This window comes from Melospiza georgiana, chromosome 9 (assembly GCF_028018845.1).
Source record: "Melospiza georgiana isolate bMelGeo1 chromosome 9, bMelGeo1.pri, whole genome shotgun sequence".
NCBI lineage: Eukaryota > Metazoa > Chordata > Aves > Passeriformes > Passerellidae > Melospiza > Melospiza georgiana.
This window is the reverse complement of record NC_080438.1, coordinates 31782018-31926196: the sequence shown is the minus strand read 5'-3', so window position 1 is coordinate 31926196 and position 144179 is coordinate 31782018. Positions and strand designations below refer to the sequence as shown.

Below are 144179 nucleotides of genomic sequence, written 5' to 3'. Positions count from 1 at the left end.
ATCCCTTTTGTCCTCACAAGCTCCATTTTTGTTCCTGGGGACCCGGGGAGGGACTGGCAAGATGAAATTGCAAAGGGGAAGGAGAAAATTCCCCGCTCCAAACCCACACGGGCTCACCTGTTCGGCTGCTGCTCCCGGGCACAAAGATTCGTCCCTCGGCGCCTCCTTTAAGCGATGCTCCACGTACCCAAGCGCGGATCCAGGTGTCCCCCCGACCCTGTGGGAAGCTCCCGCAGTCCTTCCATGAGACAGCGCCGGGAGCGCCCCATAAACCCCTCCACTCAGCAGCTCCATGCAAAAGGGAGCTGAGGCAAAGCCTCCCCCTAAAACAGCCTCGCCCCGGCAGGAGCCGGCCCCTCATCATCCTCACACTCACACCTGGGCTGCTCCGAGCCCTCATCATCCTCACAGCTCACACCTGGTGCTGATCTGAGCCCTCATCATCCTCACACTCACACCTGGGCTGCTCCGAGCCCCCATCACCGTCACACTCACACCTGGGGTGCTCCGAGCCCCCATCATATATTTTTCATATTTATAGTCGCATGTATATTTAGAATTTATATTACTGTATAATAAAAATTATATTATATATTGCATCTCTTCATGTTACTTACATAGGTTTCTATTTCTATTCATTGTTTGGTATTATATCTTTATATCTCTATATATTTATTATATATTTCTGTATGTCGATTTACATTTCTATAGTACTTATATTATTTAAAATAAAACCTCTGCCTCTAACGAAATAAAAAGCAAAGACAACCCTTTCTTTAAAACACATTTAAAATTTTAAAAATAATTTTGTTTGTCATAATTTTATTCACATCTATATTTGTAATTTTCATTTGTTATCTTTATAGATATTATATATATTGGAGAGAATACCTTTTTATATAATAATAGATATATTCTTTTGACACAATAGATTTCTTTTACTTATATTTATATGTATTAAATATTTATTGATATTGACATATATATATGATATATTTGGATTTCTAGTTTTATATTTTTTATGAAATCTCCAGCCTATACCCCAATAAAAGCCAAACTATCCCCAATTTATTTAAACTATATTTAAACATAAATCGTGTCACAGCTGCATTGCACAGCAGTGCCCCAAGCTAATCTGACACTTGTTCATCTCCTGGACCTGAATCTGAACCCGCTCACCTTGATCGCACCTGGCAGAACCATTTTCGTACCTTTTTCTGGCATGTCTTGTTTTTGTTTTTTTTTGTCTTGAGTTTTTGTGGCCTTTATTGCCTCTCTTTCTTGCCTTGTTTTTTGGGGCTTTTACTCCCTTTTTCCTTGATTTTTTTCTGGCACTTCTTGGGGTTTTTTCTTTGTTTCTTCTTGTCCATCTTGTTGGGTTTCTTTGGTTTTTCCTTGCCCCCCTTGGGGTTTTTTTTTCAGGTGTTTTGTTTTTTTTTTTTTTTTTTTTCCTTGGATTTTCTTGGCCTTCTTTTTTTTCTTTTCTGGATTTTTTCTTCCCCATCTTGGTTTTTAGTTCTGATTTTATTTCTTGCCCATTTTGGGGTTTTTCTCTGGTCTGTTTTCAGGGATTTTTCTTGCCCATCTTGGGTACTTTTCTGTTTTGTTTTGTTTTTTTTTTTTTTTTTTTTCTCTGCCTTTCTTACGGTTTTTTCTGGTTTATTTTTTTTTCTGGGATTTTTCTCGCCCATCTTGGGGGTTTATTCTAGGCTTTTTCATGCCCATCTTGGGGTTTTCTTCTGCGTTTTTTTCTTGCCCATCTTGTTCTTGTTTTTCGTTTTTTTTTTTTTTTTTTTTTTTTTTTTTTTTTGTCTTTATTTTGTTTTATTCCTGTTTTTATTTCTGTCGTATTTCTGGGATTTTTCTTGCTCATCTTGGATTTTTCGTGGAGGGGGGTTTCTCACCCATCCCGAGGTTTTTTTTTTTTATGTGGGTTTGTTTTTTTGTTGGTGTTTTTTTTTTTTTTTTTTTGGTTGGTTTTTTTTTTTCCCGTAGGTTTCTCCTTGCCCTCCTGGTTTTTGGGTTTTTTGTCTGTCTTCCTTCCTTCCTTCCTGTCCTTCCTTCTTTCTTCCTTTCATTTCCTTTCCTTATTTTCTTTTTTTCTTTTTCTTTCTTTCTTTCCCTGCATTTCTAATCTTGGTTTTCCTTTCTAGCTTTAGAATAAAAAAGCAGCAGTAGTAACTTTCAGGCTACCTGGGAGTAAAAAAAACTCCAAAACGAAAATGATTTAAAGAAAACGATTTATTCCCTGGGAGCCTGAAATTTTCTACTGCTGCACATGACATAGAGCTTTTATTCCCTCTTATAGATAGTCGATATTTTATACTTTATACAGCGCCCCCTGCCGTCTGCACAGGCGCACTGCATGCAGAGCGCTGCGGCGTCGTTCGGTTCTGTTGAATGAAACTCGGCTGAATTGGGCTTGCTTCGGCTCTTGGTCTAAACTCGTTTCAGTTCGGCTAAACTCGGTCGTATTCGGCACGTTGTCTAAATGCGGCTCAAGTCGGCTACACTCGGCTATCGGTTCCAGTCGGCTATCATCGGCTCTTGGTGTAAACTCGGCTGTTTTCGGCCGCACTGGGCTCTTCGGTTCAAGTCGGCTGTTTTCGGCCGCAGTCGGCTCTTCGGGGAAACTCGGCTGTTCCCGGCCGCAGTCGGCTCTTCGGGGAAACTCGGCTGTTTTCGGCCACACTCGGCTCTTCGGGGAAACTCGGCTGTTTTCGCCCACACTCGGCTCTTCGGCTCTTCGGAACTATTCGGCCCGGCTCGGCTCCCTCAGGGCGGGAAAGCGGACGTGAGAGGACCCCGGCACAGCGAGGCGTTTACCCAGATGCCTGTCACAAACCCGCCGAAATACGCCCGCCCGCGGCGCCCCTGAGCCCACAGCATGTCTCGAGTACACATGAAACGCCACAGAAAAATCCGTCGGGGCCGCCATGACGTCGGTATTCCGTGCAGGCAGTCCAGTTACACCCACCCGGTCCTCCACTTCCCCGCCCTTTTCGCCGCCATGCTGAGAAGGTCAACCAAAACTCCGCGACATCGGCCACGCGCCACTCCCAAGGTGGCGGCCTCTCGGTGCAGGGCTGCAGTACCGCGCTCTGCCCACAAGGCGGCAGCACTGCCGCCCGCCCCAGCCGGGGGCGCAGCGCGCCTCGGGGCTGCGGCAGCGAAGGCGGCAAAAAAGAACAGGGGCGACCCCCGCCGAAAACTGCTCTGAAATAAATGCCCCAAAACCGGGAAGAGGGGAAAAAAACTTCTGCCTCTAGCCTAATAGGATAAAAGACAAAACAAAACAAAACAAAACACAACACAAAAAAAAAAACCAAAAAAAAACAAAGAAAAAAAAAAAAAACAACAATTTCTTTAAAAAAATATTTAAATATTTTAAAAATATTTTTTCATATTGATATTCACATTTCTATTTACAATGTATATTGATGTACACTGTCCATTTACACATTTCTTTTTATAAATACATTTCTATTCGATATTGCATATATCCCTACAACTTAAATTTATTTGTATATTTTTATAAATATTTTTACATAGTAAGTATATATTTCTGTTACGATTTTTACTTCTGTAACACTTGGATTATTTAAAATAAAACCTTTGCCTCCATCCACATTAAAGCCAAAAAGAACCACTTTCTTCAAAACTCTATTTAAATATTTTTTTAAATTCTATTTTTCAGGTTCATATTCACATTTACATTTAAAATGTATACTTATGTATACTGTTATTTGTATTCTTCATTACATCTCTTCCTATTATTTGTATTTATTTATATTTTGTGTTTATATATATATTTATATCTTGATTGTATATCTCAATATTTAGAAATATATAACAATAATATCTACATTCATATTATTTAAAATAAAAACCCTGCCTCTAACACAAGAAGAATAAAAAAAAACCCAACCCTTTGTTTTAAACAATATTTAAATAGATTTTATCCTCATGTTCAATTTTTATATTCATATTTGTATTTATAATGTATATTAATGTCTATTGCTTACTTATACATTTATCTTTACCAATGTCAAGTTATAAATAAATTTATATTCTATATTACATCCGATGCGAGTAGGTATTTATATTTTTTATTTATTTTTATTCATATTTTTTATATTGATTTAATATTTCTGCGTCAAGATTTTTACTTCTGGAACACTTATTCAAAATAAAAACCCTGCCTCTACTTAAATAAAAGCCAAAACATTCCCTTTCTCTTAAACTATATTTACATATTTTTATATTCATATTCCCATTTATAATTTATATTGCCATATAATGTTATTTATATTCTATACTACAACTCTTCATATTACTTACATATATTTATATTTAAATTTATAGTCATAGTTTAGCAATTTCTCTTTATATATTTACTATATATTTCTATCTTAAGATCCACATTTCTATATTACTTATATTATTTAAAATAAAACTCCTGCCTCTAACCAAATAAAAACCAAGGACACCCCTTTATTTGAACCAGATTTAAAATTTAGGAAGTAAATTTATTTTTCAAAATTATAATGATATTTATATGGATATTTTTATTTATTTTATTCATAGATATTATATATATTAGAGAGAATATCTTCTAATATAATCATAGATATATATTTTCCGTATTATATATATTTTTACTTCTATTTATTTAAATTAAATATGTATAGATATTTGTATTTCTATACATATTTCTATATCTGAATTTATATTTTTTTTCTATCCTTTATTTAAAATTCCCAGCCTATAACCTAAAAAAAAAACCCCAATTTACTTTAACTCTATTTAAATATTTTTATATCTACAATCTATATTTATTTATCTTTGTGTATATATATATATATAAAATAGACTATCATTTATCTATATGATAATATGTTACAATTATATACTATGTATTTTAGTTTTATGTATGTATCTGTTATCTATATTTATGTTTACCACTCTAATGTTATATTTATTTTTAAATGTATATTTATTTCTGTTTTCATCTCTATATTAAACCATGTCAGTTCATTAACCCGACACACCAGAGCCACAACAATACTGTACCTTTGTCAGCACCGGCACGCAGCACACGCCCATCCCATCGCAGCACAGCAAAACAAAACCTATTTCTATTACTAACGGAACAAACATCCCACAACGTCATTGAACCCTAATAAAAACTCAAATAAACCTAACTGTAAATAAATTTTAAATCCCACTATAAAGTGGCCCAAAACCTCCGCACATGCTCATCATAAACTTCCTCCTAAAATGATATCTCAAAAACCCCAAAAAACTCAAACACACCTTGAAAATGACACAACTGCTAATATAAAGTAACACCCAATAAAAATTAAATCAAACCAACTCACTAGACTCAAAACTGCACAACTGACCCTAAACATTACTAAAAAAAGTCCCCAAAGCTCTACCTTTATGCTAATGCACAAATAATAACCTATGATCTATCAAAGTTATTTGAAAAAATTAAAAAAAATAATTAAAACCATGAAAATAAAAAACCTAAACTATTAAAATACTAAAAAATATCACTACCTAAATTAAAAAACATATTGCCTATAAAAACCCACCATATAAATGCTCCTGTCCCAAAAAATAAAAATAAAAAAAACTATCCAACCAGAAAGAAATCAGAACTTAGGAACACCAAAACCATAATGTCCAAAAGGTCACACCACATCCCTTATCATACACCAACTACAAACAAGATAAAACAATACAATGAATTCTTAAAAACCACCTTAAAACCACTACACTGAAAAACATTTCAAAAATTAAAAACTGCATCTAACAAAAGCCATCTAATAAATTCACACCCAAAACTCCAGCAGCCCAGCTGGCCCTACCAAAGCTCTAGGTTTATACATACAGTAAACAAAACCAAAATCCCAGTAATACCCATCAGAAATCTATGAAAGAACCCTACTGAAATTAATCCTGCCTCAAATACAAACCAACCCATCCAGAAAGTCAGCTTCACTCAAAAAACAATTTACACAGAGTTAATAATACCAAGAAATAAAAAAACACACCATATACCACCAATGCATATCATAGTGAAGGAAAAAAAAAACACACTACATTTTTTCCTTTTTGTTTTTTAAACTAACTTCTTTTATTAGCTAGAACAAAAGCTTTTGCCAGGACTGTAGCAACAACAACAACTTCTTTTTCTTCTTCTCCTTCTGAAATGTCCCTTCTCACTCCCAAATTCCTTTCAACTCCTGAGTTTACATCCAAGCAAAAAGCAAAATTCGTGCACTCGTGCGTTCGCTGCTCCTGTCAGATTCTCTCTTTCCCTCCGCATCTTCTTACACTTTCAGTCCTCACGCTGTCCCGCCGTGATGAGTCTGACAGAAGAATTGGCACATGTTAACAGAGCATTTCCCTCCCTCCCTGTGCTTTCCTCAGCGCATTTCAATCCATCCCAGGCCTGCAGTGATGCACGCTCACCCCAAAGCTCACAGCAAGCATGCAGCAGCTCAGGCTCACTCGGCTCCAGGGCCCAGAGCCTGCAGGCCCTGCAGCTGCCACACGGATGGACCTGGTTCCCTCCCCGGGTGCCCAGAGGGAAACCTGAGGGCAGGCGTCCACCCCGAGGGGGCACCCGCAGCCCCGGGCAGGCATGGAGTCGCCGGCTGCTCTCTGGGGACGAGACCCTCCCTGCAGGCCACACTGCCTCGTCCTCTCCCTCCCTGGGGGACAGGCACCTCCAGGGTCTGTGACCAGCCCCCTTCCGTCAGCATCCAGGGGCTCTCTCAGAGCCAGAGGGCTCAATTCGTGGTGAGTACCGATGGCACACAAATGGCAGCCCGAGGAAATCGTGTTCTGGGCTCTAAGTGCTTGGGACAGGGTCTGATTTTTTGTTTTGTACTTGTATGATGATTAGTACAACAGGGCTCTGATGGATGACATGGCAACACAGAATTAAAAACTCCTCGACAGGATTACATCGACTTCTAGGAAAAGACAAAAGCTTAGGACCCTTCTGAAATCTACTTTTAATCCAAAGCACGGGGATTGTCAGCATGCTGCACCTTCCAGCTTTTCAAAGCAGCTTCCCTCTGAAGACCAGGAAACATTGATTTCTACAGAAACAATGGGCAACCCCCAGGCTAATCTCAGCACTACTGTTTAATAGGGGACCTGCCAGCGTGCCAGTCCAGCTTCAAGTGTGCTTTACTTCAGTCTAACATCCCCACACAATTCTTCTCACATCTTCCAACCCTGAAATCTTATTTTCCCCTAAAGCTTCTCTTCATTAGCAATTTCCAAGTAACATGGTATTTTTACAACATTCAAAAATGTCATGCTGGACTGTGCTAGAGAGTAATCTGCAAATATAAGCTTAGCAAAGTTTGAATTGACTTGTCCAGAGAAAAAACCTACAAGTGAACACCTACACCTGCCTACAAAGAGCTAACAAGCCCCTGGCAGCTGCCAGCATCAAAGCACAGCGGATGTCTCTAATACAGGGTAAGGATAACAATATCACCTTCTGTTCTCTCCAGCTTCTTTTCCCTGCAGTCATATTTTGCTTCTTATGATTTTTTTAGTCTCTGTATCTTCTTGGACAGCACCGAGCCCGACGACAAGGATACGAGAGTCTTTCCCTGCCGGACAGAGAGAACCAGGAAAACAGTTAAAATAAGAACAGGGCAGTTTGAAATTCGTACTTGCAACGAGAAGCAGCACCTAACCAACAGAACAAAAGTAAACAAAGCATGATACCTCCCTGGGGACAGAAGACTTATAAACTCTCCAGGATTCACAATTCTAGCGACCAACCCCTTCAGGACAGCAGCCAAGTGTCCCATGGGGTGGTGCTGCACCAAAGAACCATCTGAGAGGTTCCAAAGAGTGAAATGCACAATATTTTGCAAAGACAAAAAATCCTGCAAAATAACAAAAATACAATAGATGTAAACTACAGGGCAAGAGTACAAGTGTTACCTTTGGCAGCTGGAACCATCCAGGTGAGCACCTGATAACTGGATCCTCACCAGAGTTTGAACCCTTCAGGACACAGAAGGGTTTTCCCCAGAAATTTCACAGACTGAGTTTTGACAGAAGCACGCTCGCCGGATCCTCAGAAACGTCGCCCATTCTCCAGGCGTCTGGAGAGAACTGCAAATGGCTCTCACGTAGTTGGAGCTGGTTCTGTAAGGTCTCAGGGTGAATTTCACCAGATGCAACTGAATTGGGCAACTCCCAGTGAGACAGAGGGAACCCAAAGCTTGTTTTACCCAAACCTTGGGTAAGCACAGCTCCAGCAAATACTGAGGAAACAGACATAACAGGGTAAAAATAATAAAACTATTGCTTTTTCTTTAATCTTGCCTTTTTTTTTTTTATTCAGATGAGCAAAACAATGAAGGAGAAGGTGAAAAACTCACCATTACTGAACATTTCATCATCTGTAAGCTGAGCATCCTTAGCATAGAGGACTCTAGAGTTAAAATTCACTGATCCCTGGGAAATAAAACCAAATATATGACAAACAGTCAAACAGAAGGCGTAAAAATTTGTTTCCTCTACGGACTTTCAAGTACGTATCTTTGTATATATCCTACACATTACAACATACACTTTACACCATCTCCTAATATATAATAATTTACCTTTAAACTTTGATAGTATAGTGTGGAGAAATGGCTCCATGACAGAGGTCACGCAGACATTCGCTCGTTAGCCGACCAGGAGCTGGGAAAGTACCGAACACAGGTATTTTTGAGTTTTGCACCTGCAAGATAGCGTGTGCCTGGGCCTAGCTGGGTAGGATAACAAGTAGACAGAGAGACGTGGGAAATAGGGAATGTAGGCCCAAAGGAATGAGGAAGAGTTGATGGTATAGTTTAACCAATAGATCGCTTGGCTTACAGAATATTCATAAGCTTATTATGTGCTGTATAAGTGTCTGATACTCTCTGCAATAAACATAGCTTGCTGATCTCATATTGGGTGTCCGAGTCTTCCCTCACCCAAGAGTACAGCATAAAATTATTAACTAAAATTGGTGATCTATTATTATTAAGTTGTGCTTAAAGTTATTTTTGCTGTCATGTTCAAAACAATTTTTTTTTTTTTTACTGTAATGAATGAGCAATTGATCTCAAAGTCATCACAAGCCCATCAAAAAAACAAAGCTCTATTCACTGGGCAGGTCTGTGAGCTAGAGGGTAGTTAGGCTTGTACTTACCTCTTGCTCTTCATGAACCAATAAATCCTGTCAACAAAACCAGGATCTTTAGCCCACTCCTATTAAAGATTCTACAAGGATGATGGTTTGATTTGTGTTTAGAAGTTTAGATTTAAAATGGCCAGTTCAATGGATAAATAAAGACAGTTGAAGTAGTATTACTTTACTCTTATTATTATTATTATTGGTATTAGTATTATCAGCTACTGGAAGAAACAAACCAGTAGTATCTATACTTAATTACTTCTATTTCCAGAAAAAAATAAAGAAAAAGAACCAAACCAAAAAAAGTCACTTCCTACCTTTTGTATCTCAGGATGATGAATTTCTCTTGGGCACTTCTCCAATTTATCAAGACTCATAGCACTGAAAGGCAAACAAAACAGTGCTTTATAGAAGGCCAAGTGCACGTTTCAAGGCTGAACCACCAACTGATTGCAGTGACAGCAGTTACAACATGAATCAGTCCAAGGGCCTCTCTTAAATGGAATGGAATGTTTTGTGGAACTGCCATTTCTTTCCCAAAATACTAACTTCCAACACTTCCTAAACTTATTTTGCATTTTAAAAACAGAAATTAGTAAGACTCTGTGTGGACATCAGGTTTATTTCCTTCTAATGCACAGAGCTCTGTTCCATCATCCTTCACTTTGGCTCTACACAGAATCATGGTGAGCTTTTTAGGAGTGCTCAATAATCAATTCTATTTCTTTTCCTAGTTCTCTCTCTTCTTCAATAATTAAAGGCAAGTCAAATGAAAAATGACAAGTTCAGCATCAGAGTCACACTTTTCCCCTTTGTCTGCTCAAGAACAGGCTTTAAATCCACTTATTGCTGCCTTCAACGATTCAGACTTGCAAAACCATTCTTACATGTTTTACAGGTTTATCATAAAACCCACAGAACACAAGCTCTGAATTACAGGAAAAGGTACACAGGCAAATATCTAAACTGATTACTTATTTGAAAACACATACCTTAATTCAGATTTCACCCAGAATGTTTCTGTGGGACACTAAGGGAGACATATTTTGTGAGTACCCTGTAAACGAGAAAAGCTAGCATAGATTACAGGACATACCCACTTTTTCTGCATATTCAAATAGAATTATTAATAAAAACAATTAAGTTTAAAAAGAAGGAAGATAACCAAGGTAATTTTACTCAGCTATATTTACTCCCGATTTAGAGAAAAAAAAAAAGGCCCGGGTGCTGCAAAGAAAAAAAAAGTGAACCACAAACGCTTACAGTAGAATTTTAAAACAATCGCTTGGATAAAAGAATCTTATGGAACGTGAAGTAGAAAAAAAGTGAAACCACTATCAGACCTGCCTATTTTCTCACCAGTGTACAAGAAAATCCTAAAAGCAGTATGAAGTCACTGCCTAAAACCGGTCATGGGATGTAACCAAGAACAATTTAGACATTTGCTAATCTAGACAGAAACCTTTTCTGGATGCTAGTGTCAAATCACAAGTTTTGTCTCTCAGAAGCTCGACAATGCTGGAAAGCATTTTCCCCGGGGCTCGGGAGGGCAGGGGCGGAAGGGGGGGTGACTTTGCAGCTCGCACCTGTGCCATCCGAAGCATACAGCCCGGCCGCTCCCTGCGCTGGGCATTCTCCCGGCCATCTCTGGCTTTACCGCCCAGCGCCGCTCCATCCGCTGTCACGGCACAAAGAGCCACGAGCACTAACGCAGGCAGCAGCCCCGTCATGCCGGCGATACCGCAGCGCTCCCTGCTCGCAGCGCCCAACACGGGCGGAGCCGCCTCCGCCCGCAGCACCGGCAGCAGCCCGAGGGAGACGGCTGCAGCTCGGGGGCTCCTCCGGTGCCTCCGCCAGCCCGAGGGCGGCCGCCCCACCGGGACCGCGGGAGCGCCCGGCGCCGCTCGCCCGGGGCGGCTCCTGCAGCTCCCGGCCCGCGGCAGCAAAGCACCGCCTCGCCCTCCGCCATCGGCGGGCGGCAGCGCCCCCGCCCCCGGCACCGCTGAGTGCGGCCGAGGAACCGGGCGGACGCTCCTTCCGGGCTGCGCAGCTGCCCGCACACAGCCCCGCGCGGCCGCCTGGCACGCCAGCCACTCATGTGCCGCGTCGGCCGTTGCGTCACACGCCGCGCCAGCAGCAGGGCCTGCCGGGAGTTGTAGTCTCGGGCTGACAGCCACAGCTCCGTCCCCGGGGAGCCACCGGCAGCTGCAGTCCCTCCTGGGCATCAAACGGGTCCTTCGCCCCACGGCGGGGAAGCACCTGAGGCAGCACCGCTCCTCCCCAATGCCCGCTCTTTTTCCCTCCAACTCTTTTTACTTTTTTCACTCGGTTTTTTTTTTCACCACTTCCCTTCCTTCTTGCTCTCCTGCTTCCTTTCCTTTCCTTTCCTTTCCTTTCCTTTCCTTTCCTTTCCTTTCCTTTCCTTTCCTTTCCTTTCCTTTCCTTTCCTTTCCTTTCCTTTCCTTTCCTTTCCTTTCCTTTCCTTTCCTTTCCTTTCCTTTCCTTTCCTTTCCTTTCCTTTCCTTTCCTTTCCTTTCCTTTCCTTTCCTTTCCTTTCCTTTCCCCTTCCACTTCCACTTCCACTTCCACTTCCACTTCCCCTTTCTTGTATTTCTAATCTTGGTTTACCTTTCCACCTTTAGAATAAAAAAGCAGCAGTTCTGTGTCACGTACAGCAGTAGAAACTTTCAGGCTACCCGGGAGTAAAAAAAAAAACTCCAAAACGAAAATGATTTAAAGAAAACTATTTATTCCCTGGGAGCCTGAAATTTTCTACTGCTGCACGTGACACAGAGCTTTTATTCCTTCTTATAGATAGTTGATATTTTATATAAATTTATAGTTTATATTGATGCATTATATTAATAACTATATATATTATGCACCTTGTTCAAAAAATATACGGGAATTATTTTTAAAATTATTTACCATATCTACTGCTACAACTTATTTTTCCTTATATTTCTAATTTTTATATAAATCTTTAATGTGTTTATGATATATTTCTATGCTTGTATTTCTACCTTTATATTATTTGTATTTGTAATTTTTACACGAAAACCCCTGCTTTGGCAAAGAAAAAACAAAACCATCCATTATTTTAAACTACCTAAATTTTTTTTATATTTATATTTATCATAATATACAACACATGATAGATATAGATAGATAGATACATATATCACATCCATATTTATATCTATTTTATATCCATTTCCTATAATATATTTAATAAAATATATGCAGTATTACGTGTATTATATACTTTACAATTCATGTTATTTTACATTTACAATTTATTATTAATTTTTTATATATCTGCATATAGTTGCAATACATTTATATATTTGTATTTTTGTTTGGGTTGTATTTACATTTATATTCTCTATTCATATATCTATAAACATACACAATACTCTATTAAAATTAGAGTAACTTATTGTAACATATAATGACTTATGTTACATGTTAAATTTCAAAAATTGACCGAATATATAAAAATAAAATTGGCCCATTCCCATTGCTACACATCTATTTCTTTTGTTTCAATATAGTTAGAGTCATAATTGCATATTTAAAATCCAATTCCTAAATGAAATGACAGAACAAACAGCATCAAATTCCCCCCAATATCTTCCAAAAACATCAAGAGACCTCCAACAGCCAAACAAGTGTCAGCAAAAAAACAAAGAACACTCTTTTCAATAACAATTCTCATCACGACAGAAAAATGGAACCAAAATAAAAGAAAATCCTCTAGAAACACACACAGCAAATTACAAAAAGTACTAAAAAAATGTCAAACCAATCTACTAAACTCAAGCCAGTGCCACTCACCCTGAACGACGTTACTAAAAACAAACAAAAAAAAAAACCAAAATTCTACTTCTACACTAACTCAAAGAATAAACAATCCTCTGTAAAAATAACTTTAAAACCTGAACTAATTAACAAAATGGGAAAACATCTCAACCACTAAAAACTAAGAAATTACCTACCCAAATAAATAAATACCTTAAAAACCCACCATATAAATACCCATGTTCCCAAAAAAAACCCTGATAAACAATACTCAAATACATTAAAAGACAACAACAACAACAAAAAAGGAAAATAAAGAAACCAACAACAAGAATAATACCAAAAACCAGATAAATCTGCAACAAAAAAATTATTCCCCACTGAATAAACCCATAGTGCCTCAAGCTATCAAAATAAAAATACCACCTAGAAACAAACACAAAGACTAAAGACAAACGTAACCATAAACAATGTCCCCCAAATTACCCGTAACCATAAAACATACACTACAATCAAACAAACCAAACAAATAAAAGCCCTGGAAGACGATAAACACACATGCAATTATCGAGATTAAAAACCCGCTGCTATGAACGACAGGACGCTTCCCCAAGCCGCCCAAAACAAACACTACACACTCACGCTAATAAAAGCCACCGCAACAGAATTAAAATGCAAACCGCTGCTTCGCACTACGACCTGTAAAAACCATTGTGCGCCCTTCTAAACATAACACCCCGCCAAAAAAATATATATCCGACTACAAAACCCAATCCGAAACGAACCTTTATCATCCCTACCGGCACCGAGAACCGTGCCGCTCAGGAAGAACACCATACCCCTTAGCAGACAGCCGCTGCAAACCGAACCCAGCGATGCCATCAACGCCTCCAAAGCGCCTCCGAGCCACGGCACCGCCGAACGTGGAGCGGCCGAACCCCGCGCTCGCTGCCGGCCCCGGACGGAGCGCGGCTCCCGGCAGGAAAGCGGCTCCTGCGGCGGCTGCTCCGGCACGCGGGGCCGGCGCCGTCCCGGGGAGCCCCGCCCGCTGCCCCTGCCCGGCGGGGCCGGCACCGGGCCCGGGACTACCGGCGGCGCCCGAGCCCCGCGCCCGGAGCGGACGGAGCGGCCGGCACCGCCCGGGCCGGCGCAGCAGCGCCCGCGCCGCCTCTGCCGCCCTTGGCCAGCCCGGCCCGGCTCCGCTCGGCTCCGCACGGCTCGCACTGGCGCGGCTCCGCCACTGCCGCCCTCGGCCGGCCCGGCCGCGCCGAATCCCCCGTGCGCCCCGGCAGCTGCCCGGGCCGTGCCAGCAGCGCTCCTGAGCGGGAACGTTCCGGACCGGGAACGTTCCGGGCCGGGCCGCGGCCACGAGGAGCGCCCTCCAATGCAGCGGCACAGCCCCATTGCAGCCCTGCAAACGCTGCCAGAGCTGCGGCTTCCCCCTACCCAACCCCGAAACTGATGCCGCAGGCGGGGCTCACCTCACTTCAACAAGGGCAAAGAAATGCCTTCTCCCCTCCAATTTCACCCCCTAGGAGAGCAGAAAAGAAGGGGCGCTCCCCAAATGAAAGCCTTCGACTGATGGGAAAGGGCGATTTTGACCTCCATGCAAACCCTTGAAAAGGAGGGACACCAGGGCTGCCCCCTCCATTTAAACCCGAGGGTGGTGCAAATGGGGTGGCTGCCTTCAAATCAAACCCATAATACCACAAGAATACTTTTCCCATTCCCCTTAGAATAGAACGCAGGGATTCCCTGTCACCCCCGGGATACCCCTAACAGCCTGGAAAAGGCAGCTTTTCCTGCAATCAACACCCTTAAAACCACAAGTCAAGAGGGATCCCCTCAGGTCAAACGCAGACAATAAAAGAAGAGGAGCTGCTTCCTTCTCCGTAATTCCTTTTGTGCTCATCAGCTCCATTTTTGTTCCTGGGGATCCGGGGAGGGACTGGCAAGATGAAATTGGAAAGGGGAAAGGCAAAATTCCCCGCCCCAAACCCATACAGGCTCACCTGTTCGGCTGCTGCTCCTGGGCACAAAGATTCGTCCCTCGGCACCTCCTTTAAGCGATGCTCCACGTACCCAAGCACAGATCCAGGCGTTCTCCCCGACCCTGTGAGAAGCTCTCGCAGTCCTTCCATGAGACAGGGCCGGGAGCGGCCCATAAACCCCTCCACTCAGCAGCTCCATGCAAAAGGGAGCTGAGGCAAAGCCTCCCCCTAAAACAGCCTCGCCCCGGCAGGAGCCGGCCCCTCATCATCCTCACACTCACACCTGGGCTGCTCCGAGACCCCGCCATCCTCACACTCACACCTGGTGCTGCTCTGACAACCCCATCAAATGCCTTTGCCATTTTCATTCAAATTGCCAGCCCCGCGGTCCACTTCCCAGCCCCACGGAGATTTCAGCCGCACCCCAAGAGGTGCCATCACAGGCGCAGGCAATATTCTAGCATCGACGGGGTTTTCAGGCGCGAGCTTGCCGCCCCCTTTCCCCACTCCACACATCCTGTTCTGCTATTAGCGGCAATACCCAGCCCCTGCATCCATGTCACAGGCCTACAGTGACCTTGGCGCAAGAACAATACACTGCCTTTACCAGCCCTAAGGTTGCTGTCATGTGTTAAGCTGCAATCCCAGTCCCACAGTGATTAACACCAGGCCCAGTGATTTCAGCTCTTGACCCACAAGCTTTATTTTACTGCCAGCTCTCTTCTTCCAGCTCCAGCTCTGTGTTTCTCCAGCTTCAAATGGCAGCATCTGGCTCTTGGCTCCAGCTGGGCAACAATTCAGCTCTGGCAAGAGCCTCTGGAAGCCCACCCCACCATCCATATGCTAGCCCTGCAGTGATTTTAGCTCCCACCGAGCAGTCCCCAGTCACTTTGCACACCCCTGCATAAGTCGTCCTGGATGCCCACGGCCCCGTTCACAGGTCTAGTGCCTTTGCCATTTTCATTCAAATTGCCAGCCCCGCGGTCCACTTCCCAGCCCCACGGAGATTTCAGCCGCACCCCAAGAGGTGCCATCACAGGCGCAGGCAATATTCTAGCATCGACAGGGTTTTCAGGCGCGAGCTTGCCGCCCCCTTTCCCCACTCCACACATCCTGTTCTACTATTAGCGGCAATACCCAGCCCCTGCCTCCATGTCACAGGCCTACAGTGACCTCGGCGCAAGAACAATACACTGCCTTTACCAGCCCTAAGGTTGCTGTCATGTGTTAAGCTGCAATGCCAGTCCCACAGTGATTAAGACCAGGCCCAGTGATTTCAGCTCTTGACCCACAAGCTTTATTTTACTGCCAGCTCTCTTCTTCCAGCTCCAGCTCTGTGTTTCTCCAGCTTCAAATGGCAGCATCTGGCTCTTGGCTCCAGCTGGGCAACAATTCAGCTCTGGCACGAGCCTCTGGAAGCCCACCCCACCATCCATATGCTAGCCCTGCAGTGATTTTAGCTCCCACCGAGCAGTCCCCAGCCACTTTGCACACCCCTGCATAAGTCGTCCTGGATGCCCACGGCCCCGTTCACAGGTCTAGTGCCTTTGCCATTTTCATTCAAATTGCCAGCCCCGCGGTCCACTTCCCAGCCCCACGGAGATTTCAGCCGCACCCCAAGAGGTGCCATCACAGGCGCAGGCAATATTCTAGCATCGACGGGGTTTTCAGGCGCGAGCTTGCCGCCCCCTTTCCCCACTCCACACATCCTGTTCTGCTATTAGCGGCAATACCCAGCCCCTGCATCCATGTCACAGGCCTACAGTGACCTCGGCGCAAGAACAATACACTGCCTTTACCAGCCCTAAGGTTGCTGTCATGTGTTAAGCTGCAATCCCAGTCCCACAATGATTAAGACCAGGCAGAGTGATTTCAGCTCTTGACCCACAAGCTTTATTTTACTGCCAGCTCTCTTCTTCCAGCTCCAGCTCTGTGTTTCTCCAGCTTCAAATGGCAGCATCTGGCTCTTGGCTCCAGCTGGGCAACAATTCAGCTCTGGCACGAGCCTCTGGAAGCCCACCCCACCATCCATATGCTAGCCCTGCAGTGATTTTAGCTCCCACCGAGCAGTCCCCAGTCACTTTGCACACCCCTGCATAAGTTGTCCTGGATGCCCACGGCCCCGTTCACATGTCTAGCGCCTTTGCCATTTTCATTCAAATTGCCAGCCTCGCAGTCCACTTCCCAGCCCCACAGAGATTTCAGCCGCACCCCAAGAGGTGCCATCACAGGCGCAGGCAATATTCTAGCATCGACGGGGTTTTCAGGCGCAACCTTGCGGCCCCCTTTCCCCACTCCACACATCCTGTTCTACTATTAGCGGCAATACCCAGCCCCTGCATCCATGTCACAGGCCTACAGTGATCTCAGCGCAAGAACAATACACTGCCTTTACCAGCCCTAAGGTTGCTGTCATGTGTTAAGCTGCAATCCCAGTCCCACAATGATTAAGACCAGGCCCAGTGATTTCAGCTCTTGACCCACAAGCTTTATTTTACTGCCAGCTCTCTTCTTCCAGCTCCAGCTCTGTGTTTCTCCAGCTTCAAATGGCAGCATCTGGCTCTTGGCTCCAGCTGGGCAACAATTCAGCTCTGGCACGAGCCTCTGGAAGCCCACCCCACCATCCATATGCTAGCCCTGCAGTGATTTTAGCTCCCACCGAGCAGTCCCCAGCCACTTTGCACACCCCTGCATAAGTCGTCCTGGATGCCCACGGCCCCGTTCACAGGTCTAGTGCCTTTGCCATTTTCATTCAAATTGCCAGCCCCGCAGTCCACTTCCCAGCCCCACAGAGATTTCAGCCGCACCCCAAGAGGTGCCATCACAGGCGCAGGCAATATTCTAGCATCGACAGGGTTTTCAGGCGCAAGCTTGTGGCCCCATTTCCCCACTCCACACATCCTGTTCTACTATTCTAGCGGCAATACCCAGCCCCTGCATCCATGTCACAGGCCTACAGTGATCTCGGCGCAAGAACAATACACTGCCATTACCAGCCCTAAGGTTGCTGTCATGTGTTAAGCTGCAATTCCAGTCACATGATAATGAAAAGACCAGGCCCAGTGCTTTAGGCTCTTGACCCACAAGCTTTATTTGACTGTCTCTGTGCCAGCCCTATAGTTCCCGTGTTGTGTGCAGACCTGATCCCAGTCCGACAATGATAAGACCAGGCCCAGTGATTTCAGCTCTTGACCCACAAGCTTTATTTTACTGCCAGCTCTCTTCTTCCAGCTCCAGCTCTGTGTTTCTCCAGCTTCAAATGGCAGCATCTGGCTCTTGGCTCCAGCTGGGCAACAATTCAGCTCTGGCACGAGCCTCTGGAAGCCCACCCCACCATCCATATGCTAGCCCTGCAGTGATTTTAGCTCCCACCGAGCAGTCCCCAGTCACTTTGCACACCCCTGCATAAGTTGTCCTGGATGCCCACAGCCCCGTTCACAGGTCTAGTGCCTTTGCCATTTTCATTCAAATTGCCAGCCCCGCAGTCCACTTCCCAGCCCCACGGAGATTTCAGCCGCACCCCAAGAGGTGCCATCACAGGCGCAGGCAATATTCTAGCATCGACGGGGTTTTCAGGCGCGACCTTGCGGCCCCCTTTCCCCACTCCACACATCCTGTTCTACTATTAGCGGCAATACCCAGCCCCTGCATCCATGTCACAGGCCTACAGTGATCTCGGCGCAAGAACAATACACTGCCTTTACCAGCCCTAAGGTTGCTGTCATGTGTTAAGCTGCAATCCCAGTCCCCCAGTGATTAAGACCAGGCCCAGTGACTTCAGCTCTTGACCCACAAGCTTTATTTTACTGCCAGCTCTCTTCTTCCAGCTCCAGCTCTGTGTTTCTCCAGCTTCAAATGGCAGCATCTGGCTCTTGGCTCCATCTGGGCAACAATTCAGCTCTGGCACGAGCCTCTGGAAGCCCACCCTACCATCCATATGCTAGCCCTGCAGTGATTTTAGCTCCCACCGAGCAGTCCCCAGTCACTTTGCACAGCCCTGCATAAGTTGTCCTGGATGCCCACGGCCCCGTTCACATGTCTAGTGCCTTTGCCATTTTCATTCAAATTGCCAGCCCCGCAGTCCACTTCCCAGCCCCACAGAGATTTCAGCCGCACCCCAAGAGGTGCCATCGCAGGCGCAGGCAATATTCTAGCATCGACAGGGTTTTCAGGCGCAAGCTTGTGGCCCCATTTCCCCACTCCACACATCCTGTTCTACTATTCTAGCGGCAATACCCAGCCCCTGCATCCATGTCACAGGCCTACAGTGATCTCGGCGCAAGAACAATACACTGCCATTACCAGCCCTAAGGTTGCTGTCATGTGTTAAGCTGCAATTCCAGTCACATGATAATGAAAAGACCAGGCCCAGTGCTTTAGGCTCTTGACCCACAAGCTTTATTTGACTGTCTCTGTGCCAGCCCTATAGTTCCCGTGTTGTGTGCAGACCTGATCCCAGTCCGACAATGATAAGACCAGGCCCAGTGATTTCAGCTCTTGACCCACAAGCTTTATTTTACTGCCAGCTCTCTTCTTCCAGCTCCAGCTCTGTGTTTCTCCAGCTTCAAATGGCAGCATCTGGCTCTTGGCTCCAGCTGGGCAACAATTCAGCTCTGGCACGAGCCTCTGGAAGCCCACCCCACCATCCATATGCTAGCCCTGCAGTGATTTTAGCTCCCACCGAGCAGTCCCCAGTCACTTTGCACACCCCTGCATAAGTTGTCCTGGATGCCCACGGCCCCGTTCACATGTCTAGTGCCTTTGCCATTTTCATTCAAATTGCCAGCCCCGCAGTCCACTTCCCAGCCCCACAGAGATTTCAGCCGCACCCCAAGAGGTGCCATCACAGGCGCAGGCAATATTCTAGCATCGACGGGGTTTTCAGGCACGACCTTGTGGCCCCATTTCCCCACTCCACACATCCTGTTCTACTATTAGCGGCAATACCCAGCCCCTGCATCCATGTCACAGGCCTACAGTGATCTCGGCGCAAGAACAATACACTGCCTTTACCAGCCCAAAGGTTGCTGTCATGTGTTAAGCTGCAATCCCAGTCCCACAATGATTAAGACCAGGCAGAGTGATTTCAGCTCTTGACCCACAAGCTTTATTTTACTGCCAGCTCTCTTCTTCCAGCTCCAGCTCTGTGTTTCTCCAGCTTCAAATGGCAGCATCTGGCTCTTGGCTCCAGCTGGGCAACAATTCAGCTCTGGCACGAGCCTCTGGAAGCCCACCCCACCATCCATATGCTAGCCCTGCAGTGATTTTAGCTCCCACCGAGCAGTCCCCAGTCACTTTGCACACCCCTGCATAAGTTGTCCTGGATGCCCACAGCCCCGTTCACAGGTCTAGTGCCTTTGCCATTTTCATTCAAATTGCCAGCCCCGCAGTCCACTTCCCAGCCCCACAGAGATTTCAGCCGCACCCCAAGAGGTGCCATCACAGGCGCAGGCAATATTCTAGCATCGACGGGGTTTTCAGGCGCGACCTTGCGGCCCCCTTTCCCCACTCCACACATCCTGTTCTACTATTAGCGGCAATACCCAGCCACTGCATCCATGTCACAGGCCTACAGTGATCTCGGCGCAAGAACAAACACTGCCTTTACCAGCCCAAAGGTTGCTGTCATGTGTTAAGCTGCAATCCCAGTCCCACAGTGATTAAGACCAGGCCCAGTGACTTCAGCTCTTGATCCACAAGCTTTATTTTACTGCCAGCTCTCTTCTTCCAGCTCCAGCTCTGTGTTTCTCCAGCTTCAAATGGCAGCATCTGGCTCTTGGCTCCAGCTGGGCAACAATTCAGCTCTGGCACGAGCCTCTGGAAGCCCACCCCACCATCCATATGCTAGCCCTGCAGTGATTTTAGCTCCCACCGAGCAGTCCCCAGTCACTTTGCACACCCCTGCATAAGTTGTCCTGGATGCCCACGGCCCCGTTCACATGTCTAGTGCCTTTGCCATTTTCATTCAAATTGCCAGCCCCGCAGTCCACTTCCCAGCCCCACAGAGATTTCAGCCGCACCCCAAGAGGTGCCATCACAGGCGCAGGCAATATTCTAGCATCGACAGGGTTTTCAGGCGCAAGCTTGTGGCCCCATTTCCCCACTCCACACATCCTGTTCTACTATTCTAGCGGCAATACCCAGCCCCTGCATCCATGTCACAGGCCTACAGTGATCTCGGCGCAAGAACAATACACTGCCATTACCAGCCCTAAGGTTGCTGTCATGTGTTAAGCTGCAATTCCAGTCACATGATAATGAAAAGACCAGGCCCAGTGCTTTAGGCTCTTGACCCACAAGCTTTATTTGACTGTCTCTGTGCCAGCCCTATAGTTCCCGTGTTGTGTGCAGACCTGATCCCAGTCCGACAATGATAAGACCAGGCCCAGTGATTTCAGCTCTTGACCCACAAGCTTTATTTTACTGCCAGCTCTCTTCTTCCAGCTCCAGCTCTGTGTTTCTCCAGCTTCAAATGGCAGCATCTGGCTCTTGGCTCCAGCTGGGCAACAATTCAGCTCTGGCACGAGCCTCTGGAAGCCCACCCCACCATCCATATGCTAGCCCTGCAGTGATTTTAGCTCCCACCGAGCAGTCCCCAGTCACTTTGCACACCCCTGCATAAGTTGTCCTGGATGCCCACAGCCCCGTTCACAGGTCTAGTGCCTTTGCCATTTTCATTCAAATTGCCAGCCCCGCAGTCCACTTCCCAGCCCCACAGAGATTTCAGCCGCACCCCAAGAGGTGCCATCACAGGCGCAGGCAATATTCTAGCATCGACGGGGTTTTCAGGCGCGACCTTGCCGCCCCCTTTCCCCACTCCACACATCCTGTTCTACTATTAGCGGCAATACCCAGCCCCTGCATCCATGTCACAGGCCTACAGTGATCTCGGCGCAAGAACAATACACTGCCTTTACCAGCCCTAAGGTTGCTGTCATGTGTTAAGCTGCAATCCCAGTCCCACAATGATTAAGACCAGGCCCAGTGATTTCAGCTCTTGACCCACAAGCTTTATTTTACTGCCAGCTCTCTTCTTCCAGCTCCAGCTCTGTGTTTCTCCAGCTTCAAATGGCAGCATCTGGCTCTTGGCTCCAGCTGGGCAACAATTCAGCTCTGGCACGAGCCTCTGGAAGCCCACCCCACCATCCATATGCTAGCCCTGCAGTGATTTTAGCTCCCACCGAGCAGTCCCCAGTCACTTTGCACACCCCTGCATAAGTTGTCCTGGATGCCCACAGCCCCGTTCACAGGTCTAGTGCCTTTGCCATTTTCATTCAAATTGCCAGCCCCGCAGTCCACTTCCCAGCCCCACAGAGATTTCAGCCGCACCCCAAGAGGTGCCATCACAGGCGCAGGCAATATTCTAGCATCAACGGGGTTTTCAGGCGCGAGCTTGCCGCCCCCTTTCCCCACTCCACACATCCTGTTCTACTATTAGCGGCAATACCCAGCCCCTGCATCCATGTCACAGGCCTACAGTGATCTCGGCGCAAGAACAATACACTGCCTTTACCAGCCCTAAGGTTGCTGTCATGTGTTAAGCTGCAATGCCAGTCCCACAGTGATTAAGACCAGGCCCAGTGATTTCAGCTCTTGACCCACAAGCTTTATTTTACTGCCAGCTCTCTTCTTCCAGCTCCAGCTCTGTGTTTCTCCAGCTTCAAATGGCAGCATCTGGCTCTTGGCTCCAGCTGGGCAACAATTCAGCTCTGGCACGAGCCTCTGGAAGCCCACCCCACCATCCATATGCTAGCCCTGCAGTGATTTTAGCTCCCACCGAGCAGTCCCCAGTCACTTTGCACACCCCTGCATAAGTTGTCCTGGATGCCCACAGCCCCGTTCACAGGTCTAGCGCCTTTGCCATTTTCATTCAAATTGCCAGCCCCGCAGTCCACTTCCCAGCCCCACAGAGATTTCAGCCGCACCCCAAGAGGTGCCATCACAGGCGCAGGCAATATTCTAGCATCGACGGGGTTTTCAGGCGCGAGCTTGCCGCCCCCTTTCCCCACTCCACACATCCTGTTCTACTATTAGCGGCAATACCCAGCCCCTGCATCCATGTCACAGGCCTACAGTGACCTCGGCGCAAGAACAATACACTGCCTTTACCAGCCCTAAGGTTGCTGTCATGTGTTAAGCTGCAATTTACACATTAACACACAAAATACCAGTGCACAATTATGACAATAGCAGGCCCAGTGATTTAGGCTCTTTCAGCTCTTGTCCCACAAGCTTTATTTTATCGTCTCTGTGCCAGCCCTATAGTTCCCGTGTTGTGTGCAGACCCGATCCCAGTCCCACAATGATAAGACCATACCCAGTGATTCCAGCTCTTTCAGTTCTTGACCCACAAGCTTTATTTTACTGCCAGCTCTCTTCTTCCAGCTCTGTGTCCCGTTCTGCGTTTAGTCCTGAGATCCACAGTGAGTATCCCTTGTAGCAGTGACTGTTTCTGCAGCACTGCAGTCCCCACCCCGTCCCCAGTGATTTCAACTCCAGTCCCACAAGCTTTATTTAACTGCCAGCTCTTCTCTTGCACTTCCTGCTCAACATCTTCACAGTAGTGCCACACGATGCTACTTGTGCTTCTCAGGACAGGATCTTTGTTTTAGCTCTAGTTCTTGAGCTCAGATCACAGCCCTCACAGCAATTTCAATTCCAACCATGCAGTTCACCTCCCCACTCCACAATCCCTATCCCAGCCCCACAGAGGTTTTACATCAAACCCTACCATATTTCTGTCTCCTCCAGCTCTGCTGCCTCAGCTCCAGCTCCTCAGCTTCCTACTGGCTGCAGCTAAAAGCTGCTCATGCTTCTCACTGCACCTTGGGGCTGTTGATAAGGCCACAAATCAGTTACTGCCATCATTACAATTTCAGTATCTCTAGAAGCTGTCCCATCCACCCACCCAGCCCTAAGTGGCAACCCTAAGTGGCATCCCAACTCTGGGGACACTGGAAGCCTGAAGCTCAACATCCACCCTCCCCCTCACCCTGGCTCTCAGCCCAGCACCTGCACAAAGGCCCCCTCACCTCCTCTCAGGCAGCTCCGAGGGCTGGGAACAGCCACTGGACTCCTGCCCCCCCATCCCAAAAGGCACTCTTGGGCTGGTTCTTGAGCCCTAGAACCCTCTGAGCCCCCACACCCTCAGCCCCTCGTTGGTACCATAGGGCAGGGGCTGGGAACCCCCAGGCATAACCTGCAGGCCCTGTGCTGCAGCTCCATGCCTTCCTCCCATGGCATTTATCTGGCCTCAGCATTTCCACCCCTCCACATTGTTTTGGGCCTGACTCATGCCAAAATCATTATTCCACACCCTGGGGTTTCATGTCCCCACTGCTCTCACAACTGGTGTTTCAGCCCCAGTCCCACAACCCTTACCAAATTAACATGAGATATCTAGTAAAGAAAACAAATCAAACCAAAAAGATGTATTAAAACAGGCAATACTAAAATAACACAATTAAGAAAAAAAACATTACAAGTAAAAAGAAAATAAAGTAATAAAAATACAAAAAGCAAGCTTTATTCCTCGTATTCTGAACATTTCTTTAAATCCAGAAACCGCGAAGCAGCTACTTCCCAGCCCCCAGTGACAGCAGGCGGCGCCCCCCCCACCGCGCCACTCCAGGCCCCACACCAGCCGCCGGCTACCCGAGCCACGCAGGGCGCGGCAGAAAGAACTGGACACGGCCGGCCCCAGATACTGCCGCAGGCGTCGCGCCCGTGCTCACCGGCGCTCCCTGGATCAGCTGCCGCGGGGGTCCCGTCCTGGCGCAGCGCCGCTCCTCGGACCGCGCATCCGCAGCTTCCGTCTCTCCCAGCTTCACCGCCGAACTGACGCCGCTGCCGCCCCAACGCCCGCTATTTATGCCCCACGGGCGGACAGCCAGCCAATCACAACCCGAAGCAGCGCCTGCCGGCTCCACCAATCCCAGCCCGCCCATTCCCGCCGCGCTCGGATCCGCGACTCCCCGCGGTCCCCTCAAGCGCTGCTCCCGCCGCCGCCATTGCTGTGGCCGCGTCCGCCCGCTCCCCGCCGCCTGCCCGTTTCCCTGGACCAGAACCTGATCCCGACCAGGACCTGAACTGGAAGCTCCCGGCCGCCCTTCCCGTCCGCAACAGCGCCTGCCGAGGCAGCGGCAGCGGGGACGCTGCTCCGCCGGCTCCCAAAGCGGCGGTGGCGGGAGCGGCGCCTCAGACGTACGGGCGAGCGGGGCCAGTCTGAGGCGGCGAGCCGCGACTGAGCGGGCTGAGATTGGCGGGACCGCTTCGGGTTTGAAAGGGCGGCTGTGATTGGACAGGGCGGACGGAGAAAGGCGGGCCGTGATTGGACAGGGCGGACGGCGAAAGGCGGGCCGTGATTGGCAGGCTTAGGAGCCGTCAGGCTGCGGCCCGTGGGAGCGTGGGGCGGAGCTCGGGCTGCCCGAAGGGCTCGCAGGCGGCGGCGGCGGCGGCGGCGGCGGCGGCGGCGGCGGCGGCGCTCCCGCTCGCCAAACCCCCGTCCCCTTCTCCGGCCCTCTCTCGTGCCCAGGTCCCGGCGAAAGGACCTCCGCAGAGCCCCTACCGGAGCGCCCCATCGGCACTCGGGGCAGGAGGCGGAGAGGAATGTAGCCCGGGAGGGGTTCCGGGTCGTCTTTGCGACAGCAGGGCGGACTAGGGAGCGGCGGCGATTTGGTGAGGAGAGGGCTCGGGAGCGGGGAGGGCTCTGGGTGCCTCTTCTACCGCAGTGCTTCCGCTTCTGCGGGGACTTGGCCTGCCCCGACTGGCCGAGATCAGCACCCTGGCCAAATTTAAGTGCCCGCGTCCCCCTGCCCGCCCTCCGCCTGCTGCGGGCCCGCTGCTCACCCTCGTCGTCGGATGTTATAGATGATAAAACAATATTGGCTTTCACATTCATAGATTAGCTTTTTGCATTACAAGTATTTTGATATGGTAAAACTTATACTTACTTTTAACTGCTTTGTATAGTGTAATATGCCAGTTTATGTATGCACTGTATATTTCATATGAATAGTAGCCTGATAAATATATCGTAGGCTTTAGCAAAATGTTGAAATAGAAACTAAAGTACTTCTATGTAACTAACTCAGAAAATGGTGTAAAGCAATTATTCTGTTTCTTATAACTGCAGACTGCCCCTACCAAGTGATAAGATAATAGTGACACAAAAAGAGCTTAAGCATCCAGGAAGCATTTATCGACTCTTATCGGTATTATCAGGGAGTGTGAAGCAACAGGATAAAACTACAGGAAGAAATAAAATGTGTAGACCTCATTTACAGAACGTTCTGCAGACAAGTCAGAGGTTAAAACCAAACAAGAGAGTTCCTGGAACATCAAAAAGTCAAAGGAATGTTTGAATAATGTGTAAGTTAATAAATATGCCTGTAACCTCAGCAATGTAACAGCATACAGCGAACATGTTTTTAAGCTACCTCTGTGCTCTTTGGCTGTGTGCTAAAAGCATCCCCGTGCTGGATTATTTTGTCCTTTTATCCTTTAATAAACTTAAAAATTTTAAAGAATGAACTCTGTTTATCACATCAGTGAAGCTTAAGCTGATCTGCATCCAGGTGTTTTGGGACCTGCTGGGGCAGGCCATCGAGGTAAGTGTGGGGCTACTGCAGTGGAAGCCAAGTATTGCAACACAATAGCATAATCAGCAACGTTAATTAATTTTGTATTCTTCATGCAAGCCTCAGCCTAAAGAATGCTACCAGCCTCTACTAGGATTAATAATACGCATAGTAAGTGTTACTAGTATTAATATAGATAAGAATTGTTAGTGTTTACACTGGCAGTCAGTGTGTTAGCTGGTGTTTACTGTGAAGCTCTGCTCTCCCACAGTATGACAAGATCCTGAAGCTGTCCTCAGGTGCACAGTTAGGTGAGCACTGCTGTCCTTACCACGGTCCCCCAATGGAGCCACGCTCCAGAGACGGGCAGCAGTGACTCTGCAGACGCCTTCCCAAGGTGACAGAGCTCGCCCTCCTTCCCATCTGCAGTCAGGGGATGTGAAGGCAACCATTGCTGTCCTCGGCTTCATCATCTCCAGTGCAGCCAAGCACAGTATAGACAATGAGTCTCTGTCAAGTGAGCTGCAGCAGCTGGGACTGCCCAAAGGCAGGGGAAGCCCTCAGGGTGGCACCATCAGCCAGACCTGCTGGGATGTTGCTTAGTTCCCAGCCCTGCCTTCTTCACAGCCAGATGGAGGGCAGGCTGCCTGCTGTGCTGTCCTCCATCACCTCCCTTCTGTACCATCAGTCGCTGGGGGCTCCTCAGGTGCTTTGGTGAGGTTTGGCAGCTGCAGGTCTGGTGTGAGCAGAGGGATTCTTCTCTTGTCTCCCCTCATGAGCAAAGCATGCCAGCCAGCTGTGCTGTTTTACATGTCACTGACCCACAAAATTGCAGGAGACTGAGGACTCGTAACAGGTGCAGGACAGGTTCAAAAGCAACTTGGGACAAAACCTCTGTCAGTCCAAAGGGACAGCAGAGCTCACATCTGCTCACAATAATTCTCTGGGGAGTGGAGCAATGTCTGTATGGAAAGATGACTGGGGGTAAAATCAGTGGAAACCGAGTTACATTTGTATCCTAACAGGAGCTATAATGGGACAGAAATTTTAGGGTAAAATACAGGTGCTGTTCCCAGGATGGAGCTGGGTTGGCATGCTCCACGATGATTCCCCATGCAACCATAAGGACCTGCTAAGGGTGGTGGAGTGGAGTGGGGCACCACAGCCAGGCTCTGCCAAAATCTTTGCAGGGGCAGCAACTCCATGGTAATTTGAAGCTTATTAACTGCATAACAAGGGCTATTTGGCATATGTAGGAACACTTTCCAACCTAGCATCTGAAGACCAATTTAGAGGAGGCGCCTCTAAGTCAAAAGCCAGCCAGACCTTATGTTCTTAGCACCATTCATTTAGAAGAAATCCTGTGACATTTGCAAATTTAAGAGGTGACACCCCCATTCAGACCATGGCTCCTGGGTGCAAACAATAGCTCTTTTCAACAGCAAGGAAATCTGCATGCCCTAGTGTCTCAAGGTCACTTCACCTGAGAGTCCAGAGACCCAAATCCAGCCAGAGTCCTAGCTCCCAGAAAACTTCTGCTATAAGAAATCCTTCAAAGTGTGCAATTCTAGGAGTGGAAATCCTACAGGAAACACGAGGCTTCAGGCTCCAAATGGGATCTCTTTTCCACGCAATGGAAAACTCAGCAAGCCCTTCTGGCAAGACCAGTTCACAGGAGGCCCACAATTCTCAAGGGCCAGGCTTGAGAGATCCGACTCCATGGAAGCTTTAATCTGAGAAAAATCCTGTGATGTTGGTACTTTTAAAAAGCAGAATGGCACATTTAGACCCTGGCTGATGCTTTGGAGAGCAATTCCTTTACACAGTAAATAATGATTTCATTCCAATGTCTGTAGGTCACTTTGGAAACAGCCCCTGAAACCCAAGACCAAGAAGAGCCATACTTCATGGCAGCTGCCATCTGGGAGGAATCCTATGCATTTCTATGAAGACAAAGAGGATTTCACCTTTCAGAGAAGAAGTATTTTCCACAGCTAATTTTATTTCCAACTACACCAAAAATAAGTGTTGACAATTAGTGTCTTAAAAGCTACAAAATGAGGATTTCAACCCAGCAAGAGATTTAGCATTAACTCTATGTTCGATTACAAGTCACCATCCAACAGGACCTTCTCTAGAATGTTGAATGTTAGCAAGTTTCACTCTACATACTCAAGGTGTGCTGTATCTCAAGTATCAGTGGAATTTTGTCTAAGGGACTCATCAATAAATGAAAGCATTTGTATATTTAAAAGAACCATAATTATGGTATTACTGGTACCAATTACTGTGAGAAGAAGCAGCTGTTTCTCAGTATAGAAAAGCGATGGCAAATGTGAACAGGAATAATTAAATATGTAAGTGTGGTATTAAGTGCAGGCCTCAGGTAGGATTTTAGTGGTTTGTTGGTTTTTTTTTGTGTTTGTTTTGTTTTGTTTTTTTGGTGTTTTTTTTGTTTGTTTGTTTGGTTGGTTTTTTTTGTTTTTGTAAAGTGCTTTGCATGATCCACCATCAAAAGAGGCCTGTATGAAGATCAGTACTAGCATGGTTGATATTACAGGAATAGAAAAGTTAAGCATTCACACAGTCAAGCTCTGATTTGAAAATTATATAAAAAAAAAAAAAAAAGCCAAGGCCCATACATTTAGATACAGAATTGAAATGTTTCTACACATCTTAGAATACAACAAAATAACATGTTACACTCAGATTAAGAGAACCAGCCTGTTCTGAAACAATTTATAAAGTGACAAAGTCCACAGCAAAGCTATTGCTTTACTTACATAATGTAAACACATCAACACATCTGAAAGAAGAATATGCTGACAGTTTCACAGATGAGATTATAAATCAGTAAAACCAAAAAGCAATTGGTCGTACAAAGCTTTTGTCTTTTACAAAGCTTAGCTTACAAGCTCAGGCTGTACATTTATTCTTCGAAGGACGTCTTCTGGCATACAAAAGACAGGATTGACAGCCTTAATTTGTTCTTCTCCTAATAAAGATAGTCCAGCAATACCAAATAAGGTGTGAAATGGATCCACCTGGAAGAAAAATGAAAGCTTGTGTCTGTTTCCAAAAGTCAACTGTTTTTTCACTTGTATGGAATGAAATTTTCATTTGTCAGCAAGAGAACAGAAAATCTCCATGGCTTCTCTGGGGAAGACAATACAACTGAATAAATTTTCATTTGTGCTAACATGTATTAGGCAAGAAATTTCCATAACCGGCATTTACAATACTGTGATTTACTCAGGCATGCTTGTCAATTATCTGCTGCTGAGATGATTTTCACCTCTGAGTTAAAAAGCACTCACATTTATCTATTAGCATGCAATATCACAGGGTGGTAGAAGCAAAGCCAATTAACATTTTAAAAGTAAACTGGATCATCTACAGGTACCGCTTCCATAAATTGCCCATTTGTTCTTCAGAAACATCATAATGCTCTTTATAGGTCTCCAAATACAGAGCCGAGGTGTAAAACCTTGAGAGGGAAGCAGCAACCTATTTTGCTAGAAAACCTCCCAGAACTATAAATAAAAACAACCCCCTCCCAAACCTCTACTCCTAAACCACAGGACCAGCACCCCCTCTCCCCCCTACAAAACAAACAAATGAAAAAACAACCCAAACACAAAATATCCCTAAACAACAAGGTCTGTTAGGACAGAGTGTCTGCAAGAATAAAGCAAAAACCTGGGAGCCAACATTTCTACAGGAGTAGAAATTTCTACACTTCAGCAATTGAAGACAGGTAAAAATAATATTAAATGACTGTTAATGTAACATAGAAAAACTGTCTCAAATGTGCTCTCCTTAGTTATAGAGAAAAGGCTCTTCAGAGATGCTCTTCCAAGAAGATACACATATTTCATTACTCAAAGATAGAAAAGCATTTAAACTTAAAGTTCTGGAGATTTCTTCAAGAATTCTGAAAACAGAAAAGTTCTTCCTGTAAGCTCCTTAGAAATACAAAACTCTTCCTATTTTAAGAACACAAAAACCACTTTCCAAATGACAGACTGGAGTTAACAGATTTCTCCCCCAACTGGGAATAAAGTACCTGCTTGCAAAAAAAAAAAAAAAAGTTACTTTATTCTTTAATGCATTTGTGGAGAAGGGAGCAGACATGGGCATCTGCAATAAAAACCTTTCAAAAACCTTTCAGCTGCAATAAAAAGCCAATACCTTTCCAGACCATTAACAAATAAGCCAAGTGTTCAAAAGGAATGAAGTCTCACAATACTTTTTATTTTATCTGTCCAGCACTCTTGAGAGATAAAAACTTTATTTGCCATTTCACTGGGACAGTATCAGTTACTTCCACTTGAAACCAGAGAACAGACTGGCTAAATTTTAACTGCTTTCTCAACAAGCAAAAAATCCATAGCACCAGCCTCTTGACAATGTTATCACAAAAGCTTCTTCCTCTCTCAGCTAGACAAATGTCAGCTACAAGATTTATTCAGTGGCTGGGCTAGCAAAGAATGAAAGTTAGTGTATAGGGATTCTTAATAAAAACTCTTGATTTAATTAGATCACACAAAACCACCAAGAGAGCTGAAGACTATTTAACCTACACCAAACTTTAGCTTGCAGACCATTTCACAAAACAAAATAATAAACCCAAAGAACCCACACATGCACCGGAAAACCCACCATCAAACAGAGCGTTTTTACTTACATTTTCCAAATGGTCTTGTGAGAAATGGTTTGTGTTGAGTGTGTTATGGGGGACCAAACCAGATTTTGCAAGGAATGGAACTGACTTCATTGGGGGATACATGTGCGTTATAAGAATGCGCTCCCCAAGTACGCCTTCAATGGCAATTCTACACTATTCTTCCTTCAGAGGAAACTGCAGCCTCTGCAAAACCCACCTAGACCATGAGCTGAGTTACACTCAAACAAAAGTTGATATTTCCAATTGAAATTTTCATGTGTATTTTATTTAGAAAAAATATCACTTACCATATCTCCTGGTCTGTCAGCAAATCCTCCAGACTCCTCATCCTGGCACGCCAAAATAAAGCAGCGCAGTTTCTCTCTGTCAATCCACTGTATCCTACCAATCATCTTCAAAGAAGCTAGCACCCACCACGAATAACAAACATCAGGTAACTGGCAAGCAGAGAGGCAGATTAAATATTTGCCTGGGTTTTAAACATAATGTTGCAAATTTTACTGGTAATTCTGCACATTATCAGGTGTGCTATCATAATACTCTTGCAGAGACACAACACTTTAGAGTGTCTTTGGAGTAAAAGAATTTCTTGACAGAGTCTCTTTTCAGCGGACTTCTGTTTTCAGGAAAGGAAACTATCTTTTTCAAATTTCTTCAAGAAACAAGACCACAAGAATGTGATTTTTAAAGACTTCACCTTCTGTGAGAGAGGCTGAAAAACCACAGCGTTTCTTTGAAGAGGAAATACAGAGAAGTTCATATCAACTATTTGTATTTTGGGGGCAAGGGGGGGGAAGCAGGGAATCTGTTGGTTGATTATCTATTTGCCAGACATTATTCTAGGTTACACAAATCTCTAGTGTGATGTGGAACACTGTGACGCTCAGGATTTACATCCAGTAGAACAGCAATTTTTATACAAATCCTACAGAAAGATTCCCCAACTCAGAAAATATTAAAGACCCAGTTTAACAGGATAATGGTTCAAATGGCCAGCAAGATATCCTTCAACATGCGTACTTTGCTATACTGAGGACTCAAATGAAGCATAGCTAAGGACTGCATAACAGGTGTTAGTAACAAGAGAAAGAATCAGGATGAAGGCCTGACTTCTTTGAAAAGTTTACTAAATGTTTTATGGAAGTCATAACATTTTGCAGTAGTTCAGGTTCAGAAAAAGCAATCTCCATTGAGGTTTGAACAAAGAAAAGAAGCCACGAAATACCTTCTCTGGTCGTCCGTTGAGACCTCCAGAAGGTAACTGACGTTCACAAAGCCACCAACCCAGCAAGTCAACATTTACTTGATGCAACTGGTCTGTTATAGCCAGAAATCCTGTGCAACAATAGATCTAAAATTACAGACATAAATTTTTTGTGTATTTAATAACTAAATACAGTTTAGCAGACTAAATGCAGGAAGATCTCAAAGCAGCAATACAGTCATATAAACAATGCAAAATAAGCTCACACACATTTCAACTTTTAAAGACTTTTCCTTTAGAAAAATCATGTTATTGTTATAGTTCCTTTTGTAAAAAGGTACCAGTAGCACAATTTGTAATATTTCACTAATACAAGACAGTAATGCAAGGTTTGGAACGTAATCCTAGGAGATTCTGAAAGAGCCATATAATTTTATTTTAAAAACACAGACTCTCAAGCCAGAGTAGTCAAACCAACTTCTGCAGGCTGGATATGGCATTTATAAAAATTTTGCATCCAGTCTATGGTTTGTTCCTGTACCTGCCTTTTACCCTAACGCTTGCAAACAGTAAACAAAAGACCAAATGAACTCCCTAACAGAAACAGGCTAACTCAGATCATTAACTGTCTTTGCAATTACCTATGTGTACAGTCAGGCTTACTTTCAAAGTGCCATGTAATGTACCTGCATTGATTACTCCCCTTTTAATTTTATTAGTCTCCTAAATTAATTAGTTAATAGAATTAATTGATAAAATTAATTGTATTAATTTTAATTTAATCCACTTTTAATAATAAATTTAAAATTAATAGTTTTTTCCTGGGAGATACATTTACGATGCAACAGCATACTTTGGTCACATTTTATGCGGTCACTAAGAAAGCAGTGAAGCACAAAAAGCAAAGAATCATGGAATCATTAAGGCTGGAAAAGGCCTCTAAAATCATCAAGTCCAACCTTTAACTGAATACTGTGACTGTGGTCACAAGGGTTTGCAGGTGAAGAGAGAGGCAAGAATGTTGATTCTATGATCAGAAGGCTTGATTTATTATTTTATGATATATATACTACATTATAACTGTACTAAAAGGAATAAAAGGAAAAGTTCTCAGAAGGCTAGCTAAGCTAAGAATAGAGAAGAAAAGAATGATAACAAAGGAGCTCTCTCCGACTCTGTCCCAGAGAGAGCTCGGTCCTTGATTGGCCATTAATTATACACATCCAACATGGGCCAATCACAGGTGCACCTGTTGCATTCCACAGCAGCAGATAACCCTTGTTTACATTCTTTTTCTGAGGCCTCAGCATCTCAGAAGGGAAAATCTTAAAGAAAAGATTTTTATGAAAAGACGTCTGTGACAGAATACCACCAAATAACACTACACGGTATCAGGAAGCGCCACATCTACTCATTTTTTGAACACTTCCAGAGATGGACACTCCACCACTTTCCTAGGGAGTCTGCTGAAATGCTTAACCACTCCTTCAGTGAAGAAATTCTTTCTAACATGCAGCTTGAATCTCCTGCAGTGCAACTTGAGGTAATTTTCCCTTGTCCTGTAACTAAATGACTGTGAGAAGAGGCCCACCCCCCACCTTGCCACAACCTCCTTTCAGGTAGTTTCTCCTGAACCTTCTTTTCTCAGGCCTAAACACTCCAGTACCCTCAGCTGCTTCTCACAGGCCTTATGTTCCAGACCCTTCTCCAGCTCTATTACTCTTCTCTAGACATGCTCCAGCACCATAATCTCCTTTTGGAAGTGATGGGCTCAAAACTGCCTACAGGACTGAAGGCGCCCCAGCAGTGCCAGCACAAGGGACACCACCTGCCCTGGTGCAGTGACCACACTGTGGTTGGTACAGGTGCCAATGGCCTTCTTGCCCACCTGCGCACACCTGGGCTGATACACAGCTCCTGTCAGCCAGCACCCGAAGTCCTTTCCTGCTGCTCCAAACCTGGAGCATTCCACAGGGTTCTCGTGACACAGGACCTGGCACTTGGCCTTGTTGGACATCACACAGCTGGCCTTGGCCCATGGATCCAGGCTGTCCAGAGCCAGCTGCCCATGAATCGAAACTCCCACACAAACTGGTCCTTCCTGTGACTTACTGAGGATGCACTTGATTCCTTTTTCCAGACCACATGATGAGGATATCAAAAAGGACTGGCCCGAAAACTGAGCCCTGGAGAATCCCATTTGTGACCCTTCGCCAACTGGATTTAACATCACTCCCCAATACTCCCTGGGTCCGGCCATGCAGCCAAGACTGCACCCTGTCCAAGCCATGGGCTGCAGCGTCTCCAGGAGAATTCTGTGGGAAAGCATGTCAAAAGCTTTACTCGAGTCTGGGTACACATATCCACTGCCTTTCTCTCATGTACTAGGCAGGTCACCCGCTCATAAAAGGAGATCAGGTTTGGCAACATTCTCTGAAAAATACTGAACCTTCATGGAGGTGAAAGAGAGAGCTTTTTAAGGGGTATGTGAACGATAGTCCTAATCCTCACAGAAAATGCCAGCTGCAAACAGAGTGGGTTCAGCTGTGGAACTGACTTCCTCAAACACTAGAACATGGTCCAGCCATTTAGACTATATGGGCAATGCTATTGTACATTGAAACTATAAGGTATTTACATGTAACAGATTTTACTTTTTTCCCGATTTTAAACTAAGAACGGGCAGGAAACCCAACACTTATCAACAAAATGCCTTAAATATTTTCATGTGATGAGGTGAATCCTAGATATGGCATTACTCACCCTAATTATGCAAAATTAACAGGTAACTGCAACAGCATTAAAAGTTGATTTTTTTTCACATATTCAGGTTAAGTGCACTAAACTTTTCCATTAAAAAAATATAGGAAAGGTAAGTTTAAATTTAAAATTATTTCCATTATGTAAATTTCTTGTTGAAAGAAGTTACTTAGATTGTCTTCCTCGCAAGATCCCTTAATTTTTTCTAATTATACTACTGCATTTTCTTCTCAAGTACATTTTATTGAGCTATTTTCAGAATTCACTGTCACCAGTAACAGTGTGTAACACTAGTGATTCTAGCTGAGAAATATGCCCATTACTAAGTTAGGTATGTCATCTAAAACTGGCTTTCCTCAAAAAATTAAGTAATTCTTTACAGGATTCACGTCTGATTTTTATTTGGGTTCATTGGCTGATAAATCTCAAACAGACTATACAATTAATGTTTATGTCTCATTATGACTTCTGTCAGAAAAAAGTGATAAATCTTGTTCACCGTCTCCATTGATACCCATTTCAAATTCTCTAAAAATCCTCATGCTAGCAATTTCAAAATCACTATGTGAAGACTCAAATACAGTCCTAAAAGCTGTTCTATTACTGTCTTTTTTCCTACCTAAACTCTCAAGTCTCGACTCACCTTCCCAGATTAGGTTACTTATCTGTTCATTTATTTTAACTAAGACACTAGAATCAGGCATTTGGGAAACAAGAGGTACATCCATTGTCATCACGGATACATGTTGTAAAGAAACATTTATAGCCAGTATGTGATGCTTGCTAATTTAAAGTACTTCCATATAAAGAGAAACTCACCTGTCCTGCATGTGATTCGGAACCTGGTCTACAACCAAATCCTCCATCGAAGTTCATACAGGACAAAACGAATTCAACTGCTTTTCCCACATCAATAGCATCCAGCTTTCCCTGAAAGTCAGAAAATAATTAATGCACTTGATCTCCTGTCAAGCTGATTTTCTGCAGAAACTTCAGCAGTACCAAAGAGCAGTACCAATTGATTCTCTACTTATGCAAGTGATGGTTTAGGACTTACCAGAAGTGCAAGAGTGGCTGCAGCACAGAAAGAGAACCTTGTATCTATTTCTCCTATAATGTAGGGGATAAGGAATGAAATCAATTATTTTTTCAACCTACATTTAAATCACTACTGAAAGTACAGAACAAAATGCTAAAATCCTAGGTTCTACATCAAAAAACAAAAATCAGCTAAAAAAAATCCCCCCATACAATTTAATTTTCCAGCTTACCAATTATTTCCCCAGTAATTTAGAAAATATACATTACATTTAAGTGATCTGTATGTTTTACTGTGCATAAAAGTCAACTCATTTAGAGCTGGACAGCTATATATCCAAATCAATTCAGCTAGTGGTAATTTACAAACAGCTGTTTAATTTTAGAGCTTTTCTGTAGTGCTCTACAGACAGTTCCAGAGCAATGGAAATAATGCAAAAATAATCAGACAGCTCTTGCTTTGCCTTAAATCCAGCCGGAAGTGGAAGCCATTTCTTGTTTTAGGGGAAATCCAATAAATGTTACAAGGCTTCTCTTGCATATTTGTACCTGGAAGAAAAATCTAAGCTCCTACACCTGTAACAGAATGATTGCTTGTCACGTCCAATATAACTCTTTTAGCACAAACTCTAGGCAATTAATACTTGAAGTCACAATTTAAAATTTAACTGAGCTGCAAACTTTCTGTTTCTTGGTCAAACTTTTGCAAGACTTCTGTTCTTAAGAAATTCACAAGCTGAAACACAAAAACCAAATATCTGCTGCTCCATCCTACATCAGGGATCACACTCCCTCAGCTGCGCCTCTCGGAATACTTCAATAAAAAGAGTGCAGCAAACCATGAACCAATTTAGCGCACAGCATATTGTCTACCTTTACAGTAGCATACATATACTGCTAAGATCTCGGTTGCTGAATTTTACCTGAACAAGAATGATACGCAATAGATTTTCTTAAAATTTAGGTCATCCGTGGTGATAAATACCTTGAGAGTGACTAAATATTTATGCCACAGCTTAAAAATGCTGTATTTGTTCATAAAGAATTTATATGCAGAAACAAAATCAGTATTAAGGGAAGTTAATGAGTACAAACCCAGTTTTTCTCACTCGCACAAAGTGAAAAATCCTTTCATATTTGACATGGATATAAGTCATTACTAACTACCATCAAATAGCAAGTATAAAACTTTCCTTTATGAAAGAGCGTATCTAGTATTTCAAAGTACTGTTAAGTTAAAAATGCCCGAAAGTTTTCTTCATCAAAACATTTCATTTGTAATACAAGAATGGAACTGAAGTTGAGAATATTTAGAAAAGAATGAAACATAATTCTGTCCTTCACTAACTCTTCTTTTTCATGACTCAGAAAATAAAAGTGTTCCCATATAATACATATGCAAAAAAGACCATCCAAGAAAACTTTACTTTATAGACTTACACAAGTCAACCTAGACACTACATTTAGAAGATCTAAAAATTACCCCATTCATCTCCAGCAAACGATCCATCTTCTTTCTGCAAGCTCTGTATATATTCAACAATTTTATTTACATCAACTACATGGAGACTATCATATAAAATAAGAATCTGGGAGGGGAAAGAAAGGACACAGTAATAATCAAAGAGGAGCAAAAACTTTAAAAATTTATTTCTTAACAAAAAAAAAATCATGGATTTATAAAAGACATGATTTAATTAACTCTGAATACTATTTGGTAAGATTTATTAAACATTTTTCCCACTTTGGTAGTTAATCTCTGCACTGCAGATTATCTTTGTCTAAAACCTTTAGGGCATTCTCAAAGGGAGACAGAAACAATTCAAACTGAACTCTATCACGCTTTGTTACTTTACAGTGTTGAGGTCTCCTTTCAAAAGCACAACCAGGTTTATTTATTTTATGTCAGCAATATGTAGAACAGATATTTGATTATGGTCAATATTGTAATGGGACAATGACACCTAGGATGCACCAATTTGTAGTTTTGCACTGCGACTACTTGGATATGTGTATGTTAAGTTACTAACTCCACTTACAGGGCAAACTTATCAACAACAACTTGTTTCAAATTATTAGATTTTTATTTAGATTAAAATTTTAAATTTAATTAATAGAACCAAAATGCAATAATTAAAGTATGAACAATATGATTATCCACCAACTGTAGAGTGAATATATTCTGGAAGAAAAATGAAGGTTATAGTAGGGAATACAATTTTCCAAACCAATTTCCCATTTCCACCGCTGATTTAAACCAGCAAATCTGTATGACACAATATCATGTGAAAACAACAGTACTGTTCCTGAGCCCATCTGACTTTATGTTTTTACCCATACCTTGCAAATCAGTAAAGACAGTAAATAAGAATTTATTACACAGCACAAAATAGAAAAAAACCCAGCTGAAATGAAGCAATATTATAGTACCAATCTGAAAAACACTAGACACTATGACTTTAAATCTAGTTAGCTGGAATCTTTCAATTGTTAGATAAAATTGAAGTCAAATAAAATATAAGTCTTACGGAAAATTCCAAAAACAAGAACCTACAATTCCAACAGAAAATATGTAATCACAACATGCACCTTAAATGCAAACCTGAACAAATTACTATTGAGAGAGATCACAAGAACATATGATGTGACCCTTTAAACATCCTGGATATGTAGACAGCACTAAATGCTGTTTGTTCACTAAGACCATGCATACTCATTAAGATACGCTGGTTAGGTTTGCCACAAAAACTTTACATCAGCATTTGTCAACACTTTTTCAGTTTGGAGAGCTACAGCTCAATTTAGTTAACATGAAAATATCTCCTAGTAAAATCAAGTACATATTTAAGAACTAACATATCTAATAGGTAAGGTAACAACCTCAAATTGTATCCCCCTTATACTGAATTGGAATTTGTGAAAGGAGCTGGATTGGACAGTTTGGAAAAGTTCAAACATCACAGCCTGGAAAAACTTTAGTGGCCTGGTTCTCACAGTGTTATTCAGAGTAATTCTAGTGCTAAAGTGGTAATAATGATCAACCTTAGAGCATCCTGTCCTACCTAAGGGGTTCAAACCCAATATCTTAAATCCATCATAGTTTCTGCCTAGAAAAGAATGCCATTTTGGTTTTTTTTGTAATGCCATTAAAATACTTCATCCATAAGACTGAATGAGACGCACCCTGCAAGCAATCTAGCTAATTGTTCAGAAGTGTTTGAGCCTTTTCAGTACTTTTTCACAAAATTATTTGCATCAGCAGAGCAAACAAAAAAAACCAAAACAAAATAAAGGAATGAGTAATAGTGAAAAACAAGTCTTTAATGGAGATAGCTGCAGTGAAAAAATAAGATTGAGTTACTTCTTATCAGGGGGAGCATATGCACCAAATAAATTAAATGTTCAGCACACTAGTACAATTTTTAAATTACACACCCCCAAAAAACTCATATAAAAATAAAAAATTTTGCTCTTGTTTTGGTCATACTTATCTGTCACCTCAACGAACACTAAGAATAATTTATAAAATCAAAAATTATCTATAAAATGCTCCAGTAAAACCTGTAGCTAAGGAGTATTCCAAGACAACTTACTAAACTGGCAACAATGCAGTAACCATTAATTGACCGTTAAAAAATTCCCAAATATGTCAATTTTTAGAAAGTAATACATCGAAATCCTAAAGTTTTGTCCAGTAGATTCTTTTTTTATTAAGATACCGAAATAATTTTTGTCATGGGCCTCCAACAGTAACTGGTTCATAAATCTGCAATCATCAAAATCTTAATCTTTTTTGTAAAATTACCCTCCTACATTTACCTGGACAGCACTGAGGGTATACAGAAGATGAGGATCATGACCTTTGCTGGCACTTATTCCACCACACTCATGTTGACATGATTTGATGAATGAGAGAATTTCTTCCTTGTTCATTCGGTGCAGCTGCCCCATGAGATCCATTGCTGTCAGTCCCCAGTACACACCACTCATCCTCAAATACTCCGACATACAGTATTCCTAAACAGTGCATTATTTTAGTTCTTGATCAGATAAGCACACCACCAATGCAGGGTAATGAAAATACGTTAGTTAACTTTCACAAATAGCTTCTAGTTAGTCAACCATTTTCCAACCATTTATCAACTACACCTCAGCCACTCACAGATATTCTGTACATCATGCACATGCGTATATACACATACATACGGAAAAATGCACTTGTAGATACCAACACGTACTACACTCCCTCCCTCCCTCCCTGTATTTTTCTAGTTCAAACTGTCAAGCTCAATGTCAAATTAGCTACAAATAGTTGTGCACCAGTTCACTTCACATCACTTATTATCTTGACATTCAAAGAAGCCCTCAAATTGCCACCCCAACTAGTCTCAAAAAATAACAAGTCTATTTCCAAGTGCCAAAACTCTCACAATTTAAAGTCCCACTAGGGAGAGAAATTTCACATTGAATTCTCTTACACTGATTACATCACCCGCACTACATAAACTTTTTCACATGCACTACAATTGAAAGCAACAGTGCTTGGCATGCTCTTGTGAACAGTTAAGGTAACCGCAACTTTTCTTCACGTACGCAGTTATTGACAATTTGCTGGAAGTGGAATCCCATTGTTGTGGACTACATCCAACCACTTACGACTGCAAGCTGTCCCATCAAAAGAGTAACATGCAAATACAACTCTACTTGTGCATTCTAGTGAATGAAGAAGCTAGTAGCTTGTTTCTCAGGTCTCAGAGTAATTATACAGCTAAAATGATAATCTTCAAATTTATAGTCAGATAATACATGCCAAAACTCATCACAGACCTAGAGACATTAGCAAGAGCACCTTTATTTCACACTTTGGATTGCAGGGTAAAAAACAATTAGCTTTTTAACATGCATCTAACCCTTAGCTCTGAGCCAATAAATAAAGGTTATTACTGTTAACAAAACCACAGCTGTACTGTAACAAACTGATACCTACATAATCATCTTTCTTTGTTCCATATGAAGCTATATAGTCCGCATGTTTTTCTGAAAGTAATGTGCTTGGAGCATCGGGTTTTATTATAACATCCTTTTGAGGTGTCCCCTGTAAAAAGCACCAATAAGTCAATTGAAATGTCAGGTCAAACGTTTTAGCAACTTGGTATAAAACAGCCAACACCGGTGACTGCGACTCTGGGAAAAAACATCTCTCTAGCTATTTTGAGCCTAGGTCAGGTTGCGCATCTCACGCCATCACCGTTCAGCCTGGCCAAACCCTTCCCCAGGAAAGGCTACGAACCGAGCCTTGCAAGAAAGCTAGGAAATAACACCAACTCGCCAAGAGTACCCTGAAGCGCCGGACGCAGGAGCCCTTCCCCGGGCCCAGCCGTGCCGCCCCGCGCCCCCACGGTCCCGGCCCAGCCCGAGCGCTCCCGCGGCTGCTGGAAAGGCGAGCGCCACTCCCATCCCCCCGAGCGGAGCAGCGCGACTCGCGTCTCTCCAAGGCCGATGCAGCCGCGCGCCAGCAAACAAAGCGTTCCCGCAGGCGAGAGGAGCCGCAACGCCGACCCCGCTACCCACCATGGTCTCCGCACGCACAGGAAGAGGGGAAGCGGCAAAGCGGAAGGCGGCGGCCGGCGGGGCCTCGCTGTGCCCGCCCGCCGGCGGCTGCGCGGAAGCGAGCAGCGCTGCGCACCCGGGGCCGCGGGGCCGCGCTGTGCCCGCCCGGCCTCGCTCGGGCCCCGCCCGCCAGTGGCTGCGCAGAACGGAGCGGCGCTGCGCCCCCGGGGCCGCGGGGCCGCGCTGTGCCCGCCCGCCGGCGGCTGCGCAGAACGGAGCGGCGCTGCGCACCCGGGACCGCGGGGCCGCGGGGCCGCGCTGTGCCCTGAGGACGGCCCGCGGCGGCTGTGGCCTCCTGGCTTGCCGCAGGTAAAGTCTATTCCGGAACCAGTAGTTAAAACTACACTAACTCCAGCTGCGCACTTTCTTGCATCACATCAAATAAAACAGCGTTTAGAAATAACTTCGGTTTCCTTCCTCAGCTCTATGAAAAAGCAAATCCAAGAATTTAGTCGCAGGTAAAATGGGTAAAGGTAACTGTGCTTTTGCTCAAAACCGTGTTTCTTGCTTCCTAATTAAAACTGCCTTGGGTGATTCTGTTTATGATTACCAACTTTTGATTCCCCCTGAACTATACCAGGCAGAAACATCAAAGAAGTTGTAGTACGTATAATGTTGCATAGGACAGTCAAAAATAAGGTCTTACATATGTCAAATACTTACCAAAGATGTTGCATTATGACTCTTCCTGGAGGAAAGTCAGTAATTTATAGAGACTAAATGCTTTCTTTACAGAACTGATTTTCCAGCTAGCTTACTCAATAAATAAGGATTGCAGAGCTTATACCTGATGATAGTATTAGTACCATCCAGTAAATTCAGATGAGATATGAAAGATACCAGACACAGGCAAGGACATTTTGGAGTGAAATTGGAAATTACTTAATAGATTAATTGAGGTTTGAAGATTCCTCTTGAAATCATGGAGCACAACCCACCTACACCAAGTAGGCTTAGCTAGAGCAGGTTATTCGAGACCACTACCTGTTGAGTTTTGAGTGTCAAATGGAGACTCCACCACCTCTGCCAGCATATGACAGCCCTCACAGTAAAAAAATAAGTTGTGTTCCAGTGGAATGTCGTGTATTTTAATTTGTCCCTGCTGCTTCTTGTCTTGTTAATGGGTACTATGAGGCTGGCTCCCTCCTCTTCATTACATCCTATCAAGAATTAATGCACATAGATAAAATTACCCGAGCTTTCTCTTGTCCAGGCTAAAAAGTTAGCCTCTTCTCACATGACAGATGCTTCAGGTCCTTAATAGTTTTCTAGCCATGTGCTAGACTCCCTTCTTTAAGTCCCCATCTTTCTTATACAGGGGAGCCTAGAACTGGATGCAGTGTAGCCTCACGTATCCAGTAATTTGTCCAAAAACTCCAGGGAATGTCTGTTCTGCCAGCATTGCCAAGAAAGGTCTATCCAAGGTTAAAAAAATAAATCTCCAAATTCCTTCTTCTTGGCTGTTCTTGCTGCAAGCATAGTTAAGTATATGCATTGATGGAAAGGAATAATAGGTTTATATATACAAGACATGAAGCTATTAGACAGCATCCTAAGGAGGGCAGTGGAGATGGTGAGGGGCCTTGTGGGGAAGCTGTATGAGGAGCAGCAGAGGTCATTTGGTCTGTTCAACCTGAAGAAGAGTTGGAGGGGAGCCCAGTCACAGTCTACAACTTCCTTGTGAGGGGAAGAGGGACAGACACTGATCTCATCTCTCTGGTGCTCAGTAACAGAACCTGAAGGAATGGTTGGAGCTGAGTCAGGAGGTTTAGGTTTGGCATTACGGGAAGGTTTTTCCCCCAGAGAATGGTCAGGCTCACCAGGGCAGTGGTCACAGCTCCAAGGCTGTGAGAACTCAAGCAGCATTTGGACCATGCTCTTGGGCACAGAGTGGGATTTTTGTGCAGGTCCAGGAGTTGGATTTGATGGTCTTTGTGGGTCCCTCCCAACTCTGCATACTCTCTGATTTTGTGTTTAAATATACTGGATTTTAAATAAAAAACATATTGTAAGTAATTGTTAAGGGAAAGCTACACATTCTCATTTGAAGTGATTCATCCTCATTTAATATGTACATGCTTCAGAGTGTAAAGGCCAGAATCTGACTAGTATATAAATCCCCAGCACAGACACATACAGACAGTAGCAATGCAGGCTTTCCTGCTGCTCAACTGGAATGGCTGTTCAGCTGCTTGGGGCAAGAGCATAGAGAAACTGAAATACAGCTATTATTGTACTTCAGAAATAGTATTTTGGGTTAGTTGTCCAGTGAAAGTGATATGACAAGCAAAATTAATACAAAACAACCACACTTCTCTTAAAAATATTTTATTGAAATGCAGCATCGACTGTCAAAAATTACACTCTGATTATCTTATTTTATACTGAGAACAGAATCAGTGCTTAATAATGAACAGAATAAAAATATTATGAAGGAATTTTATCTCTTTTTAATTCTATTGAGAAACACACTAAAATCTTCTTCCATAAGAGCACAGAACACTACAGCAGCACCAGACACACTTTATACATTTCTTTAAGCCTTATATTTGCCAACATGTTCACGAGCTATGATCATCCTTTGAATCTGAGCAGTTCCCTCATAAATCTGAAAAGAAGAATTGCAATAATGTTAGTGGGTGATTTTTAGAAAGGTTTTAACGGGTATACATTTGTAAACCTCCATGGCACTAATCCAGTGTGGATTAGGATGTGCAGGAAGACAGAAGAAAACAGAGGAAATTCCAGTGTACCGGAGTAATCACAGTGGACTAAATTAAATGTAAATCATACAAGATACTGAGAAAGTCTTGTTCTCTCAGGTGCACCTATCTAAAGCCAGTAAGGCTCTTATGAAAATAGGTGACAACATTCCTCTTATTTAAGGAAGAAAATACATTATTGAGATTTTTCGAAGTAGGATCTGAAATCATGGGTAGAAGGGAAGAGATGATTTGTCCTTAAGTGTTTTCTTTAACTAGCCTTTCAAGGTCTGTTGTCTTTGATCTATTTATTTCTATTGCTTCTTGTCAACTAGTACTCTCTCCCACACAGTTTTGTTTGTGGTTTTCTTTATACTTGCATTTTCTTCTAGAAACAGCCTGCATCATCCCTCTCTTCTGTTTGTTTGCTGGCAGCAAAGTCAAAAATAGACAAAAAAGTAACTATAAAGTTCTAAAGCCAAAGGAGGACATATGCTCCACAGGCATACTGCAATGTAATGCAAGGACTGAGGCAGCATAGTCTAGAGATTTTAATGTTTCAGCTCCCAGTTCTGCCAAAATTTGGTTTAGCAAAATGCTGGAAATCATGCAAATTCACTTCTAGGAATAATCTTTCCAGGAAACTTAAAGAGCATTTTCAAAATAAGAATCCTATCACCTATGTTCACATTAATGTTCTGGTTCAGAACAAGCTGTTGATTCCCAGGGTGAATTCTCTGCTGCTGCTTACCCTGTGTTGATCCAGTCCACAGAGCAGACAGTGTTTTGTGAGTACTAGGCGCCTTCTAAAACCAACTGAAATAGAAGTCTGCTTTCTCTCTATACTAAACATTCAGCAATCCCTAGAAAAGCCCTAATGGTACAAGCCTACAGCTGGACCCTAACAGCTGGATGCCTATCAGGGACACACATTCCAAGGGACGAAACGGGCTTGCTATGAACCCGGCCTGCTCAAACTGCTCAGAGTGTGGCTGTCAGAGTCTCAGCAGCTGCTCCTGCAGTCTACCAAACTGCTCCTACTGCACTACATTTGCACTTGCTGATGGGAACAGCCATGGGAATCAATCAAAGATATCACAACTCACAATCTCATTAAGTAATTACAGGAAAGGTTTTGGCTTGTAAGCTGATGGAAACAGTTTCAAGACTCTCTGACAATTAAAGAAAGGAAGTTTTCCAAATTTAAGAGTTTCCAAACCTAAGAGTTTTTACCAAAGTAGCCAAGATTTCTAGCCGGACAAAACTAGGGCACAGTAAGGACATGTAAAAATGTTATCAGTAAACACAATAAAAGGATTGTGTAATACCAAAAACGATCAAACATACGAAAGACAATTTGAAAAATCAAGTTTTTCTGCATGCAATGTATGGCCAAAAGTATATACCATCTGGAATTGAGCAGTAACACAGCAAAGCACAGTGAAGTGTAAGATATAATCAAGAGACATGGACAAAATGATTGCAAGACAAAACCCCTTCCTGAATTCTTTTGGGGATGAAATGGAACTGACAAGTAATTAAAAATTTAATACTAAATCTGATTAATTAAAAAAACAAACCTACTTAGCCATGCATTTAGATCACTGTAATGAAAAAACTACGTAATAATGGAATTTTGTCAAATCAGTCTCAATCAACCCTTGCACCATCATTCTCTAAAAAAGCATGCAATTTGACAGGAAAAAAATCCCAATCACAGATTTCAATTAGTCATTCATTTCCTCACTCACAGAAGTGAAGTTAGTTATAGGGACCTTTGGATACCAACATAGCAGTTGTCTTTCCTTAAACTGAGAAAAATAAATTCTTGGCTAGTGGCAATATTAGTTTGCATTTTGAAGTCAGCTGTAAGACAAATATTAACTGCCTAGAATTTTGGACTGACAGCTGTTATAGCTAACAATCATTAGAGGTCATGGTCTATGTGCATTTCTTGAAATCATCTACTTTGCTATGTTTTATCTAGTCACAATTAGTGTCAGTGTTAGATGTCAATGAAGATTACTGGTTTTGCTGAATGAAATTAAAATATTCTTGCTGAATTAAAAACTGCAGCATAGTATATGCCAATATACTAGTTACAACATGACATGGAATAATTTCTTGACAGTAACACTGCAGTAAAAAACCTGGGTGATTACAGTGAACTATGGGCTAAATATGAGTACAAAAGGGTCTTGTTAAAAAAGTGGATAATCACTCTAGTTTGTCACACTTCTATTGATACAACACATGCAAGGTAATCATTTTACATGTCATATTTCCAGCTAGGATAGGGTTAATAGTTTTTCTAGTAGCTGGTCCAGTGCTGTGTTTTGTGAGAATAGTGTTGGTAACATGTTCATGTTTCAGTTCTTGCTCTGTAGTGCTTACTGGAAATCCAGGACTTTCAGTTTCCTGTGATCTGCCAGTGAGGAGGTGCACAAAAAGCTGGAAGAGAGCATGGCCAGGAGTGCTGACCTGGAATGGCCAAAGGGGCATTTCATGCCATAGAGAGTCACAGCCAGTACATGAACTTAGGGGGAGTTGACCAGGAGGGTGCTGATTGCCGTGGATGGACGAGGTGGGCATTGGTCACCAGGTGGTGAACAACTTTATTGTGCATCACTTGTTCTTCCTGGGTTCTATTCCTATCTGCCTCTCTCTTTTATTATTATAAGTTACTTTATTTCAATTATTAAACTTATTATTATTAAATTTATTTCAATTATTCTCAATGCATGAGATTTACTTTTTTTTTTTTCAAATTCTCTCCACCATCCCTCAGGAGCAGGGAGGAAGGAGAAGGGAGTGTGCAGCTTCCTTGTGTGGCAACTTAGTTGCCAGCTGGGTTTAAACTACACAACCATGATACCCAATACTGTTCATACATCAACCCCAGCATTCTACACAGCTTTTAATACCAAAGTTTCAAACGGAAAGTTTAATGGAAAAGTAAAACAAAAACCCTAACCAAACAAAAAACATCTCTTCCCTCATAAGTCGTTGGGGTAAGAAACTGCTTTAGTGTTCAGGCTAAGAAGACAGCTGAACTATAAAAAGACATCAGTCCAGGGTACAGACAGATGGTCAAAAGTTTTGCATCTCTAGAGATTTTCAAGAACAGTATGATATGTAAACCACTTCTACTTACAGAATCCCAGAGCAAGCACTGGTATTTTGATCAAGATTTTTTCCCTAAGAATTCAAAGACTTCAAAATTGACAATGCAAGAATTGCAATGAGTTACCACATTAGAGAGGAAAAAAACCCAAAACCCACAAAATATAATTTATTTCTCTTAAGCGGTTTCAGTTTTTATCAAGTGCAATGACTTTAGTATGAAGTAATTTCCTGATTTGAATGATTGTTTCTTTAAATGGAAGGATTACTGCTCTAATTCTCAAATGATTTTTTTTAATATGTGCACATCATGATTTGAAGTAAGTAGCCATTACTTTATTCTGTATAAAATCTATGCATTACCACTTTCTCTTTTACTTACCTGGTAGATTTTAGCATCTCTCATTAGCTTTTCTACAGGATATTCAGTATTAAATCCATTTCCTCCAAAAATCTGTACTGCATCTGCAGCTACTTGGTTTGCAATGTCACCAGCAAATGCCTTTGCAATGGAAGCATAGTAGGTATTCCTGCGACCGGCATCAACTTCCCATGCAGCTCTCTGGTAAGCCATCCTAGCGAGTTCAACTTTCATTGCCATTTCAGCAAGCAAGAAAGACACTGCTTGATGCTGTGATGAAATAAACTAGGTTAATATTGCCTGCTTAAAATTCTATGACATGAAGGAAAGATAAAATCTTCTTAATGCAGTGATCTTTTTGAAAAAACTCAGTAAGTTGTACAAGAGAAGTTATACAGAACATGCATCACGCTCTCGTCATAGGGATTAAATACTGATGAAACAATAGTTGAAGTTGTTCTTTCCTATTTGTCGGTATTTCTCTTGTTGTTTATTCATATTTTTTCAGATCTGGTAAGCAGCATGATGGGCAATGTATTCTATTGGTATTCTAATGTACTCTGATACAATATATCTTGTTCCACACACCTCAGATGTTTTCTTCTTTCCTGAAGATCCCTCTTTATTAGTGCTGAAGAACTTAAGTATGCCCAGTTGGTATGTAAGTTCTGAGCTTTGGGGCAGAGTTTTCTTTCTGCTTTTCCTATCATTGATAAATTACCAAAAACACTTGAAGTTACCACATAGCTAAGTTTACTTATAGTGCAACCTATATACTTGGAAACCACAAAATGGCTGAGGTATAATATAAAAACGAAGGAATTATAAATATATAAATATATAAATATTAAGGAATAACCTTGAAAAATCAGTAGTAGTACATCTAGTGTGAAAACATAAGCTTTTATGCATTGTCTGCCCCCACACTTACTTCAACAATTGGTTTCCCAAAGGTTTTTCTCTCCAAAGCGTATCTAGTAGCTTCATCAAGGGCTCTTTTTGCCAATCCAACAGCACCAGCTGCTACCTAAATTTAATACAGGCCAGAATAAAAAATCAGAAATTCCTGCTATATTTTATAACCTATTTTTTTCCTGATACTTACGGGTGGTCTGGTCTTATCAAAAGCTCCCATTGCGATTTTAAAGCCAGCTCCTTCAGCTATCAATACATTTTCTTTTGGGACTCTCACATCTTCAAAGACAATGCCTCTTGTATCTGAGCAGCGTTGACCCATATTCATTTCCTGAAGTGGGAAATTTACAGATGTGCTACTAATTTGGATTATTCAAAGGTACATTATGTTTTCATTTTTTTGTTCACTCAAAGCATAGTTTTTCTTCCCCAAAACACCCAATCTAAAAATTACCACGTGCCAGACACATACTAGTTTTGTATTTGCAGACCAGCATGCCCTTAACTTGTCTAAGTTGGGCAGCTTACTTTCTCCTTAATATGAAATTAGTTCTGTCACTGTAAGCAGTGTTCTTGTGTTCTTCTAGTTCAACTATCTTTTAGATGCAAGTGGAAAAAGGAAAGAATCTAATATGCAGGAAGTACAGGTATACTACAAGTGAATAAATAAATGGGTTTTTCAAGTTTTCAGATTTCTTGACTAATGTTCCACATTCAGTTTTACCTACTATTAAAAATAGTAATTTTTGTAAAGAGAGAAGTAGCATCAGTATCTCTAAGGTGTCTTCTTTGACCAGTACTAGCTAAAATTAAAACTCACTAGATATGTATTTGCGGTCAAAATTGTCCAGCTTGCTTCTTAGTTTTTCAAGGCATACTACTTCTCATTTATTGGCACCTGCCAATATAGTCGTTTTCAAAGACTCTTTGCAGACGTCCAAAGTAGTCATCTTACTTTAGACCATTCTGAATAATTCCTTTTTTGAATTAATCGCTTTAAAATTATGTTTCATGCATAGTTCCTCTATGTTTTGAAAATTAAAAGATAAGCATATATAAGCACACATAAGCACATAAGCATATGAGACTGTTCAGTTGTGTAACAGTATCTTTTCTTTAGTGGTACATTTGTTTTATTGTTGGTTTAGAACTGAACAACAGTTCCTGACTTGTCAAACAAGAAATACAGTCTTCACCTTTCTTCCAATTTGTATCCCTGGGCTATCTGCTTCCACAATGAATCCAGTAAAGGCTTTGCTTGCAGGAGTTTTTGGATCTGGATTTGTACGTGCTAGCAAAAAATACCTAGTGTAAAACAAAGTAGATGGATGCAGTTTATCTTCACAATTAACAAGATATATTTATCTAGCACTTTAAACATCTTTATGTGCATTTCTACCATATAATAAATTTTGTCTGTGAGTTAACAGCCTTTCTTTCTTGCCCATCCTGAAAATAAAATAAGAGGGAGCAAGAGAGTAGAAGTTTTAAAGATTCAATATTTCATAAAGTTGCTCAGATCAACATGCAAATATTCCCTACCTTTTCCATGTATCGTAAGTCTTTATGATATTAACAGCTTCCCATATAGTACAAAAGAAACCTATTCATTGCATGTAGATAAAAATTAATGCTTAGAACATAATTTCTTGGATGTAAAAGTTATAATCTGAGTTCAAAGATCTTGATTTTATTTTTCTAAGTATAAGTTGTAGATAAGTATCTCTCTTAAAAATTAAACAGCTGTAAATCACTTCTGTGGTATTTAGTAAGGTCAAAAGAAATCGGACAGATTGTCTTTGGTGGGTGGTCTGCCTGCAACAAGAAAATAACAAGAAAATTCAATTTCTGGGAAAATGTATAAAGTTTCTTCCACTTGAATTCAGGGAAATTTCTGTGTTGTGAATCAACATGATGTAAGACATGATATAAGAGGTTTACATTGTAAAAGCACACTCCAGACAACACAAGACATATCTGCAATCTTTGACAGATGGAAAATGTTTTCTTTTCAGAAAATAAAAAGTAACACTACAATATAACAGCATTTCTAGCTTCACTAGGAGTCAGAGGTGTTTCTAGTAGAATCACATTTAATTTTGATAGCCGAAAGGTTCAAGAGGCTATTATTGAGTGTGGAGTCATAGTGTCATCACTCATTTTTCTTTTTAGGCTTTGCATAGCACTTAAGACTGCATTTTATATGCTATCCTGATAGCGATCCTCATAAACTGGGCAGAGATTAAAATGTAGTCTTCTGAAACACAGAGAACATTCAGATTTGTGTCTGAAAGACAGGTTTTTAAAGGATTGGTCTTTAAAGAATTTAACTGAGGTTGGAAGGGTGGGGTAAAGACACAGCATAGAACTATGACACCAGTTAACATACCAGTTTGCTTTCCCCCCATTTGTGATCCACATCTTCTGACCGTTAATAACATATTCATCTCCTTTCTTCTCAGCCTTTGTTTTTATACCAGCCACATCAGAGCCTGCTCCAGGCTCTGTTACACAGTAAGCCTAAAAGAAATTAAGATGCAAATTCTTGTGGAATAAAAGTTCTATCTTTAGTCAGCTACAAATTCACACAGATTATGTGCATCAAACTAACTGCTGAAGGTTTAAGTGAACTGCATGGTAATATCCAAACACCAAATAAACAAAACTCCCCAATAAAACCCCAAAACAACCCTACACTTGGCCCCCTCCCCCCTTCCAACAGCTGGCCAAGTAAAGGTTAATTTTCTTTATAAATCCATAATAATACATAAAATTGGCTTTTAAACAAACAGAAACATTCTGTAATCCTTAAGTTACTACTTCCAGGATTCAAAAATTCTGATGTGAAAGCTGAGGATCTTTAAAGTCTGAAAATAGGAGCACTGAGTCGTTCAGTTTAGGAGGCTTAGTTGTAAATTGATATACATTGCAGACAAATCTTTACTTCTTTCTACGTAACAAGTACTATTTATGTAATATTTGAGATCACAAATCGAGTGTCATTCCCATCCAAGTTGAGGGTCTCCTTACATAAATCCTGTATTTTTCTTAAACATCTACAACTCTTCTTGAAAGGGAAAAAAAAACCTATTATTTTTGGTAAGTGACTTAGGATGAGGATAATTTAATATCTTCTGTTTACTTACTGGATGTATCTCATTAGGTATTCGCTACCTTTCAGTAAATGTCACTGTTTACATATAAATCAAACAGGGCTAAGTTGTGAGTACATATAAGTGTTCAGGGAAAAAAAAATCACAAAAAAAGGAATTAAAAAAAAAGGAGTAATACAATTAAAGTGGTTTAGAAACATTCTGCAGTATAGCAGTTATACTTACACACATCATTGGTTCTTCTGTCATTCTTCCTAAGTATTTTTTCTGCTGATGCTCATTTCCTGCAATGATAACTGGCATTTGCTGAAAAAAAAAATATTTAGACTGTTAATCTGGCTCTTTCAAGGGTAGAGATTATAGTTTAAGAGATGTAAGAAAAGACAGAACTTACCCCTAGGGAATTTGCTTCGATGGCGGTTTGAACCCCTGTACATCCGTAAGCTAACTCTTCTGTAATAAGGCACGCTTCAAAACTGCCAAGGCCAAGGCCACCTATGGTTGAAGTATTTAAGTTACTCAAGGAGATTTAAATTATAATGTATTCATATTAATGATTTACACAACGTACTTATGGGAGTGTACTATTCCATATACGTTTGATTGTGTACTGGGTTTGGTTAGGCATTCTCACACAAGCTTTTTAAATAAATCTTCATCAGAAGAGTAACAGGCTATTTGAAAATTATGTGTCATGTGTCCAGAGTTATTGTTTGATTAACGTGGGACAACTTGCACAAAATGGCAAGAATGTACCACTCACATTTTTTTACTACTGTACATTCAAGAATTAAGAGTTCCTAGGAAGCAGAGAAAGGGCCCCTGAGCCAAAAGCATTTGGGAACAAAAAAGTGTCCATATTAGTAGACAGCCAATGCAGTAATCTGTTTCTGACAGAAGCCAACACTACAGGAAACTGGCCAACACTACATACAAGTACAATAACAACTACCTCAAAAATATTTTCCTGAACTTTCAGGTGACTTCCTTGGTCAAAGAAATAATTCTCTTTGGTATCTTTCTTATGCCAACCCCTGACAGACATCTGTTATATGCATTTAACCAGTGTCTTTTTGAATCTATGTCAAATTTTAGCACCTATATCCTACAGGGGCAATAAGTTGCAAATTAACTCCACACTGCATGCAGAACCATCTCCTTTTACTTGTTTTGAATCTAGCATCTGCTGACATAATTTGATGCCTTCTAGTTATATTGAAAGGGACAGTGAACCACCAATCCCTTTTCACATTCTCCCATGACACTAACATTTTAGTAACAGAAGATAAAACTTCTATATTCATTGTCATCCTTTTAGGAACCTTCTCCATTTCCCTAATACTCTCTCGAGAAGGAAGGATCTGACTATATAATGAGTTAAAGAAGCAAGTGCAATTTGCATTCAGGAGGCAGCATAATTATGCCTTCTTCTTTTTAATTCATTCCCTTAAGAGTCCCTCTTGACCTTAGATTTTACAGTTTTGACCACTTCTGAGCATTATGCTCATGTTCACAGGATCCAAAGATGTCTTTTCTGAGAGGCAGTATCTAATGCACAGCATACCTTTCCTCTGTGAAGTTCAGATTGATTCTTTCCCTTCACATGTGCATCACTTTTTCTTTTTGGAATCACATTGCCATTTTAACTCTCATTCTCTTCTGTGACCTTTTCTGTCTTTCAGCTGTCTGAACCAGATCATCTTTTCTGTGCCGAATAACTAAGTATTATCAGCAAACTCTATCACCTTTGCATTTATGGCATTTATGCCCTTCTCCGTTTATTTATAGACATCCCAAATAGCACAAGACCTAGCAAGGCTGTGCTGCTAATTTTGCCAGTATGAAACCTGATGATCTTTAAAACTTATTTTGGAAGTTCAGGCATTCTCTATCACCTGCTCACACATTTATTAGCTACTTCAGAGAACTTCAATGATTTTATGAGGCATGAGTTCCTTTCACTAAAACCCTTCTCTAGCATATCATGTTTGTCTGTATCACTCATACAGCTTATGAGTCAGGACTCTGCTGTACTGCACTTAATCTAAACTAAAAAACTGTCCTTCTGGAATAAACTTTTAAATTGCTCCAGCCTGTGTCAGAGACTAGAACAAAATGTGACCTTCTAATTTCTCTGCCTAATCAGCTGACACTGCACCAGGGGAACACTAAGCAGCTGTAATCACGGTAGAAAAATCTGGTCATAAATTACTAAACCATAATCTGCCTAATTTGTCTCCTGATTACACCCATACCTAGTACCACACTTGTATGTGTCAACTTGCCTACTGATTAAATTTAGATTATTCAAGTATGCAACTATTAATGCGACAGTACAGAATCCATAATTACACATAGGAATCTCATCTAATGTCTTTTCATTGTTTCATTTTACAGATTAAAAAGAATGTTTACTTACCACAGCTTTCTGGTATGTGTGAATTCATAAGACCAAGCTCCCAAGCTCGCTTTATAAGTGGAACAGGATACTGAAACAGACATGGTAAAATCATCTTCTGATTCATAACAACCAAAACTTTAAATTTTATGCAGGTTAAGATAAAAGTCTGTTTTTCCCCAAATTTTCCCTTACACTATGGTAGAATTTACCTCTCCAGTTTTGTCATATTGTGCGGCAACAGGAATAATTTCCTCCACAGCAAATTTACGAGCAGTAGCTTGAAACTCTTTCTGTTCATCGGTAAGTTCTATTTTAAAAAAGAGAAAAAGATCATAAATCCTCTGCTGTCTTTTATTTTGCCAATTGTCAAGACTATGATAAAAAAGAAAACAAGAGCATCCTTCCAGGATAACCCAAGCCACCACTATTTGGGGCTCTCCAGGAAGCAAAAATGTTCAGATTCCTTCTCCTCCTGGGAGAAAACTTCTGTTGTTCTCTGATCAACCCCTACACACACTTACTTGTCTGATGAAATTATCCACAAAATACTGAAAACGAAGCAGAGATGACTGTGTAACATAAAATGTATTACCAAAAGAAATAAGAAGAATGCTGTGCTAATTAAAAGCATAAAAATACAGAGGTTGCCCAAAGATCCTGACTCAATTTCAAACATCTAGCTCTGATCCCCTAAATTTGCTTGCATATATATGTTATATATAATATGCCAAGATGAATTTCTTTTTTTGCATTTCTTGATAAACAAGTTCAACTATGACTACATTTAGGTAGTGTAACATTGAAAAGAGCAATATGAGGTAAGTATTCAAAGCTAAAACACTCAGGCAATAAAAAAAACTTATCATAGACATGAGTTAAAAAAAGAAGAAAACCTTAAGAACACTACAAACATATCTGCCTTGCCTCAGTTAAGAATAAAGTTACTTTGCTTTTCAAACTATTTTTTTACTAGAAATATATTTAGAACAAAGACCTTCACCTTAAAATCACGGTGAACTACAATACAGTATATGATTTCTTTTTAACTCTGCAATTTGCCCGTTATTGTTACATTTCTTTCAAAAACGGTACTACTTACCAAAGCTAAAGCCAGCTCCAGGTTTGCCTACATGTAAGTTTTGAGCAGGTTTACTAGAATAGGACCTCCATCCATGCCCTGTGATGGTTTGAAGCATTTGCTAGAGAGGAAAAAAACATGAGGTGTAAGATCTTTACAGCTCAAGCCTCCTAAACCTACTAACCTATCTGCAGCCCAACTTTAGATTCCCTCTCTAGAAACTGTGTCACATCAAGTAAAATACAATTACTACTGTGATAAAACAATTACTGGCTACATTGTGTTTTCCTCCTGTGGCAAGCAGCACTTACATGAACTGACACCTCTACCAAGAATGTCAGGCTTTAACGGGACGAAGGATGAGTGAACTACTGCATGCACTTTTAAGTATTGTGCAATTGAGTATTTAAAAATTATTAAGTATAATTAAAATCTATGTTCACAGAGGCACAACAATATATATTTCTTTCATTTATACACACACTCATCAAACTTCATTTTCTGGCCCTCTAGTGAATATCCTATTACTCAATGCTTACCTACATTCAGATTTGGCAAGATTTTAAAAACAACCTACCTATTAGCCAATATATCAGAATATTTTGATAATATCCTACACTAATCTCTGCTTTCTTTTAATAAGCTGCTGCCACTGACACTTGGTGATTATTATTGTCCTCCAACATGAGAGACGGCTATCTGAAGTTTATTTTTTCTCCTAATACTTACCATAAATTAATTCTTTTTCATTGTAAATACTTTCTCTGCTTTTTCAAGTTTAGAGCCCCAAATATTGTGGCTACATTTTCATAATGTCTTAATACTGTGCAAAAACATGTCTGAATTTAAGAGGATGGTTTACTCTCTTCAAGAGCTATGAATCTCTGAAATGTTTGAAAATTAGTGAAAAATATGAAATTGGATAATTTTTAGGAGGGCCCAAATCAATATTGCAAAACCAAATTTGCCTGAACACTAAGGAAAGGCTTCTTCTTGATTTTCTTATGTGAAAATGTAGACTTTTTTTTTTTTTTTAATTGTGATCAGAGCAGTCACTTACTTCCTAGCATAAAAAAAAAATATTGATAGTAATGCAAAAAAATCACAGAAATTTTACTGGGAACTGTAGAAGACAAGGACATTGCAGAAAGTTACACAGCTGGGGAGGCAACAAGTACTTTCAAAAAAGTTATAGTAGATAAACTGTGCTCTTAATAATAATGCTATATAATAGATGGTTATAACACAGCTCAAGAAGCATGATGAATACTGCCAATAATAGGTATCAACACAGTGAAAAAAGTATTTCCAGAGGATACTGGAAACATCTATAAAGTTCAAAGGTGAAGAAATGCAGAAGGAACACTTCCAGGCAGGGAAGAGGGAGAGGCTATGACATATTTGCATACTGTGCTGGTACTGTCAATTTCTTAATAATTCAGGATTGCATTTTGCTGTAGGTAATATATTATTAATTTCAAGTTTTTAGAAACAATAGACATTGCAAAAGAGTATCTTGCTAAGTTTTCTGTTACTGCTACCTCTCATATTAAAAGCCAAAACAATACCACAAAAATCTAGATAGACCTTGATTCTTCAGAATTATTTATGCCTTATTTTATCTGGAAAAAAGACAAGATGAGGTTGAAAAAAAGCCAGATGATTGAAATTTTTTTCTTTTCTTTTTTTAAGGAGCAGCTCTTGATAGACTAATGCATAGCTTTGCCACCAAAAGGTTTTGTTTAAACTTGGAAAAGTGGATTCAAACTAATGCTGAAAGTGATACCCTATATGAAAGAAGCTGTAAAATTTAAACCAGTGAAATTATGTCTATTGCAATACAGTATGCAAGATAACACTTAAGATTACTCTGGAAAAACTCAACAATACCCCCACCAAGAAATATGGACAGATGGGACTCATACCTGGAAGCTGCATGACTGATGAGATGACAGAGGATGAGGGTTTGCTACATGTAAAAATTTGGATCTGTCTGCTTGTCAACTTTCTCACTGCTTAACTCTGAGGAACAGTTGGATTCAGTGACAAACTACTGCTAGTGATGTTCAGATACAACTCCTACTGCATTTCCTTGCACTACTGTATAAATTCTGTCGCAATTACAAATGCAATCATCAGTGTAGCAAGACTAACACTGGAAGAGTTAGTCTAGAGTGCTACCAGGAAAAGGGTACGACAAAGCTACTCACAAAAGTGATGCAATCTCTTTATTACCAAAAGAGCTATAGAACCTGTTTGAAAAGATGCACGTCACAGAAAACAGTGGGACAACTATAAGCTAAGGGTCGCTAACCTTGATTCTGCCTCATGTATCTCAGGGCAAAAAGGAAAAGAATTATCAAGAGTTTGTTGCGGGGGTAACATGTCAGGAGGCTGAACTTGAAATAGTAATTTCCTCCCTATGGGCTTCCTTTGCCTAAAGCATTATTTTGAGCCACAATATACCAACTTCAGATGGAGACTTCTTCCCTCACTCTCACAGCAACACTCAGGACCAGCAGCCAAGCTGCATCAATTTAGGGCAAACCAACACTGCTACTAGGAGGCTGTGAAGGGCCTTTCAAGTAATTCAGACTCATGAATGCCTCTGAAAATGGGGAATCTAGAAAAAGGCATGTGCAATGCTAAATGAATTCTGAATGGTTTTAATTTTCTAGTTTGAAGCTGTGAGGTTATTGGTGGTTCAATACAGTAGAAAGTTTGTACTTTAGAAAACCAACTATTATATTTCACACATATTTTTTAGAAATAACATACGTAGTACAGCTACGTACGCTAAAGGAAATGCACTGGATAAAATACCCTGAACTCTAATCCCGGTGTTTTGAAGCCGTCTCCACCGTTAAATGGAGAGGTGCCAGACACACTTGGCACGACGCGGCCTTTGCCCCATGAGGATCCCCAGGGCTGTGCAGTATCGCCAGTGAAGAACATCAAATGGCAATACCCATTCGAACCGTGAGGATTACGGCCGTAAACTCGGGTAATACTGCGAGGCAGGAAAAGCAGCACAGCGGGTGGATTCCAGCCCCGCCAGCTCGCCCCGCCAGCTCTCCCCACCGGGGCAGCCCCTACGGCCGCAGCCGTCCGGACAGTCACGGCGGGCGGAACGCAGGCTGGCCCTGCCTCTTCCGCCCTTCGCCCTCTGCGATCCCGCCGCCCTTCCCCGCCGCCCGGGCTCCCCTGGCCGCTAGCACCGGCAGCGCCGCGGTCCGTCCCGTCCCGTGCCTCTCCCTGGGTCTTGTGTCCCCCGAGCGTTCACCCGCCCTGGCCGCTCACCCGCGTCGCCCTCAGCGCAGCCATCTCGGCGGGAGAGCCCGGCAGCCGCAGCAGCTCCGGCGGGGCGGTGCTCGGGGGCCGGGGCGGTGCCACGCGGGCCCGCCCGTTGGGCCGAGGCAGCCCTAGGCTCCACCGCCCCCCCTCGCCTTGCTCGGCTCCTGCGAGGAGAGCCTCCGGCGAGTTCCTATTGCTGCTCTCGCTCGTGGGAGGAGCGCCGTGCCCCGCGACCGGCCCGCCCCGGCCCGCCGGCCCGAACGCGGGCCGTGTCCGTGCCCCGGCTTGTGCTGCTTCGCCGCCTGTTTGCTGGGTGTCCTAGGCTGGTTCCAGTCACCTGCATCATTCACCTGTTAGCAGAAAAGCCCGTGTAAACATTTTACTGTAATTTGTGCTTCAGGGAATCATAAACTCATGTTTCGGAAGTGTGCCAGGAACTGGAGAGTGACTGGGCCTGGCGCACGGGAGTTTTAAGTATCGTCTGTATTGATAGTTACCTAAAATGTGCTTCTAACTGCTCTTTATTCCAGTTGTATTTTAAAGGAAAAGCAATGCTTTTGGAAATTATCTGTGGCGAATAAAATATATGCTCTTGAATAGTACTGTTTCACAGCAGTGTTGTTTAGGGGTTTATTAAAACAAGTATACCAAGAAAAATGGCAGCCATTGATTTCTCTGTGAATTCCTTATTTGGTGTGAAATTTCAACAAAATTAACAAAATAAATATTTTTCTGGAAGCTAGATTTTTAATAACATTTTATTTTGCATAATAATACAAAATAGTATGCAACAAATATTTTTGTGTCATTATTGCCTTTTTATATTTGGCTCTTAGTTGCTTGTTTTGTTTCTGACAGTTGGCAGTATTGATTTTGTGGTTAATACAAAAAGAAACAGTTTGATAGAAAACTAGCCTTTTAAAAGTTATTTACAGACATATTTATCAGTTGTCTGAAAAGAGATGATTGTAATGTTTTATAGACTTCATACTGTTGTGATTTCAGGTGATTACCTAAGGAAGGCAAGTGGACAGCTTTGATTCAGTGTATAGGCTGCTGCTTTTTCACTCTAAATCAGGAGATTTTTTTTCCCCTGTACTTTCAGGGCAATAGAGTAAAAGACATAAGCATAGCTTAAAACTGTGTTGTTTAAGTATTTTTGAAGATTCTGTATGTTCCTGTTTCAAGTACACCATACCTTTGGAATGTAAAGCTGCAGTGGGGCTTTAAAATACCAGCACTCAAAGTCGCATTTTTGTGTTCCATTTTATGTAGGGTTCCACAGATCATGGTTCTGAATATAGTGAGGGAATTTCATTACTGAGCAGTCCATTTTCCACCTATATATTATTTAACTATTTGTGTAGTTTGTGTGTACACAATATCTTTGTATTCTTTGGTTTATTTCTCATCGCAACACCGTGTTGTGATCGTATATAAGGAAATATGCTAATATCATTTGAAAGCTTTAAACTTTTAATTTTTGATTTCTGGCATGGATTATACTGTGCATATTCTAAGATGGCACACATCAAAATCTAAAGATGGGTTCAGAGTATGTATAAAAAGCTGATGTTGTATGTAATGCATCCTGTCATATGTAACAAGCAACTTCACCTGACTGATCATGATTAAACATCTGTAAGAATGCTATATAATAAACATAGTTGCTAGCTGCAGGAAGTGCTTCAAATCCTACAGTGATCAGAAATGAAACATTATTTCTAGATGCTTTTGAGATTTAGAGATTTTTGAGATGCTTTAGGATCCATACCCCTTAAGTAGTGAGTAAGGTCTTTTTTGAGGTGGAGAGACAGCTTTGAATGGGGTTGAGGACATCCCTAAAGCAGGGAGATTGAATACATCAGTACACTGAGGGAATGTTGACGTCAGGAAGTAATGCAAAACACAGCTATTTGGTTTATGCAGTGAAATGTTTTATTCAAGACCTCAAGAACATTTTGGAGTGTTTTTAATTCCAGCTTGACTGAGTGTTCCCTAGTAAGGGGTTGGAACATTTTGGGTGCACTCCTAGACCATGTGTTTGAGTAAATTTCTTCCAAAAATCAGTCCATGTGCTTTGAGATCTCTCTGTGAATCAAGTTAGACACCGTAAGTAGGGACAATTTGGAAACTTCATTCAAAACTACACTCCTCACCTAATCTGAACCGCTCATGTAGACAGAGACTGAGAAGGTTGTTGTCTGAAACTGTCAAATTGAAGAAATTGAGTCAGGAATACACAATAACATTTGATGTTGTCCTGGTTTGCCTTACGCTAGAAGCATCTTTGCATGTGAAATTTGCTACTTGCTTCTGAAGACAGATGTCTGTACTTCCTGGAAGCAAGCTTCTGTAGTAAAAAGCTGCTAACCATCTGTGATCTCCTGCAGGGTTGTAGATGTTAAAGAAAAGAAATTGTTCCACAAAAAGGAAGGAAAGAGTGCATAGAGCCAACACAAAGGTATTCCAGGACATTTCCACTAAACGATAAGGTTAAGGTTCTAAAATCAGCTGCTCAGTATGCAGCTTTCACTGATAAAGCTATACCTTTGCTTACCTTCCTTCTCTCCTTCAAATTGGTTTTTTTTTGCTACCTCTCTTCACATCTCCTTGGGTAAACAAATGAGAATTCTTTTGGCAATATGTTGTCAACATAGTTTTCCCAAGGCCAATCTGGAGGAGAAAATTCAAAACCCAGATGGTCCATTTCTGCTAAGTACTTGGGATTAGAGGGGTATGAAGGATGGCAAGGTTTTTGTCAAAGCCTGAACTAGTAGAACTTTGAGGTTCAACTTATTTACATAAGGAGTGCGAATAGATAAAAATTTCCACAAGGTGTAGTTAGATTTTTTTGCTTGTCTCTCTGAAGCAGGAAATACAGCATCTGCCTTTCATTTTTCAAACGCTTAATACTGTGTCGTATTTCTTAATTAATATTCCTCTGATAACTTTTACTGCAGTAAGAATTATATACTGCCCAGTATGTTTCTCTATTAACCTAGAATACTCTCTTATATATTAACCAGCAGAATGCATGATGCTTATTGCTGAAATGCATAATTTAGCATTTCAGTAAGTAAATGTAAACACAGCATTTACAGTAAGCACAGTAATATTATTACACTACAAACTACTGCTCATTGTCATGGTTTAGGAATGGTGTTCCCCAATATATTGCTGATGCTGAGAGTCTTCAAACTATGCTTGCTCCTTCCTTCTTCCCCTCCTCCTGTGGCAGGCTGAAGAGAAGAATATAGCATCTGTTTCTTGGAAGGGTATTCAGGGCAATAAATCCAATGACAAAACATGGGGGGAGACACATTCTTAAAGGAGCAAACTAAATGGATTATGTGCACAAGATTTGACACTGCTTATTCATAATCTGAGTTTGTGCAGTTAATAACCTGTTAATAACCTGATCTCTGAATTCCATTTCTGCAAATTACATATTTTTCCATGCTCCTCCACTAAACATATAAAAGTATAAATTGTATCATGTAATATTAGATATAGGGTTGCTTTGTAATGTTGTAGTTTAGGAATGGTACTCCCTGATTTAGAGCTCCCTCTGTGACTCTTCAAATCACTCTCACTCCCCCTATGGCAGGCTGGAGAGCAGAACTGGAGACACATATGGTCATGAGTTACGACCAATTTACTGGAAATAGCAATGGGATAAGAAAAATACCAGTAACTGTAACAATAATAATAAAAGTATGCAAAAGAGACAGAGTGATTCATATGCAAAATGCTCATTAATCCTAACTACTACAACCAGAAGCAGCCCCTTCCTCCCGCCCCAACAATGGTGAAGTGGCAAAGAATAACCTCTGGGTCCTGGCCATGTGCCTCCTGGCCACTGCAAAAATTAACCTGGTCCTGGCCAGAACCAGGATGCTGATCCCTTAAAGTTAGCAACTGTATTCTAGGCTGAAGTGTTATTTTTTATTAATTAGCAATTATTACTAATTAGTAATAATTAAATGTTAGTAATTACTAATTACTAATTTTAGGTGTGTTACTGGTTTGGAGGTTTTTAAATCGTTAACAACCAACAGGATTTTACCATTTGTTAATGAACTTTTGTTTTAGAAATGAAAAGCAAATGAAATTTTTTGCAGTGATTTATATATTAAGAGTTACTGAAGTTACTACACAAAACAAACGTAAAATTTTGTGTGTAGGTTCTGAATTCATGATCTTTAAAGTAGAATAATTTTTGATGTAGTGCAATGCAACAAGCATGGCAACTTCTTCATAGTTATGACCTGTTTTGCTTTTCTTTGATCCCTGATACAATAGTAACTTAAAACATCTTAAATCAAACATTTTTTTTTCTAAATTTCTGTTGCAAGCTCTTGTGATTTTTTTAGTTTGTCATGAGTTGTCTTGGGATTTAGTTGAGGAGCTCAGGGTGGGTGGTTAGGGTTTTTTTCCTAGAGTTTTCATGGTTTTTAAAACAATAAATTTATTGGGGAAAAATAAAAAAAAATGGAAAGCATCTCTGTGGAAAACTCTGAATGATCTAAAATCAAGACAATGTAATACTTGAATTGAAATATTTTGAGGTATATTTTAGATTGTTTAATTTCTGGGTATCACAAACAGTACTTAATGTCAAATTTTCAATCTCATTTAATCACAAAGTCATAGCAGCTCTAAGTCTTGAAAGTTTTTTATTTAACTACTATTCGTAAACACACCAAATATTTTTCCTTAATGTCATCAAACCACACTGGGTTACACTTATGTGACTATCAAACATGAACCATAAGGAAAGAGAAGGGACAGATGTACAGAGCTTGAGAAAAATTAAAAAACAATCTGTGGCATCCTGTAATAATTTTGCTCTCTATTGACTTTCCGAAGAAAAAGAAAGTCAGTAGAAACCTGAGAAGATAATTTTTGAACCATGCCTTAATGTAAAAATCACCTGTCCTAATTTTTTTTTAAAGTACGGTGAGACTTTTTCAGGACTAGCTGTGTTAAGAAACAAGTGCTTAGTTAGACAAGCACGGCTTTTCCTTGCATGAAATATGAAAACAAGTTGATCATTAAGAAAGAGAGGTAGGCCTGGCCATATGTAAAGGAAGTAACTAGGAGATTTTTGCACCAAACATGCTGTAGCTGGCACTTTAGTAGCCTAAAAATCTTTAAGATACATTGTTTGGTACATTTCTCCTTGTAGAATCATATATTAGTAAAAGTCCAGTTGTAGTGAACATACCTCTCGCAAATGAATTTAACACTTGCTTGTAGGTTAGACCCCAGAACAGTGAAGTTACAACTCTGCCAGCCCAAGCTGACTAAAAGTGAGGTACCACATAAGCACCACCGTGACACTATGGTAGGTGGGATTTTAATAAAGATTTATATTGTAAAACTCCATTTGTGGCTCTGCAAGACTATACCAATGCTATTATTTAATACTATACAAGAACCAAACCATGTGTGTTGATACAGTGTTGACACTAATTTTATAGTAAGACACGTATACTTATTTTTAGTAAGTGCAGCAAATGACAAAACACTAAGCAAAATATGCCTTAAATCACAAGAGTTCAGTTTCTATAACAGCTGACAGAATTTACTCCTGCATAATAAAGACAATTCAATAATGATGATAGCTGTTGCTTGTTGTTGAATTGTATAAGGTAGAATTTAGAAACACTAGCTGAGGTATAGCCCTATTGAGGCACGTGCAGTGCAAAACGAAAGAAGGGGAGACATCTTGGGTTAGAGATTCTGGAAGAAGAATGCTGGGATTGAGAATACGAGCACAAGAAGGTGGCAATTGAGATTTTCATCTGACCTTCATGTGACAAACAATGAGGCTCTTTACAACATGAATAGCTGAAGCTCATTTTTCCATGGAAGTAACAAGACTTGTACTAGGTCAGACCAAAGATCCATTTGACATAGTCTCCAGTTTATGGTAGTGCAACAAAGAATGGTCAGGAAATGGTTCCAGGTCATTTACCAATAACGTAGTGATTTTATAAAATTTTTTTTCTAAATTTTTTCTGCCCTCCAAAATTTTTTCAATTTATAAGTTTCCTGAGCTGGAGGTGATGCCTTTTTGTTTAATAATGCTTCATAAATGTCTCTTCCATTAACTTGACTGGTTGCTTTTTGAATGTGTTGGGAACCACAGCTTAGTTTCTGCAGTATGAAGAACCACTCCAGGTTGCTTCTTTTTAATCGAACATCTGATAATTTCCTTTGTAGTCCCTACTAGTTGAATTCAGACAGGCACATTGAAACATAACATCTTTGAGGCAATCATCCTCTTTGGGTCTAAGATTTGATTAAAAAGAAGTGTTTATATCCAAATAGCAATTTCTTTTCCAAGCTGAATAATCATCTTTGAGTACTTCCTGCAATGTCTTAGCTTTGTGTCAAAGAATCAGAATCATAAAGTCGCCCATGTTCTTGCAAAAAGATAAGAGTATAACTTCATGGTCTTTTTGTGTGATTTTCTGTTACCCTTTTTTAAAATTCCTCTGAACACCAAAGTGAAAATTTTCATGTATTATCTATGATAACAGGATGCGGGATATAATGGTCAACTCAAAGCTCATCTTTGTATGTACTTATTTCTCTTCACGCCTTTTCCATGCCATTTTACATTTTATTTGCCCTGAGCTTCTCTGAAATTCTTTCAGCCCCATAACTATTGGCATCAAATTTTCCTTCTTCAGTATTCCTCTCCTTTTTAAAATCTTTGATGAGTATCTGGAACAAGAGTCCCAACATACAAGCCTTTGAGAATCTATGGGTTACCCCACCAATTAAAAAAACATTTTCATAAGGTTATGTGGAAGGAAAATGTGTGCTTCTTTAAGGATATCTGGTCATGAACCTTTTCAGTGCAGAAATGGAGGAAGCCATAAATAAGAACATGAAAGACCTGACTGACAAATGATAAGGGAGTCAGGGATGACACACAAATCAGTCGTACTAACTGATGAGGAATGTTTATTTCAGTACGATTATCTGATCAAAGGTCTTGTCAAATGAGATAACAAGAAAAGGTGGAAAGCCATAAACAAAATGTGGAGACACACACTTGACAGTCAAAGACAACAGTGATAAAGACAAGGAACAAACTGTCTCTCAATAAACTGCAGACAAACTGGGACTTTGCACCTGATAAGATGCAAATGTGAGGGTCCATAATGTGGAAATGGATCTGTGGAGCTATTGAAACTAATGAAGGAATGTGCAGGGGAACTGCATCTGGAGGAACAGAGGAGAAAATAAAGAATGGACCATTAAATAGACCAGTCAATGTTAAAAAGGGCAGTAGGTACACTTGTCTGACTGAGCCCAATCTCACTCTCCCATGTGTATGTGTGTTGTAAGGATAAAGGGTCCTCTATGAGTGGATTTGGTACCAAGGTTACATTTGGGAATGTAAAGTGCCCACTGGTGCTGCTGGTGTTGTGGAGGTCTCGTTATCTGCTGCTGGAGTGGTTGGAGGTGTTAGCTGCCAGCTGCTGAGGTGGGCACAGTGAGTGCGTGTCCTGAAATTCTCCTGCTGGGAGGGGCTGCTGTGGGTGAGGTGAGTGACGGGTTCAGCACCAGTAGCTGGAGCGTGACCACATGTCACACCTTGCGTGTGTGGTGCTGGATTATCTTCTCCATAGTGGGTGTGCATTTCTCATTTCCTGGCAAACTCCAAGCTGGACTTGCCAATGAGTAGGAGACATCAGGCCGTCAGACAGGCAGGGATCCATTCTGCCATCCATGGCAACCTGTGAGCGTGGAGTTCCTGTGGGATCTGTGAGTGCAATATGTTTGCAGCAAGCATCGAGCTGAACCAGCCTGGAAATAGGCTCTCCTGAGGCAGGTAAGGAGGCGGGGATCTGGCCAGGAGTAGTGGGTGAATGTGCTTGGGCACCCAGGGAGTCTTGTGCGTGCCTGCACTAGTGACCTTTTGTCTCTGCCAGCCCAGGAGGAGGAGAGGACGTGTCTGCCGTGCTCTGTGCTGGAGCTGAGGGTGAGTGCTGCGTGTAGGTGCTGCTGAAGACTGTGCACCACGAGCAGGAAGGCAGCAGCAGCCACGTCACTGCCTGGCAGGGACCCTGCATCCCCAGCACCGGCGTGGCCTCCAACGGCAGGGCAGGACAGGAAGGGTCCTGGTGCTGCAAGAAATGATAGGCCATTCTAACACCCTTTAACAATTTTCAGCCATAAAATAACTTTTCTCTCTATGGTAGATTATTTTATTTAAAACTTTTTTCATGAGGAGCCTTGTGGAATGTTTTCAGAAATCCAAATAACTTGAAAATCAGCTGTATGCCCTCATTTTCATGTTTTCTGGCTCCTTGGGAAGTCTTCAGTAGTTCTCTGAGCCTTGACTTCTCTTTACAAAAATTATACTTTTCCAATATATCACAGAAATCTTTCTGCATTATTGTAGTTTTCATTATTTGCAACATTCAGAGGCATGGTCAGCAGTTTTATGGATTTTTATTGGAAGTATTTTCAAAAAATTGTGAAAATGCTTATCATCTTCAAGTCTATATGTGCATAGAAGACTTAAGGAAAATATCCTATTAACTCTACATATTCTTTTCCTCCTCTTGGCCTTTAGACAAAATATTCTTTTTGGCATCCTTTTTTGCAATTAATAGTCAAATTCTTTTTTGGCCTGCCTTACTGTTCTTTCACACTTAACATGCCAAATTTAGTGATCCTTTATGATTTACTCACTTGATCACAATTGTTCCCTATTTTGGTAGGTTAAAGGAGTATGGGTATATTGTGACAGCTACTGCCCTTTTTATTCTATCTAGTCCTGGTGATTTCCTTCTGCCATATCTCAGGCCCTTCAGAGATACATGAATATACAAAGATGATCTGCTGTGTCTCAAAGTGGTCTCCTTACATAGCCTTCTATCTATCTGAATAGCTGTCTTGTAGTTTTTAGCGCTATTCTAACATTTTGAATGCTTTTTAGCAAGTTTTTTATTTTAGTGTATTTTTTAGTAGTTCCTTGGTTCTGGTGGTCAGAACCAAGTAAAAATTTACTTCTCCTGGAGGATATAAATACTATATTATATAAACTGTATAGTATAGACACAATATAGATATTGTATAAGCTCTGTATTATATATATATATATATATATATATATATATATATATATATAATATGTGATACTTATGTATCATAGATATTTATTTGTAGAACAGGCTATACTACCTGTATTACCTATGTTTGTTTTTGTTGTGATTCCAATATTCATTCTTGAAGGTAGGCTGTTGTTGTGGTTTGACACTGGCCCGATGCCACGCACCCATGAGGCCATGCCAAACAATACAGCTATGTACTATATATCGATACATTCCCCTGCACAAGGGGTAAAAGCTTCCTCAAGCATGCCACTAAAGCTCTGACGATCAAATCTGGTCATGCCCTGCTACCTTTAGGTTGCCATGCCTTATCAGAATGAGCCAGAAGACATTAATACACTTCCTTCCTTCTTACAAAGCTGTCCTATGCCGCATTTCTCATGTTCGACTCAGTCTTTGACACAATAAGATCTTTTTGCTGCAGGTGAGATTGTCAGAATTGTTTTCCTAGTCAACATCACTGAGATTAAATAAGAATTTCTTCTTAGCAAAGTGCATCAACCCTTTTCCACATCAGGTATTTACTTGAGATCCATTTCCTGGAACACAAACAGGCATCTTGGGTAGCTAGGCTAGGTAAGTGGCCTAGTGGTTAGGGAGACAGGTTAAGAAGGAGCTCTCAATAAATTTGTAGACTATGAGCAGTGCACAGAATCATAAACCTCTGCCCAAATTTATGATCATGAATGAAAGTCATAAACCTCTGCCCACTCTGATAAAATGGGATGAAAGGAAGGAAGCAAGTACTCATTTGAAAATATATACATAAAAGTATAAATTCTAACAATTCTATATATGGGGGGGAGGAGGAGTGATTCCCCCCAGTGTTTTCACTACTACCAGACAAAACTACATCAGACAAAACTACATATGTATTTTTAATATAATGCATATAATTCATATTGGAGTGATTGGCCTGAACTGAGAATGCTAGAAGGATAGTTAAGGTCGTAAATATGCCTGATTTAATTTTCTTGAAACTAGCCAAGGCAGCTACCTCTACAAGACCTGATGATGCACACACCTTGTATGTAAAAGGCATGTGCCCTCACTAATGCACAGATGATTGGTTTACATTTCCATACAAGCAGAGCAACAACTTCCATGATCTATGGGCATTAACTTACTCATCAATAAATGAGCCATGTGCTTTTGAGGTCTTAAGCCAATTTTAGGAAGGATATCTTTATTTGCAAGTCTTGGAAAGTAACTTTTCCTCCAAAGCTCATGTCTGAAAATACAAGTAATGGCTGATAGGTGCACTTCTGTCATTTCAAAATGTTTTGTCTTATAAAATACTCTGTTGTCTTGGACTTAGTGACAACAGATAATAACATCATGATACCTGCATATAGTGGCCTTTTGCTGTAGTGATGATTTGTGCTGTCACGACTGTAAAAGAATCTCAGCAATTGGACTAATTGCTCGTAAGTGGCCTTTGTCCCATTCAGATAAAACGCACGGAGGAGGATGGCAACTGAAGGAAAGTTTATGACCAGAATTGAGTATTTATCAGTATTGAGGGTGTTTTTTGACTGAATCATGAAAATGCTGCAACCCAGGACCAGCACACTTCCCCAGTCAGGGACAGACGGAGGGCTGCCTCCAGCCCCGGGAGCTCCTGCTGGGCAGGAGACGGCGGCCCGGCCGGCCCGGCGCTCAGCACGGGCCGCACGGACAGCTCCGCCAAGGGAGGCGCTTCTCGGCGGGGCCCGGGCGGGCGGGGAGCGGCTCCAGGGCCGGCCGGCCGCTTCTCACCAGCGGCAACAGCTCCGGCCTCTGCGCAGGGCACGGGCACAGACACCCCGCTGCGGTCAGCAGTGGCTGGCGCGGGAGGATGGAAACCGCCCTGCCAGGTACGGCTCGCTGGGTCCGGCCTCGCTCGCTCTCCTCAGATGCCGAAGTTGCCGCCGGGCCCACGCGAAGTCGGCGACCCGTCCCGGCACCCCTCGCCGGCCCTCGGCGCGGCAGCTCCGCCCGCACTCCCCCTCATCGCGACCCGGGCAGCGGCACCGCCCCCGCGGGTCGGCGCAGGCGTCGCCGCGGAGCCGGCGGGACGGGAGGGTGGGCGTGGGGTGCGGGTGGTGCTGCGGGCGGCCGCGGCTGAGCGGAGCGGGAGGCTGCCCGGCCGCCGCCGCCTCTCATGCCTTCGCGGCAACAAAGAACGCGCTGAGCGGCGGGGGAAGGCGCCGGGCCCCTGGCTGTGCCCCGGCAGTGCCGGCGTGGAGGGCATCGAGAGACGATGGCGAGGAAGGGCGAAGCCTCCGCACATCTCTACGGTGAGCGCGGGGCACGGCGGGGCGAGCGCCGGTGCTGGGGCGGGGGCGGTCGGCGCCTGTACTGTCCTCCGGCCTGTTTACAGCGTAGATCCGCCCGGCCGAACAGCGGCGGCCGGAGGGAGACGGAGTTTGTGCCCCTTGACGAATGTGGGGGCGCGGTGGCCGCAGAGTCCCCCGTGTTGGCGGTAGACCCCGGGACGGCGGAGCGCCTGGCTCGGCCTGGAGCAAAGCAGAACGATCGGTTCAGGGAAAGAGCCGGTGGGCGCAGAGATGGGGGCGGGCAGACCTGGAGCTTCCGCCGCCGCCCTCGCCGCGGGAGCAGGTGCGTTGTGGCCGCTTTGTCCGCGTTGTGGGGCAGAGAGGGGCCGGGCGGCAGGTGCGCACGCCGGGCCGGGCCGGGCCGGGCCGAGCCGACTCGAGTGTGGGATGCCTGAAGCGGGGCCGGGGGGCGCCGGAGCGGTGTGCGGGGGCGGAGCCCGCTGAGCGCTGGTACCTGTGGGCTGCCGGCGTTCGCGGGGCGTGCAGCGGGAGCTGCCCGCTGGTGCTGCCGGCCGGCACCGCGGGAAGGTCACCGGGGGCACACCTGCGTGTTTGGGCTCTGCACTAATTGCTCCTTGGAAAGCCATGTATTTGCGATGGGGGGCACGGGGTTTGCAAAGCTGCTTAGCTTGTTTGAAGGTGTTGCTGCAAAGCTGATTTCCTCTTCCAATGTGCGTGATATTTCCGTGGCAAAACAAACGTGCAGAATGAGCAAACCCCCTCAGGACTGGTCTGCTGCTCCAGGAGCCCCGAAGGCCTCCAGCAATGACCCGCATTGTGGAAAAGCATAAACGTGGCTTGGTAAAGCAGCCTTTGCCTCGGTACCATAGGCATGCTGGTTTGCACCTTGGAAAAATCTGTTTTTTAATTCACTGACATGGTGTAAACCTTGATCTGACTAAATGAAAATCCATGGCTTGCCTTCCTTTGGAAAGGGGAATAGGAAAAAAAAAGCCTTTAGGGAGGGAAGGCAAGCCGCAAAGCTAAGGTGAAATAAAAATTGGTGAGTCTGAAGTAATTTAACTTCTGAGAGAATCTTTTTCTATTCCTATGGAATTCAAATGGTTTTGCAGATTACTGCAGTGGGAGTGTAGGCCTAAGATCATAGATACTCAGCACTGATGGCAGAAAGAGTGGAAGTATTATTCTGGAAGAAGAGCGGGAACGCAGCATTCAAAAAGGGAAAAATAGCTTTTGAATAGAGTTTAATAAGTACTATGTATGCTTCCTCATTTGCTATTTGTCAGCAAGATCCCTCTAATAAAGTCATGATGAGTGATACTAAGTGTTTTACTGTCATTATATAGTAATCTTTTAAACTTCATTTTGAAAGTATGTTACATGGGTAAGAAAGGGTGAATCTTTTTATTCACCTTAAGGGAGGAAGGCAGCATTCTGAAGAATTGTAGAATTTTGTCTATTTGAGCTGTTTCATCAGTGGGTTTACTTCCTTTTAGTTCATTTACATGTATGGGTATTAATAGTGGTAATGTTTATTGTGTTAGTACATTTGCAGAAATCCTGAGCAATTACTCTGCTCTTGTGTGTTGGCAAGCAAGGTTCTTTTCCTTATTAGATTCCATAATGTTGAGGAATTATAAAACGAAAAGTGGAGCATTTTCAAATTGAGCATACGTAATATAGTTTTCTTTTTAAATTAGATTGCTGTAAAAGTTATTCTCTTGACTTTGTTGTCTTTGTCTGCAGCTAGTTATTTATTACCCTGCAGGTATATTTTTCAGAGGAATAGATGTCCTAAACTTCTTTCCTTGGAATCTTAAGGATTCCTCACAGCATTTATAAATGACAAAGGCAAATACTTCTTAAAGCTTTTTAACTTGTGTCATCAATCTGATTCTTTAGAAGAGATTAGTCAAGTGCATGGTTTAGGAATGGGTTTTTTTTGTTAAAGGAAGCAGTACTTTTCATTAATGTGACAGCAGTATTAAATGCTGTCATGTGACTGTTGAAATGAATGTTGAAATTAGTTTTTACTTCATTGTAGAATCAGTAATTGTCCCATAAACAATTTCCTGTAGCAGTGAAATGCAGTTCAGTTTTACCTTACAAATGGACACTGAAGGCCAAAGGGATGATGAAATATTAAAAAAAAACTTTTATCACTATTTTGAGAAACATTGAGAAGGCTCAATTTATTATTTCCAACTCAAATTGCTAGGGAAGTTCTGTTTCACTTGGAACAGCTTTTGAGGAACTGTGACACTACCAAGATGTCATTTTTGCCACTTGGCCTGCATTTACCATTCTTAATTTCCTCCACTTATGTATGTGTACCGCCCAGGAAGGGCATCCTCAAACTGAAGAAAATGGGCTATTTATCCACAGCAGTGTCGTACTATATGGGAGCTATTGGCTGTGGCGCTACTGCAGATAAAACTTCCCTAGCTACTGCTGGTAAATCCTTGTGCGTGTGTATGTAATTAATTTTGCCTTCTGAGGTTCAAATTTCATACCAGTGGGGTAGGTTCATATCAAAAGTGAAACTCAATTTAACACTTTATTAAATTTTAATATAGTCATAAATGTTGGAAATAGTGAAATGCAGATTCAGATGGCTTATACCTTTCTTCTCTGACATAAGTTAGGTCCACTTCATTTAGGCTTTGTTGTGCATGTTTTAGGTGGGATAAATCATCAGATCTTTGAGTAGATCTGCTAAACCTAGTTACAGAGCTTCAGCCATACCTGATTTTGCCAGCATCCTAGTTTTACATAAAATGATTCACTGTGGAATAAACTTGGGAGGCTGGGAAAAATTTTAAGTCTTTTAAACACTTTGTAATATGTTCCCTGTTGTTTTTTTACTGCAGACAGGTCTTTCTGAGTGAAAACTTTCTCTCTCAGCATGCTGCTTCATTTTTTGTCTGGTTCTGTCGTAATGTCCTCCACACCATCCTTGTCCCAAGAGTTACAGTCACTAGTTCAGTATCCATGTGAGAACCAGTAAGGAGTGATGTTCGTATTGAAACCAGTGCTATTCAGAATGTGCATCAACAAAATAAATGAGGTCAAGTGCACCCTCAGCACAGGCTGCAAATGACACCAAGGTGGGTGGTTCAGTTGATACACTAAAAGGAAGGGATGCCATTCGGGGTGGGGGCCGGGGCCATGACAAGCTGGAGGATCTGCAAGCTGCTTGAAGTCAAGCAAGGCCAAGTGCAAGGTCCTACACCTGGGTCAGGTGATCCCCATTATCAGCACAAGCTGGAGGATGAATGATTTGAGAGCAATGCTGCAGAAGAAGGACTTGGGATACTGGTGGATGAAAAATTGGCTGTGGACTGTCAATGTGCACCTGCAACCCAGAAAGCCAGTGGTGTCCTGGGCTGCATGAGAAGAAGTGGTACACCAGGTTGAGGGAGGTAATTCTGCCCCTCTGCTCCACTCTGGTGAGACCCCACCTTCAGACCCTGAAGGTACTGCATCTGTCTCCAGCATTCCCAACACAAGCAAGGCAGGGATCTTGGAGTGGGTCCATAGGAGGGCCACAAAGATGGTTAACAGGCTGGAGCACCTCTCCTAAGAGGTGAAAAAAGGAAAGGTCAAAAGAGTTGAGATTGTTCAGCTTTTTGATATGTATAATGGGGGTTTGTGAGAAAGATGGAGAAAGATTTTATTATACCTTTTTTTAACCCCTCTTTTTTTGTTTTTTTTTTTTTTCCCTTTTTGTTTCCCCCAAGATTTCTATTGACAGGACAAGGGGCAATGGTTTTTAACTGAAAGAGGATTTTGGTTGGATGTAAGGAAGAAATTTTTTATTCCAAGGGTGATTAGGTGCTGAAAAAGGTTGCCTAGAGAAGCTGTGTCTGCACCATCACTGGAAGTGTCTAAGGCCAGGTTGAAAGGGACTCTGAGTAACCTAGTCGAGTGGAAGGTGTCCATTCCCATGACAGAGGGTTGGAATGAGATGAGCTTCAAGGTCTCTTCCAACCCAAATCATTTTGTGATTCTGTGAAAATATGAAAAGTACTCCATACCAGAGATGGTTTAGTCAGTAAGTGAATAGGCAATAAAACTGGTAGGATTTAGGTAATACAATTTTTCCTCACCTAGTGGTCTAGCACTTTTTTGTATTCTTGAGCCAAATTAATTACTGCATTTTCAAGTCCAATTAAGATTCTAGAGTATCTGAAAGTATCCAGGTTTTACATTTGCTATCCTTTAGCACTTGAATGTTGCGCATCTTTTAGCTTATTGACTTAAGCTGAGCCATGCTTGGTAGTGAGGTATTGGCTCAGCCACGAGCAAGGACAATACAATCAGAACACCTATAATCAAGGAGATTAATGGAACTGTTATGCATAGTTATACTCTATTGAGTGGGTTATGTATAACAGTCACTGGACATTATCTAGAAAGAGTTTAATAAGCTAGGCTTCTTGTTGATTAATTAAACTTGGTTATATTTTTTAACAAGCAGGATTCTAATGTATAGTTGAGGGGAAATTCTCTCTACTACCATCCCAAGCCTGTATCATCCAATCTTGCATCTCTGCTTCTCAAAGTCTCTCCTGTTCTACTAGGCCTGTATTTCTCTACACTGTATCCTTATATTAGAGTCATAAATATCTTATTCTGCACAGGTTAAGTAGTTGTTACTGTTACATAATACGCAAAAATAAAATAAATTGGCCATAATCATCTGGTCAGAAGAAAAAATGCTGTTAGAGTTAAATACACAGAAATGTGGAGATGATTTAGTAAATTCGATAACTGATCTTCACTTGGATATGAGAAAATCTGTTTGTTCTGCATTCACTCCTGAAGTGTAAAGGCATGTCACATTCACAGTTGCTTAACTGTATTTATTTGAGTTTTCTGTTGCTAGTATCCGACTCAGGCAGTCAGATTTACAAAATCTGCTAATGCGATTCCTTAGCATCTGGATATTATGTCAGGGAGTCTGACATAACATTATTGTTTAATAATCTAATAAAATAATGCAGAAGCATCTAGGAATAGTGTAAATTATGTTAACTTAGGACTATTAAAGCACATAAACATAAGAGCTTTCCTGTGAGGTTAGGAACAAGGTTTTATGGAATAATACTCTGATTTGTTTAATATAGGGAAGATAAATACCCATATTTGTTAACAACCTTACTTGTTACAGTGAAAGTAAGGAAAATGTGGTGGCTGTGCACTGTACAACATATAAGTGAACCTGGATGTTTACATTTCCATATATGGAACTTGTACTGAATCATTTGGGACTTTGAAGAAGGTGTTTCAGTCAGAGGTTGAGGAAACAGTGAAGAAGTACCCAAGAAATGCTGAAAGAAGACTAACAGAAGAGCCTTTCAAAGTTCCTTTCAACTTTATTTTCTATGAACACTTACTTGGGAGGTGGTGTGATACACAGGACTCAAAGTCCATGAAGATGATGTGGGGAAGTGGTGACAAGTCAAATAGGTAACTGTGTGGGGTTTAAGAGTTAATTATAAACCTGTGTTTTATTTTTGTTAGGATGATTGTTAGTATAATTTTGGATAAAAGACTTGTGCAACTTAAACTTTATGTGAATGCTTCTGCTTTTTTTTTTCCTTTTCATATTGTCAGACTAAATTTGTTGGTACCAAGTTTTTATGGTACTGGAATTCCAGTCTCTGGAATTCACTTCTCTCCAGGTATAGATATAAATAGCTTCATACCTGCCATTCCAAATAATAGAGCTGCAATCCATATGAAGCATCAAGAGTTCTTATCACATTAATCTGCTGTGGCACTTTGCAGTATCTGGGATGCTATAAGCACCCAGAAATAAACGTAGCCAGGAGGGAATCTCTCTCTCTTGTGGGATAATCCCACAGAGTCTACTGCTGATGTAGAAATTCAGTGCTGTCCACATGCCAATACAAATTATAGGCAACTTTTCATGGGCAGAGATGGGATACATCTGACTGTTCCTTCTAACTACGGGATATTTGCATTTTTCCAGCCTCATTCCACATAAATGAAATCATCCTTTCCCTACTAGATTGTGCTGAACAAGAGAGCTGTACAAGTGACTGTACTCTTTGAAGGTACTGTGTTGTGCAGTCACTTTGAAGTCAAAGGTCTTCTGTTTTACTAAAACCTGGAATGATGCCTTTGATTGACCTCTGACATCTGCCAAGAAAAAGAAGTTTTGCCTAGAATGATCCTCTCTGTAAAGAGGACCACTTATTAAGGTTCCCAAAAGATTTTTGGTGGGTTACTTCTTCAGCAGGAAGTCCCATGCTTGTACCTCCATTAAACCAATAGATGTCTGTTAAAATAGATGATTTAGTGTGTACTTCTGATGTGGTAAGAGTGGGAACCCATTTGTACTTTAGGAGTATGTTTCACCAGAAAGAGGAGCTCTAACATGAGTGGGCTGGGATACCACATAATTTTCTCTTCTGTACAGCTGATTATATATGGAAGAAAGTGAGTATCTATTGCATGCAGATCATCTACACTTGTACAAGCTGATGTGCTTGAAATTTAGTATCTGAGTAAGTGTCCTTTATAATCAGTGTACTTTGAAATAAATGAATATGTGGAATAGTAACTCTGGTATTAATATATAAATTATTTTAGTGGCTATTACATTAAAATTAACTAGGTTTTTTCATTATTGATATTTTTTTATAAGAGTCATAACTTCCTGGATACGATCAGGTTGCTAAAAACTAGCTAAGTGTAGCAAAATACAATATTTATTTTTAGATTCCTCCCACCCCCCGGCAGAATGATAAATAATTCCTATGCTGTGTTGCTTTATTCTATCAGACAAAAGGCAATAAGCTGTATCTGTGAATGCGCCTTTTTCTTGGTTTCAGTACAATGCAATATCTGTGCTAGCATCTAAGCAACTGCTATAAACAGGGAAGTGATGTGCCCTGTGACCAATACTCTTGAACTCTAATAATATTTACCCCTATACGTAATTTAAAGGTTTGTGTAGGATTTGTGAGATAATACAGTTCTTTCACACGTATATATATGTGTGTGTGTGTACTTACGTAAATATGCATATAATAGGTACATATATATTGCTAACAGATTTATTATAACTAGGAATGCATAATTTCATTTGGAAAGCAAGTAACATAATGTTATATTATATTGTATTTGTAGTTATGCAGTTCATGCAGAGCAGATCCTTTCTGATTTATGCTGATAGGCTTTTCGCAAATGACTAAGTGTTGTGGCAAGAGCCATGGACCAACAGTCCACAAACTTGAGGTTAGGCACCATTTTGGGCTCCAGTCTGAGGGAAAAAACCATCTTGGCAGCTGTCTGGAAGCTTATTTTGGAATTGTAGAGAGGATACTAAAGAGAGCTCAGCTGCTGGGAACTTGGCTTTTTCTTCCAATCCTTTATAATGAAAGGTTTTCCTTTCAACTGGGGGAATCAAAAATCTGTAGGTAGTGAATGAGTGGTTTAGGATACTGACAAGCAGAATAGGAATAGAAATCAGTGAAAGTTTCTTAACAAAGTGAAAGTAACCCCAAATCGAGTGAATCTCTTAAGTGGAGATGGAAAACAAATTAAGAAGTGCACCAGAATTCTGAGTCAACGACAATCGATGAAGTTGTATAGTACACCTGGAAATGTGGCTCTGCAAGCAGAAAAAAATAAACACCCCCAACTGCCAAGAGCTTTTTTACAAAACTCTTCCAGGTTATGTACACTGTAACCACTGCCAGAATAAGGTAGATGAGAAATCCTAAAAATCTTGTTTATTTATGTTCTTCTCCCTCAAAAGTATAAGAAAAATATAGTAAGAAAGGATGGCATGGTAAAGGAACAGTGTGGGGAAGTGTTTCTTTTTTTCCCTGCTGAGTGACTCTTGGGGGATGTGGATGGTCAATTAATATATATTTGGTCACCTGTTTTTTGACTTGTTTTAAGCTGTTGGGTCAGTTTAGTTAGTGGGATCAGTTAAAGATAATACTGCATTCAACATGGGAATTAAAGTTTGTTAGATTTGACTAGTCCTTAGGGGCTTGTGCTAAAATGTGTCATCTCTAACCATTTTCTGTCATACTTTAAGGCAAAGTATCATAGTTTTATGTCTGTACCAAAGATTATCTTTAAAAGGCATCCTGCAGTGAATTTTAAAGTATTGAATTTGCCCTGTATTAATTTTGCCTTTAAAATAAGAAGTTGTAGTTGCGCAACCAAACTAGGGCAACTGAATGACAGTGGTCCTTAATACGGACTGTTCTGCATTTGGGAAGATTCTCTTGTTTATGGGTAACATTCTGCCTGTAGACTGCATAGTAAATGAAACTGAAAGAGGAAGTAGCTTCTGTTCTCACTGTGTGACCCCAAGAGCCTTTCTGGAGCATTTGTGGAAGGATAGGACTGTAGTCTGTATAGCTGTGCTTTTTTTGATCTTCCAAACAAGCTTGCACTGTCTTGGCCTGTCGGCTCATCCTCTCGCCCAGACCTGATGAGCACTTGCAAACTGTTGGGGTAGCTGGGCACTATCTTAAAACATGTTTTCCTGATGTTAGGGTGTCATAGACATCTTTTTGTGAAAATCCTTTCTTAGGATTTTTTCCCTTCTGAGAAGCTGAGGCCTCAGGAACAAAATGCAAACAATGGTTATCTGCTGCTGTGGAATGCAACAGGTGCATCTGGGATTGGTCTTGGGTGGATGTTTGGATTTAGTGACCACTCACAGCAGAGCTGGCTCGCTCTCTCTCTCTCTCTCTCTCTCTCTCTCTCTCTCTCTCTGTCCGAGCCACAGACCTTTGTTATTCATTCCATTCTATTCTTAGCTAGCCTTCTGAGAGGAAACCTTTTCCTTCTATTTCTTTTTAGTTAGTTATAATGTAATATATATATATAATAAAATAATAAATCAACCTTCTGAACATGGAGTCAACATTTTCATCTCTTCCCTCATCCAAGAACCCCTGTGACCACTGTCACATTAGGGCATTTTAACTTTGATATCAGTCATGCTTAGTGTAAAAAAGGAGAAAGCCATATGTGTTTGCTTTCCCTTGCTATGGTCTTGTACATGATTTCCGCTTACAGGGAAGTGGAGTAAGCTGGGATTGGTTTACTTTTCACTCATGTCCTTACCTTTTCTTTTCTTTTTCAAAGATAGATGAAAGCTATATATTTGATTAGAAGATTAAATTATGTGCTTATGTTTTTATGGGCTATGTTTATATTCGATGACAGCTACGTATTATATTGTCTTTCTCTGCTGCTTTAGCTGCACTACAGAAGCTGTGGTAAGTTATGTTGTAGTTACTCACAGCTTCCTCCTGACCATTTAACGCAATCCCTCAACCAAATGCTGCTAATGTTACTAATGTAGATGCTTCTAAATAATTGTGAGGTTGCATCCCTCCAAGGGTAAAGAAAGTTTATGCAAATTATTAGTATGGATGTCCAGTTCTTCAACTATAGCTGTTGTCATTGCAGGCATCAATTTTGACATTATCTATGCATCTGGCATCTGGAATATCTGCTTTGTGTTTCATTATTGTCTTTCTCTCTGTTCTATCAATCTGTCTTCTTGTTACAAAATGCAGTTTTAGTTTATCGCATGCTTCTTCATTGTGGTCCTCTGTTTTAGAGGAATTTTATGGTTTTCCTATTCTCACTCTATTAGTTTCAATTCTACATCAAAATAAATATGAACAAAAAGCAAGGAATCTGAAGGTTTTTTATGTTATATTTGCAGTGTATTTCACCATTGAAACTTTTTTTTAAAGGTAATTGCAGATTGCCAAAATACAATCTTATTTAGAACACAAGATTTCTCTCAGGAGGAGTTTGTACTTGACTTGCAGCTGTGAGTCCTCTGTAATGCATGACGGACCCCTGAAAGAAACCTGCCATTTTCTTTGGCAACACCTCAGTAGTGATAAACATTGATCAAGAAGTTGTTGGAGGTGATTTGTTCATTTGTTTTGCAGCTTTCATAGAACTTGGTAGAAAGTAGTTTGCAGCAGATTTTGTATACAGCTGAAAGTTGTTTGGACATCTTTACAAATCTGCCGAGTTAACGTGCTGAATCTGTAATAAAAGAAATATTCTGACCATAAGAAAATCTTCCATGGGAACTACTGAGTAAGAAGAATGTTGCCATGTACTATCACATTACAAAAGATGAGGAGATGTTTATTTAGTAAAGGAAGCCTCTTATTTGTTTGGTTTTAATGCTTGTGTGTTGCTCAAGATGGGAGACTTGCACAATGTGTGAGAAGTTGTTCATGCTTCAGGACCATTTCTCAGTAGCACTCAAAGCAATTGAAAATGTAATTGTATTGATATTGTGACAAAATGTCAGAATATCCCAGAAATTATACCTAATTAATACCTAATGCAAGCTCTGGTTGGCTTGATGTATTTATTCCTGGTGATGCACTGTGCCAAACAATTGAAACACTTCTATTCTGGGAATACCAGTAGGATGGAATGTGCGCTGTGGAATAGTTTTTTTTGTTTGAATTCTCTGGTGGGTGGGAAGTATTTGAAGAGTGGGAGGCCAATCCACTGCCATCCTTTTTTTTCTTTAAGTCTGAATGATGGCTTTTATATGCTCTGTGAAGACACATAGCTGCTTCAGTGTTCCAGCACAAGTTGCTTAACAAAGTACGGCTTAGCAGGGTAGGTATCCAAATCACAGTGAGGGAAACGGGGACTTATGTCTTGGCATAACATAATCAGGAAACACATAGTTAAAAGTGTTTTGCAAGACTATAGAGTCACTGGCAAACTTATTTAATTTTCAGATTTTTAGGACAGTAATCTGCAAGTCAAGCATTTTTTTACTTCTTTTCCTAGCCTGTGGTGAAGCAGGAAGAGAGACTGGGGATAATTATTGGTATGTCAAAAAAAGCCTGGGATTGAAAAGCATTGGCTTCAATCCTTAGAACAGAATAGCGATTTGGAACAGCCTTCTGGCATGTGAGACTCGAAAGTCAGTATTCTGTGTCCTAGTATTCCCAACTTGTCCCATTTAATATATATTAATCCTTTCAGGTTTTATAGAAGCTTTGATTAGGTTTAGTGATTGAGATCTCTCACAAAAGATACTCCAAGAAGAAAACCATATGTTAACCTTCATTTTGTCTATTAATAATAGGAAAATACATAGTTGTGTTTCAGGTAATTTTCTTTTGGTCAAGTTCCTTATTGCATTTCTTAAAACATTCAGGATATATATCTACTGTCATCTCACTCTGCATTTTACCAGTACATGCTCATTATCTTTAGGGTTCTGTCTTTGTTGTTAGCATTCAGGAATAATTTCATTAGTGTATTATCCAGAAATCAAGATAAAGTAATAACTTATTGTGACTATCCAATTCTCATTTTATCAAGTAATAACTTATTGTCACTATCAAATTCTCATTTATGCACAGTTTACTACATAGTTTACAGTTATCGTTTGACTTAAATGGATTCAATGGATGGGAGTGTACTGTTAACTAGAAAATGTTTAGGTGAATTAAAAGAAATTATTGCTGATGGTTAAGATTCAAGAAACAACTCTTTGTATGTCATAATATTAATTGTATCTTGAAAACATGCTAGAATTTGAACTTCTTTCAGTTCACACTTCTTAATTACAAAATCACTGTGCTTTACATTCAAAATTTTGATTCAGAAATTGACTTTTTGAATAGTTTATTCAATTTTGCAGCTGTCAGGATAACCAAAGTCCCATTTTAACTCAATGCTTTTAGATTGCCTACTAAATACAACTTGTGGTGGACCTGTCTTCAGTGAAGGACATATGGATAATTTGCTGCTGTTCCTGGATACCTGATCAGTCTTATAAACTCTACTGCACTTATGCTACAGATTGTTCTTCAGTTTACCCTTCTGCATCATCTTGTTCCTGTTTCCCTTGCTTACCTAGTTGTTTCCATTTCCACTTGCTTTCTATTTTCTATTTTTTTATTACTTTTTTTTTCCCCTCCAGAGGATTTTTTATTCCACTTAATCATTAATCAAGCCCTGTTAATCACAGTTTAGATGGACATCTGGTATTGTGCCTTTTAAGCTGAAGAAGAAATATTGCTATTGCTGCATTGACAGGGAAGGAAGTCTGGGATGTCAAAAACATTAGCGTTCTAAAACATTTGATCAGCCCTATTTTAATACCAACCAACCCAAAAGCCAGCACCAAACAAAAACCCCCACAATCCTGCCATCCTGGAAGTAGCACTCATAAAAAAAAGAAACACTGCTATTGCTCAGACCACATATTTTCTTAGCAATAACCTGTCTTGTTCAGGTGATTGGGAAGTCTGAATGGGCAAACATTCAGAAGAGCTCTACTGCTGTAAAAATCTCAACAGAGTGGTTCCTGTATGAGGATGTGCTGGCTAAGAGGCCAAGGAAAATCCTGGATAAGTTGGTTTTGGTTTTTTTGGTTTTGTTGTTTGGGTTTTTGTGTGATTTTTTTTTGTTTCTCTGTTTCTTTTGATTTATTTTTTCTGAGAGCTCTTTAACATAAAATTAGTACTCTGAGATTGGAGACCAAGCTTCTCCCACCAGGCAAGTGTATCTGTCAATCAGTACTGTTTTCCCCTTGGCTTACTGACAGTGATCATAACTTTTAAATACTGTCCGTGTGGTTTGCCTGTAACAGGATCCCATATATCTGCTTATTTTCATTTTTTTATTCCCCTAGTTCGGTTTATAAATCACTCTCTTCACCTTAGGCAAGACCAAACTCGGTTACTAGAGTAAAGAAAACCTTCCAGAAAATACTAAAAGGGCAGTCAAAAAACTTCTGATACTTCGGCATCAGTTTCTCTGGCATGAGGTCTGCTGCTTAAAGCATGAGAAAGTCAAAATTTCTTGCTATTTTTAATGCATATGTTTGCAGCTTTTCTTGGAATTCTGTAATAATTGCCACACAAATTTAGGTTGCTCTTTAAGAACCCCATCTGTCTAAAAAAAAAAAAAATAGAGAGAGAGAAGATACAATATAGAAGCAGTAGAGAAAGATGGAGTTTCTGAACCATTATTTCAGACCAGTTCAACTAGTTCAAGTCTCATTTGACTTACAAGAAAGACTTAACCCAGGACCTTTCCTGTGGAACCCATACAGATACCTGTCTTTAATTGAGCAAATTAAAAAAGATTTGCAAGATTTAGAATCTCAACTTTCAAATTCTTAATGCTGAATTATACACAAGAAAGGAATGTATATTGCGTATTTTTCTTCTGGTAACATGAAGTCTTTTTTTGGACATTTCCTTTTATTAATCTCTCTGTCAACACAGTTGTTTCTACAAAACATCTCTCTTTTTTCAAATTAGTTTCTAGTTACCTTATAATTTACAATATTGTTGGAATGTTGATGTCACTCTTCACAGTTATTTTCTGTGACAGGCTTCCAAACAGATTGATTCTTGGCTGGCAAAATGTTTTAGGAGACATGAAGAGCTGATTTTGTTTTAATGGGTGATGGTGCAGTGTAAATGACACAATTTCAGAGGAGACTAGACAAATGCTACTGCTCACTGAGATATTTAATTAGCGCTATGTATTCAGGTATAGAAAGTAGATTTAGTATGCACCAGTCCCTTTATTTGATTGGCCTTTATGTACCTTCTTACATGGCCTTTTGATTTTGGACCAGCTCTCCACATTAAAAATGTATAAAACATTTTTATCTCTAAGGGTGAACAGAATGGAAATGTCACTCAGGAGCAGTCTTGTTTCATAAATGGCAGCAGAATGGTAATAAAAATGTGGTTGGGAAAAGAAGGGAGAATAATTTGTGATTCAGGATGGAGAATAACTTAAGAATGTGAACTAGGAAATGAGGGTTGAAGGACATTGACAGAACAGAAGGAAACAGATTACAGGACCTGGGACCTTGGCGGTTACAGATAATGGAAATAGCACTTATGAATCCTTGAACATGTTCTACTGATTTTTTAGCCAGAAGAATTCCACGAAGATGTCCCTAGTATGAAGGGATTGCTCTCTTAGCAGAACAGTGAATGTATGTAGCCTGCTAGCTAAATATAGGTGACAAAAAGTGTTATTATTCAATAACATGTGGACACGTCACCTTGTAAAACCTTGCATTTTAGAGTCACAGTGAAAAAAATCCTTCCAATTAAAATTTAAAATCTATGTGTGTGTATGCTCACAGACTACACATGGAAATAAAAAGTAGGTAAAATAAAACTGTTGCAAAATTGTTAGTTAATAGTTTGGGGTGTTTTAGCATCTCCAGAGATCTGGAATATTTAGTGAGTGGTGATAATAAATTCACATATTTCACATTTATACATAATATAGTACAGCTATAATGTCTTCCTCCTCACTTTCTGTTTTTTTAAGAGAGGGGTGGAATAACGGAACATAGGAAAAAGTAGGGTACAAGCATGCACTGTGAAATCTTCCCTCTACACACTGAGGTTTTGCAGTACCTTTTGTTTGCATCAACCAGAGGTTCATCAGAATTAATACTATGGTGTGGTGTCTCATTGGAGAAGGCAAATTCAGACTGCAGACCATAACATTTCTGTTGATGTACAATTCCTTCAAGGTCACAAGAGATGAGATTAGGTGTCCTGTGGTAATGCCTTCTTTAGGCATTACCTACAGAGTTTAAGCACAGTATCTGAAGGTACACGTGTCCTGAGGGCATTTGCTTAGAATACCATTGGGAAAGACAGAGTAGAATTCTTCATGGCACCAAGAGCAGACTTACTAGCCACGGAAACCTTCCTGCTATAAATTCCATGTAGCAAAGCATGTTAGCAGCACCTTTATAGCTGAATGTTAAGCTTACCTGTTTTCAGTCCACGTGTTTGGTATCTGTGTACTTGCAACTGGCTTCATACATTGCACAGAAAAGTGTAAGTAACTTGGGTGTTAATGTGTACCTCTTCAAAAATTGCAGTTTTAATGGGGACATGTAACAACAACAGCAATAATAACAATGTATTAGTTGTTTATTAGTAGTATACTATTTCATGACTGTTCTTTTCAGTGGCAGATGACCCTAAGAAAAAAGCACTGTAGTTGATTCAGCAATAAAACTGTAATGCTAAAAGCTCAAATTGCAAAATTTATTTTGCCTCCAGTTCCTAGGATTTCACAGTTTTCACAGGATATTACAACCTTATCACATATATGAGCAGAAATTAATTTCCAGTTATTATTTACATGATTATTAATATTTACCAAATATAAGACATCAGTTTCTAGGAATGAGTGGGAGATTAAACCTGAGATTAACTTCTGGGCATCTGGGCCTAATATTAAGCATTTTTAGCTAAGAAAATAGTACCAGAACTTCCAGTCAGCAAGTTCTTATATAATTATGATTTTATTGCTTACTTATTCTCAAGATGTTAAGGTACATCTGCAGTCATAAAGCTGAATCTAGGACTGTAAAATGCTTGGGTTTGTAAGATTTTGTGACTTTTTGTAAGGAGATAAGACTTGTTCTACTTCTGAGACTGGGAAGGAATTTTCTGATCTTTCATCATAGTAAACCAAATTCTTATTCCTACAGCTTCCATCTTCTCATATTTTTTCACAACTCTCTTAAAAACTTTTTTGGTGTTGCTAAGATTAATACATATTCTGAGAATCTCCCCAAATCTTATTTTGCCTCCTATTTTGGTCTGGTTTTGATTTGTCTGAGATGTTTCTTCTACACATGTTCCTTGTCAGTCTGTTAAATATTCATGTGTTAAACATTCCAGCTGGAATACACCTTTCATATAATTTATGTATAACGAGTGTGTTTTATTCTGGCGCTGCTGCGAAGTCTGTAAGAATATCTCCTCTCTCTTACAAAATAGGGAGGGTCTGATTCAGCATCTATATTTAACCAAATGTCCAGTTTTTGGATCCTGAACACTTGTTAAGATGCAAGGAAGGCCCATGGCCCATTCCTGTAACGAAGCAGATACTGGGCTGGGTTATCACTGAGTACCCTTTCTTTTGAACAATAAGAAGCATTCCCAGAAGATTTTATCTTTTGTGGTCATGTCTTCATTAATTCTACATATAGCTGATACACATCTAATGATTCATATATATGGGCTTTAATCCTATAATAATTTCAGTCTAGATGTGGATTTACATCTAGGATTATACTTTTCAGTTGTTTTGTTCTAAATGGATGCACCAGCAGCAATAGAAGACAAGTTCCAAATTAGGTTTAGGTTACCCATCACAAAATGGAAAAATCTTCAAACGAGTCATAATAAACCTAGTCTTATACAATGAGCATATCATGTATTTTTCTTTTGAAATGGAGGGGGAATCTGAGCCAGTTCTGTGCTTTAGACACTAACTTGACACCTGCTTCTGCAAGAAATGGGTCGTTTCCTAGAAAGACTTTTCTCATAATGCACAGCACTTGGTATAGTAGCATTGCAAGTCAGTCTGTGTCAGGTTTAGGAGTCACTGTGTATCAGTTTTTACAGATATCCAGCTAACTTGAAATTTTCCAGACTTAGTCCTCTTACTTTCAAAATTTTTCAGTTTTCAGATCACCATTCAATTAATAATTTCGTTGTTGTAACACCTAGTAACGAAATGTATGGAGACATTGTTTTCTGCATTAGAGTGTAACAATCTCTCATTAATTGTGCCAAGAAGTTCTTTGAGAAATAAAAACCTGTAACTAATAGTGGATTATTTATTTGCTAACAGTCCTAGGAATCGAACCTGGCTCAAAGGATGCACACCAACTTAGCATACTATGTTGTTCCTTTAGAAGCCTATAGAAAACAGAAAACATCAGTAGTCACAGTCCTCTTCTTTTGTCTGAGGATACAGTAGGCTTTGTGTAAAGTCAAGCTTTTGATTTCAGAGTATTTTCTTTTATGAAGACAAAATAGAGAATACAGTAGAAGTCTGTTTTTATTAATATGTGAAAAAACTTGGAATAAAGCATTACTTCTGACCCTTTCTCAGCAACTGTATTTGCTCAAATATATTATTAAATTGAATCTGCCTGTATTATAATTTAGAGAATGTGTTCACTGTTCCAGACACAGAGCCACTGTTAACACTGCTAAGACTGCAGAGCAGTGTTAACATCCTACAGTAAGTGGCAGAAGTTTCAGAAATGAAGGCAAAATAAATGAAAATGTGCCTGCCTGTTAAAATACTGCATCTAGTTAACATAGCCTTACAAACTCTTAATTGTCACTGCATATCTAATGGTTCAGAAACAACCAGGAGCTGGTGCTTTGTTCATTATACCAGACAGTATGCGGTACAGAGACTATACAGAAAGGCAGGCATTCATAATAATAATGCATTTAATGTACAATGTTAAATAAACATAAATACTTATGAGTCACCAAATCCCCATCTGAACGGTTTTATTTCTGTATTCTAATAGCATATTGAGTACTAGTAACCATGTGCAAAAGTTGGTCATGCATTTGGGCAGTGGGTCTTTCAGTGAAACTGTGGGTGCTTGCTTCAAAGAATGCCCCTTTTAAAGGCAAAATAAGACATTTTCGAGCTTTGGAAATGCCTTGAATATCAACATGTCATATGTTAAATTGTGCAGCTTTATGTAGGGTAATTTACCAGACGCTGCTCTGCAGACATGATCTATTGGTATTCAGTAATGTTTGAGTGAAACAACCCTTCAGCTGTTGTGGAGAATATTCTTTTGAGGGAAAAAGTTTTATTAATGTTAAATATGCTTGGACTTGTGTTACATTGTTCTTTAATAAAAATCAATTAGTCACTCTCTATGTAACCATCCCGCTGCCAGATCAAGGTTTGCCTTAGGAGCTGGGCTACCAGTGCCGGGCTCGGGCTGGCCGGCAGGGCCTATTGTACGGTGCTCAGCACCGCCAGCAGGTCCGAGCGAGGCCGGGGCTGCTCCAGCCTGCGGCCGGCAGGCAGAGCTGGCGCTGGGCCGGTGCTGCGGGCAGAGCAGTCAGGCCGCGTGGGCTGAGTAGGATCGGGCGGCTCCGTGGCGTCGGGCAGGAGCGCGAAGCTGTTGGGCCGTGCATGGCGAGGGCCCGGCCGAGCTGCGGCTCGGGGATCAGGCCTGGCTGAGGCCTCCTCGCGGCGCTGCTCCGGAGCTTCTCCAGAGACGGCTGGCGGGGGACGTCCCGTGGCTGTGCTGAGCCCAGGCCTGGGGCAGAACAGAGAGCTCATGGGGCTTGGCATTAGCCCTTCTCTCACTCACATGTGCACCAAAAGGGCGTGCCTGAGGCGTAGACCTGAACTAGGGCAGAAAATGCCTTGCTCTGCTTACAGTTGTTCAATCTCTCTAAGCAAAAGAATGGTTTTATTTCAGAGATGGAATGCAAGGAGAATGGTGGTGACACCCACAGAAAATGTGTTGCAACAGCTTGTCATACAATAATGGCATCCAGGGACTTGTTAAAGAAACTGATTAAAATTTTACTAATTCTCCAAGCTATATAGGGGTATTTTCTGGGTGGTTTTCTGTCTTCTCTAGTAATCAGCCGTCTCAGTTGAGTGCAGCTCCCATGCCAGATTCTCATAGACCATAGGGCTAAGAGTTCCTGAAAGCTGTGCATTTAATAGTAGAAACAATTTTCCCAGAGAAAATTTTTGTGCTACTTTGTAAGACCATACTTCAGAAATTTGTGGCCCCCTTTCCCTCAGAATAAACGACTGTGGGAGTGGATATTTGTATATTCTATTGAAAAACAAAGGGTGAGAGGCAGCAGTTTGTCTTGAGTCAATCAGTATGTCTGGCTTACAATTTAAAAAAAAAATTGTAATTTCTTAATGTTATATTTAAAAGCAGAACTTTATGTATATACTTCTTTTACAGAATACTCTCATTTAATTTTTCTGGTTTTGAACTGGTCTAACCTACAAAGCTCTTATTCAAATGCTTCTACTTCAATAGAAGGGAAAACATAATTTGTAATGCCACTTCCATTATTCTATTTGCATCAAAAAGAAATCTTAAATTTGCAACATAAGTTTTAAATGGAAGGTTCTAAATAGGTTGTAATAGTTGATTTCTAGTAAATACTTCTTAGTATAAAAATCAATAAGTAAAAGACAATTTAAAATTATTTGGTTTTAGTTCTTAATGGAAAACTGTGACAAATCTATGAATTGTGTGCATTTTGGAGTAATTAATCGTGTAGGACCAAGAGTCTATCTTACAGAAAATGATAATAATTATCAAAGGTCAGAGTCCAGGAGATGTAAACTTTTTGTGGAATTTGAACCTTGCGCTAAAGGTTTAGTGGTATAAATTTTCTTAGTCCCAAAAATGAATTGTGAAAGGCTATTAATAGTCTGCTTTACCCTTAACATTAAGTCATAACTTGTTCTGGAGCAAAAGGTTATCTTATTTATTTTACACCTTCCATTTGATTTCGGTACCAGACTCATTTAATTTTGTAATAGTAGTGTTGGGGGGTTTGTTGTTGTTTAATGAAAAAAAAAAACAAAACCAGAAAGACAAGTTCCTCATGCTGGGAAGAGAAGAGGCAGACACTGATCTCTTCTCTCTGGTACCCAGTGACAGGACCTGAAGGAATGACTTGAAGTCATTTTGGGGGAGGTTTAGGGTGGCTATTAGGAAAAGGTTCACAGCACCAAGCCTTCAAGAAGCATTTGGACAATACTCTTGGGCACGTGATATGACTCTTGGGGATGGTGCTATGTGGAGTGTTGGACTTGATGATCCTTGAGGGTCCCTACCAACTCAATACATTACATTCTGTAATTGTGTAAACATTATGTTCAAATTCCTATGTTTACCTGCAGGAATACAGTTCCTCTTAAAAGTGGGTTTCTAAATGTAAAAGTGAATTTGCCAGTTTCTGAATGTGCTCAGAAAGCACTTCCTGCTGAAGTAGAGGTGTCATACATCCGTACTACATCAGTAACAGGATAGTGCATACCAGGCAGAGAGTCCCCGAGACATGAAGAACCATAAGAGGAAATAAAACAGAGGTAATTGTCTTTAAAATTTGGACTCCTGACAATTCATTGTCTTCAAGACACAAGCTGCATTTTTAAATGTTTAAAAAGGCTGTGCAGGAAGGAGGGGAGAGAAAGGATAGAACCTTATCTTAGCTTTCTGAAAATTTTGTCACTAATACTGACTGACAAATTTTGAAATTATGGAACAACTTGAGACATGTGATAGCTATGTTCATTTTATACTGGACATTTCACTAACATGTTGCATTAGGATTTTGATATCTAGCTTTCAAAAAAAAAGCCAACTCATTAAACAAATACAGGCAACCATTGACCATTCTTGGTTTAATATGCAGCTATTAGAAAAAGCCTTGGTATACAGAGAAAGATGCATCTTCAAAATTATGCATTGCGATCAAGGCTCTGATTACTGCAGTTTCAACGTGGCTTTTGTGAATTAGACACTAGTTTATTCATAAGGTTGTGAGCCGAACTGTTCTCATGCTTCCAAAGTAATTAATGCATTTGTACAAATTAAATAGTGGCATATAGATGGTATACACAAAGTCCAGAATAATCCAGCTCTTGTTTCCTCCACCTGGCGTTTTTATATATAAAAAAACATGTATAGTTGCACTTCTTTTCCCAGCTGCAACAGTGCTGTGTTGTGATTATAAGTGGTAGATGCTGAAGTTAACACCCTCCCTCTGAGATGATAAAAGTGCTATTTTAATGATTTATTGAAAAGGTCTTGGTACGGTATATGCATGCAGCATTTTACTGCATAAGAATAACTAGAAAAAGTTACAATGATATGTTATGGTATAAACCATTTGGGGTTAGAGACTGCTAGGAGAAAATATCATTAACTGCCATCTGTCATTCTAGATCAGCTGGAGTAAAGCAAACTAGAAACAGAAAAGTGGCATTTTCTGATCCTTGGTAGAAAGCATCTGATTATTTCAAAACACTCCTTTTTCTGGGTAAAGCATTGTCAAGGCTGTATTTTAGGTGCTGTTTTTGCTAAAGCATGAGAGTGTGTTCCAAGATTGAGCCCTTTCTAACTGGATTAATATGTCAAAGCGTGGGGAAAAGGAAATATTTAACAAAACAGTTGCATCAAACATAACTAACAGACAGAACTTGCTTTGTTCTAGAGTTCACCCAGTCTCCTGGGCCCAACCTCACTTTGAAAAAAATGTCTTGCAGGATAGTTGAGTTTGCAGAGAAATACTCTTCCCACACATCACACCATTTCAGAAGTATTTTGGTAGCTGTGTCTTTGCTTGGATATTCCATGAAACTTGTTGCTGCATTAGCCGCAGAACAAGAATAAGAAATGGAAGCTGGGGAAAGAAAGGACAGACAATTTCAGCTCCAAAGAAGAATTTGAGGGAACAGCTAATAAGCACATTGAAATGGGAACTGTAATGAAGCGCTGTGTGACCCAAACTGCTGAGCATATTTTGTTTGTTGTTCAGAGAGCTGTAAAAGTTCCACTAGCTATTGATGTTTTTGATCGCATGGTAGAATAGCAGTTCATTGATAATTTGCTTGTAATACATTAATGGTATACATTTTCAGTCCCCTTTCTGAGAGTAATTGTTTGACAACTGGTATGTTTCAATACCAGCCTAATAGCCTGTGCTGTCACTAATATTAGGAGAATGTTAAATGTGGGCCTTTGACATGAGATTATATCATGCTGGTCATGTTTTTTCTAATGTTAAGTGAACATGGACAGCATGTTAATTGTACAGTCACCTTCAGGAAAAATTATTGCACAATCTTTGGACTGATAGTCATCTGGGAGTACGACGTGTTGTCATTCACTTTGTCTTGAGGCTATGACGTCATACTTTTTCGGCTACCTGGCTAATTAGGAGACTGCAATGATAATAATTTTATTCTTAGAGTTTGAATTAGTGCTTGGTTTTTGACCCACAGTAGAAAAACGGTCAGCTTTCTCCACTGAACAATCACTGACCTCAGGATTCCTGGCCAATTCTCTTTATGTTGTGCACATGCCCTGGACTTCTTGGGAAACAAAGGAATCTGAATGATGGGTAAAACTAACTAGTTCATAGTAGTTTGGTCTGCTTGAAACCGTAAACTCTTGCCTTTCACTGTGTTGTGTTTTTACCCCCTCTTCCTTTATTCTGTCCTTTGGTAAGACTTGCAGCAATGGCACTTGGTTTGTGAGCAGTGCTGAATGCCCTCAGCTTCACTGTAAGTCAGCAACAGTCACTTTTGAAATTTGGACTGCAGGTGGAAACTGACTTGTACGTTGAGATCTCTGTCTTTGCAGCTTTGTAAAGAAAAGGACAGCTAAGTGATGAGGTGACTTGTTTATCTCATCTACCACTCCTCTCTTCACCCTTCCATTTTTTGCAAGTCATGAGTCAGTATCCGTAGCATAATGGCAGTCCAGAAACTTATACTGGCACATAAAAGATATTTCAAAGGCAGCTACCATTTAGGATGATTTATTACACAGGAGAGGAATCATAAGTGTGTTTTTCTTATAGTTGCAATTTATGTGTGCATGATGGTCTGAAGCAAAGCGATGCACAGTCCCCAGGCAGGTGCGAAGGAGAGTCTCTTAATTGCAAAAAGCAGGTCTTTTTAAGCAGTTAACCCATTATCAGTTACATAGTTTTCAAACGTAACAAACAATCCTACCGACCACTATAAACCATGATGTGAACATGTAATGGTTATATAAATTATCTACCTCCAATTCAGCTGAGTCATTTTCCCATAGTCTTTTTTTTCTTAGCCAAAGTAGCAGGCCTGAGCCATGATTTTACAAAGGTAACAAGGCCCTTATTTTATAAGGTCTTTCCTATATGCAACACATGATGTTATACCTGAATCTTTCTTTCAAAGAGGAAAAAAGCCCCAGCATGCCAGTAAACCAGGTACAAGACTTACTGAAACAGATGTTTTTGTGTTAATGTCAATCTTTTGTCTTATTAGGATGCTTCAACATGTGTATCATAGAGTAATAATGCATTATTTTACATTACTAGGATTATTAGGCTGTCTGCATAAGGAATATTCATGGGGCTTAAAATGTATCTTAAGTTTGCCTTAAAAAATCTTCTAAGTATAATTAAATTGACTACCACTAAACAGCAGTACATTTCAAATATTTATTTGGATTCTTTGCAAAATTAAGACTGTAAACTTTGAAAATTTTAGGCTTTTATATATGTTCAAGAAGTTTCTGCCTCTGAAAGGGATAGATCAGTTTTGCAGGAACTTGTGTTGGGATTTATTATCCTCCTGAGAACACATCAGAAGAATCAAAATCTTAATGTGATTTTTTTAAAGAAACATAACTGGGATGAACCTCTTTCAATCCTGCTACACCCTGTGCATTTGGTAGCAGCCTAATTTGTTATTTTGTGCGCTTGCATCTTTGAACATTCAATTAGCAGCTTGAGTATGCGGAGGCCTTACCATTGCTGAGGCCTTTTCTAGCAATATTTTGAATTACTTGAACTGACTGATGTGCTCCAGTAGAGGGGAGCAGTGCCTATGCATGCAGATCCAACGACTTGGTAATAAAAACACTATTTTCTTTAGAAGCTGTACCAATTCTAGTCACTGGCATGTGTAATTGTTGACCAAACACCAGGAAGAAACCTGAAGAAATTAATAGTTATCAAACCAGAAATAGCAGTTTATTGAAGTTGAGTAATATATTGCTGACCAGATGCAGGTTAGTTAGTGTGCATTTTTGCTTAGCACTGTCTGTTCAGTGCCTTCTGTTCCTTTACTATATTGAGATTTCGAGAAGCAGCTTTTCACAGAGGTGCAAACTTGAATGGAAGCACAGTAAAATCAGTCATTTGGCCTCATGTATTTCTTTTTTTTTTCCTATATGCCTAAGAATGACAGGAGGTCTTGGGAGGTAGTTAAGTACCAGGGTTCAGTCAACAGTTAATATTTTGCAGGAGATCAGTCTACATTTTCAATGTTTGGTTGCCTGATACTGGTTATACTAAATTTCTGATTTGGTAAACATTAGAACATTGCTGCTAAGTTCTCTAATAACAAAATGGGCTTTGACTTCATATCACAGGCATCATTGGTTAAACATCATATGAGATTATTCTTCTTTGTCATTGCGTACTATGCAGTGACAGGGCTGACTTAAAAGTGTTGTTTTTGTCGTTCCAGCTTGCAGTTCAGCCGTGTCTTGTACAGTATCACAGGAGTGCATATGCAAGCGTACACATTTTTCATTGCAAAATTCTACAATTGGTGTTTTAATCATATTCCACAGAGAATGGAAATTTCATTCTGGTCAGGATCACCACATATAGATTCTGTTCCTTTGTGGCTTCAAAGGAGAGATTGCCTCAGGCTTTCTGATTCACACACTGAGTACAATGCCTTGTACTTCGTTTCACTATTAAAACATTACAGTATCAAAGTAACAATGCTGAGACCTTCTAGCGTTACCTCTTCTGTTCTGCACTTTTGTGCTGTGCAGAAATACAAAAAGTACATACTAGTAAGAAATAATTTAGTAAATTATGACTACTTCTACAGATAGATTTCCACTTGACAAGACTGGAAATGCAGTATACAAAAGACAGTTTACATTTTAGACTTATATGACTTGAGCTTTGGAGTGCTAGTCATATGTATAGAGGAAGAAAGATGTGGCCATCTGTTGCATGTAAAGACTATTTACTGTCACAGTAGCACAGGCTACAGAAATGTAGCCAAGAGTGTTTTACCTTATTTTCAGTTAGCAAATCATCAGGATTTTTTTGGGGTTATATTCACTTCCATATGCAGGAAGGTGCAGGTGTTTCCCTTTCTGCGTGTGCAGTGTAGGTTAGTACAAGCTGATAAGAGTCATTCCTCTTTTTACTGACTGGCTTGGGTAGGTTGACAAGGCACTGAGTGATAACTCTCTATTCAGAGAAAGGCCTGCCTACTTTGTGAATTTCTGTTCTAGTTGGAGAAGTCCTTGACAATCACCTTTATTTTTAAATCTATTTAAATAGTATTTTTGTGTATCTCGGCTTGCTGGGTTAAGTGTGCTAGCTAGCAACACAGAAGTACACAGTTGGTATCTCATACAGACAGCTTCTCAACTGATCCAGGTACAGTAACATGGACAGAGATGAAGAAAACTACTATGGAAAACATGGTAATTTACTTGCTTTCTTAGAACAATTCAAAACACCTGATCTAAATCTTACATATTTCAACTGTGTAATTTCAATGGACTTAAATGGGCTTGAATGCAGATTCAAATGGTTTCCTGTAACTTCTTCAATTATTAGCAATATTGTAATTTTTTCACACATGTCATTTGCTAGTTTATTTAAATTGTACATCAAAGGTAAGTTTTACATGTGTATATTGTAGATTTTTACTTTAGGTAAGTAATTTAGAGTTGCTCTTTAAAATTATTGCAGTGATAAAGTGTAACAATTAACTTAATATGCTATTTGGAGTCAGAATTTGTAAATACCTTGTCAGTTATTTCTGGTAATGGTATTTTACTTCAACATACACAAGTTTCATATTATAAGGCAGCCTGTAAAATAGATCTGTCTCATCTGCAAAGAAAAAATATAATCCCAGTTTTTAATCTAAGCGAAAGGTGTAAGTCTCCCCTCACCACTTCTTTCTTCCTTATGCCTACCAAACTCCTAAAACTTGGAATTTGCTTTCTAAATATATTTGGGCTTTTATAGCTGGGGAGGTGGTTTGCTTTTACCAGAAGCAATGTAGATACTAGAAACATAAATAATTCCCACCTCACCCCCCCAAAACATATTCTGAATTTTTAAAGAATAGTAGTAATAAAGTAGAGAATTTGAATTAATTTAGAATTAAGCTAGAAAACTTAGATTAAACAGATGGCATTTTTCTTTTTTTTCTGTTCCATGAAACTGATCACAGTTGTGATCAGCTGTAACAAGTGTTCCAGGGATCCAGACTAATTCTGACAGTGAATTCAAGTGTATTTTGAACTTAGAATGTTGTTACTGTTTCTTACCATATTCTGTAATGAATTTATACCAAGAGCTCAGTGACAGAGGAGGTGGTTTGAGCCATGTTGCCCAACACTGTGCCACCATAAGCATAGAGACTGCTGGTGTGAGGAACAGTTCTTGGAAGGAACTTGCAGTACTGCAATAATTTTACAGCTGTTAGTGGCTGTTACTTCTATTTCTCAGCATCTGTCTTCTGGCTTGTTGGAGATGAGAGTCTCCATTTGAATTAGATCTCCCTTCCTGTAGTGCTTTGTTTTTATTCTCTTATTTATTAGATCCATTTGGTTCTCTGTGTGCTGAGATGTTACATTTTCCTGTTTTCAAGTGATATTTCTATAATCCTTTCTTAAAAACTTAGTGTGGTGAAAATTCCAGTGTGTGATTCAGTATATGATTGTGTCCTGAAAATTTTTCTAATGCCTAATCTAAACCATCCTTGCTGCAACTGAGGTTAGCTTATCTAACTGGTAGAGGAAACAGAACTACTGATCATTGTAAATTTTGCATGGTGATTGAAGACTGTTATTTTGTGCTCCTTTGCTTAATCACAGGCATTGAAGTTGCATTCATTTACTGCTTTCTGTAAACCTCCTAGTATCTTCTTTCTAATAAGTCCCACTACTCTCTCTAAAAATTTGTTTGTATCTTCTGAATATACAAGAAGATACTGTATATCTAGAATATTTCTATTCTATAGCTAGAATAGAAATGACTATTTCTAGATCAGTGCCATGATCTAGAAATAGTTACTCGTTTGAGGCCTCACATGCCCCCAAGCACAAGGAATAGTGACTTTTTCAATCATGTCCGTACATCTTGAAAGTGTGTTGCTTTTTTTGCAGACATTGCTTGACTGACTCATTCTCTCTTTGTAGTGTGCTGTAATCCTTTAGGAGTCTTCTCAACAGTGTTTTTGAAATCAGTTGTTCCTTATGGATTCCTGGATAGAGTTTGCCTTTACAACTTGTTACTTTACAAAATTCACTTTGAAGTGTTGTTTATAAAAATCCTTTTTGATAAATACCTCTGGCTCCAGAAGTATTTTAACACTTGTCACCTGCACAGTTTCAAAATGTTCATTCTACTTAATTGTTCTAATTTTTAAGGAGAACATTGAATAACTTTGGAGATTAGGCTCCTCCAGTACTGGGATTGAGCTAACTACTAAAATTCAAGAGTGAGAGCTTGGAGCCTTAATGGGTGACTCAATAAAATGTTTGCCCATAAAAGCAAGTAGACTGTTAGAATTGTTAGGACTGGACTGAAGTCAGATAGAAAGAGTCATTATGGGATTATATAAATCACATCCAATGTTCGTGGTGAATATCCTGTGCCATTCTGGCCCCTCCTTTTCTAGTGGTATGTAGTAGCACTGTAAAGGGTAAGAAAAGGAATATAAGCATGACCAAAACTATGAAATGGCTTATGTCCAAGAAACATGTGAGCAGACCAGGACATTTGAGTATAATAATTTGTAACATTTTTGTTAGCATAACATGCTGCCGTGTTACACAGTACAGTAATAAACTGATTGATTGCAAGCTTAAAACAGATAAAAGGAGGTAGTACTTCAATGTTTGATTGACTTGTAGTACTCTGTGATGTAGAGCATTGCAGATTGTTAAAGTATATGCAAGGTAAATAGAGATTCCTTGAATCTCAATTTTTCAATGAATGAAAAAGAAATTCACTCAGAGCTATTAAATGCAAAGTCAGTACTTTTAGTTAAGAAAAATGCAGGTGGAAGTCTCTGTGATATCAGTGTTGGGGAAGTACTACAGTGTTTGCCTTGGTGTTGCATTCCTCCTCAGATATGGCCCCTTATAACATTCAGGGTGTGGATTTGGTGGATTTTTTTGTGTGATCTGGTGTGGCTGTTCTTATGTGCCCAACAGATCCTGTAAGAGCAAAGAACAGAAGTTCAGCTTCAGTGTGCCTTAAAGCCAGAACCTGTCTGTGGGGTGTGATGTTACATATGGTTTTGTTCTGGTGGTGAATTATTTTGTAGTAGAAATACTTGTTTTGTAGGAATTTCTGTTCAAAATTGTTCATTCAATATACAGGTGTTTGCCCAACATTAGGTATTGTGTATGGTACTTTTGCTTTCCTGACCATGCATCACAGCATAGCTTATTCCACTCCCCAGCATTGCGGTCATACATCACTTTTCTAAAGTTTTAATTTTTTTGGTCTCTTCTGTATTAAGATATTTTTGTTGCAGGAGCTTGCTAAGGTGGATCTGAGTACCTCAGATGAAGGACAAATAGGATTTTATTAACTGCTGTGTTTATTGTACTGCTGTGTGTGTGTGTTTTGATAAGGTTTTTCTGATACAAACCAAGAACAAAGTCTGGCATGTAGTTAATAAGCAAATTCTGCTTTTGAGAAATTGCTGACTTGTCCTCTAATTGACAAAAATAAGTATTTTTCTTTGGGGCCCCGGGGAGGAAATTTAGGCTGGTAGCACTGTGTAATACCAGGGATATTCAGATGAGGAAATCCTTAAGAAAGCAGTGAAAAAGCACTCTGAAGCAGTAATTTGTGTTGTAGCTTTGACAGTTGAATGAAGGAGTAATTTTTCATTGCATAGAATTTTGTTCACTAAATCTTCACAATCACTGAACTTTGTAAGGAAAAAGTCCCTTAAAGCTGAATAGCTAGCTTCAAAAGGAAAAATCCAAATTCTGGTCTGCTGAATGAAAAGCTGCTTGTTTCTCTTCATACAGTAACCCAATCTTGAAAATTTTGATTTGACTGTAATTATTTATTACTCTTTACCAAGTGAGATTGTACTTTAATTTCTCTTATTCAGGTCCCCATGAGAAGCACCGGTTGGTGGGTTAGTATTTGCTGGGTTTTTAATATAGGGGTTTTTTAATGTGTTGAGTGAATCAGTTGGAACTGTGCTAACCAGGATAGCCACATGAAAAACAGATTGCCCATGGACACTGTGGATGCCCCAACCCTTGCAGTGTTCAAGGGCAGGTTGGATGGGGCTCTGAGTGACCTGGTCTAGGAGGAGGTGTCCCTGCCCATGGCAGGAGGTGTTGGGACTAGATTATATGTAAGGTTTCTTGTAACCCTTTAACATTCTGTGATTCTGGAGGAAAATCAGAAGCTCTTAGCCTGTAACTGCAGAGAGGTGGGTTCATTTACTTGCTGTCAGACACACTTAGCATGTGACTGGGAGGCATAATCCTTGTCTCTCAAATACATTGTGAGCCTGTGCATAGGCATAGTGATAGGATGTACATTAAAGGTAACTTATTACATGGTGAATGTGAGGCCCTCAATATTTTTAAGTTGGAAGAAAAAAAGCTTTAATCTCATATACAAAACCTAGGTAATTTTATTGGTGAATTACTGGTATTGCCCATATGAAATGATTTTAAAAAAAATGATTAAATATTAATATATGGAAGATGCTCTTCAAAGGCTGATGTTAACATCCCCTTCTGGACAGATTTTATTTTAAATAAGGACATGCTTTTATACTGTTTTATTTTAAATGCAGGTGAACCAAGGAAATTTGACCCGAAGTTCAGAGGACCTATTCATAACAGGTAAATATCATAACCCACTCTGTTAAATTCTTTTGGTGAACAGGAGTTAAAAATTTTTTTAGCAAAACTTGTGAATTTGATTCTGCAAGTCTTCTAAATCCAGACCACCATCTTTTCTACCCTTGAGGATGGATGATTACTAGGGAGTATTAAGCTGTGTGCTCTTAAGTCGTTTTAGTTTGAATGCCAAGTCTGTGTGCCTTGCACTGGCTAGTATCTGCCATCTAACATGTGTTGTAGTTCTGATACACCTCTTTGTGACAGAGCCGCCTAACAGAACAATCTGGCTTGACTTCACTTAGTTTTATGAAATGCACATGAAAGCATGTCACCACTTAGAAGGTTCATTAGTTTACAAGCAGAGTGAAATTGCTCAGAAAGCATCTAAGGAAATCACGGAATCATTAAGGTTGAAAAATACCTCCCAGATCATCAAGTCCAACTTTTAATCATGGGCAATTTTTCAGTGTTTTTCCAGATGTAGAGAGCTAAGTTCTAAACCAGCATTTAGTGCTGTTACTGAGAAGAACAAATTAGAGAACCACAAGTTACTTCAGTTTTACCATTCTCAGGAGAAAATTTATGACAGAGAAGCACACTACAGACTTGTCATACTATCATTTGAACACAAACACGCTATCCTTGTCTATGCAGGATGTACTTCTTCGTCTCTGAAAGCTAATAATTTTAGAAATAAATAGAAATACTTATTTAGGGAGTTTGTCCTAATTTGTGAAGTATCTTTATGTTATTGCCAGTGTATCAAGCCAAGCTTGAGTGGTGTCAGAACTGCTTCTGAATGGAGGATGGGGAAATAAGAAGCATTGTTTTAGCATTGCACCTTCAATTTTGAGCAGTTGTCCTATTTTAGGTTACTATCATATTGACCCTGGATCCTGTACCATCTCGACCTCACCAAAAGTTTATTTCAGTGAGATTATAGAGCTGTTACTCTCTAAAGAAGTGTCCACACTTGGAAACACATTTCAAGTTCTCCAGTTGTTTAAAAAATCTGTTCCCTTTATCTCTTTTATGTTAAAAATGTTTCTGTGTAAGAGGAAACATGGATTGGAAAACCGAAAGAATGGCAGATTCTAAAAATGAATTCTGAGGCAGATATCCTGTAGTATGTCTTGCCACTTATATCATCACTTGTATGGTAAGTGATCTCATGGGTTCAGTGTTGTAAGGTATTACTTGTTTCAACATCTGTTCTTCAATATGTTCCGTTGTCTGCAGCAAAAAAAGCATACACGTTTATTTGCTGGTCTTGCTGCAAAAACAGGACTTTACACCTCAAACGTGAGTTTGTGACTAAAATTTCTGCAAAGTGCTCGTGCAGATATCTTACTCAGATGTTAAAATACCATATGACAATCAGTGGTTTTGAAGGGTCATATTAAAGACCTTATTTTTAAAAAGTGTTTCTTGCCCCTAGGCACTGCACAGATATTATTTGCTGTGTGATCTTCATAGTTGTCATTCTGGGTTACATTGCATTAGGAGTTGTGGGTAAGTAAATAGAGGTATAGTAATGCCTTTTCATATAGATGGGAAGCAGCTTTGTGAATGTTGGAATTTTTTATTGAAATGTCCCTTTTGCTAATATTAGTGCAAAGCTTTCCAATCAATAAGTGATGCCTTTCACAGAAGCAAGTAATGAATTAACATTCAGTATCTATTGTAATTCACAGAAACATAGACTGGGTGAGGCTGTAAGGGACCACAGTGGGTCATCTGGTCCAACATCCTCGCTCAGAAGGGTCATCTCAGAGCGTATGGTGCAGGATTGTGTCCAGATGGTTCTGGAATATCCCCTGTGAAGGAGACTCCACACCCTGTTTGGGCAATCTGTTCAAGTGCACAGTCACTGCACAGGGAAGAAGTTCTTCCTCATCTTCAGATGGAGCTTCCTGGGCTCAGTCCCTGCCCGTTTCTCTGGTGCCATGGCTGGGTCCCGGAGCAGGGCCGGGTTCATGCTCTGCCCCCGCCCTGCAGATACTGACAGACAGGGCTGAGGGCCCTCTCAGCTGGGGCTTCTCTCTAGGCTGAACAGCCCCAGATCCCTCAGCCTTTCCTGGGCATAGAGATGCTCCAGGCCCTCGCTCAGCTCTGCGGCCTCCTCTGACCCCGCTGCAGGAGCTCCACGTTCCCCTTGTCCCAATGAGCCCAGAGCAAGCACTCCAGAGATGCTTCACAGGATTATGCAGAGAGGCAGAGCAGAGATCCCTCCCTGACCTGCTGGAAATGCTCTTCCTGAAGCACGGCAGGATCCCATCACCCTCTTGGCCCTGAGGTTTAACTGCTGGCTCAGAGAAAGCTTGTTGTCCCCCAGGGCCCCAAGGTCTTTCTCTGAAGAGCTGCTTTTGTGCAGGTAATTAGGGAGAAGTTCAAAGCCATGTGTTTACTGATAAAAAACCCCACTCAAAATTAGGTGTGTTTAAAAAAAATGACACGGTTTGGAAAGTTTGCAATAACAAAGTAACTGTGATGGAAAATTTCAGGTAGCGGAAGCTAGAGAAAAACAATTTGGGTTGAGAGGAGCCCTGAGAAGGAATTGTCAGTGCAGATTGATAAGGTTTGGGCATGAGCCAGCCATGTACACTTGCAGCCCAGAAAGCCAAATGTATCCTGGGCTGTGTTGAAAGAAGTGTGGTCAGCAGGTCAAAGGAGGGGATTCTGCCGCTCTTGTCAGACCCCGTCTGCACTCCTGCATCTGGCTCTGGGCCCCCAGCACAGGAAGGACATTGACATAGTGGAGTGAGTTCAGAGGAGGAGTGCTCTGAGGACTGGAATTCCTCTGCTGTGGAGGCAGGCTGACAAGTTGAGTTGTTCAGTGTGGAGAAGGGAAGGTTCTGAGAGATCTTAGAGCTCCTTCCAGTGCCTAAATGGTGTCCAAGAGAGCTGGAGAGGGACTTTGCGCAAGGACAGGAGTGACAGGGCACAGAGAAATCGCTTGTAAACTAACAGAAGGCAGAGTTAGGTTAGAGATTAGGAAGAAATTTTTCCCTGTGAGGGTGGTGAGGTCCTGGCCCTGGTTGCCCAGAGAAGCTGTGGCTGCCCCATCTCTGGAAGTGGTCAAGGTCAGACTGGAAGGGACTTGGAGCATTGGATTGCTTTCTTACAGTTTAATCCATATCTTAGTAGAACTTACTGTGCTTTGCATTTTCATATTTCATTAGGAAATCTACTAATCAGTACTCTTCAGTGTTGATCTACAAAGTGTAAAATGGTACTTTACAAGTGATACATTTTCATACTAGCTAATTTTAATCATTAACTATGAACAGTTGACTAGTATCTTAAGAGGTATTGTGTATTTTGCAGCTTGGGTGCACGGGGACCCCAGGAAAGTGATTTATCCAACTGACAGCTATGGGCAGTTCTGTGGTCAGAGAGATACCCTCAATGAGTGAGTACTAAATCCATTCACATGCCTTTCTTAGTTGTGCACTGTGAAAAAGATGTGAGGTTTCAAGTCTCTGTCAAATAGACAGTGACACTCTTTCTGTGTTTATTCCAAATAAAGCTCAGAAATGTATTAGTTTCCCAGTGCAATTCCAGATCCAAATTATTACTGTAAGGCAGTTGTTTGTGTAATTTAGAGAATATTTTTTGTAAGGTATCAATATAACTTAAAGATTGTGTCAGCAGTTGCATAGAAGGTGACTAGCTGGCACAGCTTCTAACTGCCCAAGTTTGGGTAATTCATAACCTGTTGTGTAATTCTTCATCCACCTTGGGATAAAAGAAGTCTTAAGGCATTTTAGCCTGGTCTATAGTTTTTGTCAATATGCACCAAATAACATAAAAGTCTGTAGTGAAAGGTTCTTGTTTTTTTTCCTGTGCCGGTAGAGACTGAGTAGTCTGGGAGATGAGCAGCCGTAACTACATCCTCCTTGGAAAACAGGAGGAAAATAGAACTAAATGGCTCTATTTACTTGTCTCTGTTTTTGTCATTTTAGATTTTGAATTGTAAGAGTTTAATTAGTTAGTTGATACCAACAGAGTAATTACACATGAAAGTAGTTGCTCAGGGAAGAAAGGTGTTGCATCTATGTTTTCTTTAAAAATCTGAATGGTTTATGAAACAGAATTTTAAAAAGGTTTGCTTCTTCACCCACCGTCTTCCTTTCAAAAGGTAAGTTTTAGGCATGCCTTATGCCCTTGTCACTGTCAAGAAGCTGGATGCTATGCTAGTGTTTGATAACAATCCTTTGCTGCTTCTTTCTTTCTCCATTTAGTTTTCTGTGGAAAAAAATTTGCAAGCCACTGTCCAAAGAGCAGTTCAGAAGGGGAGGAGCAGGAAATAGAGACTAGAACAGAAATAGAGCTAGGCCTATATATCCTCTCAAGTTTTTTTTACAGGGGAAACAGGCTAGTGAAAGAAAACCTGTTCGACACTCAAGACTATTCTTCATAGCAATTGTTGGAGAGTCAAACTTCCTGAAGAGGAAAAACAAGGAGGAAAAAGTTGTAGTGGCGTGTGTGTTCCCCTCACTGCAACGTTTCTATGCTCCCTACTATGCTGGCAACTTGTCCTTGTCCCCTCTGTCACCAGTAGGAAGTAGAGGACAAATGACTTTGGGAGTCTCAGACACACAGCTTCAATATCCTGTGTGATGTGGAGCCAGGTGTTTCTCTCTGATTCTTACCATTCATTCCCATTCCATCTTTCTGTATGTTACTTGAGTCTTCCCTTTAGTTATTTCTTACACTGTGATTTTCGGTTTGTATTTACAAGTGACCCTCCCTATATAGGATTGCTGGCAAATAATACAGCTACTGAGACTGCATTTTGGCATTTATTTGGTACATTGAGGAGATTCTTATAAAGATATAAATAATACACATAATACAACCTACCAGAAAAGCAAGTGTGTTTATGGCAGTAGGCCAGGATACTCCTCTGAAAGAGTCCCTCTAGTCCCCGGAATGGGGCTGAGGATGTGCTTGTGAAGCTTTTGTCAATACCACTGTTTTTCAGATCTCCTGAAAGTAAGCAGTGTGAAAGGCTCAGCCAGAGCTGTGGTATTCTGAAGTCTCCAAGGGTTTAGTCTGAGACATTTTTCTTGGAAAGTAATCACAATCTTTGTGTTTTGAATCTTGTCCTTGTAACAAGTATTGTCAGTAATCTCACTGAGGAGTAGAAAAGGCAAGTTAGAAACAAAGCCAACATTCACGGCTTGTGAAAAAACCCATTTGAACTCCATAGAATGCCATGCAGTCAAATGAATTATTTTTGTATCATCATGAAATTCTTCTGTTAGACCTCTTCATGTCTTCCTGTAATCTATCCATTAGTTGACGTGTAATCTCTGAACTAGTTTTGCGTTCTACAGAGCATAATGTACTAATGGAATACAACACAGTTTCATTATACAGAATACAGATCTAATTCTTGGTGTGTGTTTTCATGTGTTATGTATATATTTAAACTTTCTTTTCTGTTGTCAATACCAGCAAGTGGGCTAAGAAAAAAAAAGAATTAATTAATGGTTTTGAGCAGCTCACAGATCATAAATACTATCAAGAAACTATTGAAGAATGATGGCATTTCAGTCCAAAATTGTATTCTACTAATTCAAAGAAAGAGCAACTAGTGGTGGTGAATTAGTTTTGCCAGAATGTGTCTTTTCTTAAACAGTGCATAGCAGAATGAATGTACCTCAGTGAAAACAAGTTAACATTGTAAAAAATGTCAGGCAGTTGAGTTGATCCCAGTTTTAAATGGAGTTTGAATGTGCAGTGGTGCTAAATAGTGTCTTTGATGGTATAGCCCTGTTTAGCAATTGGTGGGAGTCACATGCTGGTGGGAAAACAGAAGATGTGTCCCAGTCTGGGGGATACAATGAGATGTAGAAGCAGGACTGATGTTGAACCAGGACAGATAGAAGAGGGGCAGCCTTGTTAGCCCAAGCACTCTTCATTGTTAACATTGCCATTCTGCTCACAAGACAGAGCTCCCACTGTGCTGCAGTGCCATGGTGAAGGTCAGTGGGGGCTCAAACACTGCTTTGTGGAGTCTCCTGCACATCACAGAAGCATAGAATAGCCTGAGTTGGAAGGGACTTCAAAGCTCATTCCAACCCTCATTCCGCAGCCAGGGACACCTTCCACTAGACCAGGTTTCCCTGTTCAGCCTGTCCTTGAACACTTCCAGGGATGGGGCAGCCACAGCTTCTCTGGGCAACCTGTGTCACGGCCTCACTACCCTCACAGCCAAGAATTTCTTCCCAATATTCTATATGAACCTACTCTCTGTCAGTTGGAAGCATCCCCTGTTGCCCCATCTCTCCAGGCCTTTGTAAGTAGCAACTCCCTATTTTTTATAGAGTCCCTTCAGGTTAAATGTTTTGTAGGCTCCCTTCAGGGAAAGCCACAGTTAGGACACCCCTGAAGCCTTCTCTTCTCCAGGCTGAAGAATCCCAATTCTCTCAGCCCTTCCTCATGGAAGAAGTGCTCCATCTCTCTGATCAACTTGGTGGCCCTTCATAGTCCATAGGGAAGCATATGCACCATTTCTTGGGGTGCATATGCAGGGGCACTGCGTAACCCAGACTAACTGGCTTTGAAGTTTTGTTTAAAAAGGGCAGGTCTACTGCCATATTATCTTCACTAGAGCTATCTGATAATTTTCTGATGTAGCGAAGTCTAACATGACATTTTGCTGTCTTCAAAACCCAAGTCTTAAAATCAAGAGATCTTGGGGTCGTAAGTTTCCAACAAATCCAGACTTAAGTGACAGCTGCCACAAGGCTCCAAGTTCCAGTAGATGTCAAATATGCAGGACTGACAGACTGACCCTTATTTATATCAAGGGGGATCTTGTCAGTAGATGTTATTAGTTATTATCTTGTTATTAGTAGATGATATTATATTCTGTTTTCTGGACAACTGCTTTTGGTTTCCAACCATAAAAAGTTTCTGATTGGTTTTGGTGCCACCTTCTGATCAACAAAAATTAGGCAGCTTTTACACTTTTACAGTGAAGCATTTGCTGATGGTGCGTTTGCATGCACTTCATATGCAGGATGTTGGTGGCGCAGAGACTATGATGTTTTTGCAGGGTTATTCTACAAACCTCAGCCTCTCAAGGCAGGACTACAGCTACACAGATTGTTTCAGCTTAAAATCATGCTGCAGATAAAAACGTGTCAAAATTATCATTCTTTAGAGCAACTACTTCTGGTTTCATAGATGTCTTGATGTAAAACATTCAAGGTCTACTTGGGATTTTTTTTGTCTTGTATTTGCAATATGGATGTTCACAGTAATAAAACTTAAATATCAATGTATACTACAAATTTTGGAATGGTAGGATGTATAAGCACCTATATTTATGGTGATTATTATCTTATATCCATTTCCATAGGAACAAGACCATTTTGTTTTACTTCAACATCCTGAAATGTGCCAGCCCCGTAGTGTTAATAAACCTACAGTGCCCTACAACACAGGTGAGTGAAAATGTAGAGATAAAATATTTTCCCTGCATCTTAATCATGGTGCTTAAAAATTAGACATGTATTTGTTTAGATTTAAAAATTGTTGTTCATTTCCTTCAAAATACAACATGGTTGTTTTATAAATTACTTGTAGCAAGCACACTCTCTGTAGTGTATGACGGTCAGAAAAATGAAGTGGAAATGCACAAGATTGTATATTTTGGATAAGAGTAGACAAAAAAAGTCCGCTGACTTGAACACAACAATTTTTTATTTATGAATTCATCACAGCAGCTATCCAGTAGTATTCAGTGCATGCAGAAAATACTGATTTATACCTAAGGAGCTGAACATGTTCAAGAAACTGTGCATATTGCCATTGACAGGATTATCTGGGTGTGATTGGAGCCTATGTCTCTTTCAAAAGTGAAGATTTTGAAAGCTTATTCCTCCCTTATGTCACAATTTGCACTCTGTTTGTTGTGTTGTGGTTCCTCGTGAAGTTGTGAAATAAACCTAGTCACTGCATTTGTGTGGGTTAAGATTAACCTCCTGATCTTTCTTGCAAGACAATTTTCCTGATCATAAAACATGAAAATTTCTAACAAGAAAGAGCAAGAACCCTCTTAAGACTGGCTGGTTGCTGTCAGAATGAAAACTTGCTCCATCAGCTGCAGATTTGCTTCAGGAATCCCCATCTGTCCACATGCACACATTGACACTGTTGCCCTGCAGTCTTAAGACTCTTTCACTAGAACAGTTCAGTCTGTTCAGAAATATGAGGTCATTATGTGGGATTTGGCTGGTGCTGTGGTCAGGTTGGCAATGGCCATGAATCAAATTGGGTGAAATACTTGTTGAAGGAGAGTTTTTGGGACCAGAGTAGTTACTTTGTTCATTTTCAAATATGCAACATCTCCAAAACTAAGAATGCTGTTTTTAAATGCTGTTTGTTACTGCAGATGGTTAAATGACTGGTCGTTTCGAAAAATGCTGAAGAAATTTTTTTTGATGATTCCTCTTTTGAACTGCAAACAGGGTCCTTCATTCCTGACCTATACATATAAATATCAGGAGGAAGAACCCCCAAGAACTAACATGAGAGGAGCTTCAGTTCTTGAGTAAGGCTGGATTTGAAAACAGTTAATACAGTCCATTGGATCCATAGACAGCACATTTCATTGCCTGTTTCATAGATAGCAAACAGTTTATAGTAAAGTCTGTACTTGTTAGTCACCTGTTGTCCCAGCAAGGACAAAACTCTTCTTTCTTTGTTCCTTGGCCTGTGGGTAGTCCATAGGACTAAAATACTCCTATAGAGAGACCCTCTTGCAGTATCTGCTGTGTTTTAAGGATTAGTACAAGACCTCTTCCCAAAATTCTTTTTGGCGAATTACTTAGGACAGAATGCCCTTGACATGAAAGACAGTTTTGGTGCATGATGTCTCTCTGGTACTTGGACAGCAGAGCTTTGCAAAGGGTGTTTGGATAGCACAGCTTTGGAAACAAACTGCCTTCTAGAAAAGGCTCAAGCTTGCTGTAAAGATTGAATTCAAACCACCTCACATTCTTAATGCTGAGGAGTCAGAATGTCTGTCCTTAGTGTGATTCCAGGGATCAGCAGAACCTTCAGAGTCTGTTCATTGGGGCAGCCACTTCTCCATATCCTAAATCTAAATCACAACTTCTCAGTGGATGCATTCAATAAACCCCAGTCCTCACCTGATTTCTCACATAAATCTGGCTTATAATGGCTATACCATGAGTCATGTGAGCATGACTACTTGTCATAGGCATACCCTGGCTTTGTAAGTCTTTTCTTAGTCTACAGTTAAAAGTCACTTTTGAGTGATTTACACCTAACTTGACAATATTTGTATAGATGTAATTGACTGAAGAGGTTGTGTAGAAAGATGGAATAACAGTACCCGAGACTTTGGATTTTAGTGAGACTTTCTTTAAATAAAGTTCCCCTTATACATGTAGTAGGAAAAAATTGTATGTATCCTGTAGAAGTAGCTGTCACACCCCCTTGCTCTTGTATACTGCTGATGATAGATATAGAGGAGGACTTCAGAGGTTTTTTCTTGCTGCCCAGAAAAATAATACTCCTTTCAACAGACTGAAAGCTCTTCTTGCCTATCAGAATGTGTAGAACCTAAGAAGATACAGAGAGGGACTTGATATGCCAGATAAGAGGAGAACACAGTTTGAAAGTATTTTCTATCAAAGAATTCTAGAAGTATTCATTTAGGGAATCAAAAGGAGAACATATCTTTCCTAAATCCAGCAGTAAACATTAATGAAGGCAGTGGCATTTTTCTTGCTTTTTCATTACACTGACTTTCCTTACCCTTCTCTACACAGAGTGTGTCTTTACTTATGTTTTTCTTTTCTTGCAGCTTTGTGTCTCAAAGTGCCCAGACAGGTTTGCAACCTACATTGATGTTCAGGCTTCCTACAGATATAGACCAGATCAGTGGAATTACTTCAGACAGTTCTGCAAACCTGGCTTTAACAATCCTCGCAAGGTGTGTATGTATCTGTAGATGATAAAGTACATTTTTTCTTCAAGCAGTATTTAATATGCATGATTTTACTGAGCTGCATCAAAGATTTGAATTATTCTGATTTCAGCATGTAAGGAGATGTCCCATTTATGTGATTTGACAGTTGTTTAATCTAGGCTGAAGGTCTTGAATGTGCACTAAACCTCCACTCTTCAAATGATTGCTGTTAGCTTAAAAGACTACCTGCAGCTACTCATTCAGTTGCAGTACTGTGGCAAGCAGTATCCTTTAGTACTTAAGTACCCCACAGCAGTAGAGTGTCTCAAACCAATTCTTAAGGCTCTTAAGTCATCTATAGCTACTTGGAAAGTTAGCTAAGAAAATTAATCTATCCTTCATATAACTGATTTTGTACTCAAATGTACTGTGTTACTTTTCCCATCTTTAAAATGTCTTGCAATTCAGCTACATTAATTGGATTAAAATCTTACTTTTTTTTAAGAGAAAAGATAAAGGGTAGGCAAGGAACAATTGTCCAGTCAGTTCTGGCTTAGATGCTGATCCAAAAGTCTTTTATGTCGCTAGAAAAGAAAAGAAAAGAACAGTCTTTTCCCAAATCACAATGACAGTTTGGATTCTCACTTAGATATAAATGTATCTTGCAGCTCCACCAGTGAAATTTGGGGAGGAGGCTACAAAGCCCAGTTTGGGGCATTCTTCAGACTGAGTGAAAAACAAACATACTGTTACACTGTTATTCAGCATTCCTATTTTTCCCCTTTTTAGTCTATTGCTCAAGTCCTACGCGATGAAGATTGTCCTTCGATGATCATTCCAAGCAGGCCTTGTGAGTGATTCTACTTCTTATACACATCTTAGCAGATTGTAAGCATTCATATTAAAGCACAACTCCAGTCTGAAATGTGTTTTGTGGCAACATCACTAGGAGCTGTTTATCTGACATTCACATTCATTCAGTTTTAAAGCATAAATCAATTCAATTTGAAAATACAAATATTTATTAATATTTTTTCTAACAGTTGTCTGGGAATATTCAGCGTGTGATCAGGTCAAGCTGAGCTCTTTCTTGCTCTTGAATCATCACTGATAGCAAAAGCTCTTCAACTGAAATTGTGCTTTCCAAAACAAGAGCAAGCGATGCCATTGGCATAAAGAAAATGCTACAAATGTTGGAAGGATCATATGGCCTGGCCATGTGTTGAAGTTCAAACAATACTTCAGCCCAGTTACAATGCAGCTCTCCTTTCAGTGCAGTGCTGGCTATGCAGGACATATGGAGGAATTCCAGAGCAAAAAATGTCACTGTGGTCAGCAGGTGTTTCTGAGTGGATAACCACTGATCTCAGAGCTCATCTCAGCTGCACAAGTGTAGTATTGACCCAGAATCTTACAGAAGAAATTGCTGTTTATTTTTGCCATACTTTAAAGTAGGGATCATGTAAACCAGGAACATGTCATTAAAAGGAGAAGATACGGATTAAATTTTTTAAACATAGTCTGAATTGTATGAAAACTGAAGTACTGACCCAAAAGACATAAAATAACTTGTGAAGAAGCTCTTATATTCTTTTACACTATATCAATGAGCAAAGATTACAGTTTAGAGAAAAAGATATGTTAAGATATGTTGCCTAATAATTTATTCAGAATATTTTCTGGGGAAGATAGATCAGACTGAATATTGAGCCCTGGCATCAGTATTTGTTGCAATCTGGTAAGGAAAGCACTGAATAGTTATGTGAAGTACACCTCTGAAGGAGGACTCACCTGCTCTTCTCTTTGGAATGAAACCAAGGATGTTTTGCAGCAAAGAACCGGGCAGTGTAAATGAGTATGCAAACACCTCCTTTTCTCGCTTTTTTATAATCTCCTCTTCCCTCTAACCAGCTCTTTCTGTCTTTTTTCCATTGCTTCATCTCCAAGAATATCTAGTGATAGTGCCTGGTACTGGAGCTCATCTGGCATATAAGGAAAACAACACTTGCTGTTATATATTGGTTTGGGGCTAATATGATTCATGCTCAGTCAAGTTGAATCTGTCCTTGGGGGCTGGTCTCATTATTACCATAAAATGACATATTTGAGAATCTGCAGTTTTTATAAGCTGCCCAGATGCTGACAGAGAGTAAGTTCCACATTTATTACAAATTCTTAAACTCCTGTGTATAGTACTGTTGTTATTTGGTAGGACCTATAATCTCCAGTTGAAATCTATGATCCGACCATGCCTGAGCTTAGACAAAAAGCCTCCGAGCATAAAAATCATAATCTTGAATGCAATGGCTCTTCCAAGATTTGTCAAAGTCAACATATTGCTATATAATCAGTGGAAAAACAATTGACTGTGAATCTGAAATTATTTAAATATGTTGCAAAACACACATGATAAAAGCAGAGCTTGACATGAGATGTAATATGCAGGCTTTGTTTTGATATTTTGAATAGTTCTGAAGAGATGCTTCCCAGACTTCTCCACGAAGAATGGTGTGTTGACCGTGGCAAATCAGACTACATTCAAAGATGGAAGAGGGAAAACAAGAAATGTAACTGATCTCAGGGAAGCTGCAAAGTAGGTTTTACCCTTCTTCGGTGTTTGTTGGATTCTGCACAATAATTTAGTAATTTTAAAGAATCAGAATCTCTTGTAGCAAATCACTGAGGGTACCCAAGCTAGACTCAGTAGCAAATGCTTTCTCTGTGCCTGAGCACTTCCAAAGTTCCGTTAAGGAAATCCAGTACTGTGGTGTGCAGAAAGGAGCAAAAAGTGCAAAAAGCCTAAGTCTGACGGTCTCAGTCATTTTTTTAAATAATTATTGTTTTTTCTAGCAAAAATAAGTTTTGCAAGGAAAGTTACCTGAGGTTCAAATGCAATCCTCATGCTGCAGGACTCAGGCCAGCCAGGAATGGCCTTGGCTATGCCGCTCTGTAATGACCTTTCCACTACCATGGGCTGGCCTAGTACTCTGGGCATCTCACCTCATCCGAGTGCTCCTGCTTCTGGTAAAAAATAATGTATTGGGCTATTCTTCGGAAAACTATTATGTGGGTGAGCATTCTGCAGAATAGAAAAACAGTTCCATCAAGTTGCTTCACTGACCTGTTTTCTGGTTCTATGCTTTTAGACTCTAGAGAGTCACTACTGTTTGTCCCTTGCTACATTGCAGATATTGATAGTATACACTTGCCTTGTGACATAATAAGCAATTCTGACAATAAAGCCTTTTTAATTAATTTTTTTCAGGACTTGTAAAGACATTCTTATATAGATTTTTCTTTGCTGTAACTGTGATTGATGTTGATTTGGTGACAGAACTGGAGTATAGTTGTAAAAAAATTTTAGTATACTCTTATCACTACCAAAGATATTTCAAATTCTTACACTGATCATATTTGTTGTCTAAATAAATTCTCCTTTTCTACCTGAAGCAAGCTTTTGTTTGATTTTTCTTTTCTCAGTGGCATCAATAATGTCCTGGATGCAAGATCAGTTGGAATGAAAATTTTTGAAGACTATGCCATTTCTTGGTATTGGATTTTAATGTAAGGGTTTTTTTGGTATTTTTGTGTTTCGAAACTCATTTTGCAATGTGCAGGAAATAAAAAAATAGATTGTGTATGTATTTGGTACATATTCTACTTTAAAACTCGATGAACTGTAACTTCCTTTCATCACACATGATAATAAGATAGTTACAGTTCTGTGGATGGTAAGGATAGTACAGCAGACATACATAGAGTGTCAGTTGATCTGGATTAGCTTTTTAATGTCCTGCCAGTCAGAAAATCAGGAGGAACAGGGTTCTGTTGCAGCACCCATGTGTGTAGCAATTCCAAAACTGAAAAATCTTAATTAAGTAACTTTCAAGCCAGTTGCACTTGCCAAGTATCACTAGTACATATATAAAACAGATTATTTCTGAATTTGTGCAAGCAATATTCAGTTAAACCCATTATAATCCCTAAGTTCAATATGAATCCATAAATCCAATGCAGCAGGCAAAGCAACATCAAGAACAATTACTGAACAGTATTAACTTTATCTTGCAATTAATATTAATCACCAATTAATTAAAATGCAGCACCAAAACAAGAGAAGTAGCTTCTTTGTTGAAGCAAATATGTAAGTATTTGTGAACTCCTAGCCCATTAATATTGATTATGAGGGACCAGTGTGTTGATCTATTTAAACAGGAACTGAATTTGTTGCCAGGTGAGAACCTTTAACATGCACATGTTAAGCATACATTAGTCAATCCTGAATGCAAACCCACAGCATTTAATACATACTTTAGATAATAATGTGGAGATGTAGTCCATTCAGAAACACATGTTGTCAGCTTTAAAAGGTGTTCAGACACTGGTGGAAAGGCAGCTTTCTCATAGTCTGATACTCAGCTCACAATATTTAGTAGCAGGAAACTCATGGATATTCAGCAAGCTTGGGTCTCTCTCTCTTACTGAAATCAGGCTTGTGGTACAGAGTCTTTCAAAGGACATACCACTGGACACACTGGACAGAGAACTGACCATTGTTTTGAACAGAAATTCTAAATATTGAAGCAAGTTTCCACATTTCAAATATGGTATTTTTTTGTAAGGAAGTGTTACCACTTCAAAGTAGTTGGATATAATTTTCATCACACTTTTCACCCAATGATAGCATAGATCAAATGATTTCTGGACAAATATATTTAAGTGCCAGAGGTTGGGTAAAGTTTTTAACAGCAAAGGCTTGACACTGAAGGGAGGCTGGATTAGAATTTAAATATGGAATTGCTGTAGTGTTTTTAGCATGCCTCAAAAGAACTACTGCTTCAAGCCTCAGTTTAAGGGAACTAGTCTGTCGGAGGCAGTTGATACTACGTACTCAGTTTTGGTGTTACTAGGACTCATGTATAGCTAAAGATAACTTTAGATAAAAGTAATTTACTGCTTTCAAGATGGAGCTCCAAAACTACAACTTTTCTTAAGGAATATATTCTGAATTTCAGTAAATCATTCAGAAAGGGAAAATATATCAGGCTAGGAAGCCATTAAAGACATAGGACTTAAGGCAGAGTTAGAAAGGTTTAACTAAATAAGCTGATGTGATTTTTTTTATGATCAGGCTGCCACATTTTTTAGCTTTGGTTGTTGGCTAAATAAGCTGGGAACATTCAGAGGAAAAGTTACTGAACACAGGCGAGAAGAGGGTTTAAATTTTTTTGGGTCTGTACTAATACAAAATTCGCATGTAACACCTACTAAAAATAATGAGACATGTAATGTTCTTTAAAGCATCTGAGCTGGGTATTTGTTCAATGGGATTAATAATTCATATTGCTTTCTTCATAATTGTTTAGAAAGCCATGTGGAGTGAAAAAGCCTTTTGCAATAATTTTTTTCCTTTCTGACTTGCTTTCTAGGAGTGAAATGAAAACAAATATTACATTACATTACATTAATTATTGTCTTGATGAAGAAAAGGCACTGTAAATGCCTTTAGGGACTTCATAGAAAGGCTCTTAACAGTTTCTTTCTATGCATCATAGTGCCCTGATCATTTCTTCTTCTGATTAGTAGAAGCGGTGATGAGTAGAAATTATGTCCTTCTAACCTCCTGATGGTTTTCTCCTAAATGTAATTCTTTTTTTTTTCCCTAGGAAGCTTCTAGAATGTTGTTTACTAACATTGTTTCTTTGCAAGCAGGGATTTTCTGTGGAGGACATAAACCAGCAACTTCCCCACACATAGGTATCCCTCCAATTTAACTTTCTGTACTGTAGATTAGACTGTGGCCTGAAAAAGGCAGTGAGTTTTTCAGCTGGTGTAAGTGACAAAAAAGGCATTCTATTAATCCCATTCAACCAGCCTGAGAACCTAGTACACATATATGAGATCATCATATATAAGCTGTTTGTAATGGCAGATAACAGCCATGAGAATGTATTTCATAATGAAGATTTTTTAATACTTTTTTACAAATCATGCTATTATATGAGATGAAGTGACCCTCATTTGAAGTAACAGGAATGCAAGAATGTGAATAGATTCTTACACTCATTTTCTCTGTGTTTCTGTTTATTCACTTTCTAGTGGACTGTTCATTGCAATGATGTTGAGTCTGCTGTTCCTTGTGTTATTGAGGTTCACAGCTGGGGTTCTCTTCTGGATTTTCATCTTTGGTGTGATTGGAATTATAGGTTATGGTAGGTGTAATTTTCTAGCCTCTGAGACTATTTTTTCTTACTGCTTAAGTCTGGAAAATCAGTAGTTAACTCAATTAAATGGTACAATTGGGTAAATTAATGCCTAGTTTTAGACACAAGTAAGTGAGAAGGACATAAATGGCAGCACAACGCAGTAAGAATCCAGCTGTGCTGATACTTAGCAGCAGATGTAGTAACCTGCATTACCTATGCACAGTATGCTTAGTCTGTAATCACTTGTACTGATATTTCTTTCCCATATATATGATATCATAATTGGCTAGTCTCACAGTGATACATTTTTGGGCTTTGCTGACCTGACAGGCTTATACAAAAGCAAAACATTTGGCTTGTAAGATATTTTTTTTTTAATTTGCATCTTTGCGCTCTTCATACACACTCCTATTTTATTGATTGTTTTTTAAAAGGCATCTGGCATTGTTACTGGGAGTATGATCATCTTAAAGGAATACCTGGATCTGACCTCACTGTTTATGATATTGGATTCCAGACAGACTTCAAAGTGTACCTGCAACTGAGGCAAACATGGTTAGCATTTAGTAAGTGCCCTTTTACATTTGGTATCTGCTAATGGATATTCAGGAAAATCAGTCAGTGTCTTAATTCACTTTCTGCCTTGTTAAATCTCCTCTACACATGTTGCTCAGAGGAGAAAGCAGAATTCCCTTTCTCTGTATTGTGTAAAAATATGCTTTTTCAAAAGAGACTCGTATATTTGTAAGGGGAGATAATGCAATCACACTAGTGATAAGAGCATTCTATTTCCTGTGTGTTCAGTCTTCACCATGGGGAAAGCAGAAGGCAGTAATTAAGTTCATCACGATGAAGTTGTGCAAGGAAGTGTACTTTTCTCTCTCAGATTATTTTTTCTCCCTCCTTGAGAGCCCCAGAAATGAGATTAATAAGTCACATCAATAACTACACTTGTTTTGTGTCTTAGAATCATAAAATGTGCCAAGTTGGAAGGGGCCCATCAGCATGATCAAGTCCAGCTCCTGGCCCTGCACAGGACACTCCAACAATCCCACCCTGTGCCTGAGACTATTGTCCAAATGTTCCTTGGGCTCTGGCAGCCTTGGGGCCATGACCATTCTCTGGGCAGTCTGTTCAGTGCCTGACTCTTGGGGAAGAACCTTTTCCTGATCTCCCACCCAAATCCCCCGACCCAGCTCCAGCTGTTCCCTGGAGTCATGTCACTGGCCATGAGAATGAAGAGGTCGGTACCTGCCCTTCTGGTTGCCCTTGTGAGGATGTTGAGGACCACAATGAGGTCTCCTGTCAGTTTACACTTAGGTCACTGAATTTTCTTGTTGTCTGATCTAAGACTGTGAAATAAACCATTTTAAACAAAATCCTACTGGAACAAGACAACCTGCAGCATACATGCGTTCCCCCATAAGAAAGGAAGAGCAGAAGAGGGAAGGAATAACTGTTGAATATTGCTTGCACTCCTGTTACTGCTCTGTTCGAAGACACACAGACTTGTAACTGATGATGAATGGATCATAACCAAAAACACTGCCTCTCCCTATTGGTAGCTAAATTAATAGAGCAGTAGCTTACTGCTTAAATCTCCTATCTCTTATTTATGTCTTCATTTACTTCTGTGTTGGATCATTGAACTTATGAGACATCTTCTATATATATTGTTGAGGCAGAGCTTTTTAGTGTGCTCTCCGTAGACAATATTAGGACTTCATTATGCATTTTTTCCCCTGTAACTCTTCAGGCTCTTCCCCTGCCTGATTCTTAGCAGCCCGTGTATAGTTTACCTAGAGTTTAGTGTCACTTTCACAAGAGTAAATTACGGTACACAGGAATTAAATTGCTTTCCAAAATCACTTAGCAAAGTAAATAATTACATATCCTTGAAGAAAACATAGTCAGAGTCCTAGTCTAGAACTCATCATGTACTGACAATGCTTGCCTTTTTCACAGTGTTTTGGACAAGTACATTAATCTAACAGAGACAAATTGGAATGAGACCAACTTCAAAGAAACCTGTTTTTATATTCCTTCATGGGGGAATGGCACCTGCTATTCTGTTGCCAGGGGTAATACTTGGGATTGCAATTCAACATCATCTGTGACTATTGGGTCTGATATTCTGAGACTCTATCTAAGCTGTGGGACCTAAAGCCAAATCTCATCTTCCTTTGCAAACCTTCATATAAGTTTTTAGATACTTAAGGGTATACTGTCCCTTTTGTCTTCCTCTCCCTCCACAGAACTTCTTGGTCTCAGCTGGAGGACACAGGTCCTGCTGCATACAATAATCTGCCCCTACTGGGCTGGTTTAGGTGTTGTCTAATGATCTGAAGCACCAAAAGTAAATGGATATGACTCAGAGTTGGAGGATGTGTGCTTCAGGCATTAAAGACTCAGTCTTCTCTAGGTGAAGTTCCCAGATTTTTCTTATTTCTACTGCAGAAGTAGGTTTTGAACCAACACGAATAGAAAGCGGGCAGAAGCAGACTCTACTGAAATCAGAGTTATGATTCAAATGCTGCTTATAGTTAAGAGCTCTCAGCTCTCTAATATCAGAGCATGATTCCAGCAATGCAACTGGAAGGTGAAAGTAATTGGACCAGGATGGTCCTATCTTAGTCTCTTTTTTTTTTTTTTAACTTAAATGAGGTGAAAGGAGCTCATGCCAGGGTAATACTCAAACAAACCTTTTGATTTTAGTACATCTACATTTTAGAACAATGTAGATCAGAAAAATGCACTCTCCATGAAAAACTTGACTCTTCATCTCCTATTTTTTATTATCTAAATACTATAAATGAGCAACAGTATAGCATGAACAAATGCTTGTATTATGAGCAAATTTCTTGTTTATGGGAAGTATAATTTGTAAAGGATGAATTGTATCTAAGGCTAGATACTGCAGTCACATTGAAGTTAATATTTTTCTGAGAATTAGATGTTCCATTTTTCTGTTAAAAACATAAATATCAGGGTCATACACACTCTGACTAACTCACTGCAAATAGAATTTTTTTTCAATGGGACTTCAAAACCTATGAAATGGGATTGAAGTTTGGCAGGTGCAGTTGTAGAAAGAACTGCTCAGGCACAGAATTTTATTCATGAACAATAGTTCATATTACAAGGAAAAAATTACAGAAGCAGCATATTGGTTTTGTTCTTGATAAATCTAATTTCTTTATTTGCTTGTTTACAGTGATCATACTTTGTGGTGTTGAAGTCATAATCATACTGATGCTGATCTTCCTAAGAAATCGGATTCGGATTGCTATTGCACTGTTGAAGGAAGGTAGTAGGTATGTTTGTCTGATTTTAATATATGCTGAATTTTATTGAATGATCTCTAGAGTACACTCTTCTAGAACTCTATCTTGCATTACCAAGGGCAGAAAATTGGGGTTTAAAATACCACACTGCATTTGCTGCATGAAGCAGGTTCAACAAGGAATTCACAGGAGGCGTTCAAGGAATATCAGTTACCTTTTAATGAGGTCGTGCTTAATAGAGCTTTCTCTTTTAAAGTAAGGTATTTCTTATCTTTCTGCTTCTTGCCTTAAGAATTCATACATTCTTAATGTTACCACATATGCTTAGTGCAAAGAAGGTGTCTCAGCAGAAAATCTAAGTGTGGTATACTGTTTATAGGAGGCTGGGACCTGTAGGTGCCAACTTTTCTCTGTCATTGGATTGTTCCTTGAGTCTTATACTAGTGGTAGAGGATTAGTGTTGTTTTGGCTTTGGCTTCTATTTAAGAAAAGACCAGGAGATTCTACTGGGTCCAGTCGAACTTCTGTGTGGACAGGCATAAATCTGCAGAGAGAAAAAGAAATTTCTGTGACCAGACATTGTAAGAGGATGTGGTCTAAGATATGTCTTCTTAGTTCTGAGTAAAGAAGAAGGCAAACCAGGATATGGGAGTTCTGGGCTAAAGGGACCTCTTTGTTGTGTGTTTCCTGAAGTCTGCATAGGCTTTGTTCACAGTGGTTCCTATTTTAAGCAGTTTTACACAGAACATTTAGTGGGGTTTTTTTGTTTTGTTTGGGTTTTTTGTTGGTTTTTTTTTCCTTTGTTTGGTTTGGTTTTTTTGTTTGTTTTTGGTTTGGTTTGGAGTTTGGATTTTTTTAATTGAGATTATTACAAAGGATAAATGGACTTAAAATTGACTGACTTAAAATGTCACTTGGATTTCACTGCAAATAGGCTATGGTCTCATAGGTCCATAAAGCAAGCCTGTGTTCTCAGAGCACATAGCGTTAGCTCTAAGCTTATCTATGAGCACTTGCTTGTGGTTTTCTGCCATCTTTATTGCCTCTGTGGTTCCCAGGAATCACAATTTGGGATTTTTGTCATGGAATTAAGAAATACTGAAGTTCTGCATTTAGCCAGGTATCTGTTTCCTGTCTTATGCTACTGTGCAATTAGAACATAGCAATTAATTTAGGCAGCACTAAATTATACTCTTTAATTAATTACTCATTCATTAAAATCCAGGAACACTTTTAACATTCTTCAAAACCTTTGTTCACAACCTTGACAGGTGGAAGGATTTTACAAAGTTCATAAACTTCTTGCTGATTAGTAATAACATTCTGTAGTTTTCCAGCAGCATGGAAAGGTTACTTGAAGGTGAACTTCTAGCTTTCATGCATAATGGATGAGATGAAACACTGTATGTAATTACTGTAAACCTAACAGACCAGGTCATATATTTAGGAAGATAAAAAATAAGGTGCTAATGATTGGAAATCAAATTATGTTTTTCAATACATTTTAGCTACATTTTCAAAAATATTAGTTATAATGCCAGTAATTGACTTGAAATCCATAGTTAGAAACAAGAGTTGTTAATCAGTGTTTTGGAATAATAGGGCATAGTCTTAATGGTAACTAACTTAATGGTAACTAAGTCGCCCTGTTTTTCTAAGTTCTTCTAAGCCTTTTGATGTTTACATTTTTGTAATGGAGTTCTCATGCACTTTATGTAAATAATGATTGTTTTTGCCTTCCTTTCTGGAGGAGGAGAAATTTCATGGACTGTTGATTTGACCAGTGTCATTGAAGAGGTGGCAATTTCATCCTCCAATCCAGGATCACTTTTCCAATTCTATATATATCAAGGTCGAGAAATAAACTTCCCTTTTTTTTACCTTGGAGGTTCCAGCGTGCGTGTTGTTTTATTTCATGTCCTATTGTAATACTAAGAGGCTTGCCAATAACTGCTGAACACAGCCAATTTGTTGTGATTATTTCTCAAACAGCATAAGTCTGTGTCCTCCTGTGTGACTTGTAATAGACTTTTTTGTCTCTGTGCTCAGACAGCAACTGATGTTTGGCTCAAAACCTCTGGATTGGACATGACGGTTTCCTTGAATTTCCCCCAGCATTTACTACTTTACCTTTAGAAGCTGAGTAAATTTTTCTCCTTTTGCTGTCTGGAAACTGCATCCTATAAAACAAATGACATCAGAGATGCCCTAAGTTATAGAAGAAATACTGTAAGAAATAGTACTAGACAAAAAGGCTTGTGATAAAGAGAGCCAGCCTGTAAGTTTAAGTAAACAAAGCACATGCTTTCTGAATTTACATCCAGTGAGATACCCAGTTGGAGATGTTCACTTCTGGGATAGCAGCAGGTTTACCAAGAGGGCTGGTGTCAACTCCCACTTCCAGAGAATGAGTCCCTGGCAGAGTGGGAACTAGCATGGTCAAGTTCCTGCCACTAGTCACATTCTAGCCACAGGAATTAGCAGTAGAATATCAGGCTACATATACCTTGATATTAAAAGAAGCTGTCTAAGCTGTCAACAGAAAGAGGCAATTATTAATTTTGCCTTCCATTAATCATAGGTGAGCACCACTTATGTACAGCATGTGCAAGGAAAGGCACACAAGTGCAGGAAGGTGCAGTCTGTCCAGGCATTGCAAAGACAAGTTGACTGTCTCTGCCCCTACCTAGCTAGCACTTAAGGCAGGAAAGTTGCTGGGAACAGAGTTGTCAAATACAAAATAGAATAAGGTCGTTTCAGTTCTGTAGGAGTGAAGGAAGAACACAGGATGAGCAGAGTGGGAATTAGGACATAAAGGGTCTGCAGCAGCTGGCAAGAAGATGTCATGGAAATCACTTAATGGCCTTGGAAAGAGATAGGTCTCTGAAGAAATCATGAAGAAGGAGAAAGTAGAAGATAAGCTGGAACATAGCAAATGGAAAAAGTTCACTCTAGTACCATTGATAAAAGTGGAGTGGTAGAAATGACAAAGTCGAGGCTTGAATACATAAGAAAAAAAATTCCTGCAGTATTCTGAGATCCCAGTACTAGCTTATGCTATGAGTGTCAACAAGGTTCTGAAACTAAAATTGCTAGAAGATGACTGATAAAAAGCTAGTTTCTGGAATTGTTACAGCTTATTGATATATTTTGTTTCTTTTATAGGGCAATTGGCTATATAATGTCTACACTGTTCTACCCAATTGTCACCTTCTTACTCATTGCAATTTGTATTTCCTACTGGGCTGTGACAGCTGTGTATCCTTCTGTCTGTGTACCTATCTGGAGCAAGTTTTCTGGTCTGCAAAACTAGATAATTTTCTGCTATTTCACGTTAATTAAACCAATATTAAGAGGACTATTTGGTCACTTAGCACTTACTCTTCTGATGCAGTCTTCTGCACTGCATATCTACATGTGATGCACAAACCAGACAGTGATTTTATTAGATTAAAAAAAAATCTGGACTAAAAATCAGGCCAAGGCAGGAGGGCTGTACAAAGCCTTGTGTACTGCATAAGATTGACTCTTGGGGGTGAAATGGGCCCTCAGTGAAGAGTGAATATGGTCTTCAATGTGCTGTGTGCTCCATAGGCCTGATGTTAATGGTTTCTTAGTTAACTGGAGGTGGAACGGGTTATGTATGTGTTTTGTTCAGAAGAATTTGAGAAAGGAGAGAGTGAATATACAGTGAACTATCTCCTCTGAATTGCCTAACAGCAATCACTGTTTGTTCCTCAACAACAAGGGTTTGGTAAGTATTAAAAAAGGGGAAAACTGCTGATTAAAAAGCAGCTGTTATTTCATATTCAAAGAGTGTCAGTTGTTGCTGATCAGGGCAGTGTTAATTCATCCTTATGCTCTGTATCTACTTCTGCCAAAATACAAGAACTACTGTATAATCTGCTTTGTCAAAGATAGATATGGAGGAGAGATGGGGATGGTTTTCAATGTTATGTGCCCTGCCCATTCTGGTCAGGGGTTATTACAGCTCCAGGGATGAGTTTGCAGTAGTCCTTTAAGTAATGAGAGTGCTTGGTCTTGTCTGTCAACCCTTCAGCTCTATCTCTGCCGAGCAAGAGCAGTTTTTCTGTTATATATACAACTTCTTTGGAGCTAGTGGTTACCCACTGCAGAATCCTAAGTTGCTCAGAAACCACAGTTCTGTGATTCCTCCTTAAAATATTTCATTCAGTTTTCTGGCCACATCCGGAGAACCTGTGTATAAAGTAATGGCTAATCAAACACTGTGCAAGTATGCAAACCTGACTTGTGACCCAGAGGTAAGTGTAACAAATATTTACCTATAGGGAAAGCTATACTGACTGCATTTCTTAATCACTATTGAATGCACTTCTAGTAAAAAATGTGCGTGTTTTAAGTAATGAGTCCCCATGTTAAATCTGAAAATATTGCCTGATGTTCAGGTAACACTTCTTTATTTTACAGACATAAACTGGTTTTTCTGCTAAACTGTCTTGTAAATGTTAGCATTCCAATTTACAGAGTGAGAAAGGAAGAGACAAAAATAAAATTTTATAGGAAAGATGCTCTTGAATTTGTGAGGTCTTCCAAAGGCAGTGGTAAATGTTGAAAGCTGCAGCTCAAAGTTGCTCAGGGACTAGCCACGATTTGAAGCAGAAGTTTCTTCTGGCACAGTAATTACCTTTATGAAGCTCCAAAAATATTTGTCTTGTTTTTTTTTTAATTTTGCTTTCAAATTAAATTTTTCAAAATAAATTTGCCTTCAAAGTAATTTTTTTTTACTTGGCTCTGGGTTTGAATTTAAGGATTCTTTAAAAACTAGCATAAATCCTTGATATGAATCCTTAAATATGTAAACAGGTTACGTAGTGTTGCAGTTTTGAATGACATAATGGAACATCAAGCAGAGTTATGTTATTTGTATTAACCTGCTAAACTTCAGACACTATGTATATAGAATTCATTACTTATGATTGTTCATTTTTCTTTCTATTTAGACTTTTAACACAACCAATGTGACTAAATTGTGCCCAGGTGCTCAGTGTACTTTTGCTTTTTATGGAGGAGAAAGCCTGTACCATAAGTACATCTTCATCTTCCAGTTAGCCAATGCCTTTGTCTTTCTCTGGCTGGTGAACTTTGCAATTGCACTGGGTCAGTGTACCCTTGCTGGTGCCTTTGCCTCTTATTACTGGGCTTACAGAAAACCAGCTGATATTCCACTGTGGCCACTCTTCTCTTCATTTGGACGAGCAATACGGTAAGACTGTGGAGCTGGAAGCGAGCCTTGTCATGTATTGGACAAATGCTCTTTTTCCATCTAGGGAAGCCAATCTTAGAATATCATAAGAAAATGATTAGTCAGCATTATGGTTTAATCTCAGTGGCAGTCAAGCCCCCCACAGCTGCCTGCGTGTTCCCCCACAGTGGGATGGGGGAGAGAATCTGAAGGGTGAAAATGAGAAAGCACATGGGTTGAGATGAAGACAGTTTAATAGGCAAAAGAAAGCTACATGCACAAGCAAAGCAAAGCAAGGAGTTCATTCCCCATTTCCCACTGGCAGGCACATCCCCAGTACATCAGGGCTTCTTCATGTGTAGCAGTGTTTTGGAACAACAAACTCTGTAACTTGAAATGCTCCCCTCTTACCCCTCCTTCCACCAGCTGTTACTGCCTGGCACAGCACAGTATGGTATGAAGTATCCCTGGGGTCATTTGGCATCCGCTGTCCTGGCCATGTTCCCTCCCAGCTCCTCATGTACCCCCAACCTGCTTATCAGTGGGGCAGGGTGAGGAGCAGAGCAGTTCTTGGTGCTGTGCAAGTGCTGCTCAACACTGGCTAAAACATGGGTGTGTTATCATAATTGTTCTGATCAGAAATCCTAAACGAAGCATAGCACAAGCTACTATGAATAAAACTAGTCCATCCAACCAACACAATTGGGAAGATGTAGTTATTAGGTGAAGACTGCATCCTGTAGCCCTACAGCACCAAGGCTGCTGCAGCTCCCTGCCCCTAGATCCACCCAATTGTAATGCTGAGCAGGTACTCCCGGTAGACACACACACGAAATACATGTACACAACATGTATATGTACACAGATTGAGAGACAGACACTCACAAACACCAGCAGCGTCAGTGGCTTCATCCTGTTCCTCTGTGGTGGATCGGGGTAAGGGTCCATTCGTTTTGTGTAATTCCCACTAAAGGACCTTCCTTCACTTCTGATTTTATTTGTAAATACATGCATATATGCATACATATATCCATGTACATAGGCACATATGTGACATAACAGTCAAATATTTTGTTTTTAGATACCATACAGGTTCGCTGGCATTTGGAGCCTTAATTCTTGCAATTGTCCAGCTTATTAGAGTAATACTGGAATACCTGGATCACAAACTGAAAGGTGAGATTTATTAATCTGCCCTAGGTTGTTAAGACCTTCCTTGCTATATTACTTCCTTCCAAGCTGTTTTTTAGCAAGGAAAAGAGACTAATTCCACATTATCCATTGTAGTTTCTTTGGAAGCCAGTAAATTTGTGTTCATTTACTCAAGCTGAGTCTATGTTCTTGGGAACCTAATGCAAAGTTCAGATGGGATATGAGTCTGATCTAATTGAACGCTAGTGAGTTCAATTTGGTTGAGAGAGAGAACTCTCAATATATTTTTATTTTATACCAAGAAATAAAAATATAATGTCACAATTCAAAGTCTTCTTCTGAATAGCTTTCTACATTCTGAAGATTATTAATGAGTTCTATGTATGATGTACTCTCTCCTGCTCTTTTCAGGTACTCAGAACTCCTTCACTAGATTCCTACTCTGCTGCCTCAAGTGCTGTTTCTGGTGTTTGGAAAAATTCTTAAAATTTATAAACAGAAATGCCTACATCATGGTATGTCCCATGTCTGCATGTTGTCTCCCCTGTCTAGAACATTAAAATATCCTAGACACTACTAGTTCATCAAAAGCCAGCAGTATACTTAAATCTGCTGATGATGGGATTTATGGGAGTTTTCAGTACATGTGTGTGGTTCTACTATGAAAAAGTACGATTTTTTTTCCTTCTAATTTCAACCTCTTTTTTTCCCTGTCTTTGTCCATCATCCTCCCCCCACAAAATAAGTGGGAAAGGATGGAATAACTGGTTAACTGCCCTGTAATTCAATAATGGATACCCCGATTTCAACAGGAATATTAGCTTATTTCATATTGCATGTTGATGACATTTCTGTTTGGAGGTGATAGTTGAATAAGGAGGTCATAAGGCATGTGATGATTGTATATTTCCACCTGGAAGTTAGAAGCACAAATTCTACTAGCAGAAGCAGTGATATTTCTCTCAAATAAGCCTTCTTAGCTTCCAGATAAGAGATGTTTGAAATCTTCACATAAATTAACATACACAGATTTCAGCCTAGGATGTTCTGGCTGGAACATTCTAGGCTGAAATCTGTGTATGTTAATTGATGTGAAGATGTTGTGGTTTTTCCAATTGTAAGCAATTTTGGTGTTTGAATGGTACAGTCACAGACTTCTCGTCTCAGAGGAGGTGGCTGTAGTGGGTCCATTACAACCTGTGTTGATGCAATTGATATTACAAATTTTTGCCATCTTGAAGAGGAAGTGTTTTTGACAATCTTCTTTACAGTTCATAAACTGTCTGAGCTGAGAGCTGTTCTGGTATGTCTTACCCTGGTGAACACTATTCCAGGAAGAAACAGTTTTGTTCCTGAATAGCTTTTGCTGCTTTATTTTATGCAGATTTCTTCTTCCGGGAAAGCAGCATCAGGTCCAAGGAGATAACTACAGGGGTAGTTATCTCACTTGGGCTCACTTCAGCTCTCCAAGTGCCTATTCTTTTCCACTGACTATAAATCTAGTTTAGGTAACCAGCAAAGGGAGAAGAATGCCTTGACAAGTACCTTTTTTGCTCTGCTTAGCAAAGTAAGTACTTAGTCTGGTACCTGTGAGGTCACAAGGGGTAGCATGCTCATTGTCAGGTGATTTGAAGGGGAAAGATGGATAATATTCTGTCCCAGCCTGATGGGAAACATTGAGAAGTAGCAGGTGACTGAGGAAAGTGTTTTATGTTCATGTGAGTTTCAAGGCCACAAATTAGGGAGAACTATGCATTACATGCAGATGGATCCTGGCATATGAGAACGTACCCTAATTATTTAAATTACTTAACAGCCACTGTTATTTTACAGATTGCCATATATGGTAAAAACTTCTGCACCTCAGCAAAGGAAGCATTCTTTTTGCTCATGCGGAACGTGGTGAGGTAAGGGACTGTCTCTTTCCCTTCTTGGAAATGTCAGGAGTTCCTACTATTGCACTCTGTGGGCACACTTCTTTCCTTTCCCATATCTTCTCCAAATACTGAGTGCCGCTTCTGTCCTCAAATGTGGCCCTCATTTCTTACGCTCCATGAATAACAGCTGGCTGGCCAGTGTAGTAACCTATGCAGAGCTGATGGACTCTCATTGTTTTGTTGTGATTGGTCCCTTAAATTCCTAAGTACCCAGTACATTGTAATAATGCCTCCAAGAAACAAGTGGAGCCTCTGAGAGGAGATCTGCAGATAGATGGGAATGGGGTGCTCATCATCTGTCATATGTTTGTTTTTTAAGCTTTGGTCCACTTGGTCTGAGAAAGGGAAAGGAAAAAAAACCAAAGTCTTCAGATTCATTCAGAAATCTTATGAGGTGTTGGAGAGTGGAAGTAAAGAACACAGAATACTTTCCTTTCAAAAAGATTGTCTTTAACATAACCAGATGTCCTCTGATGCTTAGAAATTTCCTGGCCCTTTTTTCCACTACTGAGTGTGTTGCCAAACTCCCTGTTCTCATCAGTACTTTCCTTCTTTGCTTCTAGCTCCTCCTTTGCTAATGTAAGATCAAAACGTAATGGGAGAATAACTTAGGAGCAGGCCATATTGATGCAATACAACACAATCTCATTACCAAGCAAGAGACTCAGTAAAACTGGTTAGGTGGTTTAAAAGCATTAAGAGAAGGACTGGATGAGGAGAGAAATGGAGGCAAGGGCTGAAAGACGAAAGTGGAAATGGCACTTAAGTAAGAAGAGAAAAGGACTGGAGCTGGGAGATGGAATATCTTCACTGTGTTACCCTGTACTAATATCAGGACAGTGATGTCCATACTGGGTAATGCCTGTGCAATAGGAGAGCAGCTGCCTTCATTTCCTTACAGAATATCACTTCTCTGCCCTTTATGGTTTTGCTCTTAATAAGAGCAATAGTGAAGAGATAGACATATAATTCTGTTGTTTCAAATAAAGATGTTTTTATCTTGTGCATTTTGCTAAATCTGAATTCTGACTGGTTAATGATGATTTGTCTCTTTAGTAGTTCTTAACATTCATTTTTCGCAGTAGTCAGTTCTGTGTATTGCCACATCCATCGTGGTAATATGGTCCTTCTGTGCTGTCAAGAGGTTGAAGATACAAAGTTAATTTTTCATCCCATTATTTATCTACAGTTTATGATAAGACAGGCTGGCAGAACATTGAATGGAAACTCCCTGCTGTGCTTCAATGAGAGCTGCAGATTTATTATCAGCTTTTCTGTCTGCCTTTGTTCATCTGTGATTATCTTCCTGCTCTGAACCTTCCTGCCTTTCATGTTGTACCATGATGTCTTAGAATAGTAGATTTGGCATAGTATGAGTTCATGAAAGATGGCCTGATAGGACTAAGTGAAAAGGTGGCCTACCAGCAATCTACATAAATACGGCTTTTTGTTTTGATCTGTACTTCTCCTATTCTTGCCTGGCTGATCTGTGCCCCTAGAAGAAAAGCTGAAATAAAAATATTTTGAATTTTGGGTTGTTTGATTTTTTTTAAACCAACTTGAGGAATAAATAGTCTCCATGTCAGTCCTGTAGCAGCATTGCTACATTAAGGCCTTGCCCAACAAAGGCTCAGTGCTTTTTTGCCTCCTGAGATGATGCTGTAGCAGTACCCATCTCAGCACTGCCTGTCTGTGGTGCTGTGTTGTCAGCCTGTAAAACCAGCAGAAGACAGCTTCTTGTCATGTTTTGCAATTATCCATAGATTTAAGGAGAAAGAATACAAATGTCTGGTTGTGACGATTATGTCTCATTTGTCCTTTGCTAAACAGGGTTGCAGTTTTGGACAAAGTTACAGACTTCCTTCTATTTCTGGGGAAAATCCTTGTTGCTGGTGGTGTAGGTAAGCTGCTTGTTTGTTTTCTAAATGGTATGCTTTATTTTCTGGTACCCACAAGTATGCCTGCCATATTCATATATGCTTAGTTAGCAGCTGGAGGTTCTCATTTGTCTAACTATTTGGAAATCTGTTTTTGTGTTTCTAGGATTTGCTAGATTGATCTAAAACCAATTTTTTCCCTTTCTCCCCCCTGCCCAGCACTTGGTTTGCCTTGACAGTGTCTTTTCCATAATTGCTTTTACAGCTTTTGAATGTGTGGCTGGTGCAAGGACTTCTGCAGCCACATCATCATAGCTGCATCAAACCAAATTCACATCCAATAAGTCAGCCACAGTCAGTTCTCCTTCTATAAGAACTGAACAGAATTGCAAATGTGATTCACTTGGTAACAGACAATTGCCTATAGATGTGGTGGTACAGGTCTGCAGGACCTGAAGCTTTGCTGAATTTGAGCCCCTTATATCTATAGGCTATAGTAAAAGAAATAGTGTATTTGTAGCATCCTTATAGGGTTTTCTTTGTTATCTGTAGATGTCAAATAGATTATTCAGTAGAGTAGTTATCAAGTAGACTATTCATGGTATTTTGTGACAGAAAAGTGTTTTTCTATCTTTTAAATGAAGCACTTTCAGAAATTCAGGTTGACAGTGTTCCGTTGTGGTTTTTCCAAATTGTCACAGCAGTTTCACAAACCTATTTTACATATAGCCATATTTTGCATTCTGTGTACTTTCAAAGTTAACTAATTAATTACATTTTAATCAAAAGTAAAACTAGTACCAAGAGCTGATATAAAGTGTTTTGTCATCACTGTAGAATTACAGTATTTATTAATTTTGCTGTTAAATTCAGTAGAATAGTGAAACAAAACAACTCATTACAGTCTTTCTGGGCTCATTAATATCTTTATGGTAATTGATTAATTTACATATCTCTTCTGTTAGATAATTGGTATTGAAGAATGTATTGTTTACAGACTTTTATTGAAACCAGCCTTGGATCTGTTTTCTGTCTTATCCATTCTTTAGATCCTGGGAAATTAGAACTAGCATGGAAATAACTAATTGCCTGTGCTTCTTGCAGGTGTTCTTGCATTCTTTTTCTTCACACAGAGAATACCAGTCTTTGCACAGGAAGTGCCAATGCTAAATTACTACTGGGTACCATTGTTGGTAAGGCAACCATTTAATTTCCTGCATGCCTGGGCAGTTTGAGGTACTCAGACTACTCAGGGCATGGTCTGGTAACAGCTTCTTTGGTCAGTGTCTCAGTGGCATAGTATCCACTCTAGTGAGAACTGAGCTGCTGCCCTCCAGTCCTTGGGATCCTTCAGGCAGAAGTGGCACTGCAGTGGCTCTGAATCTTCAGAAAAATTAGGTTTCACATTTCCTCAGACTTCCCAGGCAGCAAGACACTGATGACAGTGTGGCTTCTAATGGAAGGGACTTGCAATGCATCTCTCTCTCCTTTTGTAAGCCCCCCCTTAAAATTCAGGACATCTCTGAGTGATTCTTGAAGGAGTTTGGAATATTCTTGGCATATATTCTCCTCAGAGGTTGATATAATTTCAGTTTGGAGCTATTTCCAGCTGGAAAACTAGAAGCTACTACATGTTAGGATGCTGTGTCTTGAACTTGTGATCCCTGTCCACAGCACTGGTAACCTTTGGAAGAAATACAGAGCTGAGATTAAATTCTTCTAAATTTGCATAGCAGACTAGGCTTCCTACTTGTGTTATTACTACCATAGTGGTGCTGAAAGAAATTTGGGGGTTTATTGTGGTTTGTTTTTTGTAGACGGTCATCATTGGCTCCTACTTAGTTGCACACGGGTTCTTCAGCGTCTATGCAATGTGTGTCGACACACTTTTCCTCTGCTTTTGTAAGTACTACATTTCAGCATTACCTGCAAGTCATGGAAAGAGGAGTAAAAAATCATCTTATCTTCCAGACACAGAAGTCTGGTGGCATACTAGTGAACTCTATGAAAAATTAGCAGCCTCTTTTCATATTGGCTCTGTGATACGGTCTTCCATGCTTTAGTGTTCAAATTTAATTACTTTAGGAAGTGTAAGGTAGCTTTATGGTTTATGGAAATATCTGGGTTTTGTTTTTCAGATGTTCCTTAAATTTCATTAAGTTTGCTTCTGGGTGCTTTGTGAAGAGTCAGTCCTGTACAGTTTTGATTTGCTTAAGCGTCTTGACAGTAACGAATATATTCTTTGGTATATAGATGGTACTTTGTTTTCAGTTTAATAACCCTGAGCAAAGTATTATGCTGAATTACCTTTAAAGATTCTGTGAAATACCACTTGAAGCTAACTGTCTCTTGGACTCCCAGTGGCAAACAATCAAAGGGACTGCTGTTCAGGCTGCCCAGATAGAGAATACTAAAATTACAAAATAAATCTGCTGTTCTTGAATTAGGATATGATTATAAGAAGCAGGTGTCCTTAGCATGTAGTACCTTCCATGTGCTGTATTTTTCTATAATGAAAACCATTCTGGTAGGTCCAAGTGTGTTGCCATGTGGCAGGACACAAGTAGAAGTTAGTTACATGGTAGTGGTTGTTCTTGCAATTTGCAAATTATTTGATAATACTAACGGAAATAGTCATAGGCTTCATCTTTCATAAGTATACACTATGCATTACTGAAGTGAGGTAAACATGGTAATACTGATTCTTTAAACACTCACTTTAACCTCACTTCCATAGAAACTAAGGTTAGCAGGGATTCTGAAAAACCGGGTTGCCAAAGAATCATAGGAATAAGATCAGTTAGAAAACTCAAAATTGGTATTTAGTTGAGAACTACATCCTATTTATCTCATTTTATGGGCTTTGGTTCTAAGCAACCATGATCACAGGCAAACATAGCACTAATAACACTCAGCTCCTACTTTTCTATAGGGAAAAAAGTAATGTCTGCCTTGCTTATTCATATTCTGTTCTACTTCCAATGCTACCATTAAGTAATGAACAATAGATCAGATAGAATATTATTAATTCACGGCAACAGGTTCTCAAATAAACTTTATCTTAGGCAGTGAAAAATGGTCCAGTTTTAGAAAGTGCTTAACTCCATGGCGGTCTTTGTGACACATTTTCTAGCAAGAGATTTCCAAAATAGCAGGGTTCAGTGAAGGAATGAGAGTTTTTGAAAGTTTCTACCTATACTGCCAAACCAAAGATCTGGAGAAAAAAAGGGGTATATTGCTATCATTAAAAAATGACAAGATGTTTGTGTCTCTGCATCATGTAAAACCTATTGTGGTCTAAGAAAATAGAAATTTTATAATGTCATTCATCAACTTAATAATAAAGCTTAATTAGCTTGATTACATTTCATTTAATGTTGGGTCTACTGCTCTCTCCTTTTTTCAATTCTTTTTGTGTCTCTGTGTGTGTGGTTGTACTGCTGTTTCCTTTTTTGACTGGTCTGGCTGTGTAAATTCAGGTGAAGACCTGGAAAGAAATGATGGATCTACAGCAAAACCCTACTTCATGTCAGCTAGCCTCCACCGAATTCTAGGGAAGAAGAAACTAAGCCCTAAGAAGGCAGCGGGATAATGAACACTAAACCTCAACATCAAAAAGTGTCACTTTTAAGCAAAACGTGTATAAAGTAGGCAAAAGTAAAAACTGTAAATGATGCTTCTGGTTAATGGGTGATTCTTTTTTCCTTTTGCTTATATAAAAAAAAGAGCAACATTGGTAACATTTAACTAGTTTAAATGCTTAAACTAACAGCTGTGAAAACAAGGCCACATTTTAGTTTATAGAGTGCCTATGAAAAGGAAAATGTAAATTTGAAACTTTTATAAGTGTATAATGTTTTAATAACTTTTGTAATACAAGTTGCTGCCTTAGATGACAGCAGTTTTGATAATGTTTCTTATAAGTGTATATTTGTAAAAGAAATCCAGGCAATTTTTTGAAAGCACTAACGTATAACCTAATTAGCCATAAAAAAATATAGTTTGAGACTCCAGTTAACGAGGAGATGGTACTAAATTTGTAAATATGGTGCTATGATTGTATTTTTTTGTACAAGCTGGTTTGCAGCTATTTAAACTGTGATTATACATGCATTAATGATTTCCTACACTGAAAAATGTAGTGATATTTTAATCACATCCACAACTGCATCTTTTAAGACATGATGGTACCCTGCAGATCCCAAAGAAGGTAGTCAGAAAATACTCAAGTTGATACTGCTTGAGGTGAAGTTTTATGGGAGTTGTGCTTAAAAGATTATATAACTGATAGAAGGTCACACTGCAGCTGAAGTGATTTGTGGTTTACACAAATGAGGTTTCATCTGGTACAAGATGGTGAATGTATAATTTTTAGCTGATGTCTAAGAGAGATGCACATGTGTTAATATCCCCCTAACCCTGACAAGTCTCTGATTGCGTTCTGTGTTACAGGGAGGTTGAGCTTCACGGAAAGGAAAACTAAATGCAGTCCTTTTTTCGTTGAACGAAAGTCTTCACTCTGTGTGCATGCACAAGGAGTTCCATTGCCTCTGCCTAGCTTAGGAGGGCTCCAAGCCATTGGAATGACTTTGCAGGTGCAGAGGGCTGGGGCTGCACTTCCTGCACGTCTCCGTGCTCCCAGTGCCTCACACAGTAAGGTACTAGGACATTGAACTCAAATCTTCTCGTGGTACAGAATGAATTATTCAACTACTGAAAGATGCTCTGAAAGATTTAGTTTGCTTTTTGATTGTTAAATTTGCCCAGTCATTAGTACAAAGTCATTAATACACCTGTTGGTAGAAAGCACATTAACGTTTGGTGGGGTTTGTGACCCTCCCAGTAGTGGAATTGTCACTGCCATTAAGTAACAGCTCTGCTGATGGAAAAGTCTTAACACTGGAGAGTTTATCAAGTCTGTTACTACCAAGATGGAGCTAAAAAGGCTTTAATTTATTAGTCTCCTGGGGGAGCCAAGGACCCAGCCATGCTGAGGCCTGCCCCTGTTTTTAATGGATTCCAGTGGATTGAAAAAGTTATTCCAGTACTTTCCAGGAGTGACATGTGCCATACATTTGCTAGTTCTGTGACAGGAGTTCAGCACCTGGAAATACTTTTCTAACCCTAGGTGTTCATTGGTGTCACAAAAAGAAGTGCAAATTCTTTTTGAGATGATTTGAAGGCAAGTTTCTGGGGAAAGTTTACTGACCATCTACATCCCAATGGGATTTTGCTGTCTAACTTACAGCTCTGGTTTGTGATGTCTCTGATCACTGCAAAGGCAGTAATACTGTCCCTCATGCCATGGGTCTGGGGTCATGTTGATGCACAAGTGACTGCCATCCATACCCTTGCAGTCATGGGCATGGTACGATCTTGAAATTCAGTGACCTGAGGTGCAGGTGGGAGTATCCTTGTAAGCTTTCTCTTTGGTCCAATGTATGCTGGAGCCTTTTCCCTGCAGCAAAAATGAGGAGTTCAGTTTAGGACTCCAGTAATGTAAAATAAAGGCATATGGTTTCAAATATAGCTACTGATTATAGGCAGCTTGAGATTTTGGTAACCACTCCTGAGATACCCTAGAGGAAACTTGACTTTTAGAAAGGACTGGGAATTCCACCTTTGGGAAAAAGAAAGGACTCCCGAGAGATTAAGTTTTTCATCATTGTCATCATCATCATTCCTTTCTCATTATGTGCATGGTATGGATTACACACACACACACACCCTCCCCATGATTCTAATATTTTTTGAGAATGAAGTCAGTAACTTTTGGGGGTATGTGTAACCATTCTGTGATTAAAGAAGCTGTTGATCTTGTTACAATCCATGTTTTAAAGCTTTTTTTTTTTTTTTAATACTAATGATTAATTTTCAGCTAAAGAAACTGCATTACATCATCTATATTTCTACTCAACTTGAGTGTCTTACTGGGAGCTCAATTGAAAAAGCATATTTCTGAATATAGCTTGCTTTTTATCATATGAATGTAACCACAGAGTTTACTAGGAATAAAACTTAATAGGAAATAGTATACAGTTATTTGATTAGAAAACTTTTGTAACAAACCTATGCATTTACTAAAGGAATTTCTAAAAGTGAAAGTTTTAAATTGTATTATTATTTATATATGGTAAAAATTATATATATGTATAAGTTTGCTCCTCTCACTATTTTGTGAAAGTATTTAGAATGTAACTGATCATCATTTTTGAGAAGAAAATTTAAAAGCCATTTTCTTACGATGTAATTGTGAGAACTGTGAAAATACGAAGCAATACCATGTAGATTTTGTAATCAATAAATTCAGTAAGTAGAAATTATTTAATATTAAAATTGGCTTTCTAGAAATAAATTACAAATAATTAGTCAAAATAATACAAATATTTACTTGGGAAAGGTTCGCCTAAGATATTTGAAGACTATCTTATTATAATGGTTCCTAATTAATCCTGTGGGCCAGAGTCTGCAGATGCACACCACAGAGGAGGTACTAATATTGACGTTTTTGGATTTGGACTTTTACTTTGTTGCTTGCTTTAATATGAAATGAAAAATTGCTTTTTTTACTGTGGAGAGTGGAACGCAGTCAAACATGCCGTGTGCTTTGCTGCTGAGCCCGCCAGGGCTGGTGGCACAGTGGCACCAGTGCAGCAGGTGAGCCCGCCAGGGCTGGTGGCGCAGCGGCACCAGTGCAGCAGGGCCGCGGGGTCAGTGCTCGCGGGCGCAGGGATGCAGGCGTGGGAGGCCAGACCAGCAGCTCCTGAGCTGCCCAGGGCATGCCAGGGTCGGGCCAGGCGCCTTCTACCTGCCAGGACCTGTGGAAAGCAGGTGGATCTGAAGAGAGACCCTTTTACATGAGCAGAAAAATAAACATTCTCTAAATCACAAACAAGCAGAATGCAGAAACGAAGACAGTAGAAAACACCTGCTATCACATCCATGTGATCATGTTTGTTTAGTTTGGTTTGGATTCACTGTATCTCCCTAAAGCATATTACTGAACGGCTTTCATTTACGTGTTTTATACCAAAGTTTTAATGTCAAGCCTTCAAATTTTGTAAGAACAAAAAAAAAAAAAAAAAAAAAAAAAAAACACAAAAAAAAAAACCCCACAAAAAAAACCCCCACCACCACAAAAAAACCAACAAAAAACCACCACACACACACACACAAAACCATCAAAACAAACAAAAAAACCCCCGTGGAAACAAAACACAGAAACAAGAAGATAGAATCATTTCTTCTGATGAGGACTTTTTTTCCAAACAGTATTCAGCAGATGATTCTTGGGTGATCCAAGGATGCTGAATATTCCTTTAAATGTTAGTATTCTATGAAATATTTCACTATTGCATGTTCTGCTGTAGAACAGGATAAATATTTTGGTGGATGCAATGTCAGGCTGATTCTTCAATTGTCAGTAAGTGTTCTTCCACAAATGGGCTGTCAGAGAAATGGTTATGAAGAATAAACTGACTGGTTTTGAATTACCCAGAATGTCTCCCTTTGACCAGCCTGGACAGCTGTATCCTTGCAGACAAAGTGCCTTACTGGCTGTTACTTTACCTGGATTACATTTCGAAATTCATTTATACCGTGTAGACTACAAAACAGAAAAGGCTAGAAAGGAAAACCAACACTTTATTTCAAATTGACTAACAAAAAATCAACTGTAGTAAGGATGTCAGGTGTGTTTGTACTGTGTGATGCAGCACACTGTTGCTGTTGAGAGATTATGAAAATTGATGGTGTGGTCCAGGAGAAAATGTAACAATAGTGTTGCAAATAAATGAAAACAGTGCAAGACTGTTCCATTTTTATACAGTAGATTTTTAAAATAGCTTTAATTTGTGATATTGTGGACTTCTGAGTAGGCCCTATTCTGCTTTCTGTTTACAATGATCATGTGTATTGTAGCTGTGTAACTGTGGGTAGAACTGGGCTCTTGCTACTTACAACACAAGAAGTAAAGCTAAAAATTACGTATATATTACTGTAATGCATCTATTTGTGTGTTTATAAGCATAAGGTTCCTTCTCCATTTCAAGACTGATAATTTCTTATTCTGGAACCGTTTTATAAATTGTTCTAAATTTTTAAACTTTTGATACAGGCAATGATTTTTGGGGTAATTTGTAATTTGTACTGCACTGTAAACAATTGAAAATGAGTGTTTCTTCATGTTCAAGTAATACTAGTGCTATTAGTATTAAAATTGTCTGTTACCCTATGCTACAAAATGTCCACATGCATTTGTCCCAAATAATGAGTTTTAAAGCCATACAAATGGCTCTTTGAGGTTTAAGAAACGAAAGGTAGGTTTTATTAATATGATTCTTAAGATCGTAATGTTTTGTCAAAACCGAATTAACACGAGCATGATGATTTGAGCTCTAAATCCTGTTGCTTCTGCTATGCAGAAATAGAATCCTATTGTTTAAGTATCTTTGATAACGGAAGTGCTTAATTCTGATTCACAGTTGTTGGGGATTGTTCTAATAAAGATTTCGATACAACCGGAGTGCGTCTGCGCCGCGCCGGGCTGTCCGCGGGGCCGTGCGGGGGCGGAGCGGGGGCGGAGCGGAGACGGGACGGGCGCGGGGACGGGTGCGGGGCGGCTCCGGCTGCGCTGGGGCGGAGCGGGGCGCGGTTGGTGCCGCCTGGCGCGGGGCCGTGCGGGGCGCGGGTGCGGTTGGTGCCGCGGGGCACGGGTGCGGTTGGTGCCGCCGGTGTGGTTGGTGCCCTGGGGCGCGGGGCCGTGCGGGGCAGCCGCTGCCGCGAGGAGCAAAGCAGAGGAGGCACCAGGAGGGGCCGCGGCTCCTGCTTGGAGGGGAATTCTGGGGTTTAGTTATAAAGGACGGAGGATTGCTTGTTACAGTTTTTCATTTGAATTTAGATTTTTTTAAAACAATGTAAGAATAAACTATACTGGGTTTTGTCTGAATCTGAGTTGAGATCTTATATGAAGCAAGGTATATGGCTGAAATGATACCATAGAACTCAGTAGAAATCTTTTTTGAAGTTTAGGAGGCTCACAGTCATATTTTCCCCTGTCTTTGTGAGAAGTGAAGAAACCTTTACTGTACGCCATGAGTTGGCTGAGCCTCACAGGTAGATGACCTGTGGCAGATGACTCCCAATCTGGTCAGTTTGCATATATTTTTCTGGACGACAGAAAAAGAAAAAGGCCACCACCAAGCCTCATGCAAAACCTTTTCGGGGATGGGGATGGAATTCAGCAGACATAGCAGTGGAGCACTTATTTTGAGTGGGGAAAAAGGAAGAATTTGGACTCAAGGTATGCCTTGTAAATCGTTCCACTCCCCATGGGGAGCCTTGTCTGAAGTTGCTTCTGGCATTTAGCATTCCCTGCAATGAGACCTTGACTTAGCAAAGCAAGTTTTTGAGTTAGCAAAGAAAGCTGGTATGGCTGTGTGTTTGGTATTCAGTGGCTGGATAGTGAATATATGCAGACATAGACTCTGTGTACGCATAGTTGCAGCATATATCACTTTAGAGAAAATGAGTGCGTATGAGGCTTATACTATATGATGCTATTTTTGCAAGGGTTAAATGCTATCAGCTTTGGTGGGGAGACTGGTTGATTTGTGCTGTCCAGTCACTGGCCATGAGTAGCAGTACTTGTTCGGCCCAGGTCTGTGCCACAAGGGGTGGTAGGCAGCTGCTGGAAAAGGGATTTTGTGACAAAGTTGTGGGTTTGATCCCAGTGTGGGCTCTTCACCTAAGAGTTGGATTTGATCTTTGAAGATCCCTTCCAACTCAGAACATTCTGTGATTCTTTGAAAGCAAATGCTTATGGAGAGGGGAATGACACAGTCTAGGAGGTTTAGATGTGGGCCAGTTCAGTACAAATTAGACAGTGAAAGGTGAACAAGTAAAAGTGATCTTTAGAGGAATATTGGTGTTCCTTGAGCACAGGTTAGCAGCTAAACTGACTGAGACCATGCCACATGGGAAGAGGTACATTACAGTTGCTTGGAAGAGATAAAAGACTCTACTGTTCTATGGTTAATCTCCATGAAAGTGTAGTTACTTTTGTTTTCCCTTTTATTTGTTTTGGGTTTTTTTTTTCATTTTAAGATTTAATCTGATGCAAATTTGGCAAACAAAACCTTCATACATTTTGTTCTGTAAAGCATTGCTGTAAAGCTCAATTTTTTTTTTCAGTCCAGAAAGTAACAATAGCAGTAAAGCATTTTGTAGGTTAAAGAATATTGAGTTCAAGTGATCATGTATAGCCTTGAAGAATCTAACATAGCGTCCCCAGACACTGGAAGGTAAATTGTAATATTAAAGTTATTTTAAGGGGATTCTGGAACATAGAGGACCTTTACTATGTGTCTCATATGTATGTTGTTATTTTGATTAAAATCTGACATTTTTATTTTTTGAACTAACATCAGTGTCTCCTGTTAACACATGCAACCTGTTGGAACTGACTGCAGCTATTACTTATGTTGTCCTCCTTAAGCAAATGTCAGGTTTACTAATAAAATTGCTTTCTTGCCTCTTTTAAAATTTGTTTTCAGACTGATGGGTTTTTTTTATCTCACATGGTTTTCTTGCTATTCACATTACATTTAAATCTAATGTTGGCTGCATGCCATAGAAACTTTAATCCACATCCAGATTAGTTCAAAGGCTACATGGAGCTTTTTCTCTTGCACGAGCAGTCTGCTCTCCAGTCTTTTCTAGGGATCCTACTTTTGCACAGCTTGTTCTTTTTGGTTAGCCAAGAGGAATGTCATGTGGTGGCGAGTCTCCCTGGCAGCCCTGGGGCGTGGGCCAGTGACCCATGTCACAGCTGGTGGAACACAGCGGGGCTGCTCATTTTCAGTCAGGAGGCTTTTTGGGAAGCACTGATGTTCGGAGCACCTTGCTCAGGGAGGCGCCTTCGGGCACTGGTGCCAGGTGCTCAGGGAGAGGGGAAAGAGGCTGCCCCACTCTGCTCTGGCACCACGAGTTGCCATTGTGCTGCAGCTACCCTGAGCCACACTTACAGTACAGCAGTGGTCTGGTCTGATTGAAATTTCTGCTAAGGAAGGAAATGGTAACATAACTGACCTGTTACAGTCAAACAGACCCTGGTGATAAATTAAAATATTTCTGGTTTTGTCTCAGCCAGCATCTGATGTGTACCATCTTTGTGGTTTGACTTTGCAGATGAATGTTGGTTTTGGTGCATTTTCTGCAATAACCTGGCATGTTCCTTTGCAAATCCACACATCTGCAGATGGCTTAAAGAAGGAAAGGATTGTTTTATGTGGAGCTTCGTAATGTAGTTTCTGGTTGCCATCATTTTCAACACATCTGACCAACTCAATTTCCTGTCTTGAATCAACTTTCATTTCATTAAGTCCCAGGTTCTCATTTCTGTTGGTTTGCCTGGGCTCTCTGGGCAATCTGTTTTAATTTTAGTCTGAAAGACGCTAAGTTTGGAAAAGACTCAGTCCTCCCAGGAGAAGGGTCTGTACTTATTTTGTTCCAAATGATAATGTCATAAGGGTTTAGTAGTTTTTATTTTACTTTTTGTTTGTTTGTTTTAGTTTACAAAGTTCCACTTTCTTACAGAAATACTGACAATTTGGACAGACATGACATTGGTATGTTTAAACTCACAAGTGGGCTGCTTTTTTGAGAACGCTAACAATGATCCAAAACAGATAACAAATCAAAGTATAGCAGTCAGCTGTAATGGTTCTGGGTCAGCAGAGCTTAAAAAAATTGTTGTTAAACTCTTTGAGACTTTTATATTAGTGGCTCTTGTATTGCAGTGGCAACTCTTTCTGAACTGATGTAGTGATAAACCTGCACTGGCATATTTGAATGTGTGAGTGGAGCGTGTCTGAGCATCCCAGCCCACCCAGTCACCTGTACAAATTCCTGCAGAGACACTGAAGATCAAAGTGCATGTTGAAAGGTAACATTTTTATGCATTTAACTATGCATAACATAGATATACACTTTGATCTTAAAATCATATTTTGGCTAAATGCCTGTATCCTATTGCAGGAATGCTGGTATTTCTGCTGATTGTTTCTGAAAATAGTAAAAAAAGTGGCTGCTAGTGAGTCCCGTGTTCAGTGTATTGCAGCTTACAAAGTGTTCAAATTATATTTTATTATTAATTTACTTGAATGACTTGCTAACCTATTTTAAACAAAACTCAAACTCTTCCCTGTGTGATTTTTTTTAAATGAAGTAGCTATCTTAAACATACAATGGCCTAATTTTAAAATAAGAAAGTGTGTATTTTTTTATATACTAGTATACTGTTACTTGTCCTAAGATTTCCCTGTTTTGGTAATAACCTTTGGTTTTGGGAGACTTTCAGCAGTAGACATCTTTCTCCCATGCGATTGTCTTGGGAAATAAAATTGTTGCAGTTTGTGATGGCACTGTTATGTCATTCAGAAAGGGGACTGTTTTCTGTTGCCGTATGGCCGAGTTTTAAACAGACTCTGTCAGCCCAACACCAGCTGCTGACGGCTCTGGCACTGGCAAAGGAAGACTCAAAGCCCAGATTCTCTGCTGCAGTCTCCTGTTTTCAATGCAGTCTGCATTTTCCCAGCCCCATCCACAAATATCTCACATGGCTTTTAATAAACAAATATCTGCTCATGCACTCAACAGTAGCAAAAGATCAATGCTCCTGCTTCCCATTTTCATAGGGAAATAGGAAAATTGCTCCCCCATGTACTTTAATCCTGTTCTGACTTTGGAACTGAACAGAAGGAGATGTTTCATAAATAAGCTTAAACTTGCTTTTGTTTCCGACAAGCTGAAGCTACTCAGTTCTTTAAATAAGACTGAATAATTACCTTTCCTTAAAGGGGCTCAGCGCAAATGCCCATGTTGCAATTCAAATTACCAATTTATGTTAACATCTAAATTAACATTATTTAGCATTTAACTGGTAAAACTTCACATCAGACAAATGAACAAAAAGTAGTTTGTCTACTGCTACACATGTACTTTGGTACCATGCAAATATCTGGAGCTAGCTTAGGTACTGAAAATGGCATCTAGAATTCCATGTTCTACCCAGGGCATTTAATTTAGAAGTTATGAATGCTCAAATAAAATGTAAGGTCAGTCAAGTTCCACTACAGCCCCAATTTTGAGTGTTTTGTGAAAAAAAGTTTAAAAAAAGGCAGGGTAATAAAAGCCTTAAACCGCTGGAGATTGTTTTGGCTACTCAGATTAGCTCAGACACCTATGAGCAGCACTTAAAACAGTGCCAGCATGTAGCTTACAGAACTTTATTAATTCAGAGCTTGCCATCAAATTTCTGCTCACAAAATTCATCAACAGAGAACTCTACCTTTTCCAAATTGAAATGATTTGACCAGCACCATTAAGGAATTTCACAAAGTAGACACTAATGCATAGTTGGGAGAGGAAAAAAAAGGAATATGGACACATGCACCCTATCAAAATATGGTTTCCTTCTGATGCAAAAAAGTTTAAGTGAGCAAGGGGGATCTAACTGTCTTAAGTCATTCAAGGGAACTAGTCTTTGAGGACAAAAAACCTGTTGAATTTGTAGTAACTTGTACGCATCAAACTAGTATATCAAAACATGTTCTACCTCTCTTGGCACATTGACAGCTCTAAACACCATGGACTGTAGTGCATTTGAATGACTTCCAGTCATTGTTCATATGCAGTTTGATACTGGTCAGTTAAAATGCCAGACTAGATTTTACTTTTAAAAAACAGACTATTCAACTATTGCCTCTTATTTATCACCCTGCTTAACAAAATCACAAGACAAAAAAATGGGAGAAAACAAAGGCTGAAGTAAGAAAGACTCAAAATGTTAAAGCAAATGCAACTTCATGTTCTCCACTTGCCAAGCCACAGATTAAAATCTGTCCAACAGGTACCCAGTTTCCCTTCCCCCTCCAGGTGTGCATCCTCAGAGGCAGCACTGCTTTGCACGTACCCACTTGTACAGCACATATTTGGAGTGTTTCAAGATCCATATAAATCCATTAAATTATTTTTACTATCAATGGAAATAGATATGAGCCCTCCTGAAGGACTTCAGTGTAATGTTCCTCAGTATACCAGGGACTTTCTCTTAAAATTGAAGATTCAATTTACGCACTTGAGAAATGATCACAGTTCAGCCATAGACACAGCAACATTTTTGCTTGGCATGCTACAGCAGAAACTTTATTCAGTTCTTTTTGAAAATATTTGCAAACAAAATTTATTTTTGTAAACTCACAGAAATAAGCTTTAACATATAGGCTCTACACAACTCAAATACAGGTAATACTTTTAACAATAACTTACAAATACAAACCTAATGATAAACTACAATTTCACAAAGAATTGTAAACATTTTGCACAATTGTCAGTCCTTTCTTTTAGGCAAAGTGCTCTTTTGATGACAAATAAATTAACACACACATAACTAGAGCAGACTACTCCCAGACAATACAAAAAGGTGTTTAATAAGGCTTGTAAACAATTAATAGTTACTTATGCAGAATCCATAAAAGTGTCTTGCAAGCTAAATAGATGTACACACTTGGGCAAAAATTTTCTTGAAAATGCTCTGGATGTTAAATAAAAAGTTAACATTAATATCTTTCCAATTATATTTTCAATACACTGTGACTTAAGGTTACATCTTTAATAGTTTAGATCCCTGATGAAAAGGAATTAGGTGTGACTTAGTGGCAGCTG

The 144179-nt window shown here is 40.2% G+C and overlaps 4 protein-coding genes, 1 long non-coding RNA gene and 1 other non-coding gene across 9 annotated transcripts in view; 1 reads left to right on the top strand and 5 right to left on the bottom strand.

Moving 5' to 3' along the window:
• Positions 1 to 6122: 6122 nt before the first annotated feature.
• LOC131087187 (uncharacterized) lies at positions 6123 to 11043 on the bottom strand. 3 transcript variants are annotated; one of them, XR_009114848.1, is made up of 4 exons: positions 8427 to 11043; positions 7984 to 8309; positions 7526 to 7643; positions 6123 to 6380 (listed from the first exon to the last, which is right to left on the bottom strand). It is a non-coding gene; the product is annotated as an uncharacterized LOC131087187 (long non-coding RNA). The 3 variants fall into 3 exon arrangements; XR_009114847.1 differs by having other exon boundaries at positions 7526 to 8309; positions 8427 to 9595; positions 10207 to 11043; XR_009114846.1 differs by having other exon boundaries at positions 7526 to 8309.
• A 17524-nt stretch (positions 11044 to 28567) lies between these two features.
• On the bottom strand, positions 28568 to 41920 carry RABGGTB (Rab geranylgeranyltransferase subunit beta). The gene is made up of 9 exons (XM_058029998.1): positions 41846 to 41920; positions 41262 to 41369; positions 40094 to 40291; positions 37758 to 37863; positions 36294 to 36346; positions 36056 to 36166; positions 32498 to 32623; positions 31560 to 31709; positions 28568 to 29629 (listed from the first exon to the last, which is right to left on the bottom strand). The coding sequence occupies exons 1-9, from the start codon at positions 41846 to 41848 to the stop codon at positions 29489 to 29491; spliced, it is 996 nt and encodes a 331-aa protein (XP_057885981.1). The 5' UTR covers positions 41849 to 41920; the 3' UTR covers positions 28568 to 29488.
• On the bottom strand, positions 41020 to 41102 carry LOC131087250 (small nucleolar RNA SNORD45). Its single transcript, XR_009114863.1, has one exon. It is a non-coding gene; the product is annotated as a small nucleolar RNA SNORD45 (small nucleolar RNA).
• Positions 41921 to 44196: 2276 nt separating the features above from the next.
• On the bottom strand, positions 44197 to 59164 carry ACADM (acyl-CoA dehydrogenase medium chain). The gene is made up of 12 exons (XM_058030265.1): positions 58878 to 59164; positions 55599 to 55698; positions 54709 to 54806; positions 54518 to 54587; positions 52493 to 52593; positions 52324 to 52404; positions 51375 to 51505; positions 50182 to 50290; positions 49176 to 49316; positions 49002 to 49097; positions 48092 to 48340; positions 44197 to 44492 (listed from the first exon to the last, which is right to left on the bottom strand). Exons 1-12 carry the CDS (start codon positions 58899 to 58901, stop codon positions 44421 to 44423), a joined length of 1272 nt encoding a protein of 423 aa, XP_057886248.1. The 5' UTR covers positions 58902 to 59164; the 3' UTR covers positions 44197 to 44420.
• A 10943-nt stretch (positions 59165 to 70107) lies between these two features.
• SLC44A5 (solute carrier family 44 member 5) lies at positions 70108 to 137974 on the top strand. Of its 2 annotated transcripts, none has more exons than XM_058029971.1 (22): positions 70108 to 70293; positions 99772 to 99820; positions 101259 to 101332; positions 103148 to 103232; positions 107196 to 107280; positions 109671 to 109799; positions 110565 to 110625; positions 112245 to 112368; positions 113256 to 113339; positions 115875 to 115987; positions 116416 to 116547; positions 119196 to 119295; positions 122431 to 122523; positions 123461 to 123548; positions 124248 to 124510; positions 125571 to 125665; positions 126053 to 126156; positions 127475 to 127548; positions 129409 to 129479; positions 130560 to 130648; positions 131273 to 131357; positions 132935 to 137974. In XM_058029971.1, the coding sequence occupies exons 1-22, from the start codon at positions 70257 to 70259 to the stop codon at positions 133045 to 133047; spliced, it is 2148 nt and encodes a 715-aa protein (XP_057885954.1). In that variant the 5' UTR covers positions 70108 to 70256; the 3' UTR covers positions 133048 to 137974. The 2 variants fall into 2 exon arrangements, with proteins under 2 accessions (XP_057885954.1, XP_057885953.1); XM_058029970.1 differs by lacking the exon at positions 70108 to 70293 and adding an exon at positions 70368 to 70615.
• Positions 137975 to 143671: 5697 nt separating this feature from the next.
• The window catches only part of LHX8 (LIM homeobox 8), a 12803-nt gene continuing 12295 nt past the window's right edge, over positions 143672 to 144179 (bottom strand). Inside the window, exon 9 of the mRNA XM_058030644.1 lies at positions 143672 to 144179. This exon is cut by the window's right edge and continues 53 nt beyond it. Within this exon, the coding sequence (XP_057886627.1) occupies positions 144156 to 144179 (24 nt within the window). The 3' untranslated portion in view covers positions 143672 to 144155.

What these genes read in the sequence shown, in the direction of transcription:
- ACADM (XM_058030265.1), bottom strand. Translation starts at nt 58,901, where the DNA reads ATGGCTGCGCTGAGGGCGACGCGG. An exon ending in AATATGACAAAACTGGAGAG is followed by an intron (nt 54,588 to 54,708) that starts GTAAATTCTACC and finishes TGTCTGTTTCAG; the next exon opens with TATCCTGTTCCACTTATAAA. An exon ending in ACACATACCAGAAAGCTGTG is followed by an intron (nt 52,594 to 54,517) that starts GTAAGTAAACAT and finishes CTTCAACCATAG; the next exon opens with GTGGCCTTGGCCTTGGCAGT.
- SLC44A5 (XM_058029970.1), top strand. Translation starts at nt 70,564, where the DNA reads ATGGGGGCGGGCAGACCTGGAGCTTCCGCCGCCGCCCTCGCCGCGGGA. An exon ending in AGAGGACCTATTCATAACAG is followed by an intron (nt 99,821 to 101,258) that starts GTAAATATCATA and finishes TCTTGCCCCTAG; the next exon opens with GCACTGCACAGATATTATTT. An exon ending in CTCATGCGGAACGTGGTGAG is followed by an intron (nt 127,549 to 129,408) that starts GTAAGGGACTGT and finishes TTTGCTAAACAG; the next exon opens with GGTTGCAGTTTTGGACAAAG.
- RABGGTB (XM_058029998.1), bottom strand. An exon ending in GTTTGCTGGAGATGAATGGG is followed by an intron (nt 36,347 to 37,757) that starts GTAATTTTTAGA and finishes CCTACATTATAG; the next exon opens with GAGAAATAGATACAAGGTTC. An exon ending in CCGAATCACATGCAGGACAG is followed by an intron (nt 32,624 to 36,055) that starts GTGAGTTTCTCT and finishes CTGTAATTTTAG; the next exon opens with ATCTATTGTTGCACAGGATT.